Consider the following 144,179-nt stretch of genomic DNA (forward strand, 5'->3'; position numbering starts at 1 on the left):
ATCAGTTAAACAACCCAGGGCGACATTCAATTCAATTCAATTCAAAGTTTATTCTCTATAAAGATTACAATGTTGAATTTACAGAATTTGGTTGTTGTGTGGTTTACATGTAGTTAAATAATGATTACAGAGTGTACCACTAGAACGCCTAGCATGGCTAGGCATTTCGGGCAGACTTAGTTTAATTCTTTATTTTAAAATATTACAAATTATGAGGTAAGTTGGTATTATGGCTAAGTGACTAAATACTAGTTTGTGAGTTTAGCAATGTGAATGCTTTTGTTTTGGCACAGTACATAGTTTCAGTATTGGAGTATCATAGGATTCATTATTTTAAGATTGAGATTAATATTTCTGTTTATGGTCAAATGGGTGAGTGAGTGTAAGTGTGAACCACCAGGTGGTATTCGTGTAGTTAGTTGATGGGGTGTATCAGGGAGATGAGATGTTTTCTAATGGGTTTAAAGCGGGTCGCTCCTGCCTGTCCCAGCTACTGGATCACTATGACAAGGTCCTAGATGCTGTAGAGAATAAACAAAATACAGATGTATACACAAACTTTGCAAAAGCTTTGGACAATTGTGATCACGGTGTAATAGCGCACAAAATGCGTGATAAAGGAATAACAGAAGAAGTTAGTAGGTGGATTTATAACTTCATGACAAATAGAACACGAAGAATAATAGTAAACAGAGTAAAGTCTGAGGCAACTACGATGAAAAGCTCTGTTCCACAAGGCACAGTACTCACTCCCATTCTATTCCTCATCGTTAAAACATTTTTGTTTTTAGTAGTTCGTCCGGTTCTCGAACTCCGGACCCCAGTGGTGAGATTCGCGCCTCTCAACACTGGGCTACAGTCTGTTCTAGCAATTACCTCCCAACCTTCCTTCCCCTCTGTTCTAGCAATTACCACCCAACCTTCCTTCCCCTCTGTCCTAGCAATTACCTCCCAACCTTCCTTCCCCTCTGTCCTAGCAATTACCTCCCAACCTTCCTTCCCCTCTGTCCTAGTAATTACCTCCCAACCTTCCTTCCCCTCTGTCCTAGGAATTACCTCCCAACCTTCCTTCCCCTCTGTCCTAGCAATTACCTCCCAACCTTCCTTCCCCTCTGTCCTAGCAATAACCTCCCAACCTTCCTTCCCCTCTGTCCTAGGAATTACCTCCCAACCTTCCTTCCCCTCTGTCCTAGCAATTACCTCCCCACCTTCCTTCCCCTCTGTCCTAGTAATTACCTCCCAACCTTCCTTCCCCTCTGTCCTAGGAATTACCACCCAACCTTCCTTCCCCTCTGTCCTAGCAATTTCCTCCCCACCTTCCTTCCCCTCTGTCCTAGCAATTACCTCCAAACCTTCCTTCCCCTCTGTCCTAGCAATTACCTCACCTTTTCCCTCTGTCCTAGCAATTATCGAAAAAAAAAATATTTCATTGTGTTTATTTATAATTAAATTATTGTAAACATGTCTAAAAGATAATTAGCTTGATTAGGGTAAATTAAATTGCGCTTGTTATAATAAGGTTAGGTGAGGCTCATCCTCGTATCTGACAGATGTAAGCCATAGCTCCTTGTCTTCCTTTGCGGATGACACCCGGATTGCCGTGACAGTGATCTCCATCGAAGACACCGCAAGACTCCAAGCGGACATAAACCAAATCTTCAAATGGGCCACTCAAAACGCTATGAAGTTTAATGAATAGAAACTTCAACTACTCAGGTATGGAAAGTTTGAAGAAATTAAAACTGTATCAAGGTATACAACAAATTCTAACAATAGAGCAAAAAAGTAATGTGAAGGACCTGGGAATGATCTTGCCTTCCAAGACAATGATGATTCTCTTCAAATCACTTGTTCTCTCTAGGCTGCAGTACTGCTGTACACTAACTGCCCCTTTCAAGACAGGCGAAATTGCTGACCTGGAGAGTGTACAAAGAACTTTTACGGCACACACAAGCACAATAAGACATCTAAATTGCTGGAAGCGGTTGAAGGCCTTTGATCAGTATTCCTTGGAGCTCAGGCTAGAGAGACGTGATATCTGGAGTATATCTGGAGAGGGTTCCGGGGGTCAACGCCCCCGCAGCCCGGTCTGTGACCAGGCCTAATAAACACTTGGAAAATCCTAGAAGGAATAGTACCAAACTTAAACACGAAAATCACTCCCTATGAACGTAAAAGACTCGGCAGGAGATGCAACATTCCCCCAATGAAAAGCAGGGGCGTCATGAGTAGACTGAGACACAACACAATAAATGTCCGGGGCCCAAGACTGTTCAACTGACTTGCAGCATACATAAGAGGGATTACCAATAGAACCCTGGCTGTCTTCAAGAAGGCACTGGACAGGCACCTAAAGTCAGTATCCGATCAACCGGGCTGTGGTTCATACGTCAGTTTGCGTGCGGCCAGCAATAACAGCCTCGTTTATCAGACCCTGATCCACCACGAGGCCTGGTCTAAGACCGAGCCGCGGGGGCGTTGACCCCCGAAGCCCTCTCCAGGTAACTCCAGGTAAATGATGCTTTTCAGCACCTAGTGATTTGGTTTGACTGCACTGTCTTCCGGTAGCACGTCACTTTTTTTCTGTGGACATCTCTCAAACTCGCTGTGTTCCTCACATACTTTGTGTTTAATCTGTCTCAGTCCCTTCCTCACTTAGTCCATAATAGTCCAGCGGTGAGGAGGAATATGGAGATGCACCTTTATACCTCTTTCGTTTATGTGGGCTCTCTGAAACCAGCGGCGAGGGGGAAGTAGACGAGGTTTCCTCCCTCTTTCGTTTTGAGGGTCCTGCCTCATGATCCAGCAGAGAGGATGATGATGACGAGGTTTCCTCCCTCTTTCGTTCTGTGGGTGTCGCCTCATGATCCAGCAGAGAGGATGATGATGACGAGGTTTCCTCCCTCTTTCGTTCTGTGGGTGTCGCCTCATGATCCAGCAGAGAGGATGATGATGACGAGGTTTCCTCCCTCTTTCGTTCTGTGGGTGTCGCCTCATGATCCAGCAGAGAGGAAGATGAAGACGAGGTTTCCTCCCTCTGTCGTTTTGTGGATCTCGCCTCATGATCCAGCAGAGAGGAAGATGAAGACGAGGTTTCCTCCCTCTGTCGTTTTGTGGATCTCGCCTCATGATCCAGCAGAGAGGAAGATGACGAGGTTTCCTCCCTCTTTCGTTTTGAGGGTCCTGCTTCATGATCCAGCAGAGAGGAAGATGAGGACGAGGTTTCCTCTCTCTTTCGTTCTGTGGGTGTCACCTCAGGATCCAGTTGCTATGATGAAGACGAATGTGGACATTTATCCCTCACATTGTTTAGAATGGTTTATTCTATTAACCTCAACATTAGCAACTGTTTTGTATGGAAGTGTGATACTTTACTAATTGTATCGATAAACTGAAGTATGTATGAATCCTGCAGTGAGGAGGAGGATGAAGAGGTACTTTCATTCCTCATTCTTTTTGGTGATGTCCTTTCTGGTTCCTGCAGCCAGGAAAGAAGCGAAGAAATACTTTCAATACACTTTCGTTTCAATGGTGTGTCTGATTCCAGCGGCGAGGAAGATGAAGAAGACGTTTCCTTCCTCTTTCGTGTTGAGGGTCTCGCCTCATGATTCAGAGTAGAGGAAGATGAAGGTGAGGAAGATGAAGACGAGGAAGATGAAGAGGACATTTCCTTCCTCTTTCGTTTTGAGGGTCCTGCCTCATGATCCAGAGTAGAGGAAGATGAAGGCGAGGAAGATGAAGTTTCCCCCCTCTTTCGTTTTGTGGATCTCACCTTATGATCCAGCGGCGCGGATGAAGATGAAGCTGTACTTTCACCACTTTTTCGTATAGGTGATCTTATCTGTGCATCCAGAGGTGAGGAAGAAGGGATTTCATACGACTCTCGCTTCAGAAGTTTCCTTCCAGAATCCTGTGATGAGGAAGGCGAAATTTCCTGAGTCTTCTGCTTCAGGAGTTTCTTCCCTGGATCAAGTGACGATGGTAAACGGGGAGCTGGTAATTGCAATAGTTACTAAGACTATGGTAAGTCGTATGTACCTTACATGTACACTAATTAATTTATTTAGTTTTCAAGAGAAGTGATAATACTTTAGTTGGAAGGCCTATTTATCGCGTCCTCTTCTAGCGATTTTTATATTAAGTTTTTTATTTCGATAGGGAGATGTGCGTGTCCGAAATATTTATTCCACATTGTTCCAAGGCTAAAAATATCACTTGCCTCAGAGCATGGTTTCCCTTTCCGTATCTCCGGAGCAAACCAGTCACGTTTACATGGTTTGAAGCTAACTTTATCGTAACTAATAACTGTCCCATATTTGCTACCAAAACCTAAGTCTATCAGGGTTATATTTCCGTTTAATATACAAATATTACTAGCCCTGATATCATTATGAGCAAAATCCTTCTCCACAATTCTCTGTACGACACAATGCACCTTAAACATCACCTGAAGCTTGCTCAGCAGTGTGTCCGTGTTGTTACTGAGAAACCTCCCAAGAGTTTCGCCTGCATAATAAGATACCATCTAATTCCTCTTTAGGCAAACACCCAAGAGTTCCTGCACTCCTTTTATTCCAGCAAGATAATCCAGCACGTTACACTCTCTTATCAAGAAACGTTTAGCTTAATTTCTGACTGCAAATATAGTCTTTTTAACACGTTTATGAAACGTCTTTACAACTACATCGGGTTTATCATTTTTGATGACTTAGCAACAATAACCAAATGATCCCGATGCTAATGGTACCAATTTGGCATTTTTGCACAGTAAGTTCATTTAATGAACGCTATAGATTTTTACGTTTTTACTAAGCGGCTCCTTAGCGGGGGTCTTCAATTTCATTCTGAACTGGCGATATTTTATTTACAGAAAAATAACCAATCAGAGGAACTAATTAATCTACTGCAGTGACTCTTTGCCATCTTGACGAAGTTATCTTATTTTAGTAATAAAGTGAACCTGGAAGTAAGAAAAACAGGACAAGACCATAACGGAGAATTTTTTTGTAGTTTATTAAGTGTATTTAGGTACAGGTACACAAGAAGTTGTACAAATTTAGGTGATTGCAATTATCATGCATAGTAACATGTATACATTACGTACGATAACCCAAAAGAGTCAGGCTTATTTCCATTGAGATGCTTTATATATATATATATATATATATATATATATATATATATATATATATATATATATATATATATATCGTGCCGAATAGATAAAACTTGAAGCCGGCCAGAAGCAGAATTCACTAATTAGTATATGGGAAACAATTCACTGAATAAAATTTGTGGTAAATTAAAATTTACACAACATAACGTGAGTGATAAACATTGTTTTAATAAACTCCACTAATGGCAAGGGTTTGACGCTGATCAGAAAAAGAATTTTCAGTAATTTATCCTATTTAAAAAAATCCAAGTTTTTTTTTTTTACCGTCTTCAATAAAATATTAAATTCGCACCAATTCCAACTAAACTCATGAGTTGTCATCCTTATTATAGAATATATTGTTAATATTCTGAAACCAATTTGTTAGTTATTTAATAAAAAATCACTATTTATTCAATTTAATTGGCAAATTGGAACATTTACAGTTTAATGGAACAGTGAACCTTGTATTCATGAACCTACTCCAGGGGAGAAAAGTTGAAGTCTATCAGACGAGTCGTTTTCCAGGTGTAAAAACCATTGTTATGTCCTATCTTGTGGTAGAATATGTAACGTGGATTACTAAAAGGGCGCAGATTAGCGTGGAATTACCGTGGAATTACCGTGTAACTGTGATGGATCTTAACTGAAGGTCCCACCGTGCAGGCAGAGTGAAGCAGATACCAAGCCGCGAGGATAGACCTAGGTCCTGCCATCTACCAGTCACTCGCGAGGATAGACCTAGGTCCTGCCATCTACCAGTCACTCGCGAGGATAGAACTAGGGCCTGCCATCTACCAGTCACTCGCGAGGATAGACCTAGGGACTACCATCTACCAGTCACTCGTGAGGGTAGACCTAGGTCCTGCCATCTACCAGTCACTCGCGAGGATAGACCTAGGGTCTGCCATTTACCAGTCACTCGCGAGGATAGAACTAGGGCCTGCCATCTACCAGTCACTTACGAGGATAGACCTAGGGCCTGCCATCTACCAGTCACTCGCGAGGATAGACCTAGGGCCTGCCATCTACCAGTCACTCACGAGGATAGAACTAGGGCCTGCCATCTACCAGTCACTTACGAGGATAGACCTAGGGCCTGCCATCTACCAGTCACTTACGAGGATAGACCTAGGGCCTGCCATCTACCAGTCACTTACGAGGATATACCTAGGGCCTGCCATCTACCAGTCACTTACGAGGATAGACCTAGGGCCTGCCATCTACTAGTCACTTACGAGGATAGACCTAGGGCCTGCCATCTACCAGTCACTTACGAGGATATACCTAGGGCCTGCCATCTACCAGTCACTTACGAGGATAGACCTAGGGCCTGCCATCTACTAGTCACTTACGAGGATAGACCTAGGGCCTGCCATCTACCAGTCACTCGCGAGGATAGACCTAGGGCCTGCCATCTACCGGTCACTTGCAAAACTAGGTCTAGACCAGTAACTCCCTCTAGTGGCAACTGTGACACAGGTGGGTAGGCCTTCTGTCTACACAGGTATGGTGGGGATTTCGACAATAATTCATCCAATCAGCTTGAAGTTTTCAACACTTGTATACACAAACGAGAGCTTAATTCGTGCAATAATTGTGATGTTCACGAGCCCTTATAACCGAAGTTACTGAACCCACTCTCAGCATTCTGGAATGTCTCAAATAACTTCGAAAATCCTCAGTAGCGAAGGTTGTTTCAAAATGTGCCAAAGAATACGATCATGGCGGAGAGTTAAATTCAAATGTGTATAGGTGTAGGTCTGAACATTTTTGTGTAAATTAGTGAAATATTTATTCCTGATAAATCACACTAAATAATCTTGCATTCACCTCTTTTATTTGGTTTTAATGTTTAATAACTGATGTTTCTTTTGCCTCCTGGCAAATTTATTGATGACATAAAATAAAAAAAGAAAAATAGAAAATAGAACAGAAAAACCGAAGAAAATCAGGCAAACATTTAAAAATACTCTTTTGGAATACATTAATAATAATAATAATTATAAGAAAGATGAGGAGATGGAGTAGGAGGAGGAGGACGAGGACGAGGAAAAGGACGAGGAGGAGGACGACGACGAGGAGGACGACGACGAGGAGGACGAGGACGACGACGACGAGGAGGACGAGGAGGAGGAGGAAAAGGACGAGGAGGATGATGAAGACGACGACGAGGATGATGATGAGGACGATGAAAAGGACGATGATGATGAGGACGACGAGGACGACGACGACAAAGAGGAGAAGGTGCAAAGATCTTTCAATGGGATTTTCTGCTAAAATGTCACTTGCTTTAAATTCCACCATTTTACCATGGTTGGAAGTATTGTAAACCTTGGCTATTGGGTTTTACAGTGGAGATAAATTATCTCGTGTCATTGGCTGTTATGTCAACCTCCTCCATTAACCTCATGATTTCTTTTGCTCATACTGACGCTCTCTAGCCCCTAGTGATCTGGTCTGACTACATTTCCTTAGGGAAACTTTTCACTTCAATGAATCTTTTGCTATGTTCTTTATACACTTCCCTCTCATTCTCCATTACTTTCAGTCCCTCCTTTACCCTTTTCACCTGATCCTTCATAATGGTTCATTTCTCGTTAAGGCGGTCACTCTGGATCCAGGGGTGAGGAGGAGGATGGAGATGCGCTTTGGTACCTCTTTCGTCTCAGTGGTCTCTCTGAAACCAACGAAGAGGAAGAGGAAGACGAGGTTTCCTCCCTGTTTCGTTCTGAGGGTCCTGCCTCACGATACAGCGGAGAGGAAGATGAAGACGAGGTTTCCTCCCTCTTTCGTTTTGTGGATCTCGCCTCATGATCCAGCGGCGAGGATGAAGATGCTGTACTTTCATCCCTCTTACTCTTCGGTGATGTTATTTTCGAGTCCCGAGGTGAAGACTGCAAAGACGAGCTTTTATACTTCGTCTGTATATGTGGTGTCCTGTCAGGATCCGTCGATGAGGAAGATAAAGATGAACTTTCATGCTTCTTCCTCTTCAGCAGTTTCTTCCCTGTCTTTATTTTCCATGACTAACGGGATGTCGGAAACTGTGACACTAAGAGACAAGATTGCATTTACATTTGCTGACTTACTTAATTTTCAAGAGAAGAAATGATGGCCTAGTTTGTTGGCCTCTTCATCGGATCTTCTAGAGATTTTTAAATAATGTTTTCTATTTCGACGGGGAGACATGAATCGCTTAAATATTTATTCCACATTGTTCCAAGGCTAAAAATATCACTTGCCTCAGAGCATGGTTTTTCGGTGACCAAATTTTGGAAATATTCCAAATACTTTGGGAGTTATGTGGGAGTAAAGGGCAGATTTTTTTGCAATATTCCAGGAACTAACAAACTTTATTTTTTTGTGAAATAAAGATAAGTTTATTTAGAGAAAAGGAGTCACCGAAAATAAGTATAAGCATTGTTCTATCGGCACCAAGTGTCCAAACAACCTTACGTAGTCCCATATAAGAGAAAATTTGGCCACAAGGGCATTTTCAGTAAATTAGTCATTTCTCAGTTGTTGTTTGAGGTATATTTTTGATAAATATTTTCAAGAAAGAGTGAAACCACTTTGTCTTGTGTACCAAAACTGGAGAAAATCGGACGGTAAACAACAGAGTTACAGATTTTGCCCTACGGCCCCTACACCCCTGCTTTTCATTGGGGGGATGTTGCATCGTCTGCCAAGTCTTTTGCTTTCGTAGTGAGTGATTTTCGTGTGCAAGTTCGGTACTAGTCCCTCTAGGATTTTCCAGGTGTATATAATCATGTATCTCTCCCGCCCGCATTCCAGGGAATACAGGTTCAGGAACCTCAAGTGCTCCCAGTAATTGAGGTGTTTTATCTCCGTTATGCGCGCCGTGAAGGTTCTCTGTACATTTTCTAGGTCAGCAATTTCACCTGCCTTGAAAGGTGCTGTTAGTGTGTAGCAATATTCCAGACTAGATAGAACAAGTGACCTGAAGAGTGTCATCATGGGCTTGGCATCCCTAGTTTTGAAGGTTCTCATTATCCATCCTGTCATTTTTCTAGCAGATGCGATTGATACAATGTTATGGGCGAAACGTTGTCAATAAAGGTTCGGATTATACATTTGTCTAGTTTTCCAATGAGTCGGTGTTTTATACCATTTATCTCTATCTAATTTACACATGTTACTAAATTAATATAATTGTACTTACGTGTACTTGTCCCTAAATAAAATTACTAAACTAAAAAAAAAACTTTCTCCATTATGGTTATTTCCGGCTTTTTCTAACTTCCAAGTTCACTTAATTACTATATTAAGTTACTTCGGTAGGACGTCAGTGATCCTTGCAATACATTACGTTCTCTGGCCTGATTATTTTTTTTCTATTAGTGAATAAAATATCGCCCGTTCAAAATGATGTTGAAGATGCCCCCAAAACAGCCGCTCAGTAAAAGAGTTAAAATCTTGAGCTGTAAGTTTATGGATTTTTTGTACAACGATGCCCAAGTGGTAAAATTATAGTCAGGAGCATTTGGAGATTGTTGTTTACTTATCAACAATAATATGCCTGATGTGGTTGTAAAGACGTTTAATACAAATATTTGTAAAAATATCATCGAATATATCTTTGGGTTCGAAGCTGACATTAAACGACTTTTGATAGGAGAGTGTAACGTGCTGGCTGCTCTTGCTAGAGTGAAAGGAGTGCAGGATTTGTTCGGTGTTTGCTTAGAGAGGAATCAGATGGTGTCTTATTATGCAGGGAAAACCCTTGACAGCTTTTTCTTTAAGAAGCACACATTACTGAGCAAGCTTTAGGTGATGTTATAGGTGCACACTGTCATGCAGAAGATTGTGGAGAAGGGTTTTGCGCATAATGACATCAAGGGGAATAATATTTGTATATTAAACAGGAACGTAACGCTGATTGATTTTGGATTTGGTAGCAAATTTGGGACAATTGTAAGTACTGATGAAAGGAGTTTTCAAGGAGGAAAACGTGACTGGTTTTCTCCCGAGATACGAGAAGGAAAACCATGCTCTGAGGCAAGTGATATTTTTAGCCTTGGAATAATGTGGAAAAACTATTTAAGCAAAACACGTCTCCCCACCGTAATTCAAAACATTATTTAAAAATCGTTAGACGACGACCCGGTAAATAGGCCTACAAACTAGGCTATTATTACTTCCCTTGAAAATTAAATAAATAGGTTGATGTAAATGTAAGGTGATAAAGACGCCTTGCCATAACCATCTTACTAACTGTTGCGATTGCCGACTTCTGGCGCAACATCGTCGCTGGATCCAAGAAAGAAACTGCTTATACAGCAGACACATGAAAGCTCGCCTTAGTCTTCACCTCTGGATCCAAAGATAACATCCCCGATACGAAAGAGGGATGAAAGTGCAGCTTCATCCTCGTTCTCGCCACTCGCTCCTGAGACGAAACCCACAAAACTAGAGAGAGAGGAATCCTCATCTTCCTCGTCCTCACCACTAGATCCAGAGACGAGACCCACAAAACGAAAGAGAGAGGAATCCTCGTCTTCTTCATCCTCACCGCTAGATCCTGAGACGAGACCCACAAAACGAAAGAGGGAAGAAACCTCGTCTTCATCCTTATCCTCTCCGCTGGATCCTGAGACGAGATCCACAAAACGATTGAGAGAGAAATCCTCGTCTTCCTCATCCTCACCTCTAGATCCTGAGACGAAATCCACAAAACTACTGATAGAGAAATCCTCGTCTTCCTCATCCTCACCGCTGGATCCAGAGACGAGACCCACAAAACGACAGAGAGAGGAATCCTCGTCTTCTTCATCCTCACCGTTAGATCCTGAGACGAGACCCACAAAACGAAAGAGGGAAGAAACCTCGTCTTCATCCTTATCATCTCTGCTGGATCCTGAGACGAGATCTACAAAACGATTGAGAGAGAAATCCTCGTCTTCCTCATCCTCATCGCTAGATTCTGAGACGAGATCCACAAAACGACTGATAGAGAAATCCTCGTCTTCCTCATCCTCACCGCTAGATCCTCAGATGAAACCTACAAAAAGACAGAGAGAGGAATCCTCGTCTTCATCGTCTTCCTCCCCACTGGATTCAGAGCGACCACAGAAACGAGAAAAGGGTGAAAGTATATCTCCATCTTCCTCCTCGCCGTTGGATCCAGAGTCAGTCAGTTCGAAAAATGGACGATTATGAAGAACCAAGAGATAAGGCTAGTTGAAGGAGGGAAGATGACAGAGACTTAGAATATACGAGGATTATAAAAGATCCTTACAGATCTCCACGAAAGAAAGTAAAGCAGTTGCTGAGGAAAAGTCAAAAAGTGATGTTAAGTCACAGTCAGTGTCGTCTGCAAGAAGGAAAGATAGGTAAGAGCAGTAGGGTGGCGGCGTCAGTGGAGGTAAATCCTGCGAGCTCGCTGGTAAACCGGACAATCCACAAGAAAGTTAAGAACCGAAATAGGGCCCTGACAAACCTCACAGAGAAGAATAGGGTGTCATTCCATGAGATACCTATGGGTAAGGCGAGTATAGCCGATGGAGAGCCCAGTCTCCCGAGTACAGCAATGGTGGTAAGATGGCCACAAACCTAATCTGTTGCCAACGGCTGCAAAGACATGTAGAGATAAAATAATCCCTGAACAGAATACCTTCATAAGAAACTGCTGACCGCGCAGCAGCATCCGCTGCTGCGCGGAGATAAAACACCTCAATTACTGGGAGTGCTTGAGGTTCCTGAACCTGTATTCCCTGGAACGCAGGCCGGAGAGATACATGATTATATACACCTGGAAAATCCTAGAGGGACTAGTACCGAACTTGCACACGAAAATCACTCACTACGAAAGCAAAAGACTTGGCAGACGATGCAACATCCCCCCAATGAAAAGCAGGGGTGTCACTAGCACGTTAAGAGACCATACAATAAGTGTCAGGGGCCCGAGACTGTTCAACTGCCTCCCAGCATACATAAGGGGGATTACCAACAGACCCCTGGCAGTCTTCAAGCTGGCACTGGACAAGCACCTAAAGTCGATTCCTGACCAGCCGGGCTGTGGCTCGTACGTTGGTTTGCGTGCAGCCAGCAGTAACAGCCTGGTTGATCAGGCTCTGATTCACCAGGAGGCCTGGTCACAGACCGGGCCGCGGGGGCTTTGACCCCTGGAACTCTCTCCAGGCAAACTCCAGGTATAGGCCTATATAGGGAAAATCATTGATTTTGATGATGTGATAGATGATTTCGCAGGATTGAAGGCAAATAAATGTAAGATCAGATTCACTGAGATGTTACCTGGACTCAAGGTGAAATCGGAACTAGTGTTTCTCTGATACTGCAACGCTCTTTCTTTTTTTTTTTTTTTTTTGGGGGGGGGCATTGTTGAAGACGAATAAATGTAGGATCTGTTGCTGTACTCAAAGTGATATTTGAGTTTATGGTTCCTCAATATTACTACGATTATTTATTTTATCATTAATTATGTTGAGAAATATTCTCCTGTTCGGTTTCTGGCCCTTAAACGTTCTCATTACTAAACATTAGTCACTGGTCATGCAGTGACGTAACTGGAGTTTACCCCCATCCCCCTGTCCTTGAATTTCATGGGGGTGACACCAAAGATGCTGCCCCGGGTGACACCAACCCTAGCGACGCCTCTGGAGAGAAGACCGGAGTGAAGACGTAAAGGGAACGGACAAAGTATGCTGGAGCGCCGAAGAGATAACGGGCTTCTACTAATGTGTGAGATCAACCTATACGTAGGTTATGCGAGCAGATAAAGTAACGAAGGCAATGAGCGTCACGACAATCGGCTAAGGAACATTCTCCTCAGCATAGAGGCTTTGAACAGGAGATCAACGAAAGGCACGAAGGCATAAACGTAGACCCTGATGATGAAGGGGATCTAACTTGCAGAAGCCGCAGAATATACTTGGTCGCCATAATCCAGTTTTGACAAGACTAGGGCGGAATGCGAATGGAGTAGAGTCCGGCGATCTGCTCCCCATGAACGATGCACAAGAATTTTAAGGAGGTTCAGCCGACCATGGTAAGCTGCCTTCAAAGAGGAAGTGTGAGGTTTCCATGTCAACTGGCGATCGAATAGAAGATCAAGAAACTTGACTATCACATTCCAGATTACGTGAACCCTGCAAATACAACAGAATATCTGGGACAAGATGGTGAAGGTAATGAAATGGGTTTTCGTACTATAAAATTCAAATCCACGAGAAGTGGCTCAGTGGGAAACACGGTCAATCGCAACCTGAAGGGAGGCCGCTACAAGGTGACAGTCAGCGCCTGCGTAAGCTATACCGAAGTCGTCCACATATAGTGAGACCAAATATGCAATGGGAGAATGGAAGGTAGATCATTTGTAGCCAAGAGAAAGAGGGTAGTGTTAAGGACACAACCTTGTGGGACTCCCTCTGCCTGGACCTTCAGAACCTTCAAAACTAGGGATGCCAAACCCATGATGACACTCTTCAGGTCGCTTGTTCTATCTAGGCTGGAATATTGCTGCACACTAACAGCATCTTTCAAGGCAGGTGAAATTGCTGACCTAGAAAATGTACAGAAAACCTTCACGGCATGCATAACGGAGATAAAACACCTCAATTACTGGGAGCGTTTGAAGTTCCTGAACCTGTACTTCCTGGAATGCAGGCGGGAGAGATGCATGATTATATACACCTGGAAAATCCTAGAGGGACTAGTACAGAACTTGCACACGAAAATCACTCGCAAAGAAAGCAGAAGACTCAGCAGACGATGCAACATCCCACCAAAGAAAAGCAGGAGTGTCACTTCCACGTTAAGAGACAATACAATAAGTGTCAGGGGCCCGAGACTGTTCAACTGCCTCCCAGCATACATAAGGGGGATTACCAATAGACCCCTGGCTGTCTTCAAGCAGGCACTGGACAAGCACCTGAAGTCGGTACCTGACCAGCCGGTCTGTGGCTCGTACGTTGGACTGCGTGCAGCCAGCAGTAACAGCCTGGTTGATCAGGTTCTGATCCACCAGGAGGCCTGGTCACAGACCGGGCCGCAGGGGCGTTGACCCACGGAACTCTCCCTAGGTAAACTCCAGGAACAGTCTGAGGAAAGCGAGGCGCCAACACGAGCACGAAAATGTTTTTCAGATAAGAAAGCAACAAGGAACGTCGGTAGATTATACCAGAGGCCTAAGCAGTAGGCTTGGGCTAAGATGTTATACTTCCAAGTGGTGTCATATGCCTTCTCAAGATCAAAAAAAAGACTGCTAGGATGGAGTATTTATAAGGATTCATAATAGTGTCCGAAATATGACAGCTGGTTTGCGAGGTTTAAATTCAGTCCGTTATTATTATACTTTATGTTAAGTTATAAACTCGAGTGAATGGTTCAGCCCAACGAATGATTACAGGTCGATCCTCCGACCATAAATCCCAAAATTTCAACGAGTCCTCTAGACAGTTTTGGAGAATTCTTTAATACCGAAAACAGGCTAGGATGGAGTATTTATAAGGATTAAAAAATCAGTTTTACACACACACACACACTTGATAAATTTATACCTACACATCTGAATTTCACTCTCCGCTGTCATCGTATTTCTTGTAAACTTCTAAACGTTTGAAGCTCTGCCCCTGAGGATTTTGGAAGTTATCCATCAGTCATTGAACACGTGAACATGCCAGTTGTTCCAAAAATTTGGTCCTCTCTATCGTACATTAGTGTTTAAAATTTGAGGCTGACTGGGTGAAACGTTATGAGTTATTAAAAAATAAAATTGGAAAGTTGGAGAAAGAAATAAAAGAAAAGCGAAGAAAATAAGGCAACCTCTTAAAGATAAAAATTTGGGATTAATAATAATAATAATAATAATAATAATAATAATAATAATAATAATAAAACGAGAAGAAAAAGAGGAGTGGGCGAGCGAGGATGTTAATTTTCATTAAATTCCACCATTTTGAATTATCTGAAAGCTGGAACCTTCGCTACTGGGCTCTACAGTGGAGATAAGTTTCCCAGTCTCACTGCCTTTTATATCAACCTTTTTCTTAACTTCATGATTTCTTTTGCTCATGCTGATGCTCTCTAGCACCTAGTGATCTGGTCTGACTACCTTTCCTTCGGGAAACTTTTCACTTTCTTCGAATCTTTGCGATGTTCTTCACATACTTTCCTCTCATTCTCCATTACTTTCAGTCCCTCCTTTGCCCTTTTCACTTAGTTCTTCATAATGATTCATTTCTCCTTAAGGCAGGAGGAGGATGGAGATGCACTTTTATACCTCTTTCGTTTTCGTGGTCTCTCTCAAACCAGCGGTGAGGAAAAGGAAGACTAGGTTTCTTCCCTCTTTCGTTTTGAGGGTCCTGCCTCATTATCCAGCAGTGAGGAAGATGAAGACGAGGTTTCTTCCCTCTTTCGTTTTGTGGATCTCGCCTCATGATCCAGCAGAGAGAAAGATGAGGACGAGGTTTCCTCCCTCTTTCGTTCTGTGGGTGTCGCCTCAGGATCCAGTTTCTATGATGAAGACGAAGGTGGACATTTATCCCTCACATTGTTTAGAATGATTTATTCTATTAACCTCAACATTAGCAACTGTTTTGTATGAAAGTGTGATACTTTACTAATTGTATCGATAAATTGAAGTATGTATGAATCCTGCAGTGAGGAGGAGGATGAAGAGGTACTTTCATTCCTCATTCTTTTTGATGTCCTTTCTGGTTCCTGCAGCCAGGAAAGAAGCGAAAAAATACATTCAGCACACTTGCGTTTCTGTGATGTGTCCGATTCCAGCGACGAGGAAGATGAAGAGGACGTTTCCTTCCTCTTTCGTTTTGAGGGTCTCGCCTCATGATCCAGAGTAGAGGAAGATGAAGAGGACGTTTCCTTCCTCTTTCGTTTTGAGGGTCCTGCCTCATGATCCAGAGTAGAGGAAGATGAAGATGAGGAAGATGAAGAGGACGTTTCCTTCCTCTTTCGTTTTGAGGGTCTCGCCTCATGATCCAGAGTAGAGGAAGATGAAGACTAGGAAGATGAAGAGGACGTTTCCTTCCTCTTTCGTTTTGAGGGTCTCGCCTCATGATCCAGAGTAGAGGAAGATGAAGAGGACATTTCCTTCCTCTTTCGTTTTGAGGGTCCTGCCTCATGATCCAGAGTAGAGGAAGATGAAGACTAGGAAGATGAAGAGGACGTTTCCTTCCTCTTTCGTTTTGAGGGTCCTGCCTTATGATCCAGAGTAGAGGAAGATGACGACAAGGTTTCCTCTTTCTTTCGTTTTGTGGATCTCACCTTATGATCCAGTGGCGAGGATAAAGATGAAGCTGTACTTTCATCACTCTTTCGTATCTGTGAACTTAACTGTGGATTCAGAGGTGAGGAAGAAGGGATTTCATATGACTCTCGTTTCGTCTCGGAATTCTGTGATGGTGAAGACGAAATTTCATGCGTCTTCCACTCCAGCAGCTTCTTCCCTGGATCCAGCGAAGATGGTAAATGGGGAGTTGGTAATCGGTACAGTTAGCAAGATTACGCTAAGGCTTCTTTACTATCTTCCATTTACAACAGGCGATTTATTTAATTTTCAAGAATTGTAATAAAAGCCTAGTTTGTAGGCCTCTTTATCGGATCTTTTTCTAACGATTTTTATATTATGTTATGTATTTCAGTGGGGAGAGATTTGTGTCTGAAATACTGACTCCATAGTGTTCCAAGGCTAAAAATATCACTTGCCTCAGAGCATGGTTTCCCTTTTCGTATCTCTGGGGCATACCATTTACGTTTTGTTTCTTCACAATTATCTTCATAACTAATAACTTTCCCAAATCTACAACCAAACCCAAAATCTATAAAAGTGACATTGCCGTTTAATATACAAATGTTATTAGCTTTTATGTCATTATGGACAAAACCCTTCTCTACAATCCTCTGCATGATACTATGCACTTGCAACATCACCTGAAGCTTGGTCACTAATGTATGCATTTTGTGTTTGAGAAAGCTTCCAAGGATTTCGCCTGCATAACAAGATACCATCTGATTTCTCTCCAGGCAAACACCCAAGAGTTTTTGCACTCCTTTCACTCCAGCAAGATCAGCCAGCACATTACACTCTGCTATCAAGAAACGATTAGTTTCACGAAAGAAACCAAACTTATTCCCGAAGGCCGGTTAAAATATATTTTGGCTGAAAGTCTTAACAACCAAATCGGGCCTATTTTTTCTGATCACTAGGTCGCATTTTCCAAATGCTCCTGATGATAATTTTACTACTTTGGCATCATTAAGTAAATGATTTATATCATCACACGTAAAGATTTTTACGTTTTCATTGAGCGGTTGCTTAGGGGGGGTAAATATTCTCATGTTTAAGAACTGGCGATACTTTATTTACTATAGAAAAATAATCGACCAAAAGAACTAGTTAATCTATTGTAGTAACTCTTGCCATTTTGACTTACTTATCTTATTTTAGTAATAAAGTGAACCTGGAAGTAAGAAAAACAGGACAAGACCATAACGGATGATTTATCTTTAGTTTAATAAGTTGATTTAGGTACAGGTACACAATTTTAGGTGATGGCAATGTGTTAATTACCCAGGATAACCCAACAAAAGCCAAAGTGAATTATTTTCAGTAAGTAAGTTTATTCAGGTATACACAAATACAGTTACATATAATTATCATACATAGCAGCTTATGTGTAGAAAACCTGGGATAACCCAAAAAAGTCAAACAGAGTGACTTATTTCCATTGGGGTCCTTTTATTTCCATTGGGGTCCTTTGATAGCTTAACAAGTTAAGGTGATAGTTAAACAAGTTGCAATTATTTCTAAAGACGTTACAGTGGGATTAGGCTTTCAGCACTCCTTGCCACGAAGAGTCCGCACGGATTTAGCGCATTTCATGAATAATAGTGTCCGAAATATGACAGCTGGTTTGCGAGGTTTAAATTCAGTCAGTTATTATTATACTTTATGTTAAGTGATAAACTCGAGTGAATCGCCCACAGGATGGGTATGGGGTGCATAATAAACATATTAAACTAACTAAACTAAAATGGTTCAGCCCAACGAATGGTTACAGGTCGATCCTCCGACCATAAATCCCAAAATTTCAACGAGTCCTCTAGACAGTTTTGGAGAATTCTTTAATACCGAAAATAGGGATTATGATTGCCCTTCGACAGCCGTCACTAGAGCTGCCCTCACAGGTTAGGTAAGTCAGGTAACAAGTGTTTCCTAACGTGGATCTTGGTCATATTATGATCCACGGTTGGGGCTTTTGGTCATCTGATCGAGGCCTTTCGCTGGCTTACCGAAATTATAGTTATGATTATAATTAATTAATAACTACCTGTCCTACACACTGACTGCAGTCTGACAACCGCCATTTAGATTGCAATGAGAAAATATACATCTCTGAGAAGTATAAAGCAGGAGGTTAGGTAAAAGGACAAGTGCAACTAATGTGACATTTTATTGTGGCAACGTTTCGCTTTCCAGGAGCTTTATCAAGCTTGACAAAGCTCCTGGAGAGCGAAACGTTGCCACAATAAAATGTCATATTAGTTGCACTTGTGTCCTTTTACCTAACAGTAATTCTACCAACTTTAAGACAAACCAAGAGGTGTATATATTAAGAAATATATACACCTCGTAGTGTACATTCCATGTTATGAGACGCGACTGAGATGAGCAAAGTGCATTATAAAAAACTAACATTTATTCCTATTACTATACACGATACAACTTACACAGGCCAGCTGATATCAATGACATACCACTATATAGAAAGCAACCTGTTATGCAGAGCATTTCGGGCAAATTAGGTCAGTTTTGTCCCAGGATGCGACCCACACCAGTCCACTACCCAGGTACCTATTTCACTGATGGGTGAACAGGTACACCAGTTTTCTCATGGCAATATGTCCTAATGTTTTCCAGCCGTACAGGGACACCATGTCAATGAAATACTGTAGTTTTGATTTTGTTTGACTATTTAGATTATTATTATTGTAATCAAAGGGGAAGCGCTAAACCCGGAGGATTATACAGCGTCTGGGGAGGGGGGATGTGGAAGGCATTCAGGCTTAATTCGGGGAACTGGAGCACAGATCCAATTCCCTAAATCAAGAGCCCCTCACCAACATCAAGGAACCTTCCTTGAGGGGTTGACTATTTAGAGAAAAATATGCTAAATCATGATAATCATACAACCCTGTAATGAAGTGTATCAAGTGTAGTTTTAAGTGAAGTGTGTAGTAAATAGTATTCTAAAGTGAATGTCAAGTAAGATGTTAAGTGTAATCTAGTATACCTGTACATTTTTCTCATTGTCTAGTGTGTTGTTCAGTGTAAGTTTGTTTAGGCTCGGGTACACAAATGTGATTTTCATACATACCTGGAGTATTTTTATAATCAAGGGGGAGCGCTAAATCCGTAGGATTATACAGCGCCTGTGAGGAGGGATGTGGAAGGTATTGAGGCTTAATTTACGGAACTGGAGCACAGATCCAATTCCCTAGATCAAGAGCCCCTCACCAGCGCCAAGGAACCTTCCTTGAGGGGACAATTTGGAGTATACCTGGAGAGAGTGTTTCGGGGGTCAACGCCCCCGCGGCGTTTACTAGAAATAAGGTAAACTGAATTAATAAGGCAACTGACTTACTAGCAAACAAAACTCTCATCGCAGTAACTAGCATGAATGTTGATTTTAATGTAGATAGACTAGCAAGCAACTTAAAGATGAGTCTAAGTTATTTATTTCAGAATTTTGGCCTGGGTGAGGGGCGGCGCACGGGGTGCTGGTGGGATATTGAAACGGACTTAATAATTCTATCTGCCCCAGAATGCCGTGTATGTGTGTGTGTGTGTGTGTGTGTGTGTGTGTGTGTGTGTGTGTAGACAGAGAGAGAGGAGAGAGGGGGAGAGAGAAAGAAGAGAGAAAAGAGAGAGGAGAGAGGAGTGAGATTGAGAGGAGTGAGTGTGAGGAGTGAGTGAGAGAAACCTAACCATGTCAAACCCTGTGTAGAGAGAGAGAGAGAGAGAGAGAGAGAGAGAGAGAGAGAGAGAGAGAGAGAGAGAGAGAGAGAGAGAGAGAGAGAGAGAGAGAGAGAGAGAGGAGGGGGGGGGGAGAAAAAAAGGAGAGTAAAGAAAAACAAATGAGTGTACTAACCTATTTGGTTGCAGGGGTCGAGTCACAGCTCCTGGCCTCCCTTGTCTATGAATATACGTCTCTCACCCTTACCCATTAACCAATTTATTAGTGCCAAACATGACAGCTATGCTGAAGCCACAATAACAACCCAACAAATTATCTTCCAAGACCAGAAATAATTTTTAGGTCATTGTCAATCCAGCAATGACCTCTGCATACCACTCTCTTGCTAGCAATCCTTAAAGGCTATAAAATAACTATTTTGACACTCGGAATTCAATACGTCTCTATAATAATAACTAATCACGTAGTAATAAAGTATTAATGGGATTTTTATTATTATAATTTCCTAAAGGCAGGTGAGTGTCACGTCAGCAGCTGATCAGCACAGCTGACACCATAATATTATTATTGTTATATACCTGTTGAAGGTCTGACTTTATTAATGGTTCTTTTAACGCTTTAAGCATTACATCAGTTTGTTTCTAGAAGAAGCTTAGCTTAGGTTAAGCTTTTTTTTGAGTATTGGTAGTGGCAGCAGCTAACAGCTTCGTGGTTCTAGACATTTTAATGTTACAATTATTTTTAATTTTAATTTATCAAAATTCCACGATAGGAGAAACATTTAGTTATTATGTGGGATAATTACCACTGGTGTTTTTCACAATAATTTAAAATATATGTCATCTTAACCTTGATAATTTATCTAAGCTGATGTGTGATATGAAGGGTAATTATACATTATAGAACTATAATTCAGCAATTTTTAAGGCCTAGAATTAGTCTCCATGAAATATTTTACCAGAATATGAGCCTTTCTATGACTAACATATATTTTAAACTATTTTGTCATGCAAAATAATCTGTTTCAAAATTGCCTATAATTGATTTAAATGTACTATATTATGTAAGCAATGATTATTTATATCTTAATGAGGTAAAAAATATATATATGACTTAATTTGGATGCTGTTTAATAATTACATTCCAAAGGGAAAGTTCCTTTGTGCCAGTGAGGGGGGCTCTTGATCCTTGCAATTGGATCTGACCTTTCCTTGGATTGAACCTGATGCTATATGACCCCTACAGGTTTAGAGCATCCCTCCCCCCTACCAACGAAAGCAACGTAATGATTTATGAAGTGTACAGGTTATCTAGGTTAAGTCATCATAACATTTGCAGGCTAAATCGTGCACAAATTTATAAATTTTATGATGGTTTTTAAGCACACATGGATTTCTGGAGTATACATGTAGTACAGTACACTACATACATTGTATATCTATATGATGGACTTCAGGAATATAGAATAAAATTTCTGGGTCATTCAATTTGGAAACCACAGAGAAAGTTGTTGGTTTCAGAACTGTCCATTAATTTTACAATATCTCCTATCACCAGAGGTGTCGTAAGGGGGGGGCGGGCCGCCCCAGGTGACACCATTAAAGGGGTGACACCATAGAGCCTCTAAAGAAGGTAGCACTAATGACCAAAACCATGCTGCAGCAACCTAATTGTTATTATTATTATAATCAAGGGGGAAGCACTAAACCCGTAGGATTATACAGCGCCTATGGGGGGATGGAAGGCATTCTGGCTTAATTCAGGGAACTGGAGCACAGATCCAACTGGACAACAGATCCAATTCCCTAGATCAAGAGCCCCTCACCAGCGTCAAGGAGCCTTCCTTGAGGGGTGCAGCAACCTAAGAGAAAAATTCTTCATTTCTATGTAGCCTATTATAGGATTACATAGTACAAATAGGTCTATATAGGGAAAATCATTGATTTTGATGATGTAATAGATGATTTTGCAGGATTGAAGGCAAGGAAATGAAATATCAGATTCTTTGAGATGTTACCTGTACTCAAGGTTAAATCAGAACTAGTGTTTTTCTTTATTTTTCAATTTTTTTTTTCATTGTTGAAGATGAATAAATGTAGGATCTGTTGCCTGTACTCAAAGTGGTATTTGAGTTTATATTTCCTCAATATTGCTACGATTATTTATTTTATCATTAAGAGAGTTCGGTTTATGGCCTTTAAACATTCTCAGTGCTAAACATTAGTCACTGGTCATGCAGCAGTGATGTAACTGGAGTTTACTACCCCTATCCCCCTGCCCTTGGATTTCATGGGGGTGACACCAAAGATACCACTCTGGGTGACACCAATGATTCTGCCTCGGGTGACACCAACTCTAGCGACGCCTCTGCCTATCACCCCACAATTGTCATTACTGACCACCTGCTCCTCCACCCCCTATTGTTTTGTGTACATTTCGTAGATTTATCCTATGGTAACCCAACAGTCATACAGTGTTGGTTATTTCCAATGCATCCCTTAGTATACTTCTAAGATTTAGATACGTATAGAAAGACCTCAGTTGATCGGATGTTAGGAATCAAAACAAAATCCACCGGGTTGGTTCAGAATCAACGGACAAAATGTGGTGGTTCAATCAATTGACTATTATGATTACATCAAAATAATAATCCCTATGTACCACAATCACCATTACTGGTCACTTGCTAACCCCCTATTACATAGTTAAACTGACAATTTGCTGTATATATACACTGTCTTATATTCTACTTAGGATGTACATGTATCAATTCTGTATAATAACCATATTCATTATTTTAATATAATTCAATTCTAAATACGTATAAATTATCTAAATATCCTTTAATACTTTCACAGTGGCTTGTCTAAAGTGTACAACAAATTACCAGAATGACTACAATACTACACAGTTATTGGCTTATTTTTATTGGAGTTCTTTAAAATTACTCCTAACTTTATGGTAGTGCCTTTAGCCCACAACTGAAGGGCCAAAGTCCAATCCTGGGTCAGGTGGAACCATTGGGTATGCTGTTCTTGTTCACCTAGCAATAGTTACCTAGGTGTTAACTAACTTTTGCTGGTAGCATCCTTGATTGGGAAGGGATGGGGATGAAATGTATATATTAAATAAGGCTGAGCTTCGAAATTAGCCGAGATATAACATTTATTCTGTAAATTCAAGTGTAAAGAAAAAATATAGATACAGTTAGCCGAGCTGATTTTGATGGCCAGTTATCAGTTAAATCATTCCATTTATCAACCAATTTGATTTTTTTGAGAAATTGTAATAAACATCTTATGATAAGCCATCACACAGTGATACTTTTATACACATATACATTAATGCAATATTTTAATTTTTCAAGTCTAGATAAAATCAAATTTTATTTAGTGTTATATGTAGTAATTACCAGTAGTTTTAAAATGCCAGTATCATGAGGGAGGAACACTGTAAGCACTATGAGTGTTTAATATATGGATAGTTATATGACTATATTTTATATTTTAAGTAAATCTAGGGTCAAATGAGGTACAGTAGAACTCCCCTATCCACTAATTTGGTATCTGCAGTTTCAGTTATCCGCAGTTTATTGTGGCCCTAAAATACCTTTTAATTTTGCACGATAATGGCCCTAAAGTGCAAGAGTAGAGAAGCTGGCAGTTCTTCAGAGCCTAAGAGAAGCCGTGAAGTGCTTCCCATTGAAAAAGTGATAATTCTCCACTTATTGTACATAATTTATCAATTAAACTTTATAATAGGTTTGCTACTATCCACAGTTTGGGTTTTCCTGGCAGGTCCTTGGAACTTAACCCCCGCAGATACGGGAGGTCCTATTGTATATAGTTTTCTCCCTAGGTTTATCATTATCGAGTACAGAGCCACACCAGGATATCTGAATTCCCAAGTGACATTCTGATATTCCACTGGATATCTCCGATTCATCTTGTATGTTAAAATCTGTGCTGCACTGGCTTTACTCATTTACTGGTAGTATAGTTTTGCTAATGAAATTTTCTCTTGCCTTGCAGCTTTGAAAGTAATGATGCAGGAAGATAGTAATGGTGACTTTGAAATTGTTGACAAGAAGATGACAAGCCTCATTGTTTCAGGCAAGTTATTAAAGAATTAAGCCTTCGGGTGAATGTGAAGCTGACCATATGCAGTACCATACTGTAGAGACTGCAATGAGGTGTTCATAAATTAGCTTCATGTATGAGCTCTGGCCTTGAAATTATAAACCGAGTGAGATTGGAATGTTTGCTTTTCCTAGTTGGTTGGGGTTTTGTTTACCATTGTAAAGACACACTGAATGCAGAGCAGATTTTGATCTACAGACAACTTTTTGCTCAAGAAGTTTTTAAATTGGTGAAGCTCCATTTATTAAAGCCAAACATCTGTGAATAAAAAAAAAAAAAAAAAAAAAAAAAAATTGGCCTGGAGCCATGGATAAATGTAGTCTTTTGCTGCCTAGGTTGAGTTCTTACATTTAAAAATAAAAATAAAAATGCAGTAGGTATACATTTGAAATGATTATGTATTGAGTTTGATCATATAATACAGATATAATTTGATACAATATAAAGCTCTTGGAAAAGCCACTAATTGTGCAAATGCATTTAGGGTCAGATCTGTAGCATTTTACATGAATTTTTGTTTACCTGGAACCATAGCCAAATTGAGACAGTATCTGCTGCCATGTCAGGATTATTAGTGTGGAAGTAGAGGTGTGACAAAGTTTGGTATCAGTACCAGCTAATTTGGTGGCATCAGTATAGGCTTAAAATTGATTATTGGTATCAGTTTTGGATTATTTTGATGGTGTTGGTCTAGGCGGGTATTGGCCAGTTTTGATGTTATCAGTATTGGTGTAAAATTTTCTGATGGTATCAATAAAAATTTTGGTATTGCCCCATCACTGTTAGATCCTATAACATTTCACAAAAATTTTTTACACGGAGCAGTAGCCAGATCAAGAGTCTCTGCTTCCTTGTCAGAGTAATACAGTGGACCCCCGGTTAACGATTTTAATCCGTGCAAGAGGGGTAATTGTTATGCGAAATAATCGTTATGTGAATGAATTTTCCCCATAAGAAATAATGGAAATAAAATTAATCCGTGCAAGACACCCAAAAGTATGAAAAAAAATTTTTTTTACCACATGAAATATTAATTTTAATACACACAAACTGAAAAAGGCATGCACACTTACATGACACTTACTTTTATTGAAGATCTGGTGATGATTGATGGGATGGGAGGAGGGGAGAGCATTATCTTCTTACTGTTTAGAAGGGGAATCCCCTTCCATTAGGACTTGAGGTAGCAAGTCCTTTTCTGGGGTTACTTCCCTTCTTCTTTTAATGCCACTAGGGCCAGCTTCAGAGTCACTGGACTTCTTTCGCACAAGATATCTGTCCATAGTGGCCTGTACCTCTCGTTCCTTTATCACTTCCCTAAAGTGTTTCACAACATTGTCAGTGTACAGGTTGCCAACACGGCTTGCAATAGCTGTGTGAGGGTGATTTTCATCCATGAAGGTTTGCACTTCAAGCCACTTTGCACAGATTTCCTTTATCTTTGTAGTAGGCAACTTCTTCAATTTCTCTCTCCCCTCCTCTGAACCAGTTTCCCCAGGTCTGGCCTCTTGCTCTTGAAGTTGATCTATCAGCTCATCAGTGGTTAGTTCTTCATTGTCCTCCTCCACCAACTCTTCCACATCCTCCCCACTAACCTCCAACCCCAAGGACTTTCCCAATGCCACAATGGATTCCTCAACTGGCATAATCCTCTCAGGGTTAGCCTCAAACCCTTCAAAATCCCTTTTGTCTACACATTCTGGCCACAGTTTCTTCCAAGCAGAGTTCAAGGTCCTCTTAGTCACTTCCTCCCAAGCCTTACCTATAAGGTTTACACAATTGAGGATATTAAAGTGATCTCTCCAAAACTCTCTTAGAGTCAGTTGAGTTTCTGAGGTCATTACAAAGCACCTTTCAAACAGAGCTTTTGTGTACAGTTTCTTGAAGTTGGAAATAACCTGCTGGTCCATGGGCTGCAGGAGAGGAGTGGTATTAGGAGGCAAAAACTTGACCTTAATGAAGCTCATGTCCCCATAAAGTCGCTCTGCCACGTCTGTAGGATGACCAGGGGCATTGTCTAACACCAGGAGGCACTTAAGTTCTAATTTCTTTTCAGTTAGGTAATCTTTCACATTGGGGGCAAATGCATGGTGTAACCAGTTATAGAAAAATTCCCTAGTGACCCATGCCTTACTGTTTGCCCTCCACAGCACACACAAATTATCCTTGAGGACATTCTTTTGCCTGAACGCTCTGGGAGTTTCAGAGTGATACACTAATAAAGGCTTCACTTTGCAATCACCAGTAGCATTGGCACACATGAGAAGAGTAAGCCTGTCTTTCATAGGCTTATGTCCTGGGAGTGCCTTTTCCTCCTGAGTAATGTAGGTCCTGCTTGGCATTTTCTTCCAGAACAGGCCTGTTTCATCACAATTAAACACTTGTTCAGGTTTCAGTCCTTCAGTTTCTATGTACTCCTTGAATTCATGCACATATTTTTCAGCCGCTTTGTGGTCCGAACTGGCAGCCTCACCATGCCTTATCACACTATGGATGCCACTACGCTTCTTAAATCTCTCAAACCAACCTTTGCTGGCCTTAAATTCACTCACATCATCACTAGTTGCAGGCATTTTTTTTAATTAAATCCTCATGCAACTTCCTAGCCTTTTCACATATGATCGCTTGAGAGACGCTATCTCCTGCTAGCTGTTTTTCATTTATCCACACCAATAAGAGTCTCTCAACATCTTCCATCACTTGCGATCTTTGTTTCGAAAACACAGTTAAACCTTTGGCAAGAACAGCTTCCTTGATTGTCTTTTTGGTGCCCACAATAGTAGCGATGGTTGATTGGGGTTTCTTGTACAACTTGACTAGGTCGGCGATACGCACTCCACTTTCATACTTATCAATGATCTCTTTCTTCATTTCAATGGGAATTCTTACCCTTATTGGTGTACGGTTGGCACTAGAAGCTTTCTTGGGGCCCATGGTCACTTATTTTCCAGAAACAGCACCGAAAACACTGTAATAATACGAAATATTCCGAGTGTATGCTTGGATGTTACCGCGGAGGCTGGCTGGTAAACAATGGCATGGGCGGCACATGTGAGGCTGGCTGAGGGCGCACATTGGACGCGTCTCGGCCGAAAATCGGTGAGCGGGTTTTTAATCGGTATGCGCGGCAAAAATTTTGCGATTAAAGTAAGCGGTATGCGAAATAATCGCTATGTGATGCCATCGTTATGCGGGGGTCCACTGTACATTCAAATCCAAAGCCTTTCTCACTGGCATACATTTTAAACCTTCCATGTACATAACTGGAAGCATGTGGAAAACAATATACGTACAGTGGTTCCTCGACTTACGAGTGCCCTAACTTACGAGCTTTCTGAGCTATGAGCCGTCGCTCGGTCAATTCTTTGCTTTGAGTTGAGAGCCAAAGTCAGAGTTACTCTGTACCCAGAGGAATGTCAGGTACTTCGTCTCATCCCACATGCTCTTCCAAGACATAATTGGAAGGATAATATTCCCACACCAATCCTAGATTGTACTGAGGCACCTCGTCCCTTGTTTGGTTCTCGTATAAATCCAGGGAAGAGGTAACATCCATTTCAACCCAAGAGTTTTTCCAGAAACATTAAGGAGGGTGGAGTACAAATAGTGGTGGTTGGAGTAGTGATGGTGGTGGGTGGAGTAGCTATGGTGGTGGATGGAGTAGCTATGGTGGTGGATGGAGTAGCTATGGTGGTGGATGGAGTAGCTATGGTGGTGGATGGAGTAGCTATGGTGGTGGATGGAGTAGCTATGGTGGTGGATGGAGTAGCGAGAGTGGTGGATGGAGTAGCGAGAGTGGTGGATGGAGCAGCGAGAGTGGTGGGTGTAGTAGATGGTGGTGGGTGGAGAAGATGGTGGTGGGTGGAGTATACAATATTTCTTATTTATAAATACATTTTTCTTATTTAAAAACCTGTAACAAAAAAATTGGGGTGGTTATTTTTGGGCTGGAACGGATTAATGGCATTTCATTTAATTTCAATGAGGAAATTTGATTTGATGTACGAGCAAATTGAGTTATGAACTCGGTCATGGAATGAATTTAACTCCTAAATCAAGGTACCACTGTACAGTGGACCCCCGCTTAACGATCACCTCCAAATGCGACCAATTATGTAAGTGTATTTATGTAAGTGCGTTTGTACGTGTATGTTTGGGGGTCTGAAATGGACTAATCTACTTCACAATATTCCTTATGGGAAAAAATTCGGTCAGTACTGGCACCTGAACATACTACTGGAATGAAAAAAGTTCGTTAACCGGGGGTCCACTGTATTCTTATTCTCAATCTGTAATCCTCACAACCATTAAATATATTGAATGTCCTCAAAACATGTTACGTATTATATTAGAAACCCCATTACCATTAATCATAAGCCAAACTGTAATCACTGAAACAATTAGCCTCAATAAAAGTATTCACTGCAATTCCTAAATTTAGTGCTAATACACTAGAATCCTCACTACCTGTAATCATAAGCCAATCTGTAATCCTTAATACAAACTTAATGAAAGTGTTTTTTGTTAAAATTACTTGAGACAGGCTTAAGTTTGTCTGAAATGCTCTTCATACTAAGAGCCTTCTGCATGCACACCTAAATGTCACCCATCTTTGTTTAAAGAATTTGTAATTTGTTATACACTCTGGTCTCTTCTGAGAGGTTAGAGCAGTGGTTCCCAACCTTTTCTTACTCCCGTACCCTCTACAATTTAAACTTTGTTCAAGGATAAAGGATGTGGAATCATACTAAATTTTATAAAAAGAAGATATTTAACTTTCTAATATAATATGTGAACAAAAATCAGACTTACAGAAAAGGAACATATCACAGAATGATATTTGAATACACCTTACAAAAATAATAACTCTTGCTTGAAATATATACAAAAAAGTAAAATCAAGAACTAGCTTTCAAACCTTTAGAAAGGAATTTTATGTTTTTAATATGTAAAAAATCAAACATATGGACAAGAAAGGATGTCTCCGATTAACATTTGAATATACCATACAAAAAATAGTTACTTTCTTTAAATATGTACAAGATAATAAAATCAAAAGGCTGACTTCCAAAAAGTTTGTGAATCCATTTTAATTCAATGACTCTTTTGTTCCTATTTCTTGCTTGAGAGTTTTTCAAAACAGGGAACTATGTTGCTGATAGCAACATGCATGTCTGCCTGTGCATTCAAACGATTTCTAGATTTTGTCTTAATTGACAAAAGAGTACTAAATCCTGATTCACATAAGTAAGTTGTCGCAAATGGAATGAGCACAGTTAGTGCAGTTTCACAATTCCAACTCTTCAAGCAGATCACAGTGACGTTCCTTCAGAAATGTTTTGATTTCTTCTCACATTTCGAAGAAGCGGGTTAAAACTCTCCCACGGGAGAGCCATCGAACTTGTGTGGAAAAGTAAAACTATGTTCACTTCCAAGATCTTCACAAAGTGACTTAAAAAGGCAGTGATTTTGAGCACGACCCCTAACCCAGTTGATGGTCTTTCCTGAAGTATCAAGGACTTTCTTCAATTTTGGAGGCAAGGTTTTTGATGCCAAAGCATGATGATGAAGGAAACAGTGAGTACCTTGCAAGTATGGAATCTCCTGTTTCATCAGTGCAAAAAAACCCAGATTTATTTCCCAGCATAGCAGGAGTGCCATCAGTACACACAGATCCAATAATTTGGATATCCAATTCATATTTTGCAATAAAGTCTTTCACAAACTAAAGCACATCTTTTGCTTTGGTGGTGGTTTTCAGTTCTTCACAGAAAAGAAAATTCTCCTTTATGGCACCATCATGAGCATACCTCACCAGTGCAATAAGTTAATTGCAATTAGAAACATCAGTAGTTTCGTCCAACTGAAGGGAGATTTTCAAGGGACTAGCCTTCATATGTGAGATAACTTGTTCCAAAATATCTAAACTCAAATCGTCAATTCAGCTTCGAATAACATTGACAGTGGCACTAATTCAAGCTTCTTTCTTGCTTCATTTCCGAGAATAGTTGTAGCCATTTCTAATGCACATGGTTTGATAAGCTCTTCTGCAATAGTATGAGGTTTCTTAGACTTTGCTACTTTGTACATCACTTGGTATGAAGTCATCAGCAGTGGTTTGTCATCAGATATAAACCCTAATTTTGGAAGGGTTGCTCGAGAATTAAAACGGGCTCTTTTAGCTTGCAACGACTTAAAATCATGGTCCGCAACATTGGCCCCACCATGTTGGTTGTTGAAGTGTTCTTGCAGCTTAGATGGCTTCAAATTAGCGTTGGAGAAAACAATTCCACAGATTATGCACCGAGGCTTTTGCAGATCCTCAGTCTTTCCGTTGCAAGTGAAACCAAAACGAATGTAGTCATCATTCCATTTCCTTTTCTTCGACATGGTGAAGGGTTATGATGATAATCTGAAATAAAGAGATGAAAATAAAGATAATGGTAATTTTACTATGATTATTGAATATTAATAAGTAATAAATGAATCAATTTCCTGTTATTAAGATGGACGCTTCTTGCACCCCCTGGAATGATGTCTCGCACCCCCAGGGGGTTCGAGCACCCCTGGTTGGGAATCCCTGGGTTAGAGGTTTAACCCTTTGACTGTCGCAAGTCCCTTTCTGAAACTCATTCTATGTCGCAAAAGTTTTGGAAAAAAAAAAATTATTTTTTCTTATGAAAAGATAGAAAATATTTCCCCGATGGTAATGGCACCAAAAGTACGAAATTTGGTCGAAAACTCACGGAATTACACTTCCGTGAAGTTAGCGGTCTCGGCGACATATACGCATCGGCAATTTCGCCGACTTTGAGCCCGGTTTTTGGCCAATTCCGTTGTTCCAGTTGACCAAACTCATAGCTATTTCTTTAGAACTCCATTTTTTCTATCAGTTGAGTACAAGAAACCGTCCATTTACCGACGGGAACTACCCAATAAAGTGGTCAGAAATTGGCAATTTGGCCAATTTCATGCAAATTAAAAAAGATGCCAATTTCAAAATAGGGTCCAGAATAAACAATGTAGACATTCTTGGCACTAAAATAACATATCCTCTGTTCATCAGTCATGTCTCTAGGCCCCTCTTATATTACTACTGCTTTCTATTTTTATCTTTTATCCATACAAAAAAATACAAAATTTACTGTTATGCAGACTAATGCATTATTGTAAAAATGGTATAAATAATATCAGTGCACTAGTGAAAGAATATTAGACTCCCCAGTTGATGTGTATTGGACGTGTGGTGTAATTTGCTTACTCCTGAACATTGGTAAAAATCGAACATTTCCGCTACTTTGAGCTCAATTTCAAGGTCGTTTTCATCGTGGAAGTAATGAAAATCATCTCTATTTCTGTAATATGTTTTCCATTTTAACACCTGAGACCATGAAAACGAGAATACAACGATAAATACTGTACAAAAATACACCTCTAAGTCAGCGTTTTAATCCAAAAAAAATGGTCAGTTTTTTTGTTCTCATTACACACTGAGTGCTGCAGGATTTTTTTTATGTGGTGCACACTGACCACTCAGACCCATTCTCTCACATGTGGGCCTACCAGCTTTCTCCTGCTTGATTTGAAGCCGCTAGAATTTACGCGTATAAATACGTCAGAAACAGTGGCGCGTAAGACGTATATATACGACATAAACAGTCAAAGGGTTAAGTACCCTGTGGAGGACTGAACCTTCGCATATCCTTCATCAAAAATATTTTGGAGAGTCCTCCATACTGTGAGGGGGGATGGGGGCCTCTGTCAGGGTTTTCACACTCCCCAGATCACACTTACATTTCTTCTTGTACCTGGAACTGTAGCCAGGTTGAGACAATCTGTGTCCTTATCAGAGTTTATGGAGTCAGACCTATAGCATTTCACTAACATGTTTTTTTCTCTTCCCAAAGCCATAGTTGGGTCGAGACAGTCTCAGTTTGAACTCATCGTTGGAATTCTTAAGCTCAAACCTATAGCATTTCACATGCATTTTTTAATGTGCTGCTCACTCATTAAAAAAAAAACAACATGGGTTTGTTAGAAAAGGTCTAAAGAAGAACTACAAAACAATAATCCCAGTATTTATATTTTTCCGTTGTGGTGCATCATAATTGGTTATTTATGCACAACCTAAATGTGAAATTTGCTGCAAATTGTATATGAAAAATCCACATGGATGCTAATGAGACTTAAGAGCATGGGTCACTATACAGCTTCTACTCACACTTGTGTAAAGTTACACAAATTACATTCCTTGCATTAGTGTGAATTTGCACTTATTTTAGTGTTGTTACCTAAGCAAATTCATTCATTCACATTCTCTCTCTCTCTCTCATTCTCACACACACACACACTCTGCATTAAGAATGGAAACCTGTACCATATTGCCAACATTGTGATAACCTAAACATCACTCTCATTATGCACTATTATTCTTCATAAATACTGTACTATCATCACCTTTGGCACTATATATCCATAAACCAAAAAATTTTTGCTAGAATAGCATTATTAACTCAATGAGAAGTGGAGAAGAATCCTTCCTCTGTAAGCCATGCATGTCTTAAGAGGCGACTCAAATGGTGGGTTAGTAATCCTTTCTGTATAAATTACTAAATTGGGTCACCCTACCTGGGTGGGAAATGGCTGGAGTGTTAAAAAAAAAAAAAAAAAGGTAGAGGATTTAAGTATTTTTGTGACTTAACTAATTTTTTTCATTATTGCATTTGATATTTGTACATTTTATGAAAGCTCAGGCAGGTAAATTAACTTAATGGTAATATTTACATTTCTTTATGTGTATTTTAAAACAAGAGCCAGTCATTTACTAATTTTTAAAGTAAGGTAAGAAAGCTGAGTACAGTAAGGGTAATGATGTTTCACTTTCCCTTACATTTAGGTCAGCTACACTGTAGGGCTTCCTTGCTTCTATCACCACCTCATGCACTCCCCCAGTTTGTTTTAGTGTGTGAAGGTAGTTCACAGTCAAGGTATTAATGAGAGTTGTGCGAGCGATTATCTTGCATGTGCTTGAGTAATAATTGTACTGAAAGTTCTGAAATGATGAGCATTCTTCAAGAATTTCTATATTGATGTAGGGTATCACCTGAAGGCAGTCACCACTTGGTTGTGCTTAAGAAATTGAAATGAGTAATAAGAATGTTAGTGTACTTAGCAAATGTAGTCTTATTTTGTCTAATTGTGTTTGTTATCATGTCTATGATAAATATAGTACCTGATGTTTCCCACCAAACTTTTTTTTGTGGATATATTCACCAAGAATATTTTATGGCTGTTAATTTACACTTGTAAAGCTGTTATTAATCACTCTCATAAATAATTAAGAACAGCACGTGAAAGACAAGTTATACACATAATGGAAAAGATTAATAAAATAGGATAGGGCAGAAATTGGAAGTTAAGCATTTCAAAATAATTTTAATACCAGCATTTAAGGTATTTTATAGTACAAAATCTGAGATTGGATCATGAATATGATAGAAAGTAATGCAGAGTACTGTAATGCAACAGGAAAAATACAATGCTTGGTGGATAAGACTTGTTAATACGAATATTTGAGGGCTAGCATGACTGTTTCTTGACACCCTGCATAATCAGGCACATTATCATGGTATGGAATCATGTACTCCATAGATTCTGATGAATAAGACATGCACAACAGCTGGGTTGGGCATCTTTATTGTTGAAATGTTTTGCCCACACAGTAGGCTTCATCAGTAACGATCCTCAACTGCTGCACTTGTGTCTTATCAGCTTATCGGTATTTTGTATCACTTTCAACATCCATAGATGCTTTAAGATGTACTGGTCTAGGCTCTCCACATCAAGAGGGCTTTGGCTCTAAACAATGACTTATGAGCTATTCCCCTCTGTTTGCTGTTTATTAAAGCCTGTACAGGTGGGCCCCACTGTGTGGCGCTTCACTAATACAGGGATTTTCAGTTATACCCAATCTTCATTTATTCAGACTTCCTACAATAAATATATTAACCATTCACTATAAGCCAAGGACAAAAATATTTTAAGGGTGGTAATGTGTGTACTGTACTGTATATGCATATTTTAGGCTTAGCTCTATTGCTCACTTAATATATGATAGGCTTTTATATGGATTTCAAAATGATAAAAGGCTATGTTTTCTTCTACAGTGATTTTCGCTTGACAGCAGTAGACCAGAACCTAACTTGTTATATGAGGAAGGCCCACTTGTACATTTACAGTTTTCTTTCCTGAAAGTTGACCCTACCTCTTGGAACTACAGTCTCATTGATGGGCAGTGCAAATTTTTGATGGGTTGATTAAAATGAAATGGAAAGTTCAGTGAGAGTCCTGCTGAATCAGTCTGCTGGTCAGTATTGACTAGGTTTAAGCAGGCTTCAGAGGTTCCTGTGGCAGCTACTGTGCACACTAATAATTTGTTCATACCTTTCCTTTATTCGTGGAATTATTAGCGCATACAGTGCCTTTCCTTTCTGGGTTGGCTGGTGACTGGTGAAAGAAAGAGGAGTTTCTAATTATGGTTCATGCATTCTTGATCTCTTTTTTCATAGGCAGGCAGTGAGACCTGTGACAAACCTTTTTCTGGAAAATTTCCAGCAGTTTCTTTCTCATTGTGTTCATGATCTTGCCACCTGTATCCAGCCCAGTACATCTACCACTTGTCACCCCACCTGCACATGTTTACTATGGTCAAAAAATTCCTCACACTGGTTAATCTTTCCTCCGTAAGCCATGCGTGTTGTAAAAGTCAACTAAAATGCCGGGAACAATGGGCTAGTAACCCCTTTTCCTGTAAAGATTACTAAAAAGAATAAGAAGAAGAAAATTGTCAAAGTGGGAAGTCTGAATGTGCGTGGATGTTGTGCAAATGATAAGAAAGAGATGATTGTGGATGTTATGAATGAGAAGAAGCTGGATGTCCTGGCTTTAAGTGAAACAAAGCTGAAGGGGGTGAGAGAGTTTCAATGGAGAGGAATAAATGGGGTTAGGTCAGGGGTTTCAAATAGAGTTAGAGCTAAAGAAGGAGTAGCAATAATGTTGAAGGATAAGCTATGGCAGGAAAAGAGGGACTATAAATCTATTAATTCAAGGATTATGTGGAGTAAAATAAAGATTAGATGTGAAAAGTGGGTTATAATAAGCGTGTATGCACCTGGAGAAGAGAGAAGTGTAGAGGAGAGAGAGAGAGATTTTGGGAAATGTTGAGTGAATGCATGGGGAGTTTTGAATCAAGTGTGAGATTAATGGTGGTTGGGGATTTCAATGCTGAAGTGGGTAAAAATGTTATGGAGTAGTAGGTAAATTTGGGGTGCCAGGGGTAAATGTAAATGGGGAGCCTTTAATTGAGCTATGTGTAGAAAGAGATTTGGTAATAAGTAATACATATTTTATGAAAAAGAGGATAAATAAATATACACGTACAAGGTATGATGTAGCATGTAATGAAAGTAGTTTATTAGATTATGTATTGGTGGATAAAAGGTTGATGGGTAGGCTCCAGGATGTACATGTTTATAGAGGGGCAACTGATATATCAGATCATTATTTAGTTGTAGCTACAGTTAGAGTAAGAGGTAGATGGGAAAAGAGGAAGGTGGCAACAACAAGTAAGAGGGAGGTGAAAGTGTATAAACTAAGGGAGGAGGAAGTTCGGGTGAGATATAAGCGACTATTGGCAGAAAGGTGGGCTAGTGCAAAGATGAGTAGTGGGGGGGTTGAAGAGGGTTGGAATAGTTTTAAAAATGCAGTATTAGAATGTGGGGCAGAAGTTTGTGGTTATAGGAGGGTGGGGGCAGGAGGAAAGAGGAGTGATTGGTGGAATGATGAAGTAAAGGGTGTGATAAAAGAGAAAAAGGTAGCTTATGAGAGGTTTTTACAAAGCAGAAGTGTTATAAGAAGAGCAGAGTATATGGAGAGTAAAAGAAAGGTAAAGAGAGTGGTGAGAGAGTGCAAAAGGAGAGCAGATGATAGAGTGGGAGAGGCACTGTCAAGAAATTTTAATGAAAATAAGAAAAAAATTTGGAGTGAGTTAAACAAGTTAAGAAAGCCTAGGGAAAGTATGGATTTGTCAGTTAAAAACAGAGTAGGGGAGTTAGTAGATGGGGAGATGGAGGTATTAGGTAGATGGCGAGAATATTTTGAGGAACTTTTAAATGTTAAGGAAGAAACAGAGGCAGTAATTTCATGCACTGGTCAGGGAGGTATACCATCTTTTAGGAGTGAAGAAGAGCAGAATGTAAGTGTGGTGGAGATACGCGAGGCATTACGTAGAATGAAAGGGGGTAAAGCAGCTGGAACTGATGGGATCATGACAGAAATGTTAAAAGCAGGGGGGGATATAGTGTTGAAGAGGTTGGTACTTTTGTTTAATAAATGTATGAAAGAGGGGAAGGTACCTAGGGATTGGCGGAGAGCATGTATAGTCCCTTTATATAAAGGGAAAGGGGACAAAAGAGACTGTAAAAATTATAGAGGAATAAGTTTACTGAGTATACCAGGAAAAGTGTACGGTAGGGTTATAATTGAAAGAATTAGAGGCAAGACAGAATGTAGGATTGCGGATGAGCAAGGTGGTTTCAGAGTGGGTAGGGGATGTGTAGATCAAGTGTTTACATTGAAGCATATATGTGAACGGTATTTAGATAAAAGTAGGGAAGTTTTTTATTGCATTTATGGGTTTAGAAAAGGCATATGATAGAGTGGATAGAGGAGCAATGTGGCAGATGTTACAAGTATATGGAATAGGTGGTAAGTTATTAAATGCTGTAAAGAGTTTTTATGAGGATAGTGAGGCTCAGGTTAGGGTGTGTAGAAGAGAGGGAGACTACTTCCCGGTAAAAGTAGGTCTTCGACAGGGATGTGTAATGTCACCATGGTTGTTTAATATATTTATAGATGGGGTTGTAAAGGAAGTAAATGCTAGGGTGTTCGGGAGAGGGGTGGGATTAAATTTTGGGGAATCAAATTCAAAATGGGAATTGACACAGTTACTTTTTGCTGATGATACTGTGCTTATGGGAGATTCTAAAGAAAAATTGCAAAGGTTAGTGGATGAGTTTGGGAATGTGTGTAAAGGTAGAAAGTTGAAAGTGAACATAGAAAAGAGTAAGGTGATGAGGGTGTCAAATGATTTAGATAAAGAAAAATTGGATATCAAATTGGGGAGGAGGAGTATGGAAGAAGTGAATGTTTTCAGATACTTGGGAGTTGACGTGTCGGCGGATGGATTTATGAAGGATGAGGTTAATCATAGAATTGATGAGGGAAAAAAGGTGAGTGGTGCGTTGAGGTATATGTGGAGTCAAAAAACGTTATCTATGGAGGCAAAGAAGGGAATGTATGAAAGTATAGTAGTACCAACACTCTTATATTTAATATGGATTCTGCTGTTTTTTTATGTTACATAAATAAACAGCATTTGAGAAGTATACACCAGTTAAGGAATATCTGGAAATGTACATTATATATACATTACATTCATGAGGGAGGGGAACTAAATCCTTAAGGGTCATACAGTACCTAGGGGAATGGAAGGCATTTAGGGTCTATCCAAGGAGAGGAAGCACCAGTACAATTCCTTAGATCAAGAACCCTTCACTGGCATCAAGGAACTTTCCTTGAGGGTGTAAGATCTACAATGTTGCACAGTAGAAATAAATTTTGAAGATATTATTAATTTGATCTTTAAATACAAGTATACAGCTCTTCTGTTCCTTGCACATGATGTGGCATACGCCAGGGTAATTAAGATTGCTTGAACCAGAGTTATTGGTGGGAGAGTAGTAAACATTATTATTCTTTACTAAATCTGCTATTTTCCACCAAGGTATTGTGACCCAAACTAGGCAACACATATTAAATTAATCCCCAATCAGCAACATCTCCATCCATCCTTTAGAGTGTAGGCACTGTATTTCCCCACTTTTAAAATAATTCAAGTCTGGCTTACCAGTTCCATTGAATTAAAATAAGTGACTTTACACCAGTGATTGAACAAGAGATGTAATTTTTCACTACATTGTTTAGCAGAGAATGTTGAAGGTTCATAATGTTTAATTTTTTTTTTTTTTTTTTTTTTTTTAAAGTTTTACAGCGAATGGATTAAGTTGCAAGGATACTTTACTGTCATATGTGAAAGCTAACGGGTAAATTCATAGTGATAGTTTATTCATTCTGGCTACCGAGTTATAATATAATTTTACAAGAATTAAGAATTTTGGTGTTAATGCAAGATAATCTGACTTGATTTGTAAGAGACATGAATACTCAAGATATAATACATCAAGCTCAGGATGTATTCGACAGAGTCACTCACCGCTCATCTCCACTTCTGCCTACTTCAGAACGTAAATCTGGTAAATTTAAATGACGTAATTTAAATTTTAGTTACAGCATTAATTTAACATTTTAAGAAAAAAAAAAGGTTTACCAAATTCCTTATGATTGGACAGTATGACATAAATCCACACAAAGCCTCTGCAGCAGTGTAATATAGATTGCCAGAAGCTTTATTTTAAGAACTTTGGCTGTTTCCTAACCCCCAAGCAAAGTAACCTCAAGATTATTACCCACTTCCATTACCTTTAATCACTGAATACTAAACTATACAACATATTGTCCCATGGCTCAGTTGGCAATGTTCTTGCCCACACACCGAGTGTTCATGGTTCAAGCTCTGGCGTTGGTGGAAACACTGGGCATGTTTCCTTAAACCTGCTATCACTGTTCACCTAGCAGTATGTAGGTACCTTGGTGTTAGTTGACTGGTGTGGGTCATGTCCAGGGGGTACAGGATTGAAAGATCACATCGGAAATCAGAGAGACAGTCCTCAGTAATGCACTGTCTTTCCTGGGTTATCCTGATTTGTCTAACCCTCTGGGTTAAAAATCCAAACAAACCTTATCTAATAAAATACTGTACCAGTATGATGGAACCAAAGGTGTTAATAAAGGATCACCTTATGCTGCATGTGTATCTTTGTTTCTATATATTTTGAGTGGGAATACAGTGATTTTTGCTACCTTTGCCAGTAAAGCATGCTGCAGTCTAATGTGGATCCAATGATTGCAAACTTACAACCCCATTTGCAGGGTACAGCTACTGTAATTTCCATCCTCCAAAGCTGAAATCCATTGAGCTAATTTTCCTGAATCCATCAATCCTCTCTCAACATCATACATTGAGTGGTTCCCAGCACATGCTATTTCTGAATTAATTACTGAATATGAAACAACATGAGCATTGTTTTGCTCTTGGAGTTGCAAATATTGCAGGGACAGTAGTTATGAATAGGTATTTACATATACTATATCATTTTTCCCCAGAACTCTGTTTTATACACTGTACTCTGAACGTATTAGGCACGAGATTTGTTTGGATTTTTAACCCAGAGGGTTAGTCATCCAAGATAACCCAAGAAAGTCCATCTTCGAGGATTGCCTATCTTATTTCCATTGGGGTCATTCAGTCTTGTCCCCCAGGATGAGACACACCAGCTGACTAACTCTCAGTGCTTCCTTTACAGCATTTTGCCAATGCAGTAGTTTTCTTTTATACTCATTCATTTATTCAGACTTCCTACAATATATTCACTACCTTATATAAGCTAAGGACAAAAATATTTTAAGGTAACTCATATGTGTGTACTGTACATGCATTTTTTTATGACTAGCTGTATAGCTCACTTAATATACAGTGGCCCCCCAGTTATCGGCCAACTCGGTTATTGGCAGGGTTTTCGGCGCTCGGTTATCGGCCGTTTTGGACGCGTCCATCCGCCGGCTGGAGCAGCTTGCACTTCAGTTTGGCTCTGTCTCTCAGTGGCTGAAGAAGCTTCTGCTCATACATCCAAACATTTTGCTTGTTTACCATTGTTTTTAGTGGTTTTTCTTGCAGTGCAACTGAAATAAGTAACCATGGCTCCATGGTAAGGCTTGGAAGGGAGTGACTTCCAGGACTTTGAACTCTGCTTGGAGAAAACTGTGGCCAGATTGTGTCCAAGAGAGGGATTTTGCAAGGTTTGAGACTCACCGTGACCCTGACCCTACCGACCCTGTGGACTCTCTTGTGTCTTTGGGGAAGTCCCTGGGGTTGGAGGCGAGTGTTGAGGATGTGGAAGAGTTGGTGGAGGACCACAGGGAAGAGCTTACCACTGAAGAGCTGAAAGAGCTTCAGCGTGACAGCAACAGACTGCAGCTGAGGAACTTGCTTCAGAGGAGGAGGAAGAGGGAGTGAAGGCGGTGCCTTCTTCAGAGACTAAAGAGGTGTGTGCAATGTGGACCAGGGTGCAAGCTTTTGTAGAGAAACACCACCCTGACAAAGCTGAAACAAGCCATATCTGCATCATATTTAGTGACAAAACCCTGTCCCACTTCAGGGAAATCTTAAAGAGATGCCAGAAACAGAGCACTCTGGACAGTTATTTTGTGAGACAAGTGGTCCAGTGACTCTCAAGCTGGTTCTAGTGGCATTAAAAGACAGAGAAGGGAAGTAACCCCAGAGAAGGCATTGCTACCTAAAGTCTTCATGGAGGGGGATTTCCCTACCGAACACTAACTCCTCCATATCTTCCAGAAGCCAACATTAGCCTTCAATAAAGGTATGTAATACTTATATAATTGTAAAAAAATTATTTTATTGTAAATATTTTTGTTTGGAACAAATTAATTTTATTTCCATTAATTCTTAACCCTTTGAGGGTTTTCGTGGTACTAGTACGTCTTACGCGTAGGGGTTTTTGTCGTACTAGTACGCATAAATTCTAGCGGCCTCAAATCTCGCAGGAAAAGGCTGATAAGCCTAGATGTGAGAGAATGGGTCTGTGTGGTGGGTGTGCGCAGTAGGAAAAAAATCTGGGAATGCCATCATAGTACACAATTTCCACCGTGCCCTGCGGTAAGAAGTTCCTCACTCCTCGGCGAATTGGGACACTTTTGTTCCCCAGTGACAGTTCTAATACAGATGGAAGTGACAGTGATGAGTTTCAAGGTTCTGGTGAGTTTTGGAAACTAATGACCATAATATGGGTAATAGTGAGGAAAACCCAGACAACCCACAGCCTTCCACCTCTGGTGCTGGGCCGTCGTTCAGTTGTACCAGAATCAAAGAGGAAACTCCTATTTTCCAAAATCCCAGACTCAGATTCATTGGTGATGATAATGATAGTGATTATGAACTACAAGCTCTTCAAACTTGTTCCAAGAATGGAGGAGGAGGAGGAGGCAGAGGAGGAGGAGGCAAGAGGAGGAGGAGGCAAGAGGAGGAGGAGGCAAGAGGAGGAGGAGGCAGAGGAGGAGGAGGAGGAGGAGGAGGAGGAGGAGGAAGAAGAAGAGGAGGAGGAGGAGGAGGAAGAAGAAGAATACGTAATGATAACAATAATACATAATAATAATACATAATAATAATAATACATAATAATAATAATAATAATGATAATAATAATAATACATAATAATAATAATAGGTAATAATAATAATATGTAATAATAAATGTTCACCCATGACAGTAACAAGATAAGGGGAGATAACATCTGATAAGTGCTGACGTTTGATGAGGGTAAATGAGGGTAGAGCTGATGCCAAAAGATGAGATGAACATCGCCCTCCCTTTGTTTTTGCTGGTATACTACATTTCTGTCTGTCTATTTGCCTGTCTGTCAAGCTCCCTGTCTATCCATCTAGCTCTCTGTCTCAGAGAGCCACAAGACTGCGTCATCACTTTTACTCACATCTTCAAGCAGAGTATAGCACTTTGTCTGGGTTTCTTGGGTTACTACCATGTATTCTTGTATTTATGTGTACCCTCCATATCTTCCAGAAGCCAACATTAGCCTCCAATAAAGGTATGTAATACTTATATAATTGTAAAAAAATTATTTTATTGTAAATATTTTTGTTTGGAACAAATTAATTTTATTTCCATTAATTCTTAAGGGAAATATTAATTCGGTTATCGGCCGACCTTCAGGAACGGATTACGGCCGATAACCGGGGGTCCACTGTATTTAAGTGTAAACATGTTATCAGGCTTTTATATGCATTTGAAAATAAAAAAAAAAGGCTTTAATTCATTTTATGATTTTCGCTCTACCTTTACCTGCTGCATAAGCGGGGTCCTCCTGTACCATGATAGTCTCACCATTGTACACATTATCCAACTCCCTCTATACATTTTGTAAGACATTCACTTATTCTTCAAATGAACTTTCTGCAAGTGTTAAATTTCAACTCTGTCAGTGAATAGCTTATTCATTGGGCAACAGCTCATTGTAAATGAAAACCCAATTTTCCTCCTCAAAATGTGCAGCTTTTGGTAAAGATCTTGCATAACCTTCTTATCTACAAGGCATTTATTACCTTTATACATTTTGAGCAAGTTTCATCACACTTCTGCTCTGAATATCATGATAATTCATCATGTGTCTGAAAAAAATTTTTCTTCCGTCTTGAATTAATTTTATCTTATGTTTTTGTGCTGTTATTGTTATTACCTCAGTTGCTTTCTCCATCACATTTTTATGAGTACTTTTTAAGTTCGTAGGTAATTGTGGCAGTGTGCTGCAGCTATTAGGGTTAAGTGCCGGTCACATTCTTGTGCTTCCTTGCTTTATAACCATTAAAGCTTATGTAGGCATATTTGTTTAACAATTTTTGTGTCATGTTTTACCTTTAAACTACATTTCTAAGGTTGGTCAAAAGGGAATGTAGACAATAGTTCTAGAACAGTTGATAACTTTTTAATCTGTTTTGCTCCTATGTTGAAAATTCATTATTTTTTTTTTTCAGATTCTGCCTCAAGTACTAGTTCTGTTCTGACAAATGTGGCACCTCCATCTGCTCTTCCTTCCTTCATAGCATCCCCCTTTCCATCAGTTAGAGCTCCTCTTCCTCCACATGTAACAGCTCCAACACCCCCATCAGGTCCCAGTTTTCCATCACCTGGACCATTACCTGTCAGTGGTGTAGCTTCACCAGTTGGTGGATCCTCCAGTGGTACTCCTGGTCCATCCCCTAGAACACTTCCCCTTTCTCCCCTCACTCGTCCATGTGGTCCTTCTCCTCCACCACCAGCACCACCTCACATCTCTACTGTACCATCACAGAGTCACACAGTGGACCAAACCTTGGCTAGCTCTGGTCCTGCCCAAGTACTTGATAAACAGTTAACTCAATTGACCAGCCCAATGCATCCATTGTTGACTGAGCCTCATCCACCAGTTAGGTAAGTCATATTTAGTTTGTCTGTTATGTATACTATGCACGATACTATACTATACATAAAACTAATTTAAAAATATTTGCTAAAAAATATTTGTTAATACGTACAGTTAATCTCCACTTAACAAATAAGATAGGAAATGGAGAATTTGTTTATTCAGTGAATCCCATTTTCAGTCTTTGATTACACTAAGGCCCGTACTTATGAGGCTCAGAATTATGAGGTTTTGTACTTGCAGCAACTGATTAATTACTAATGAACAATGACCCCCCTTCTGACATCGAGGCCCCCATTCTGACATCAGATTTGTTTGGTTGAGATTGGTCAAGAATTAAATATTCACTATGTATGTTAGTAGCACGTTTGTGGTTGGTAGTGGTGGAGGGATGGAGGTGCTGTGTTGTGGATCTTCTTTCTTTTCTTCTTTCAACGTACCAGCCGTATCCCACCGAGATGGGGTGGCCCAAAAGGAAAAACTAAAGTTTCTCCTTTCAAATTTAGTAATATATACAGGAGAAGGGGTTACGAGCCCCTTGCTCCCGGCATGGCTTACGGAGGAAGAATTCTGTTCCACTTCCCCATGGGACGTGTTCAGTAAATGGCTGGGCTGAGATGCAATACATGTACAACATGACAATACACTTCCTCATCCTCATACCCACCCTCACCAATTTCACTCTCTTGCCCACACTACATTCACACCCAAACCCACCTCACACTTCTCTCAAACGCACACTTGTTTCACACCCACACCACCTTCACATGGAAAGTACTTGAGGATCTGGTCCTAAATGTGCACACTGCCATAACATATTGAAGTGAGAGATGCAAGAAGTGTAAAATTAACTTTGTGAAGGGCAGGGGTGCTGTGGGCACAATAAGAGAGCACTGTATCAATATCTGTGGTCCCATTATTATTATAATCAAATAGAAGCATTAACCCTACAAGGGCCATAGTCCATGGTCCCAGATTCTTCAACATATTACCAGAAGATATCAAAAACACTACAGGTTAGCTGTTTCCACCATGCACTGTGTTGGGCAAGAATTTTATTTTTATACTTTGCACTCTACCATACACATCCATTCTCTAATGTCTAGGGCAAAATGTGCCTCTCTCAGCAAATTTGAGGGCACTATGAATTACATTAAAAGTCCGATAAAACTCACTAATAGGGGAAGCGTGTGTCCGATTTACTGAAAATTCCATTATATTGAACATTTCAATTAAGTGGACATAGTACATAGTCTTGGTGGGATTTACTATTAAAACTCCTAGCAATAAATATTTTTAATGGTTAAAATAATTAAAAGATTAGGTTAGTATAATTTATTTTACAGTAGTTCAGCTTCATTTAGCTCAGGACATGGGGAAGTGGAGAGGAATCCTTCCTCCGTAAGCCAGACGTGCCTTAAGAGGCGACTATAATGCCGGGAGCAAGGGTATGGTAACCCCTTCTTCTGTGTAAATTATTAAAAATAAAAACTTTCATCTCCTTTTTCGAATCACCCTGCCTCAGTGGAAGATGGCAAGTGTCTTAAAAGAAAAATTATACAAAGCTCCATGATTTACAGAAGTTGACAATAAAAAACTCACCTTGGCAAGTTTCAATACACAGCACAAGCCTGAGGCCACTCCTCCATAGTGGTTACATAATTAACCAGACTTAAAACCTACAAGCCAAAATGGCCAATTCATATTACCTGATTATACATTTCTGCAGTCTTTCCATGTTCTCTTTTGAAATCTCAGGATTCATCCCAACAGTGTTCTTGATTTAGTACAAATTAGCTGGATTTATATTGAATAGTTTCATTCCTTTCTCAAATTAGGCATTATCTTTGTTCTTCCTGCAGCTTTTTCCTTGGAAGAAGTTGCAGAAGTAACACATTTTGTAAAAGAATTCATCTGTTTCTGTTTTCAGTTTTCTTTGGTTACACACTGTATATATTTCCAGTTTTTCTTTTTAGTAAATTTTCTGTCATTTATAATTTGTGAAATAAAATAGCTCAGATTATTTATTTGCAAGAAATGCATTTAGGCATAAACTATTTTTATACTATTTTATAGTGATTACTATCAATGTCTTTTCAAATATTTAGTGAAATTGTGTTTGTGCACTCTAGGCAGTGTGGCTCCACGTTGTTGCTTCCTAAAGGTCACTATCGTAACTACAGCTACCCACTCTATGTTGCCGGTAACCCGCTGCATAACCCATCACCACCTCCATCACTACCATACTTAGCTGTGCACCAGGAGCAAGCACCTTTTATGACACTTAGCAAATCTCACGGTCAGCTTTGTACTTACCCTAAAGCTGAATCACCTTTGGGGCCAAGTTCCTACACTGGGGAACCTTATGCTAGTGATGCTGCATGTGTAAATATTGTTGGTAATAGTGTTAGTTATGGTTATTCCCCATACAGTGAAGGTAGTGTAGATGCCTCTGCTTCTGTTGACCTTGGCTCACCTAGTGTAGCTGAACCAGCGGGCAAGCCTGGAGGAAGTGGTTGGTTAGGATGGATTCGTGGCACAGTGTCAAGTGTGAGCCATCGTGTAGCTGAAAAAGCCAAGACTTCAATGGATACTATGATTACCACTCTGGATCCTCAGATGAAGGAATTTATACGTAAGCATCAACCATTTTTATGTTTTAATGTCTAATTGGTTTTACAATGAGTATACCCAGATAACCAAATAATTAAGATAACAGTTAGGTATTAAATTTAATGAAAAAGAATAGGGTAATACTCATTTATTACCCTTTTTTATTTTGGGCACCAGCTTTCAGGAGTTCATGCTATATTTGCTATTATAAAACACTAAAAACATGCCAGGGAAATGTAACAATTTTCACAGTTTTTAATATTCTTTATATGTCTGTATTTTAACCCTTTCAGGGTCAACAGGCCCTGTCAGAGACTTGTTCTCAGGGTCAGCCAAATTTCAAAAAAAAAAAAAATTTCTTATGAAAAAATAGTTTATTTTATTGAACATTATAGGCTAAACAAAATTTTTTTACCATCAATACTTACCGAGATATGGAGGCGTGAAGTTGATGAAAAAGGGGCACCATGTGGCAACATCGCCGACTGCCGTCACCCGGTATTCTTTTACGTATTTACTTTCTTATGTACTAATTTCTATTATTTTTTAATTTTTCTTTTTCCAAGTAACTATTATGGCCTGTGAGACCAGTATGATCAGTATTTTGTAAGTTATTTCTTTTTCAATACTACACAATAAGGGCATTAACACTGTTGTCATTGTTTTGTTTACAAAAAATATTTGCACAAACGATATGAAATGTTGTTTATTACTATTTTTCTATATTTTATATACACATATACAGTCACGGGGAATGTTTCTAGAAGTTCTGCAGCCTGTGGAAGTCTTTGAAACATGGTGTCATGCACAGTAGTGTTTTACATAAGAACATAAGAACGAAGGAACACTGCAGAAGGCCTACTGGCCCATGCGAGGCAGGTCCAAGTCTCCTACCGGCTTAAGCCAATGCACCCAACCTAGTCAGGTCAGGTCACATTGACTTAAGGGAGGAACACGGCAACCGACCTGGTAGCACAAGCTATCAGGTCTAACTCACACCCACCCACATCCACTCATGTATTTATCCAACCTATTTTTAAAGCTACACAACGTTCTGGCCTCTATAACGGTACTTGGGAGTTTGTTCCACTCATCCACAACTCTATTACCAAACCAGTACTTTCCTATATCCTTCCTGAATCTGAATTTTTCCAACTTAAAACCATTGCTGCGAGTCCTGTCTAGGCTAGATATTTTCAGCACACTATTTACATCCCCTTTATTTATTCCTGTCTTCCATTTATACACCTCAATCATATCCCCCCTAATTCTACGTCTTTCTAGAGAGTGCAGATTCAGGGCCCTTAGTCTATCCTCATAGGGAAGGTTTCTGATACATGGGATCAACTTTGTCATCCTCCTTTGTACATTTTCCAGAGAATTTATATCCATTCTGTAATAAGGTGACCAAAACTGTGCAGCATAATCTAAATGAGGCCTAACCAAGGATGTATAGAGTTGAAGAACAACCTGAGGACTCCTATTATTTATGCTTCTTGATATGAAGCCAAGGATTCTATTAGCTTTATTGCGAACACTTATGCACTGTTGTCTTGGTTTCAGATTACTGCTAACCAGAACTCCTAAATCTTTTTCGCAATCCGTAATATTAAGATCTACATTATTTAGTTTATATGTGGCATGGTTATTGTCCTGTCCAACATTTAGAACTTTGCATTTGTCTATATTAAACTGCATCTGCCACTTCTCCGACCACTGCATCAGTCTATTCAAATCTTCCTGGAGTGCTCGAATGTCCTCGTCAGAATGAATTCGACGGCCTATTTTGGTGTCATCGGCAAACTTGCCGATGTCACTCTTTATGCCCTCATCTATGTCGTTTATGTAGATTGTGAACAGCAGGGGGCCCAACACTGACCCCTGTGGAACACCGCTCGTGACACTTCCCCACTCTGATTTCTCCCCATTTATGCAAACTCTCTGCTGCCTATTTGTCAACCATGCCTCTATCCAGGAAAAAATTTCTCCTCCTATTCCATGTGCTTTAATTTTCCTCAATAGTCTCTGATGTGGGACCCTGTCAAAAGCCTTACTGAAGTCCATATACACAATATCATATTCATTACCATGATCTACCTCCTCAAATACCTTAGTGAAAAAAGTTAATAAATTCGTAAGGCAGGAACGCCCCTTTGTAAAACCATGCTGAGATTCGTTGATTAATTTATGCTTTTCAAGGTGGCTACGAACTGCCTCGGCAATTATTGATTCCATAAATTTTCCCACTATGGAGGTTAGGCTTATTGGTCTATAGTTCGAAGCTAAGGACCTGTCACCTGTTTTGAAAATAGGTATCACATTTGCCATTTTCCACTTATCTGGCACCATGCCAGTTTGTAGTGATATGTTGAAAAGATTAGCCAAAGGTGTGCTAAGCTCCTCTTTACATTCCTTTAGAACCCTTGCATACAGTTCATCAGGGCCTGGGGATTTGTTAGGTTTTAATTTATCTATTTGCCTAAGGACCATGTCACTTGTGACCCTAATAGTGCACAGTTTATTATCGTCCTGTTCTACATAATTTATCATTACTGGAATATCGCTGGTATCCTCCTGTGTAAAAACTGAGAGGAAGTATGTGTTAAAAATTCTACACATTTCCTTATCACTGTCAGTGAGCTGACCCGAGGAACTTTTGAGTGGGCCTATCTTGTCCCTGATCTTACTTCTGTATACCTGAAAGAATCCTTTTGGGTTAGTCTTCGATTCTCTTGCAACTTTAACCTCATAATCTCTTTTTGCTTTTCTAATTCCCTTTTTTATTTCTCTCTTTAACTGAATATATCGATTTCTCAATTGCCCCTCTCCTCTTTTGATTTGCCTATATATGCCTCTCTTTTGACCAATCAGATATTTTAATCTATTGTTCATCCATTTAGGATCATTTTTGTTTGATCTGATTTCCCTATTTGGAACATAATTTGACTGAGCAGCTAGAACTATGCCCTGGAAAGCATCATATCGGCAACCATCACCACCTACCTGACCCTTAGTCAGGTCATTCCAGTTCAGCCCACCTAAGTAATTTTTCAGTCCTATGAAATCAGCCAAGCGAAAGTCAGGGACGGAGACTTGATTGCCATTATTAGGGGAATTCCATGATATATTAAAACTGAGTGATTTGTGATCACTTTCCCCAAGCTCATCATTAACCTCAAGATTATTAATTAGTGTTTCCCTACTGGCAAGAACCAAGTCAAGGAGGTTATTTCCCCTAGTTGGCTCTGTCACAAACTGTTTTAAAAAACAATCCTGGATCGTATCAAGAAAGTCACCTGACTCTAAATTTCCTGTCAAATTGCTCCAGTCAGTCTGTCTATAGTTGAAATCTCCCATTAGCACAACATTTTCGTATGTAGATGCCTTACGAATTTCGTCCCATAGAAGTTTACTGCACTCCCTATCAAGATTTGGGGCCCTGTAAATCACACCCAAAATTAGTTTTTCTCGGCCCTCGAGAAGCTGTAACCAAACAGATTCAGTGGCTGACGCTTCTAATTTAATATCTTGTCTAACACAACAATTTAAATTGTCTCTGACATACATCGCTACTCCACCACCTTTCCTGTTGACCCTGTCAGTGTGGAATAATTTATAGCCTTGTATGTGACATTCAGAGGGCATCTCTCTATCTTTCAGATTGAGCCAGGTCTCTGTTATAGCAATAATATCTATGTTTCCTGCACTTGCAATTAATCTTAGCTCATCTATCTTATTTCTTACACTCCTGCTATTAGTATAGTAAACCTTAAGGGAGCTAGTCCCTTGCTGCCCTCTGCTGTCCCCCTTTGTTTGCTGACCTGATCTATTGTCTTTATTTATAACTTCATGCTGAATGCCTTTTATACATTTACTGTTTCCAACCCAAGTGTTGCAACCTGCTTGTTTCCCACACACACCCATACCTCTATCTTCCATCAGTTTAAAATCATAGGCATTTCACCAATGGCCTTCTCAATCGAGTCTGCAAGTGCTACCACCCCAGCCCCAGAGAGATGTACCCCATCCCTTGCATACATATCATGTTTGCCATAAAAGTTGTTCCAGTTGTCAATGAATGGGATTGCAAGTTCCTTGCAGTATCTGTCTAGCCAGCAATTTACACCAATTGCCCTAGACAACCATTCATTTCCTACTCCCCTTCTAGGCAAGATGCTACATATGATTGGGATCCCTCCCTTAGACTTAATGAAATCTATAGCTGACCTGTACTTATCTAGCAGCTCTTCTCTCCTACCCTTCCCAGTATCATTTCCACCAGCACTGAGACAGATAATGGGCTTGCTCCCATTACCTGACATGATATTATCCAGCCTGTTGACAATGTCCCCAACACCAGCTCCAGGGAAGCACACTCTATCTCTCATCTTCTTATTCCTATTACAAAAAGCACGGTCAATGTATCTTACCTGAGAGTCACCAACCACAAGAATGCGCTTACCTCCATTAGCAGGGGCAGTAGTACCCTTACCTTCACTGGCCACTGAAGTACATTCATCCTGAAGAACAGAGAAGCGATTTCCTACCTTCAGATCTTCACTCTTAACTTTCCTTACTCTGATGCGCCTTCCATTACTGTGAACTACTCACCACTTGTAGCAGGTGCTGGGCTGCACCTCACTGCTGGTAGCCGTTGCTGCCTCCCCAACTACAGCCTCCTCACAGCGAGAGACAGACTGCACCTCGCTGCTAGAAGCCTCATTCCCCACAACTCCAGCCACCTCACACTCTCTCCCAGACCCATTGAGGTGGACCTTCAGCCTCCTAATCTCCTCCTGGAGAAGCAAGACCTCCTCCTTCAACTCTCCAACCTCAATTATTCACTCATAAAACGAGTGTCTCTGCATTGTTGTGGGCGTTTTCTTGTATGTGCACAGATGTAACACCTCTTTTGAGCCTTCTTGAAAGCAGTAGCAGGCAGTTTTACCAGGAAGTTATCACCATGCTTCAAACAAGAAGGAAGTTGTTGAAAATTTGGTGGGCGGTCTATTGCAGGTGCTGTTCCTTGGTACTTGAATACTATTTGTCTGATGACAGAAACAGAATTTGCCGTATGGTGGTTTGTTTCTGGTCCTCATCTTATACATATTATAAGGATTCAGCATGGAAATGTCCAGAAGATGGAAAAAGAATTTTATGTACCACTTACAACTCTTCCAAACACAATCAGCAAACCCAATCTGCATGTCACATTTGTCCACTGAATGCATATTGAGGGTGTAGTCCATCACAGCTGCAGGTTTTAGAATGGGTTCATTGCTTTCTCTATGCTGCCTGCCAGTGTCTGCCATTTCATTAGGGTGAACTGATGACTACAGTGTGACATCTCGTTTGTCATGCCACCGAAATGCCATGATGTCATTGGCAGCAAACGCCTGCACCTCACCTCTACGAGTGCCAGCGTCAAACCTGGGCATATGTTTCCGATTTGCACGCACTGTGCCACACACATCTGTCATGTTCAATCGCAAAAAATCACTGAGTGTGGGGCTTGTGTACCAGTTATCTGTATATAATATATGCCCCTTACCAAGATATGGTTCCATCATTGTTCTAACCACATCACCAGAGATACCCAATAACTTCCTGGTATTTTGCAATGTATAACTTCCAGTGTACACAATAATATCCAATACCAGACCACTGTAACAATCACAAAGCACAAACAACTTTATACCAAAGCATTTCCTCTTGCTTGGTATGTACTGCTTGAAAGAGAGTCTTCCTTTGAACAGAATCAAAGACTCGTCAATTACAAGCTTCCTGAAGGGATAAAAATACATATTGAATTTCTCTTTCAGATACACAAACACATGCCTAATCTTATATAACCTGTCGTTTCTGTCAGGCCTGGTTTTGTCTGAGAAGTGAAGCATACGTAACATTAGCACAAATCGATTCACTGGCATTATATCACTGAAACCTGGGGTTGCAATCAGGCGGTCTGTTGACCAGTATGATTTCACACTGTGCTTATACACATGTGGCATAAGCATTATTGTGGCAAAGAAAAGATACATCTCAGCCACAGTTGTCTCCTTCCACTGGTGTAGATGTGATTTTGGTGAAAGTATTGTGTTTGCCATGGTGTACTCGTAGTATGTGTTGCTTTCCATGACAATACTTTCCATCAGGGGTTCGTCAAAGAATAACTCGAAACATTCCAGTTCACTGGCATTGTTCTCAAGTGTACAGGATGGCCGTATTCCACTTTGGCTGTCATCAAACTGGTGGGGATTTGGAACAAAATTGACAGCTTCCTGCCAATCCCAGGTGCGGTCTGCTGGTGGGTACTGGACAATGACAGGTGGTTGTGGAGGTTGTGGTTGTGGAGGCTGGTGTGGTGGGTGGGTGGGGGATGGTGGCCTTTGTTGTAGATCAGCTGAGGCAGCGGCGTGGGTGGCAGCGTGGGTGGCAGCATGGCCCACTGCTGGTGCCTTACGGCCGGTACCACCACCACCATGCACATTTTCCATCCCAATTGCAACACTATCACCGTCATTTTCACTGTGTTTCTGTTGTACAGCCACGGGATGTACTCCGAGATGTACTCCTTCCCCTTGGAATAGCATATGGCACACTACCAGAGCGCATATATCGTCGTATATACTGACGCTTCACTGGGGAATATTGCACTTCACTATCACTACTGGAACTAGTTTGAAGAGCTTGTAGTTCATCTTCACTATCACTATTATCACAAATGCTCACATCTGAGTCTGGGATTTGGGAAAATAGGCATTTCCTCTTTGATTCTGGTACAACTGAGCGTGAACAAGATGGCCCAGCACCAGAGGTGGAAGGCCGAGGGTCGTCTGGGTTTTCCTCACTATTACCGATATTATGGTCATTAGTTCTGGTCAAAACCTCACCAAAACCTTGAAACTCATCTTCACTGGCACTTCCATCTGTATTAGAACTGTCACTGAGGAACAAAAGTGTCCCAGTTCGCCGAGGAGTGAGGAACTTCTTACCACGAGGCATGGTGGACATTGTTTACAAAGATGGTGTTCCCACAATGCACCACTGGGTCCCAGATTTTTTTCCTATTGTGCACACCCACCACACAGACCCATTCTCTCACATCTAGGCCTAACAGCCTTTTCCTGCGAGATTTGATGGCTAGAATTTATGCGTACTAGTACGTCAAAAAACCCTGCGCGTAAGTCGTACTAGTAGGGCCGAAACCCTGAAAGGGTTAAAGGCAACAGGTAAGCCAGATGAATTGAGTAGCATATTATAAAATAAATTATTTTTTTAACATTTTAAAATAAGAAAGATACATCTCATCAGAGAATTTGTTAATGCTGCTGTTGCTTATGGATCATTTCAATATGTAGAGATGTTAAGTAGCCAAAATATTTGATAATTCTGCATATGTAGTACCATACTTATGTCAGTTTTGCTATGGTATGTGCAGATACTGTGCTGTGCAAGAAAGGATTACTTCAATTGAGAGGGACCTTGGGTAACAGTGAAGAGAATCTTTTTGACATCAACAGTTTAATTTTTAATCTCTGCTGATTATTTTATCATGGTATGATAGTATTTCCATGGGAAAGTGGAAAAGAATTCTTCCTCCGTAAGCTATGCATGCATGTTATGAGGTGATTAAAATGCCAGGTGCAAGGGGCTAGTAACCCCTTCTCCAAGATAAATTACTAAATTTAAAGAGAGAAACATTCATTTTTCTTTTTGGGCCACCCTGCCTCGGTGGGATATGGCCGATTTGTTCAAAGAAGAATACATTTTTTATGGCCATGAGTGCAGAGCAACCTGTGCAGTCGAAGTTCTTTGAAAATGTCACAGCTACTACTGCTGAAATTGAGGACTGAACAATTGGGAAATTAAATTAAATCTCTTACATTTGCAGATTCTGGTGGAGACATGGATATTATTGTTACTTCAGACAAAGAAATCAAAGTTGGGGCAGTTAGGGAAGCTTTCCAGTTTATTTTTGGAAAGGCAACAGTGAGGTTAGTGATTCTTAGTTTTTTTTTTTACTAGAATTGCTCTCCCAGTGTTTAAATTTACATGCAATAAAGTTTATGAAGAGTATTTTTTCAAGATAAAAATTTTGATACTATACATCTAAAGTGAAAATGCACTTACCTAAAATACATTAGAATGTGACTATCATTATGTGAGCAACATCCTCTTAGTTTAGTGGGAGACAACCCTGTTTAGTGGGAGACAACACTGTTTAACAAGAGAACATTTTTAATATGCCTCGTTTCTTCATTAAGGAGCATGTCTGCTGATACTTGTTGTACAAAAATGTGAAAACTCTAGAAAAGGACATTATGATACTTCATTCATAATTCTTTCTTCACCTATACAAAAAAACAAACCACTAAACATGAATGATAATTTTGGAAACCTGTTACTTGACTGATATTTTGGCACTCCCCCAACGTAATTTTTATTTTTTTATGCAGTATAAATACGGCCTCTCCTCACTTGGCGACGTACTAATTTACCGACCACTCGGTCTTATGACCAACATGCAAACCTAAATAATGTATACAAGAGCTGATTTCCTCTATTATGTTTATTAAAGTATACTACAGTAAACTACTGTATGAACAGTAGAATCAGAGGTCACTGTCAGGACCTCTGATTCTAAACTCTCGTTCTGTTTAAAAAAAAAAAAAAATTCTCACCAAAATCTTCAGAATATTTTTGTAAGCGTTGTAAAACCAAAAAAAAAAAAATTTTGCAATCATTACTTACCGAGTTAGAGAGGTGAGAGGTTCACAGAGTGAACTGCTTATGGCAACATCTGTGACTGCTGGTCACTAATATTATTTTTATTGTACTTTTTTTTTTATTTTTTCAAGTAACTTTTGTGGCCTGTGAGACCAATATAATGTATGTATGTATGTATGTATGTGTATATGTGTATATGTGTATATATATATATATATATATGTATATATATTATATTTATATATATATTATATTTATATATATATTATATTTATATATATATTATATTTATATATATATTATATTTATATATATATAGTAGGTTGGTAGACAGCAACCACCCAGGGAGGTACTACCGTCCTGCCAAGTGAGTGTAAAACGAAGCCTGTGATTGTTTTACATGATGGTAGGATTGCTGATGTCTTTTGTCTGTCTCATAAATATGCAAGATTACAGGCATGTCTTGCTACTTCTACTTACACTTAGGTCACACTACACATACATGTACACATTTATTTATACACACTCATCTGAGTTTTCTTTGATTTTATCTTAATAGTTCTTGGTCTTATTAATTTTCCTTTTATATCCATGGGGAAGTGGAATAAGAATCTTTCCTCCGTAAGCCATGCGTGTTGTAAAAGTCAACTAAAATGCCGGGAACAATGGGCTAGTAACCCCTTTTCCTGTAAAGATTACTAAAAAGAATAAGAAGAAGAAAATTGTCAAAGTGGGAAGTCTGAATGTGCGTGGATGTTGTGCAGATAAGAAAGAGATGATTGTGGATGTTATGAATGAGAAGAAGCTGGATGTCCTGGCTTTAAGTGAAACAAAGCTGAAGGGGGTGGGAGAGTTTCAGTGGAGAGGAATAAATGGGATTAGGTCAGGGGTTTCAAATAGAGTTAGAGCTAAAGAAGGAGTAGCAATAATGTTGAAGGATAAGCTATGGCAGGAAAAGAGGGACTATAAATCTATTAATTCAAGGATTATGTGGAGTAAAATAAAGATTGGATGTGAAAAGTGGGTTATAATAAGCGTGTATGCACCTGGAGAAGAGAGAAGTGTAGAGGAGAGAGAGAGATTTTGGGAAATGTTGAGTGAATGCGTGGGGAGTTTTGAATCAAGTGTGAGAGTAATGGTGGTTGGGGATTTCAATGCTAAAGTGGGTAAAAATGTTATGGAAGTAGTAGTAGGTAAATTTGGGGTGCCAAGGGTAAATGTAAATGGGGAGCCTTTAATTGAGCTATGTGTAGAAAGAAATTTGGTAATAAGTAATACATATTTTATGAAAAAGAGGATAAATAAATATACAAGGTATGATGTAGCACATAATGAAAGTAGTTTATTAGATTATGTATTGGTGGATAAAAGGTTGATGGGTAGGCTCCAGGATGTACATGTTTATAGAGGGGCAACTGATATATCGGATCATTATTTAGTTGTAGCTACAGTTAGAGTAAGAGGTAGATGGGAAAAGAGGAAGGTGGCAACAACAAGTAAGAGGGAGGTGAAAGTGTATAAACTAAGGGAGGAGGAAGTTCGGGTGAGATATAAGCGACTATTGGCAGAAAGGTGGGCTAGTGCAAAGATGAGTAGTGGGGGGGTTGAAGAGGGTTGGAATAGTTTTAAAAATGCAGTATTAGAATGTGGGGCAGAAGTTTGTGGTTATAGGAGGGTGGGGGCAGGAGGAAAGAGGAGTGATTGGTGGAATGATGAAGTAAAGGGTGTGATAAAAGAGAAAAAGGTAGCTTATGAGAGGTTTTTACAAAGCAGAAGTGTTATAAGAAGAGCAGAGTATATGGAGAGTAAAAGAAAGGTAAAGAGAGTGGTGAGAGAGTGCAAAAGGAGAGCAGATGATAGAGTGGGAGAGGCATTGTCAAGAAATTTTAATGAAAATAAGAAAAAATTTTGGAGTGAGTTAAACAAGTTAAGAAAGCCTAGGGAAAATATGGATTTGTCAATTAAAAACAGAGTAGGGGAGTTAGTAGATGGGGAGATGGAGGTATTGGGTAGATGGCGAGAATATTTTGAGGAACTTTTAAATGTTAAGGAAGAAACAGAGGCAGTAATTTCATGCACTGGTCAGGGAGGTATACCATCTTTTAGGAGTGAAGAAGAGCAGAATGTAAGTGTGGGGGAGGTACGTGAGGCATTACGTAAAATGAAAGGGGGTAAAGCAGCTGGAACTGATGGGATCATGACAGAAATGTTAAAAGCAGGGGGGGATATAGTGTTGGAGTGGTTGGTACTTTTGTTTAATAAATGTATGAAAGAGGGGAAGGTACCTAGGGATTGGCAGAGAGCATGTATAGTCCCTTTATATAAAGGGAAAGGGGACAAAAGAGACTGTAAAAATTATAGAGGAATAAGCTTACTGAGTATACCAGGAAAAGTGTACAGTAGGGTTATAATTGAAAGAATTAGAGGTAAGACAGAATGTAGGATTGCGGATGAGCAAGGAGGTTTTAGAGTGGGTAGGGGATGTGTAGATCAGGTGTTTACATTGAAGCATATATGTGAACAGTATTTAGATAAAGATAGGGAAGTTTTTATTGCATTTATGGATTTAGAAAAGGCATATGATAGAGTGGATAGAGGAGCAATGTGGCAGATGTTGAAAGTATATGGAATAGGTGGTAAGTTATTAAATGCTGTAAAGAGTTTTTATGAGGATAGTGAGGCTCAGGTTAGGGTGTGTAGAAGAGAGGGAGACTACTTCCCGGTAAAAGTAGGTCTTAGACAGGGATGTGTAATGTCACCATGGTTGTTTAATATATTTATAGATGGGGTTGTAAAGGAAGTAAATGCTAGGGTGTTTGGGAGAGGGGTGGGATTAAATTATGGGGAATCAAATTCAAAATGGGAATTGACACAGTTACTTTTTGCTGATGATACTGTGCTTATGGGAGATTCTAAAGAAAAATTGCAAAGGTTAGTGGATGAGTTTGGGAATGTGTGTAAAGGTAGAAAGTTGAAAGTGAACATAGAAAAGAGTAAGGTGATGAGGGTGTCAAATGATTTAGATAAAGAAAAATTGGATATCAAATTGGGGAGGAGGAGTATGGAAGAAGTGAATGTTTTCAGATACTTGGGAGTTGACGTGTCGGCGGATGGATTCATGAAGGATGAGGTTAATCATAGAATTGATGAGGGAAAAAAGGTGAGTGGTGCGTTGAGGTATATGTGGAGTCAAAAAACGTTATCTATGGAGGCAAAGAAGGGAATGTATGAAAGTATAGTAGTACCAACACTCTTATATGGGTGTGAAGCTTGGGTGGTAAATGCAGCAGCGAGGAGATGGTTGGAGGCAGTGGAGATGTCCTGTTTAAGGGCAATGTGTGGTGTAAATATTATGCAGAAAATTCGGAGTGTGGAAATTAGGAGGAGGTGTGGAGTTAATAAAAGTATTAGTCAGAGGGCAGAAGAGGGGTTGTTGAGGTGGTTTGGTCATTTAGAGAGAATGGATCAAAGTAGAATGACATGGAAAGCATATAAATCTATAGGGGAAGGAAGGCGGGGTAGGGGTCGTCCTCGAAAGGGTTGGAGAGAGGGGGTAAAGGAGGTTTTGTGGGTAAGGGGCTTGGACTTCCAGCAAGCGTGCGTGAGCGTGTTAGATAGGAGTGAATGGAGACGAATGGTACTTGGGACCTGACGATCTGTTGGAGTGTGAGCAGGGTAATATTTAGTGAAGGGATTCAGGGAAACCGGTTATTTTCATATAGTCGGACTTGAGTCCTGGAAATAGGAAGTACAATGCCTGCACTTTAAAGGAGGGGTTTGGGATATTGGCAGTTTGGAGGGATATGTTGTGTATCTTTATATGTGTATGCTTCTAGACTGTTGTATTCTGAGCACCTCTGCAAAATCAGTGATAATGTGCGAGTGTGGTGAAAGTGTTGAATGATGATGAAAGTAGTTTCTTTTTGGGGATTTTCTTTCTTTTTTGGGTCACCCTGCCTCGGTGGGAGACGGCCGACTTGTTGAAAAAAAAAAAAAAAAAAAAAAAAAAAAATTATATATATACATACATACATACATACATGCATACAGTGGAACCTCAAAAATCGAACTTAATCCGTTCCAGGAGCTAGTTCTAAATTTGAAAAGTCTGAAATTCGAAGCAATATTTCCCATAAGAAATAATGGAAATACAATTAATCCGTTCCAGAAACCCAAAAATATTCACACAAAAAATACATTTTATAGAGATTAATTACAGTTTTACATACAACAAATACTATAGTTTTTAATTATGTATAGTAATACATATAAAATAACATTTTTACTTACCTTTATTGAAGATTGGTGATGGCATCTGGAAGATAGGGAGTTGGGGCTAGTGTTTGGAAGGAGAATCCTCCTCCATGAGGACTTCAGGTAAAGCCCTCTCTGGGGTTACTTCCCTTCTCTGTCTTTTAATGCCACTAGGACCAGCTTGAGAGTCACTGGACCCCGTCTCGCAAAATAACTGTCCACAGTCCTCTGTTTCTGGCGCCTCTTTAACATTTCCCTAAAATGGGACATGGTTCTGTCACTGAACTTGTTGCAAAGATGGCTTGTTTCAGCTTGCTCAGGGTGTTACTTCTGCATAAACATTTGGACATCATTCCACTTGGCACAAATCTCCTTAATCTTTGAAGAAGGCACCTCATCCACTCCACTCCACCTTTAGCAACATCAGCTTCCTTGATTTGTTCTTTCTTTGACAGGATAGAACCTATGGTCGACTTGTTTTTCCCATACATCCTGGCAAGCTCAACAAGTCTCACACCACTCTCATACTTCTGTATTATTTCTTTCTTCACATCTTTGGTGTTTCTCACTTTCTTTACCACAGGGGTACCACTAGCAAGTTTCTTTGGGCCCATGGCAGCTTATATCACAGTCCCACAAGCACTAAACAACGAAATAATCGTAAAATGCGTGAATGAGTGCGCAGGTTAGTGTTCACTCAAGCATAAACAAAGCTAGACTGCTGACGGTGCCTGCGCGGGGACGTGGACAGAGTGGGCGGCAGACAGGTCCCGTACCCGGCAGTCTGAAAATAGGGACACGTTTGATAATAGGGATACAGTTTGTCCGAAAAAATGGTCCTATTTTCAAAATGTTCAATATGTGATACGTTCGATTTTTGAGGTTCCACTGTACATGTATTTATATATATACTCGTTGTATGCAAGACAATAACTGCACACACATTATCATGATATTGCTGACATAACATGTTTACACAAACCCACACTGCATTCCTCACCACCCATGCTGTCTTTCCCACCACCCATGTGGAAATAAGTCACTTTGTCTGATTTTTCTGGTGGAAGGTGGAAGGTTGATGGTTGTCTGGGTTTTCAGTACTATTTCTGGTATCCTGGGCATTGCTTTCTGTCACAAACTCCTCAAAAACCATAAGATTCATCTTGACTGACACTTCAGTCTGTGTTAGAACTTGAGAAGAAAAAAGTCCCAGTTCGCCAGAGAGCGAGGTATTCCTTACCGCAAGGCTGGGTGACCAAGGTGTACTGAATTAGCACTCCCACAGTGCAATGAAGCTTCCCCAATTTTTTTTATACTGTGCAAACTAACGATGTAGACCCATTCTCTCACATGTAGGCCTACCAGCTTTCTCCCGCTAGATTTGACCTGCTAGAATTTTGGAATGTTAATACGTCACCAACACTGACTTTTAAGACGTATCTATATGGCACCAACAGTGAAAGGGTTAAAAATATACCAGAAATGTTATAAATAGTTTAAAAGTGACATAAAAAAATATCTAAAGATAGTTGACACAAACCAACTATCAGTATAATATGCTCTTTGCTAATGACCAATTCGCTTACCCACCTACTCTTAGGAACGGAACCCAGTCAAGTGAGGAGAGGTTGTAATGTAGTTTACATATAATAAATCATTGATAGGCACAAAAGAAAGCACTAATTATGCAATGCATTTCGAGCAAACAGATCCTAATACTTAAATGTTACATAAGATTTAGACTATTAATCATAACATTTGTATTCACATACAGTTTGCCCAAACTTTCGAAGAGAATAAGTCAGCATGCTTTCATTGTTTACATTATAGGAAATGAAAGTAATGTACGGTAATTTTGAAGTATTTTTTTTATAAATTTACAGTGGCATGGCAGCTCAAGCAGAGGGAGTAGCTGCTCAGCCAGTTGGATTTGAGGCTGCACTTGAGTCTGCTGAACAACGTATTAACTTTCTCAGGTCTTCAGGACGTGTACATCCACAGCAGCCTCTTGTATCAGTAGAGAACTTTATTGTTGAATGTACACCTGATTGGTAAGATATGTAAAATATTACAAGTTATCATATGAATTTTTTTAGCATTTCACAATCTTGGTAGATTATCCTTTAGATTAATACCATATATTTTTATATATGTAGTTTGTTTTAAGACACTATGTTTATCTATGAATGAATCAATGTATTTTTTATGTATAAAAGCAGTTAAAGTTATTTAAGTTTGTAAATAAAATTTAGAGAGGGTGTAGGCGTTACCAAAAATATAGTTCAGAGGACTGTGGAGGGGTCATTGTAGTGATTTGAGTATTTAAAGAGAATGGAGAAAAATAGGATGACTACTAGAGTATAAATCTGAGGTGGAGGAAGGGAGGGGTAGGGGTCATAACAGAAAAGGTTACAGGAAGAGGGTAAATCGAACACTGATGGGCTTGTGTGAGCACATTAAATCAAAGTGTGTAGACAAGTGGTTTGATGTGATGTTGAATGTATGCAAAGTAATTGTTATGAGGAGAATCAGGTACACCAATTCAGACCCCGAGTCCTGGAGGTGGGAAACAGTTCTGCACTATGGAGGGGTATAGATGATGTAGTTTGCAGGGCCATGTGTTGTCACTATGCTTCTGGCAAGAGAGCATTTGAACAAATGATGGTGAATGTTTCTTCTTTCATGGGGGGGGGGGTCACTATACTTTGGTGGGAGATAGCCAATGCATTAACCCTTTCAGGGTTTCGGCCGTACTAGTACGGCTTACGCACCAGAGTATTTGACGTACTAGTACGCCTAAATTCTAGCGCCCTCAAATCTAATGAGAGAAAGCTGGTAGGCCTACATATGAAAGAATGGGTCTATGTGATCAGTGTGTGCAGTATAAAAAAAAATCCTGCAGCACACAGTGCGTAATGAGAAAAGAAAACTGACCGTGTTTTTGGATTAAAACAGCGACTTTGCACTGTATTTTCGTATGGTATTTATTGTTGTATTCTAGTTTTCCTGGTCTCATTTTATAGAATGGAAGACATATTACAGAAATTGAGATGATTTTGACTGGGTTTACAATGAAAAGTACAGTCCTTGAAATTGAGCTCAAAGTAGCAGAAATGTTCGATTTTTACCAAAGTTCAAAAGTAAACAAATCTTGCTATGTGTCCAATACACGTCAACTGGCGAGTCTAATATTCTTTCACAAGTGCGCTGATATTATTTATACCATTTCTACACTAATGCAGTAGTCTGCATAACAGTATATCTTCTATTTTTTTGTGAGAATAAAAATTCAAAGTGGAAAGCAAAAGAATGTAAGAGGGGCATGGGGACGTGACTAATGAAAAGAGGAAATGTTATTTTAGTGCCAGGAATGTCTTTCTTGTTTATTCTGGACCCTATTCGGTAATTGGCATATTTTGAAATTTGTGTGAAATTGGCAAAATTGCTAAATTCTGACCACTGTATTGGATAGTTTAAATCGGTAAATGCGTGGTTTCTTGTACTCATTTGATAGAAAAAATGGAGTTCTAGCAAAATAGTTATGATTTTTGTTGACTAGTACATTGGAATTGGCCGAAAATAGGGCTCAAAGTGGGCAAAATTGCCGATGCGTAAACATTGTCGAGACCGCTAACTTTGCGAGAGCATAATTCTTTAAGTTTTCCATCAAATTTTGTACTTTTGGTGTCATTATGATCGAGAAAAGATTCTCTATCTTTTCATAAGAAATTTTTTTTTTTTTTTTTTTGAAATTTGGGCGACCCTGAGAACAAGTCTCTGAGAGGGCCTGTTGAACCTGAAAGGGTTAAACAAAGCAAAATTGCTGGATTTTTATGATATTTCTTGAACATGTGGATCAGTTGTAGTAAACTTTGACATGGCGCTTGTTAGGTGATACAATGAGTCATTTTGACCTTTGAGAAATTTTTCATTGAGAAATAATAATGCATCGTAACCACATCACCCATCAACAAACTGCCTCATCACCCAATAAAGGTCAGAATTTTATTAATGTTGCCAAGTTCTTCATTCATGCCCTTTGGAAACAAGGCTGATTCCCCAGGAATTGGATTCTTCATCATTATTACAGTATATTTTTCAAAAGCTGGAAATCATTAAAGGCTGTCTTTAGTAATACCTTTATTGTCATAAAAGGGATAATGCTAAGGTTTTGATAGCATGGGCAGCTTCATTATATATAAGGTAGGAATTTGTATTTTTTTTTTTCATATTCCCTTTATTTAAGCTTTTCTTTGGCTAAAGAACTTTTAAAGTCTCAAAGAGAATCTGAATTTTTAACAAACATTATTAAGTGGTACGGATCCCTCAATAAAATCACACTGCTACTATTGTTAATTTCGTACTGTACTAGTAGCTATCAAACAGCTTTTCTCAAGCATAGTCTCTGTTTAGAAACAGACATCTGTCTTATGTCATTTTCAAATTTTGTCCTTTTTATGAGACCTTCTGTTTTTCAAAAACAATGGCTAGTCAGGCCTACAGTATTACTGTAGGTTTAAGCCATCATTTGATTTTTAAAAACTCCCACTACACTCTTAGCTTATGCTTATTAATCATTTTGTATTCTTACACTGTTGTCACACCAGATTGGTGGTGTCTTAGAATGTTTTTCTGCAAGAATGTTGGTTTGATGTACAATTAAGAAATGTGAGCATTCATAATGTCATCATACATCAGCTGGTAAGGTGAGTGTGATGACAATGATGATTCTCAGGTAAAGTATTATTTTTTTTTTTTTTTTTTTTTTAACATTGGCTGTCTCCTACTAAGGCAGGGTGACCCAAAAGAAGAAGAAATGTTTTCAGAAAGTTTTTCTTCTGTTTACATTTAGTAATTTATACAGAAGGGGTTACTAGCCCCTTGCTCCTTTGTTTTTTTTTTTTTTTTAACATGACCAGGCCACTTGGGTGTTGAGCTTTGAAACCCTCTCCAGGTATGTACTGGCCATCTCCCACCAAGGCAGGGTGACAAAAAAAAAAAAAAAACTTTCACCATCATTCACACTATCACTGTCTTGCCAGAGGCATGCAGATATGATGGTTTATATGTCACTCAACAGCAAATATCCCAACCCCCTCCTTTAGAGTGCAGGCACTGTACTTCCCAGCTCCAGGACTCAAGTATGGCTAGCCAGTTCCCCTGAATCCCTTGACATAAAATTACCCTGCTCACACTCCAACAGTTCGTCATGACCCAAAAACCACTCGTCTCCACTCACTTCTAACATGCTCACACATGCCTGTGAATCAAAGTGCCAAATAATGTTGTTAAAGGTTTAAGTTTTGTCATAGCATGAGGTTCTTGCATAAAAAAACAGAATGCATCATGAGCCTCAAAACTTCATTATCCAGTTTGTCGGATACCATTAAAGCTTTTGGCACTGTGTAACTGTTTTACACAGTCTAAAGGGTTGCTCAATTACAAGAAGGACCTGTACCCTTTGTAGTCTTCTTCAAACATAAATAGCTGATATGATCTCCAAAGAAACATCTCTTGAGATTTACTATGCTCATCTCTAGTTGTCTTTTCAGCATGTTGGAATGCAAATATATCTTATGCTTGATCATTTTGTTTCTTGCCAAGGTGGGGTTTCTTGAGGTTGAAAACTTCTCTCCATTGGTTGATTTGATGTAGATGAATAATGCAGTCAGATTTAACATTTAATTGCTGAGTAACAAATGCATGTAGCTTGCTGCTGCCAGACTGTTTTGCAAATCTTGCACAATTCTAAATTTGTTCACATCTCTGACATGCTCCTATGGAAACTCTCGAGTAAGAAACATTTTGTCAGCTTACCAGGTTTCATCAGACACACACACAAGTGACTGCAATCCCTCAGCCTTCATGGAAGACACAGTCTTGTAGAGACTGACCATCTTCCATATAGGGTGAGGGACTGATCACCACAAACTACCTTTCCATTTCTTCAGAATCCAGGATTGTAATCACATCTGTAAATGAATGTTGAAGCTTGCTGAGCAGGTAAAAGGGTTCTTCAGTGAAGATGCACAAGTATTTCACATGTGTCTTATTCAGTAGTTTGTCAGCATTGTTTTTTTTTTTAATGCACCAGCCATATCCCACTGAGGCGGGGTGGCCCAAAAAGAAGTAAAGTTTCTCTTTTTAAATTTAGTAATGTATACAGGAAAAGGGGTTACTAGCCCCTTGCTCCTGGCATTGTAGTCGCCTCTTATGACACGCATGGCTCACGGAGGAAGAATTCTGTTCCACTTCCCCATGGAGTTAGCATTGTATACCAATCAAATGATTCTTAAGTACTTTTCATCCTTTCTGGGACTACCTCTCCATCCACCAAAAAAAAGAAATGGGATGAAGAGGGTAATTATTTAATCAGCCTCTCCTCACTTACCGATGTACTCGTTTACCGATGACTTGGACTTACGACGGGCTCTCTGACCAGTATGCATACCTAAATACTGTATAGAGCTGATTTCTTCTATTCTGTTTATTACAGTATACAGTACACTACTGTATAAACATTTAAAAATATACCATAAATGTTATAAATGATGCAAAGGTGACATTAAAATAATATCAAAGATGGTTGACATACCCACTATCATTATAGTATGCTCAGTATGCTCCTCACTTAGTGACAAATTGGTTTACCAACGTGGTCTTAGGAACAGAACTCTGTTGTTAAGTGAGAAGAGGCTGTACAGTAAAGTTAAAAATAAAAAGTCACAATACCATGGATGGAACAATTCACATCTTTAGCCACACTTGTGAGTGGAAACTTATGTCATTTCAGTCCATCCTGAATCACTGTCAAGTCACAGTCAAGTCACCACTGTGACTTGACTTGACAAGGTTTAGGATGGACCGAACATCTTAATAAGTTTCCTCTTATTATGGGATATCTGTGAACAGTATGGAAGAAGTGAATGTTTTCAGATATTTGGGAGTTGACGTGTCGGTGGATGGATTTATGAAGGATGAGGTTAATCATAGAATTGATGAGGGAAAAAAGGTGAGTGGTGCATTGAGGTATATGTGGAGTCAAAAAACGTTATCTATGGAGGCAAAGAAGGGAATGTATGAAAGTATAGTAGTACCAACACTCTTATATGGGTGTAAAGCTTGGGTTGTGAATGCAGCAGCGAGGAGGTGGTTGGAGGCAGTGGAGATGTCCTGTCTAAGGGCAATGTGCGGTGTAAATATTATGCAGAAAATTCAGAGTGTGGAAATTAGGAGAAGGTGTGGAGTTAATAAAAGTATTAGTCAGAGGGCTGAAGAGGGGTTGTTGAGGTGGTTTGGTCATTTAGAGAGAATGGATCAAAGTAGAATGACATAGAAAGCATATAAATCTATAGGGGAAGGAAAGAGGGGTAGGGGTCGTCCTCGAAAGGGTTGGAAAGAGGGGGTAAAAGAGGTTTTGTGGGCGAGGGGCTTGGACTTCCAGCAGGAGAATGAATCAAAATAGAATGACATGGAGAGCATTTAAATCTGCAGGAGAAGGAAGGCAGGGTAGGGGTCGTCCTCAAAAAGGTTGGAAGGAAGGGGTAAGGGAGGTTTTGTGGGTGAGGAGCTTGGACTTCCAGCAGGCGTGCATGAGCGTGTTCGATAGGAGTGAATGGAGACGAATAGTATTTGGGACCTGACGATCTGTTTGAGTGTGAGCAGGGTAATATTTAGTGAAGGGATTCAGGGAAACCGGTTATTTTTATATAGCCGGACTTGAGTCCTGGAAATTGGGAAGTACAATGCCTGCACTATAAAGGAGGGGTTTGGGATATTAGCAGTTTGGAGGGATATGTTGTGTATCTTTATACGTATATGCTTCTAAACTGTTGTGTTCTGAGCACCTCTGCAAAAACAGTGATAATGTGTGAGTGAGGTGAAAGTGTTGAATGATGATGAAAGTATTTTCTTTTTGGGGATTTTCTTTCTTTTTTGGGTCACCCTGCCTCGGTGGGAGACGGCCGACTTGTTGAAAAAAAAAAAAATCTGTGAACAGTGTATTAATTCAGATGATGTCTCCAACAGCTGGTTTGATCTTGGTTTTCTACTCTTGGATGACCCAGGAGAGGACATTGTCCTACAGACTTACACACAGGTGAGAAAGTGTTAAATTCATTTTTTTGTATATTTACTTAATAAAAATTTGATCTATTAGTAAAGATGAAGAGTCTCTCAATAAAATTGAAAATTAATGTTTACTGTGTTGGAAGAATTGTTAAGCTATTTGTGTAATATCCTGAAACCTTGTACAATCGATTTTCTGGAATTTGCATACTTTGTATTCCGTATGATTTGATCATACAAAGTTTTTACCAAATGCCATTTTGAAAATAGCTTCAATTTTTCAATTCTTTTCTTAGTGCCCATTGTCTTTTTTTTTTTTTTTTTTTTTTTTTTTATGCTCAACCTTAAATTAAAATATAACCCTCAGTTTGCTTTAACCCTTTGAGGGTTTTCGTCGTACTAGTACGTCTTACGCGTAGGGGTTTTTGACGTACTAGTACTCATAAATTCTAGCGGCCTCAAATCTAGTGGGAGAAAGCTGGTAGGCCTTCATATGAAAGAATGGGTCTATGTGGTCAGTGTGCACAGTCTAAAAAAAATCCTGCAGCACACAGTGCATAATGAGAAAAAAAAAACTTTGACCATTTTTTTTGAATAAATCAGCGACTTTGCAGTGTATTTTTGTATGGTATTTATTGTTGTATTCTAGTTTTCTTGGTCTCATTTTATAGAATGGAAGACATGTTACAGAAATTGAGATGATTTTGACTGGTTTTACAAAGAAAGGTGCCTTGAAATTGAGCTCAAAGTAGCAGAAATGTTCGATTTTTACCAAACTTCAAAAGTAAACAAATCGTGCCAAGCGTGCAATACACGTCAACTGGTGAGTCTAATATTCTTTCACAAGTGCACCAATAATATTTATACCATTTTTTACACTAATGCAGTAGTCTGCATAACAGTAAATCTTATATTTTTTGTGAAAATAAAAATTCAAAGTGGAAAGCAAAAGAATATAAGAGGGGCCTTGAGACATGACTAATGACTAAAGGAAATGTCATTTTAGTGCCAGGAATGTCTTTCTTGTTTATTCTGGACCCTATTCGGAAATTGGCATCTTTTGAAATTTGTGTGAAATTGGCAAAATTGCTAAATTCTGACCACTGTACTGGATAGTTGGATTTCATAAATGAGTGGTTTCTTGCACCCATTCGATAGAAAAAATGGAGTTCTAGCGAAATATTCATGTTTTTTGTCGACTAGTACAGTGAAATTGGCCGAAAATGGGGCTCAAAGTGGGCAAAATCGCCGATGCGTAAACATCGCCGAGACCGCTAACTTTGCGAGAGCATAATTCCGTAAGTTTTCTATCAAATTTCAAACTTTTGGTGTCTTTATGATCGGGAAAAGATTCTCTATCTTTTCATAAGAGAAAATAATTTTTTTTTTTTTAAATTTGGCCGACCCTGAGAACGAGTTTCGGAGAGGGCCTCTCGACCCTCAAAGGGTTAAAAATGTGCTCAATCTTATGATTGTCAGCTTTTCAACAGTTTAAAGCAACATTTAAAGAGACATGGAATTTTTTTTTTTAATAATTTTGACACGTAAAATTTCCTATTAGCCACAGTTTAACCCTTTCATTATCGGTCCTATAATATTATGGCTTGCAAGCCAGTGTCAATCCAATAATATTACGCCAAAATTCTAGTGGCTTCCATCTTGTGGGAGAAAGCTGGTAGGCCTACATATGAGAGTGGGGATCTGAGTGATCAGTGTGCACAGCATAAAAAAAAAATTCTGCAGTATGCGGTTCGTAATGAGAAAAAAAAAACTCCGACTGTGTTTTTGGGTTAAAACAGCAACTTTGTGGTGTATTTTTGTATGGTATTTATGGTTGTATTCTAGTTTTCTTGATCTCTTTTGTTAAATGGAAGATATATTACAGAAATAGAAATGATTTTGAATGCTTTATGGACTAAAAGTACCTTGAAGTTTAGCTCAAGTTAGCAGAAATGTTCAATTTTTGCCAATGTTCAAGAGTAAACAAATCACACAATGTGTCCAATACATGTCAATTGGTGGGTCTAATATGCTTTCACAAATGCGCTATTATTTATACCATTTTTACAATAATGCAGTAGTCTGCATAACAGTAAATTATTTTTTTGTGAATAAAAATTTAAAATGGAAAGCAAGCATAATATAAGAGGGGTCTGGAGAGGTGACTAATGAACAGAATTTTTTTTTATTTTAGCGCTAAGAATGTTTGCATTGTTAATTCTGGATCCTATTTTGAATAACTGCTTTCCTTGAGTTCTGTGTGAAATTAGCCAAACTACTAATTTCTGATCACTTTATTGGGTAGTTGAAATTGGTAAATGGGTGGTTTCTTGTACTCATTCGATAGAACAAAAGAGTTTGGTTGACTGGAACAATGGAATTGGCAGAAAATAGGGCTCAAAGTGGGCAAAAATCACTGATGCATAAATATCACAGACCACTAACTTCGGGAGAGCGTAATTCCATAAGTTTTCCATCAAATTTCTTACTTTTGGCATCACTGCCATTGGGAAAAGATCCTCTATCATTTAATTTTTTTTTGTTTAAATTCTTTGACACTGAGAGGAAGTTTGTGAGCAGGGGTCTCGACAGTGAAAAAGTTAAGGAAATGGGGTTGAACTGTGCATAAATTTTTGTGGATATATTTACATACAGTATAACTATAAATAAGTATAGTATCATATATTGTAGAGTATATACGCAGCCTCTCCTCACTTAGCTACGTATTCGTTTAACGATGACTCGGACTTATGACAGGTTCTCTGACCAGTATGCATACCTAAATAATGTATAATAGAGCTGATTTCCTGTATTCTACTCATTACAATATACGGTACACTACCGTATAAATTTAAAAATATACTACAAATGTTATAAATGGTGCAAAGGTGACATTAAAACAATATCGAAGTTGGTTGACACAAATCCACTACCATTATGGTATACTCCTTGCTTAGCTACGAATTCGTTTACTGACGTGGTCTTAGGAACGGAACTCCATCGTTAAGTGAGGAGAGGCTGTATATAAATATATACAGTATATTCATCATGCCGAATAGGTAAAACTGGCCAGTTAGCAAGAACTCATTTAAAATTATATTCTTGCAGGTAACGCCTGTCCCACTTGACTTTGTAAATCAGGCCCGAAATTCTACCCCGAAAGACTATGTGTTTAAAAATTCTGGCTTTACAACTACCATTGGTCAGATTGCCAGCCAGAATCTTCAGGTACTGATTCAACTATATTCTGTTCTTGTTATCTCATTTATTCAATGTGTGCTATTTCATATTTGGTGAAGTTTTGTGTATACAGTATTCTCTACTGCACTGTTTGGATTATGGATTTTTCCTGATATTCAAGTTTTCATTACCTTGTATATAACTGTTCATTTATAACATTTTGTCTTCGTTATTTTGTATAGGCGAATATATTCAAATTAGGGATAAAAGCAATGCAGTACAGTAGTTCAGTAGAAGACCATAGGTGCAGACATATTCCTTGGATATTTGGAGGCTTCATATTGGCCCTCAAAAATGATAAACTCTTAGGGGTAATATCTGTGGATGACCCTTTTGTTGGGTCTCCCTACCTCGATGGGAGGTGGCTGGTGTGTTGAAAAATATTACTAAGTTCGTTGAACTGTAATCAAACAGCTGTCAACATATGTGCCTCAGTATATACAATGTATATATACTAGGTTAGATGAGCAAGACATGTGCAGAACATGTCCCTCTAGACTGAGGGACTGATCACTTCATACCTATATCTCCACGTCTTCTGTTGACTCCTCTGTATTGCAACTGAGGAAGCCTGTTGATCAGGTGAAACGTCTCATGAATAAAGATACTGAACTGTTGCACATGTGTCTTACTCATCCACTTGTCTGTATTGAATACCATTAACTTTTTTTCTTTTTGAAGAAAAAAAAAAAAAAGGCCATTTCCCACCAAGGTAGGGTGACCTGAAAAAGAAACTTTCAGCAACATTCTCTATCATTGTCTTGCCAGGGGCATGCAGATACCACAATTCCGATGTCCCTCCAAACTGCAAAATATCCCCACCCCCCCTGCAGAGTGCAGGCACTGTTCTTCCCACCTCCAGGGCTCAAGTTTGGCTAACCAGTTTCCCTGAATACCTTCACAAAATGTTATGCTCCCAAACTCTATTTGTCTTCACTTCTAACACACTCACATGTGCCTGTTGGATGTCAAAGCCACTTGCATACAGAACTTCCTTTACCCCTTCCTTCCAACCTTTCCTAGGGTATCCCCTACCCCTCCCCTCCACTACAGATTTATACACCCTTCAAGTATCAGACAAAATAGAAAAAGCCTGTAATTACAGATTTTGTTAATGGTGATAATATCCGGATGTCTTCTGAAGCAGCAGACCAAGTCCTATGACTCTGACACATCCTGAATGGGCCATTGAGGCCACATCCAGAACTTGTCTGTTGTAATTGTTCCCTGAGCCATAGACCACTCACACCAGTTTATTGTTTGTGCCCACTCATGCACACACTGGTCATTTAGTTTCCAATATTTCATGGATTTACTGCTTTATGTAACTTTATTAACTTATTAAGTGGAATTTACAATGGTTTCTAAAGGAAGTGGTGATGCTAAGAAGAAATGTGTGGTTCTCAGTACTAAGCAGAAATGAACTACATGATAAAGGATGAGTCTGGCATCTCAAGTGTCCATGTCTTCTCAGCCATCTACATTATTTTCACTAGTAGAATAAAAGTTATTCCGAATCACCACTATTGATCACAGCAGTTTACACCTCATATCTCCAATAGGAAATGGCAATAAAATTATTGTAAATTAATTACAGTACTATAAAAATTAGTATTCAGTACAGTACTGTACTGTAGTACTATAGGTTACAATATATGTATTCTTAGTGTTCTGTTGTCTACTAAACCAATGGACCAAATCTGTTAGTTCAGAAGACAACTGGACCATCATGAAAATTTTTTTTTTTTTAATTAACACACTGGCCAATTCCCACCAAGGCAGGGTGGCCCGAAAAAGAAAAACTTTCACCATCATTCACTCCATCACTGTCTTGCCAGAAGGGTGCTTTACACTACAGTTTTTAAACTGCAACATTAACACCCCTCCTTCAGAGTGCAGGCACTGTACTTCCCATCTCCAGGACTCAAGTCTGGCCTGCCGGTTTCCCTGAATCCCTTCATAAATGTTATTTTGTTCACACTCCAACAGCACGTCAAGTATTAAAAACCATTTGTCTCCATTCACTCCTATCAAACATGGTCACGCATGCACGCTGGAAGTCCAAGCCCCTCGCACACAAAACCTCCTTTACCCCCTCCCTCCCTCCAACCTTCCCTAGGCCAACCCCTACCCCGCCTTCCTTCCACTACAGACTGATACACTCTTGAAGTCATTCTGTTTCGCTCCATTCTCTCTACATGTCCGAACCACCTCAACAACCCTTCCTCAGCCCTCTGGACAACAGTTTTGGTAATCCTGCACCTCCTCCTACCTTCCAAACTACGAATTCTCTGCATTATATTCACACCACACATTGCCCTCAGACATGACATCTCCACTGCCTCCAGCCTTCTCCTCGCTGCAACATTCATCACCCATGCTTCACACCCATACTTCACACCCATACTTCACACCCATACTTCACACCCATACAGGAGCGTTGGTAAAACTATACTCATGAAAAATTGATTTCATAATTTGAAGTTTTGGACAGTTGGCAGTATTGTACATACACCCCTCCCTCTCATCTTTTGTCCAATAATTAGTAGATTCACTGTCTATGGAAACAGACACAGGAATGAAATATGATGTTCTTTACTGACAACATTTTAATCTGCACTGGGCAAAGACTGGTCCTGGATCTCAGAGTATTAATTTTAATTATAGTAAGCTTTTATAAAGCTTCTCTATATAGTGTGATAATTTTTTTTTTGTAAATGCAGCTGAAGAGGTGCATCCAAAATTGAACAGCATGTAAAAAAGCCTTCATAGCATGATCTATTTACCATTTTTTCAGTTGCATTATACAGAACAACATTATAAGAGTGCTCACTGTAGTTACAAGACTCCTAAATATTCATGCTAATATAATGTTTCTTAAAGGAGGGGATGTGCATCACTGGGTCTTCAGAATTAAATTTTGGTTCACTTCTGTAAAGACAGCTACTCAATAATATGTTTCCCACTTTTGGCTACCCTGCCATGGATCTGCATGACACACTACCAACAGGAGTTAAGAAATGACTCGTTGCAGTACAAGTTTTTATTGGATCCCTAAGCTTGTTTGGAGGAGAAAGTAAAAGGAGACCTTTTTTAATACAACATTTCACCTATACGTATTAGGCTTTATCAAGGTGCTTAGTAGGTGAAATGTTGTACTAATAAAGGTCTCCATTTGCTGTATGTGTCTTTTTTACCATGTGTCGGCTATACCTTTGAAGAGTTTTGAGAGTTTAATTACTCTCGGAGCTCAGCCGTGGGCCAGGCTCATCTGGTGTTTGCCTGGTCAACCAGGCTGTTGCTGCTGGAGGCCTGCTGCCCCACATATCCATCACAGCCTGGTTGATCTGGCACCTGGTGAAGATACTTGTCCAGTTTCCTCTTGAAGGCTTCTACACTTGTTCCAGCAGTGTTTCCGATATCTTCTGCTACAGAATCTTACCTTTGATGAGTTTCGAGAATCTTACTACTCTCAGAGCCCGGCCATGAGCTAGGCTCGCTTGTTCAGCAACAAGTCATTTCATTACCTAACCAAAGTGAGGAATGGTTGTGTTTAAAATCTAATGTATTTCTCGTTTTCTATTTGGCCAGAGATGTATTAAACAGATTTGATAGGTGTGTGTGACAAATTTGGTTAAATATTAATGCAATGACTCACTACAGGTGCATCATACAATGTGGCAAGAGAGGTTAACAGGTGTGTCAAGAAGAGAGACAATAGTTCTTGCTGCTCGTACTCTGGCTGGCCTCTACAAATCAAGACTGTCTACTCTTTAGTACTGACTGAGGAGTTATATGGTGCCAATGAACTAAATAAATTAAGAGAACTCTTTAATAGTAGCAGAAAATTGCCTTAAATATTATATCATTAATCTGAATATCAAGTTTAATTTCAGTGGTGTGTATTAGAGCAGTCAATAATAACCTTTTTTACGTTTGAATTGAATTTGCTTTGGTATCGTATTCATATCTGAACCAGTTAACTAACTTTTTGTACTGTTTGGGCAATCTTGAATACAGTACTACTTACTTTAATACAGAGTTCTCGTTACGGATAGAATTATAAATTCTTATATTTTTCATATTAGCTTTCAATAAATTATTAGTACAGCAATTGTTTTTAAACAGTGTAACAATGAAAGTACCCACTTTTTTTCTCTCTTGTATTAAAGGGTTGTATATGGGGGTTACGTTGTCTTTTATGTTGCCTTTGGAGAGCATGAAAAAGTCTTGTCCGTGTTGACAAATTAATATTCGCAGAAACCAAAATTTAATTGTATTCATTGTTAAATGTTTTTGCACTTCATCTAATAACTAATATGTTACATTTTATCTTTATTGCTTTTATTTAATGTGCAAAGATAAATAAATTTGACACTTGAGGACATGGGACAGGTTTAAAACTAAGCCATGTTCAAAAAACCCAACAGTAGTGTCCTGAATTTATGATTATTATGCAGGTGACTGCTATATTATTTATTTAAGCATACTTTATTATGTTGTGCTTTTGTTTTAAGAGAAAGTAGTGTACTTTACCTCTCGTCTGTAATCTCATTCATATTAATTTTTCACACATTATGATATAGCATGGATTCTAATTATCAAATGTGTTTATTTTTTTAATTTTAGTTGTGCTAGGATTTGCATACAACTGTTCAGTGAAGCCTCCTTGTTTATGGGTTGCATTATTTTAGACCCAACGATTGTGAAAAACTCTCAGATATGCTAAGTGGCTGTCTACTTGCCTTGTATGCCCCGTACATGCTAGCACGCAGTTCTGGTATTTCCTTACATACTCAGATATAGACTATCTCAAAATATTGCTGTAATTATGTTCATGTTGACACCCTTAAGAAAAAGTATCCAAAAAGAAATAAGACTTGGGTGTAGAAAATGCAGTGAGCACATTGTGTTCAATTCCACATTTTAAGTCTTTTGCTGTGAGTGAAAAAATATGCAGCACTGACATTGATACTCTGGCACTCCACTAAACTCCCAATTTTTAGAAATTGATCCCTTCTGTTAAAGTCCAGTTAGTGAATAAAGATGCTTTAAAAGAAGAAACTTCACTTTATTACAGTAAGACCCCTGTACAGTGGACCCCCGGTTAACGAACTTTTTTCATTCCAGTAGTATGTTCAGGTGCCAGTACTGACCGAATTTTTTCCCATAAGGAATATTGTGAAGTAGATTAGTCCATTTCAGACCCCCAAACATACACGTACAAACGCACTTACATAAATACACTTACATAATTGGTCGCATTTGGAGGTGATCGTTAAGCGGGGGTCCACTGTATTTGCAGTTCCAGTTATTCGCTGTTTGCCATGGCTCAAAAATAACCCTTAATTTTGCTCAATAATGGCCTCAGAGTGGAAGTTCTTCAAAACCTAAGAGAAGCCATGAAGTGCTTCCCATCAGTGAAAAAGTGGTAAATTACACACAATAAATTGAGAATTATCAATTAAACTTTATAATGGGTATGTATAGGACATATGTATAGGGTTCACTACTATCCATGGTTTCAGTATCCACGGTGGGTCCTTGGAACATACCCCCCACAGATACAGGGGTCCTACTATATAAGAATTCAGACACACTAAAAGTGAGGCATGATACAAAAACTAATGACGTTTGAAACTATCAGTATTTATATCATGTTAATGAAACCTTGCTCTCATGTTGTGCCCAGAGGCCTCCTGTGTGGAAAGGAGGAGCATCTCTAGTCAGAAGAGCACTGTCAACATCTCAAAATGTTTTGCATATTAAGGGAATTTCTGCCTGCACACCTAAATGTCCTCTACCTCTTTACAAATATTGTATCATGCTGAAATAAAGAATCTAATCTAATCCATGGCCCAAGACTATTCAACCTGCTACCAGCAGGTATGAGAAATATTGCATGAACAAATGTAGAGGTTTTCAAGAGGAAAGTGGATCAACCAGGCTGTGACTGCTATGTGGGCAAGTGGGCCACTAACACCAATAGCCTGGTCAAACAGGCAATGATCAGAAATGCTCAGCTTCAGGCTGAGTTTTGATGGTAGAAATTTTTTTGAAACCAGTCACGTGTATATCACAGAAACATCCTTAGAACAATTATTTTGCTGGGGAAGGGGGGTGTTACAACAATGGTTCCTGGAGGCCTAGTGTCATTGCTTCCCTGGAACTGTACCAGCAGTCAGCAACACCAGAGGCAGCTGTAGAGCTGAGGCAAGACTAATAAAGCAACCAGCAGATCAGAAGTTGGTCAGGGAAAGAAGAGTTTCACTTACATTAAAAATAACTTATTGGCCCATGTATGATTGCAGAGGATCTGTCTTGTGAACCTTGGGCAAGCCTGGCACCTAGCCAAAGTCACCCTCACTTGATCAAAAAAAGTAAGTTTCCTTGCATAGTCCTAAACACATGAATACCATCAATGACAAGGTCGAGAGATCAGTCTGATTTGGGAGAACACTATGCTAGGTAACCCCTGTAGGGTACTGCTGGATGTTTATATGGAGTGGAATACCTTGTCACAACAACTGTAGACCTAAGCACTATTATTTTTGTTTATGCTCTAAAGTTTTTGAGAACCTCACCAGAGCCTGGTGTAATATCCCTGGGTGGACCACGGATCAGGGATCACCGCCTGATTTCTTAGGTACAGCTACTGTAGTTTCTATACCTGTCACTTGGTATAACAGAAGACATTAGGCAAGACTGCTAAAGATACCTTGCCTTCAATGGCTGCAGATATCAAAGGTACACTGAATCCATGATCAGAATGTCAAGAAAGATGATGGTGAGCAATCCTTAAAACCAGATGCAATTAAAGACATGGCTGTTAGACTTTGCTATGAAAGTTAAGACACAGGTGCAACATCTGGATATCTTTATTGTAGACGTTTCGCCATCCAGTGGCTTTATAAATACAGATTCTAGGACATAATTGGAAGACAGGACATAACTGTCTTCCAATTATGTCCTAGAATCTGTATTGATAAAGCCACTGGATGGCAAAACATCTACAATAAAGATATCCAGATGTTGCACCTGTGTCTTAACTTTCATATTGTCGGTATTTTATACCTTTCTTGCACAGACTTTGCTATAAATTGGAAGTTCACCTCCATTCAGGTGAATCAAGAAGTGAGGAAAGGCCTTGCATAGATTTATCATGGATGTTCAACAGAACTGAATGAGGAAAGTGCCATCTCTGGCATTGGAGACCCTTGTAGGTTTAGCACTTCTTTTTTATTATAATAATAATTATCTGGTGGTGGATTTGAACTTGAATGTGTGTACAGTTGCACTTTGCACCAAACTTTTCAGAATCAGATATGAAACAATGGAAGTGAAGTGTGTAAACAAAGTCATCTAACCAACATGAGAGGAATGCCAGCTTTATGAGGGAGGGGACAAGCAGTAGAAAATAAACTCTCAGCAAATGGAAAAGCAAGGATACTTGCAGGACCTACCACTTCTGATGACTGATGAGCTGCCCACCCACAGTGGGTGGCAGGTGAGAGGCTCAGGGTTGTGATGTGACTGCTTCAAGAAAGGAGGATGAAGTTCTGCAGGGTGAGATGAAACTGGTCCCTAACTCAAGTGGGAGTTTGAGTGCTTGTCAACAAGTGTAATGCATTTAAACCTTTATAACACAGGGCAAGGATGTAGGCAGGATAGGAGGTCTGCCTGTTGCTGGTTTGGTCACTGGGTGATTAAGGTGCATGCTGACTGTATATTATATGACAACTCAGATGAGAGCCTTAGACCTAGCCTTGGGACCTGGCCCTGGTTAAACCAGCCCTGCCAGACCCCTGGGGTACATTGAAAGTTCCTGGGGAGTTGCTCTGAAGTTGAACAAAGAAAACTAGAAGAGGTGTAGTTTGTTAAACATTTAAAGCTAGATAAGATTTGTCTTTGGTCAGCTCACCATGAACCACAGGTTTCCCTTCCACAAATATATATCAGTCATTGGAAACCTCTGAGCTGAGCTTTCTTGTATCAACAGGAAGCATTTGGAATAAGTTATCTGGCTACCATGAAGTGGGTGAAAAAAAAACAATGTCTGGTGCTCTTAGAAATTTCAGAGTAGAGGTATGAAACCACACAAATTCTAAGAAATTAGTCCTCTTAGGGCACTGGGAAACTAGATGCAGGCTGTACAGTAGTTCCTGGTAGAGAGTAGAGGAGTGGGTGTTTATGCGACAACATCCTGGTTTTAAAAAGCAAGTCAGCATTGGAGGCCAACTGTAAAAAAGGCCTCCTAGTATATGTGAGCAATCGCATATCGAGGGGAGGCACGGACATCTAATGTGGATTGAAATAGTGCTTCTGTTGACATACTAGGTGAAGAGAGGCAAATAATGGCTGTGTTTTGGTTGCATGCCAGGTGGCTAGCAGGACCCCACTGCAGAAGTTACTGCATAAAAGATACACTTGTGTAATCACACTACATAAGTACAATGGACTTTCTAATAATTTGAATACAGTGTATATTATTAAGGTTAAATTATATATTTCTTCTGTTATTCAGAACACTTATTTGCATAACACGTGCATATTTGGAATACACTTTTGAAGATAGAGCAAAAGATTTAAAAATGTCTAGGAATAGTTCTACTTGAGGCTACCCTCAATTACCAATTGTTTTTTCAGTGATAATTGTGAAATGCTACTGTTGATATCCCAGTTTACTTAGCTGGTGTGTCTGCACTGATGAAACAATCAACTATTATTTTACACCAGTATTCAGGAGTTATGTACCAGTGCTCACTGAACGGTTCCTCGTTGTTAAGTCAATATTATGTTAACATTTGTTACCAGTACTAATCCATTTGATGGAAATCTAAAGTTATTGCTTGTTCCACTGCTTGGTCTGTTATTAATCTTATTTTTTTCTCTTCCCTGAATACTATTCTTTTATTTTAATATACAGTATTTGTTCCTGTTTTCTTATGCACGTAAAATAAATATTTTCTAATTTTTTTTATTTTATTAACACATCGGCAGTTTCCCACCAAGGCAGGGTGACCTAAAAAAGAAGAAACACTTTCATCATCACTCATTCCATCACTGTCTTGCCAGAGACATACCTACACTATAGTTCAAAAACTACAACATATCATCACCTGTCCTTCAGAGTGCAGGCTCGGTGCTTCCTACCTCCAGGACAAGTCCCACTAACCAGTTTCCCCCTGAATCCCTTCATAAATGTTACTGTTGTCTTATTTTGTTTAAACTATTGGAAAATGTATTTTCCCTTTTAATTTGTATAAAGCCCGTGAACCATCAGTGAATTCTTAAGAAAGTTTTTCACGGCTTGTCTTCTCTCCCATGAGTATTTACATTTGGAAAGTTAATGTTCCATTATATTACAGCAGATGTTCGCAAGGCCAAGACAGACTTTACAACTACACTGAAAGTGACATGAAGTTAGGATAATCTGGAAACTAAAAAGAAATACTGAATGTAGTAGAAGTTCTATTTAAATAGTTACCGTATTTTCCAGCATATAAGGCGCATGGCATAAGTATCATAAAGGTAAATCAGTAATCATTCAAGAGTTAATTACCCTCTTACTTTATGCTAAAGCATAATCTAAACCCTACCCTTGACTGACCTTGAGCATGTAAGGCACAGGCTGATTTTCCAAGATTTTCTTTATGGGAAAAAGGCATGCCTTACATGCTGGAAAATACAGTATCTCCACCTTTTCTATACTCCAACAGTGCTGTATGATCCTAGTGGGTTTAGCACTTGGTTTTGAGAATAATTCTGTACTCCAATAATTAATTTCATATCCATTTTTAGCACAAGGTGAAATCTTTTCTCATAGATGGTATGCATTACTGACAAGTTGATGAATCAGACATGAGCAACACTTGGGTAACTTTACTGTTGAAAAGTTTCTCCTTCACAGCAGCCTTCTTCAGTCATATATATCACTAGTAGGTTTAATTTACCTCCCACTTAAAGTTCAACATCTTACTTTTCCCTTTCTCTCCTTGGGAAGCTCTGGTGATTCATGTTTGCTCTTACCCATTTTCATGTGAAAAAGCTTACTTGTCTCATACAACTTTATATTCACTCTTTCTTGATCACTTCCACTCTTGCTATTGCAGTGTACACTGGTTGTTCTAAATCCCCTGAGGCAGCAGTTTTTTCTGACTGAATTATCAGAGGTCATTTATTACAATTGGCTGGTAGTTTTACAGTGGAGTTATATTCAATTCTCTGTTATCATCCATTCTCATTGCAACCATGTCTGCCTTGTTATTCATTCATAGCTATTTCAAACTCCTGAGATGTGTTACAGCAGCGTCACTGTTGTATCGTGACATGTGAATGCTTCTGATAGGGTTAGTAACGAGATGCAGACGATGGTTGACACAATGACCGTAAGATACAGGATGACTGAGATGTTCCTGGAGAGAGAGCTTGCATACCTCCTTGACAGCCACTCACAATGTCATTGAGACAATTCTGCTTGAGGAAATTCCAGGTCGAGATAGCACCTACAGTATTAGGTCCATAAGTGGCTTTGCATCTGATTGATCTCCAGGGGGATTAAAAGGTTTCCAAGGAGATCGATGCCCCCCCTTTCAAGGAGGGCCCTTGGTGTGATGAGGTCTCTTGGTTTGAGCAATTAGGCATTGTGCTCCATTGGGCCAAGTCTATAATTACTTGCTGTTTGCTTTCCCCCCCCTCTTACCACCCTCTATTTTGCCTCATTGGGAAAATTTCTCTGTGGAAAAATGGGAACTGGCTCATCTTAGGACATGCTAAGTGACTCCTGTGACACAGAAGGAGCACCTCGCTTGTCTTTTAATGACAGAAGTACCGTACTATCAGACGTTGCCTCGTGATTTACGAGTGGCAACCACAGGTACGACTCCTGGAATTTTCCATCTCCTACTGTTGTTATTAGCTGAAGAATAATTGCACATTTAGAGCTGTAGCCTAATTAGGCAGTTTATCTAAGCTAACGTTGGAGGTGCCACCCTTGTATACCAAGAAGATACATAACAGGGACTTTAATAACTGTATGACACACACTAAGGACTCAAAGGCCTGTGTGACATGCACTAAGGATTTCAAGACCTGTATGACACACAGGAGCTTCAAAGACTGACAACAGGGGCTTCAAAGGACTGTATGACAACAGGGGGCTTCAAAGGACTGTATGACAACAGGGGGCTTCAAAGGACTGTATGACAACAGGGGGCTTCAAAGGACTGTATGACAACAGGGGCTTCAAAGGACTACATGTATATGACAACAGGGGCTTCAAAGGACTGTATGACAACAGGGGCTTCAAAGGGCTATATGACAACAGGGGATTCAAAAGACTGTATAACACAATAGGTGCTTTAAAAGGACTGTATGACACACAGGTCTGTATGATGCTAAAGGTGCTTCACAGCAATGATTTCTAATACCAGAAATTTAAATTAAAAAAATTACATAAACTTTTTCGTTCAAAACTTTTTCATTGAAGCGATACTCAGGTCCCATAATTAATCAACAAAATTAGTGTAGGACTGTTAGTGCGTAGCACCAGGACCACTGACTTCAGGCACCAGGACCACTGACCTAAGGTGCCAGGACCACTGACCTCAGGCACCAGGACCACTGACTTCAGGCACCAGGACCACTGACCTCAGGCACCAGGACCACTGACCTAAGGTGCCAGGACCACTGACCTAAGGTGCCAGGACCACTGACCTAAGGTGCCAGGACCATTGACCTAAGGTGCCAGGACCACTGACCTAAGGTGCCAGGACCACTGACCTAAGGTGCCAGGACCACTGACCTAAGGTGCCAGGACCATTGACCTAAGGTGCCAGGACCACTGACCTCAGGCACCAGGACCACTGACCTCAGGCACCAGGACCACTGACCTCAGGCACCAGGACCACTGACCTCAGGCACCAGGACCACTGACCTCCCATTCTCTCCCCCCTCCCAAGATACAGTAAGACCCCTTACAGATTTAGCGCTCCTTCCATGAATGTAGTTAACATTACTTTAGGTGTTGTGCAGTGAAGGGATCCTGATCCAAGGAATTGGAGACACCCATTCGTTGGACCGATCAGCATTTCGGTTTCTCAACCCCTATGGGTTTAGCGCTTCCCTTTAATGAAAATGAAAATATTTATTTCCTTGCAAAGCTTACCATGTGTGGTTTACATAATAAAATATTAATTACAAAGAAGGCCACTAGCATGCCTAGGCATTTATATGATTTACTAAAATCTGCTAGTCTCTTGTTTCGCTCGAGGCCAGTCTGTGGTGTCCGCCTGTCTGTACTCACCTACATGTGGCTGCAGGGGTCAGTTCACAGCTCCTGGCCCCAAACTCTGCTGGGTCTAGGCCCTTTATTGGGCATGTCATCCCCCTGGATGATCTGAACACACGTTTTTTCAATGGATTATTTGGAGCCCTTGCCCCATAGAGGGTTTTTAAGTTCATTCTCTCAGCTCCAAGACCTAATCCTACCTGTCTGCAAGCCTTTTCCTGTATGTCCGATGTCAGCTTCCTGCATGTAAATCCAGAGAGAGAAAGAGAGAACGAGAGAGAAAGGGCAAGAGAGAGAAAGGGAGAGAGAGAGAGAGAGAGGGGGAGAGAGAGAGGGGGAGAGGGAGAGGGAGAGGGAGAGAGAGAGAGAGAGAGAGAGAGAGAGAGAGAGAGAGAGAGAGAGAGAGAGAGAGAGAGGGAGAGGGAGAGGGAGAGGGAGAGGGAGAGGGAGGGAGGGAGAGAGAGAGGGAGAGGGAGAGGGAGAGGGAGAGAGAGAGAGAGAGGGAGAGGGAGAGAGAGAGAGAGAGAGAGAGAGAGAGAGAGAGAGAGAGAGAGAGAGAGAGAGAGAGAGAGAGAGAGAGAGAGAGAGAGAGAGAGCAGTATCTTGAGAGTGGAGAAATAGAAGAGGAAGAGAAGGAAGTTATGGGAAGCGAGTGGGAGGACAAGTGGGTGTGGCAGCGGGTGGAACACAGCTGGAAGGATGGCCGGAGGTAACAAGTTCTTGGCGCAAGTTAGTGAGGAGAGTGAACTCTAACTTGACTCCAGGGTAGTCGAAGTGAGTCTCACTTCTCTTGACAGCTGTGGGTCGTGATGGTTATATCTGCTGGTTGTGGTTATAGCTGTTGTGATGGTTATAAAAGGCTCGATGATTCAGGTTGCACCACCTTACATGACGCAGGCAACAACACTTTACATGACGCAGGCAACAACACTTTACATGACGCAGGCAACAACACTTTACATGACGCAGGCAACAACACTTTACATGATGCAGGCAGAAACACTTTACAGAGTGCAGGCAACACTTTAGAGGACTCACGAAATCGTAATGATAGGATTGCAAACAAACCATACCACTTGTTGAAAATACTGTATATATTTTCCGGAAATACGGTAATTTATAGGTAAATAGATGCCCTATATTGTATTTTTAAAAGAAGTATGTTATCGAAAATGGGAAACCTGCAGCTAGGGAAGACAGTCGCCATTTTGGTTTTTGAATTGGATACAACGTTAGTGTAATGGGAAGGAATTTTTGTGCTCTAGAGGTTAAAATTGGGCTGACACCTCTCAAATAGGAGGCGAAATTGTTGGATGTGCATTCCTGCATAACTTGAGGTATCAGGCGACAGGACAGGACAACTCCAGGAACCTCAGATAAGCTGTCTAATTTATGTTTAATTTCTGCCCAGTAAAATTTCCATAAATGTAGGCAAAAAGGGGGGGGGGGTCCTGTACATGACACATTAATCTCCAGCCAAATTGGTGAGTGTTATGATTAAGATATTCTCTTTCTGTTATATAAATGTGTGTATATACTATAATCCTTTTTTAATTTTAATATACAGTCCACAAATTTATATATTTACCAGCATTCCTGGTGATGTATATTTCATTAATAATTAATAGGTCCAGAGCAACTTGTGGATATGACAGTGGTAGGTATCGAAGGGGGACATTTTTTGCGACCTAGGTGTCCCAAATTCCTACTTGTCTAACTGATAAATAATAATTATCTATGTTCATTTACTGTTATGTATATAATGATACATCCAAGTAAATGCAATTTTCCACACCACTAGTACAAGAATATAAACAATAATAGTAAGAACAAAAACAGGAGCTGCAGCACCGCTAGCAACAACAGAATCGTAAACAAAAGCAGCAGCAACAGTAGCACAAGTAACAATAGCAGCACAACATAACCAACAATAGTAGAAACCAGAGCAGCAGCAACAGCTGCAGCACCGCTGCCACTAGCAGCTGTATCAACAGGAGCAAAAATAAGAACAAAAACAGCAGCAACATTAGCATCAAGAGCAATAAGAGCAAAAACAGCAACAGCCACACCAGCAATAACAGCAACATCAACTGCAAGAGCAGCAACAGGAACTACAGCAGCATCAACAGCAACAACATCAACAGATAATCAAGCAAATATTTCACTTTTCACCAAGGAAAAAAAATTAGGCCGTCAATTATAAAGAGTTTTTGCGTAGCTGCGATGAGTTTAAAATTAATTTTACTGTATTTGATAGATTTTTTTGCCTAGTAACGTTTTATTTACGTCTTACTGCTCCAAAGTCAAAACCAAAACATTTTAGCTTATGCTGATCTATAATATATATATATATATATATATATATATATATATATATATATATATATATATATATATATATATATATATATATATACATTTTTTTTTTATTCACCGGTATTCTCCCGGCCCGGGTCTTTTCCAAGTAGTGGTGACCCGGCCTTGGCTCCCTATCTGGGGAGTGTCTCGAGACTTAAGTCTCCCATGGGAGGAGATACAAGTACCTCCTCATCTTTGGGACCAAGTGTCCCCAGGCCTAGCCACATTCCCCGCCCTCACGGGGCTCGTAGGGAGAAGCTAGGCCTCTGGTCTGCCATCTACCCCGCCTCAAAGGGGCTCGTGGGGATGGCAGTCTTATGAGCTGCAGATGGTAGCAAGCTCAGGCCTATATATATATATATATATATATATATATATATATATATATATATATATATATATATATATATATATATTACACATTTAACACTGGACGCGGGAATTTTCTTTATTATACTCTATTTTGGGAGGGAAGATCAACTATCAACCCTCGCTCAGTAATAGAGGCAAAATTAACTATCAACCTACGGGCAGTAACAGAAAGCTAACTATCCGTCTATGATCCTTGTGGTTTTAGCGCTTATAGTTATAGTAATAACTATCCATCAGAGGGGTGGTAGTATACCTTAGTGCTGGGCTTCGAAATGCGCCGAGGTAAGATAACACCACCGAGTCTGTAAAACTGTGAAAAAAATAAAAATATCCTCTTAGCACTAAGAACAAAATTCCTCCAAGAATGTCGGGATATTTTGCCTTCCTTGAATGTTGGAAATACAGTGGACCCCCGCATAACGATTACCTCCGAATACGACCAATTATGTAAGTGTATTTATGTAAGTGCGTTTGTACGTGTATGTTTGGGGGTCTGAAATGGACTAATCTACTTCACAATATTCCTTATGGGAACAAATTCGGTCAGTACTGGCACCTGAACATACTTCTGGAGTGAAAAAATATCGTTAACCGGGGGTCCACTGTATTTATATAGGGGTCCTGACCTATGTCACAGGTCTTCAACCATATTAAAGACTACCAAAGTGGTGACATCTGTAAGACCTTCCAAGTTATCGCTATATTCGCTGCATTTAACCTTTATAATTTATTTTTGAGATGTGAAAAAAAAGAAAAAGGACACCCTTTGAAGTGTCAGAAATATCTCGGATATTATCATAATGGGAGGCTTTAATCCACGGCTGGCGGATTTAGGAGACGCCACAACTAACAAATGGGAGGGTGTTTGCTTGATACCTTGAAGAAAGTAACTTCTTGATGTACAGCCTCGCCCAGATAACGTCACCCATCTCAAGGAAGGTAGTCCAGATTATATCGTCAGTCATGGACTCTGACGCTGCTGTTCATGGATCTATTTTGTGTGTGTGTGTGTGTGTGTGTGTGTGTGTGTGTGTGTGTGTGTGTGTGTGTGTGTGTGTGTGTGTCGTGCCGAATATGTAAAACTGGTCAATTAGCAAGAACTCGTTTAAAATTAAGTCCTTTCTAAAATTTTCTCTTATACGTTTAAAGATATATTTTTTCATTAATATTAATGTAAAAATTTTTAATTTTACACCAAAAGAATCTTAGAAAACTTACCTAACCTTATTACAACAAGAGCAATTTATTTTAGCCTAACCCAACTAAATATATTTTAAATACGTTTACAATAATTTAGTACTAAACAAACACAATCAAATATATTTTTTTTTCGTAAGGTTCAGAATGATTTTGGCGAAATTATTGCATACACAAATTTTCACTTGCCCTATATGGCAATATGAGCGTTGCTATTTAAGCCAAGATCGCAAGTTCTGCCTATTCGGCACGACATTATATATATATATATATATATATATATATATATATATATAGATATATATATATATATATATATATATATATATATATATATATATATAATGCTCAAGCACACCTCTGCTTGAGCATCACTCACCCACGACGCACAGACATGCTACTTGACTAATGGTCTAGAGTCTGCAAGGCTTGCTCCTAGAGCATTCAACTTCTCATGTGAATAACCAACAATAATATTAGCAGGAAGCTTAGAATACTGCTCGTGAGAAGATAGACATAACACATTCTGAGCATTAAACTACAATAAAACAAAAGATAGTCGCTTCACCTGGCGAGAGGGTTGTTGCCCAACAATCAAGGAGAGGGTTGTTGGGCAACAACCCTCTCCTTGATCTGTGTAGGTCCAGTAAACTGGATAGTGTCCTACCTGACTGCTGGACACAGTCTCTCATCGTGCCCACACCAAAATTCCAAACCCTCACAAGTTTAGACCAGTCTCGTTAGCATCCTGCGTATGCAAAATTCAACTAAATTAAGTCTCTCCTAATCTCTCTATATTTACCTGAGAGAAGGACCTAAACTGCCTTTGATAAGTACTTCACCAGGCAGAGACCTGGTACAAAGTTGGCCTTTGTTGACCCCTCGGAGCTGCTTTTGACACAACCAACAGAAACCTATCTTGGAACATACAGACAATTTTGGAGGGAAAACTACTAACTTGGATCTAAGGGTACCTGACGAACAGACCAGCCTCAGTCATATATACATAGGTGTCAAGAATACCACCAGTGCTTTATGTGAGCTTAGCACACCTCAGCGTGGAGTGCTCATCATTCTCTTGGATATTCTGATGCACAGGCTTGTATCAATATATCAGTAGTATACATTACCTACGAGTTGATGAACTAGACAAGGCTAAAACTAATGTATTGAACACCTGCTCCTAGCCTGTGAGACTAGTTACCTCATCTGCAAAGCTGAGGGACTGATAATTTTTTCTAGTCTTCCGTTCATGTCCCTGTATTCCATCGATAAACCCACTGGTTGGCGAAGCTTCTGCAAACAAAGATACGCAGATGTTTCACATGGGTCTAATAAACAGACTTGGGTCCGACTTTCCTACACAGTGGGCAGTCAACATTTTATGCAGTTATATCTGCATTTTTGCCAGCTCATCCAACAGTCTACAAACTCTCCTCGATGCTATGATGTCTAGCAACACTGACAGTGGTGTTGACATATCCACACAAAATCAACATTTTATGACCCAATGTCTGCACTAATCAATGACACCGACATCGAGATCTGTGTGAATACAAACATTTTGGAGATGAAATCATCTACGAAATTGAAAGCGACTTGTACCGCAGATTTGGAGAGAAATTTATGCTACTTAGGATACTTGTAGGAAAGAATATTGGCATCAACGTCAAATATGCAAGGTTGTTGTACATAATGTACATCAGATCTATCATTTCCACACACTTTTCTTTACTTGAAGTAATCCAGAATAAAAGCCATGCGGATAATTCTTTGCGCTCCAATGTGCACTAGAATCATAAACATGAGCTAAGAATCGTAACTTCTTACTGCATGTGAAAGAATAGTGCAGTTAAATAAGTTTCTGTGATAAGATTATGAAAGATCCAACGTCACTGGCACGGTTCAGGGATGTGTTGTGTCAAGCTTACAAGATGACGGTAACAAACCAGCTCATATTGACTTAAGAGACGGGCTGGAGTTTTGAGACTCTATGACCGCGGGTTCAATCCCGGCCGGGGGTATGGTTCAGCTCATATTCTATATAATGTAGTCAAACTGAACATCCATATTAAACGCAGTACGCTTGTCAATGACATTTCTTTCTACTCGCTACTTACCCCAGCATTCTCGTCCTATAAATACTCACGTATCTTTCACCCAGGTAGATCTGTTTGTGACTTGATAAAGTCCACTGTGTGGGCGAAACGTAGTCATTAAAGGATCACATTGTACTGCTTAATATTTCCACTCACTACCCACTGATGTACACGCCTGTCACTGAGAGCAAATGAGAATCCGCGTCGTCTCAAGAAGCAGTGCAAGAAACTGTTGCCACGCATGCAGATACCTTACTGCCTAGTGAACACCATGCTTGCACTGCCTAGTGAACACCACGCTTGCACTGCCTAGTGAACACCATGCTTGCACTGCCTAGTGAACACCACGCTTGCACTGCCTAGTGAACACCACGCTTGCACTGCCTAGTGAACACCACGCTTGCACTGCCTAGTGAACACCACGCTTGCACTGCCTAGTGAACACCACGCTTGCACTGCCTAGTGAACACCACGCTTGCACTGCCTAGTGAACACCACGCTTGCACTGCCTAGTGAACACCATGCTTGCACTACCTAGTGAACACCACGCTTGCACTGCCTAGTGAACACCACGCTTGCACTGCCTAGTGAACACCACGCTTGCACTGCCTAGTGAACACCACGCTTGCACTGCCTAGTGAACACCACGCTTGCACTGCCTAGTGAACACCACGCTTGCACTGCCTAGTGAACACCACGCTTGCACTGGCTAGTGAACACCACGCTTGCACTGCCTAGTGAACACCACGCTTGCACTGCCTAGTGAACACCACGCTTGCACTGCCTAGTGAACACCACGCTTGCACTGCCTAGTGAACACCACGCTTGCACTGACTGTAGGCCGCACTGTAGCTGCCTGAAAAATACACAAATGTATGAAGCTTATAAAAGCCAGTAGCATCAGACTAAATAACTAGCCCGGTTCATCACTGAGAATTAACAGCACTAGGATTTCCCACCAACATACAGAATACAAAAGGTGTACATACAGAAAAATACAGGTGTAATCTTTTGTAACTTTTGTGCTCTTCAAGCACTTGAGAACTGTACTTACGAAACAGCAACACGAAGACAATAACAAGACACGAAAAATAACCAGAGTAGTGCTTAGGACAAAGTTTTTCGTGTCTCATTTGTCAGGTTACCTTTCCATCACATCACTACACAAATAAACCATTCCCCCGGCCGGGATTGAACCCGCGGTTATAGAGTCTCAAAACTCCAGCCCGTCGCGTTAGCCACTAGACCAACTAGCCACAATAAGGACGTGGGAGAAACAAACTTGAGATGAGGTTTCGGTCCGACTTTGACCATTTAACTAGTTGCCATAAATATCATTCTATGTGCTGGTTATTTGTGTATTGTTCCAGTCACGGTATTGTGCCTTTTAAATCTTTACATCGCACTGTTGATGATTGAGACACTTATGCAATACATGGGAATCTTTGTTGAGGAAACGTTTTGCGCCACAGTGGCTTCATCAGTCAAATACAAATCATAAGGGTGTAAGGAGAGGAGTAGTTTGAGGTAATCAGTCCCTCAGTCCATCGACTCCAGGCTGAGGGACTGATTACCTCAAGCTACTCCTCTATTTACACCCTTCTGATTTGTACTGGACTGGTGAAGCCACTGTGTGGCGAAACGTTTCCTCATTTATCACATCACATTGTTCTTCAGATATTACTCCGTTATTCAGTGTAACTTTCGCTAGGTAGTTGAGTGTCATCACACAGTGGCCCTGTTAGGTAAGACACGTGCAACAGCAGTTAGGTATCTTTATTTCGAAACGTTTCGCCTACACAGTAGGCTTCTTCAGTCGAGTACAGAATAGTTGGTAGAAACAGAAGAGACGTCAAGATGTAATCAGTCCGCCTCGTCTTCAAGTCTCTTCTGTTTCTACCAACTTTTCTGTACTCGACTGAAGAAGTCTGCTGTGTAGGCGCAACGTTTCGGAATAAAGAAGCCTAACTGATGCATGTGTGTCTTACCTAACAACCTATCAGTATTTTATACCATTTTAATTTTCACACAGTGGCCCTTTTTCCTGGATGGTACTTCACATTCTTACTAAGTTTATTCAGGTATACACAAACACAGTTACATAGATTATCACAAATTATGTGTAGAATTACCCAAAAACGTCAAAGTGACTTATTTCCATTGGGGTGGTCCATGTCCACTTTCCAGAAAGTAAACAGGCAGGTCCAGCCTCGCTGGTTCATCATTGCTTCTTACTCCCATTGTTTCTTTAATGTGTTAATTTTGAAAATTTTACATTACAAGAAGCAGCTAGCTCATTCAGGTCTGTTAAACCCCAGAGATAACACAATTATACCGACATATAAATCCGTTTGAATAAATGTTTTACAATGCCGATATACTGATATATGCGATGTGTTCAGTCCGTTAGTCATGACTGATGGACTGAACACCGATTCCAGGCTGAGGGATTGATTACCTCAGACTCCTCATCTTCTACCTTTCTCTGCACTGGACTGCAGAAGCCACTGGTTGGCGAATCGTTTTCATAATAAAGATACCCAAGTGTTGCCCAAGTCCCTCATTTATCACATAAATCAGTGCTTGAAATCTTTTGTTGTCTTCGGTGTAGCTCTGGTTCTGTCTGCTTCCTCTGTCATCTTATCAATGACCTACATCGTTGTATCAATATTCTCAGCAAAGTCCTGGTATTTGGCGTCGAAATACTGGCTCCCTCACTCTTTCATATTAGTGTGAGTGTAAATGGTCCAAGTCGGACCGAGAAGTCGTCATAAGCTTATACGTGCAGGTTATTTGTGTATTGTTCACGTACTTTTCCAGGCACGGTTTTGTGCCGTTTCGTTCTTTTAAGACTTCAGGACTTGCGATAACTGAACCAGCTATATAATTCGAGAACTCATCGCAGGCTATAATCGTATCTTCAGGTCTCAGCCCACTATTGATCTGAAGTGATAATCTTCCCTTCTCTTGTCCCTTTCTCGATGTTTTTGTAAATTATTCCCAGCGGTAATGAAAGTGGTGAATGTTGACAGAGGTGGTGTCAGAATGAATACGTGGTGGTGATTGTGGGTTCTATTGATTTTGTGAAGTTGGAAGTGCATGATGGTGGTGGGAATGAGGGGTGTGTATAATATACATTATAATATATATATATATATATATATATATATATATATATATATATATATATATATATATATATATACGTATATATATATTATATATATGTCATGCCGAATAGGCAGAACTTGCTATCTTGGCTTAAATAGCAACGTTCATTTTGCCATATAGGACAAGTGAAAATTTGTGTATGCAATAATTTCGCCAAAATCATTCTGAACCTAACGAAAAAAATATATTTCACTGTGTTTGTTTAGTATTAAATTACTGGAGTTTACCTGGAGAGAGTTTCGGGGGTCAACGCCCCCGCGGCCCGGTCTGTGACCAGGCCTCCTGGTGGATCAGCGCCTGATCAACCAGGCTGTTGCTGCTGGCTGCACGCAAACCAACGTACGAGCCACAGCCCGGCTGATCAGGAACTGACTTTAGGTGCTTGTCCAGTGCCAGCTTGAAGACTGCCAGGGGTCTGTTGGTAATCCCCCTTATGTGTGCTGGGAGGCAGTTGAACAGTCTCGGGCCCCTGACACTTATTGTATGGTCTCTTAACGTGCTAGTGACACCCCTGCTTTTCATTGGGGGGATGGTGCATCGTCTGCCAAGTCTTTTGCTTTCGTAGTGAGTGATTTTCGTGTGCAAGTTCGGTACTAGTCCCTCTAGGATTTTCCAGGTGTATATAATCATGTATCTCTCCCTCCTGCGTTCCAGGGAATACAGGTTTAGAAACCTCAAGCGCTCCCAGTAATTGAGGTGTTTTATCTCCGTTAGGCTAAAATAAATTGTTCTTGTTATAATAAGGTTAGGCAAGTTTTCTAAGTTCCTTTTGATGGAAAATTATAAATTTTTACATTAACATTAATGAAAAAAAATATATCTTTAAACGTTATTTTTATTATCACACTGGCCGATTCCCACCAAGGCAGGGTGGCCCGAAAAAGAAAAACTTTCACCATCATTCACTCCATCACTGTCGTGCCAGAAGGGTGCTTTACACTACAGTTTTTAAACTGCAACATTAACACTCCTCCTCCAGAGTGCAGGCACTGTACTTCCCATCTCCAGGACTCAAGTCCGGCCTGCCGGTTTCCCTGAACCCCTTCATAAATGTTACTTTGCTCACACTCCAACAGCACGTCAAGTATTAAAAACTTTATGTCTCCATTCACTCCTATCAAACACGCTCACGCATGCCTGCTGGAAGTCCAAGCCCCTCGCACACAAAACCTCCTTTACCCCCTCCCTCCAACCTTTCCTAGGCCGACCCCTACCCCGCCTTCCTTCCACTACAGACTGATACACTCTTGAAGTCACTCTGTTTCGCTCCATTCTCTCTACATGTCCGAACCACCTCAACAACCCTTCCTCAGCCCTCTGGACAACAGTTTTGGTAATCCCGCACCTCCTCCTAACTTCCAAACTACGAATTCTCTGCATTATATTCACACCACACATTGCCCTCAGACATGACATCTCCACTTCATCCAGCCTTCTCCTCGCTGCAACATTCATCACCCATGCTTCATGCCCATACAAGAGCGTTGTTAAAACTATACTCTCATACATTCCCCTCTTTGCCTCCAAGGACAAAGTTCTTTGTCTCCACAGACTCCTATCTCCACTTCATCCAGCCTTCTCCTCGCTGCAACATTCATCACCCATGCTTCATGCCCATACAAGAGCGTTGGTAAAAATATACTCTCATACATTCCCCTCTTTGCCTCCAAGGACAAAGTTCTTTGTCTCCACAAACTCCTAAGTGCATCACTCACCCTTTTCCCCTCATCAATTCTATGATTCACCTCATCTTTCATAGACCCATCCGCTGACACGTCTACTCCCAAATATCTGAATACATTCACCTCCTCCATACTCTCTCCTTCCAATCTGATATCCAATCTTTCATCACCTAATCCTTTTATCCTCATAACCTTACTCTTTCCTGTATTCACTTTTAATTTTCTTCTTTTGCACACCCTACCAAATTCATCCATCAATCTCTGCAACTTCTCTTCAGAATCTCCCAAGAGCACAGTGTCATCAGCAAAGAGCAACTGTGACAACTCCCACTTTATGTGTGATTCTTTATCTTTTAACTCCACGCCTCTTGCCAAGACCCTCGCATTTACTTCTCTTACAACCCCATCTATAAATATATTAAACAACCACGGTGACATCACACATCCTTGTCTAAGGCCTACTTTTACTGGGAAATAATTTCCCTCTTTCCTACATACTCTAACTTGAGCCTCACTATCCTCGTAAAAACTCTTCACTGCTTTCAGTAACCTTCCTCCTACACCATACACCTGCAACATCTGCCACATTGCCCCCCTATCCACCCTGTCATACGCCTTTTCCAAATCCATAAATGCCACAAAGACCTCTTTAGCCTTATCTAAATACTGTTCACTTATATATTTCACTGTAAACACCTGATCCACATACCCCCTACCTTTCCTAAAGCCTCCTTGTTCATCTGCTATCCTATTCTCCGTCTTACTCTTAATTCTTTCAATAATAACTCTACCATACCCTTCACCAGGTATACTCAACAGACTTATCCCCCTATAATTTTTGCACTCTCTTTTGTCCCCTTTGCCTTTATACTAAGGAACTATGCATGCTCTCTGCCAATCCCTAGGTACCTTACCCTCTTCCATACATTTATTAAATAATTGCACCAACCACTCCAAAACTATATCCCCACCTGCTTTTAACATTTCTATCTTTATCCCATCAATCCCGGCTGCCTTACCCCCCTTTCATTTTACCTACTGCCTCACGAACTTCCCCCACACTCACAACTGGCTCTTCCTCACTCCTACAAGATGTTATTCCTCCTTGCCCTATACACGAAATCACAGCTTCCCTATCTTAATCAACATTTAACAATTCCTCAAAATATTCCCTCCATCTTCCCAATACCTCTAACTCTCCATTTAATAACTCTCCTCTCCTATTTTTAACTGACAAATCCATTTGTTCTCTAGGCTTCCTTAACTTGTTAATCTCACTCCAAAACTTTTTCTTATTTTCAACAAAATTTGTTGATAACATCTCACCCACTCTCTCATTTGCTCTCTTTTTACATTGCTTCACCACTCTCTTAACCTCTCTCTTTTTCTCCATATACTCTTCCCTCCTTGCATCACTTCTACTTTGTAAAAACTTCTCATATGCTACCTGGAGTTTACCTGGAGAGAGTTCCGGGGGTCAACGCCCCCGCGGCCCGGTCTGTGACCAGGCCTCCTGGTGGATCAGAGCTGATCAACCAGGCTGTTGCTGCTGGCTGCACGCAAACCAACGTACGAGCCACAGCCCGGCTGGTCAGGAACCGACTTTAGGTGCTTGTCCAGTGCCAGCTTGAAGACTGCCAGGGGTCTGTTGGTAATCCCCCTTATGTATGCTGGGAGGCAGTTGAACAGTCTCGGGCCCCTGACACTTATTGTGTTGTCTCTTAACGTGCTAGTGACACCCCTGCTTTTCATTGGGGGGATGTTACATCGTCTGCCAAGTCTTTTGCTTTCGTAGTGAGTGATTTTCGTGTGCAAGTTCGGTACTAGTCCCTCTAGGATTTTCCAGGCGTATATAATCATGTATCTCTCCCGCCTGCGTTCCAGGGAATACAGGTTTAAGAACCTCAAGCGATCCCAGTAATTGAGGTGTTTTATCTCCGTTATGCGCGCCGTGAAGGTTCTCTGTACATTTTCTAGGTCAGCAATTTCACCTGACTTGAAAGGTGCTGTTAGTATGCAGCAATATTCCAGCCTAGATAGAACAAGTGACCTGAAGAGTGTCATCATGGGCTTGGCATCCCTAGTTTTGAAGGTTCTCATTATCCATCCCGTCATTTTTCTAGCAGATGCGATTGATACAATGTTATGGTCCTTGAAGGTGAGATCCTCCGACATGATCACTCCCAGGTCTTTGACGTTGGTGTTTCGCTCTATTTTGTGGCCAGAATTTGTTTTGTACTCTGATGAAGATTTAATTTCCTCGTGTGTACCATATCTGAGTAATTGAAATTTCTCATCGTTGAACGTCATATTGTTTTCTGCAGCCCACTGAAAGATTTGGTTGATGTCCGCCTGGAGCCTTGCAGTGTCTGCAATGGAAGACACTGTCATGCAGATTCGGGTGTCATCTGCAAAGACACGGTGCTGTGGCTGACATCCTTTTTCTCCCTTACTACTCTCTTTACATCATCATTCCACCAATCTTTAAACGTATAACAGAAAATTTCAGAAAGGACTTAATTTTAAATGAGTTCTTGCTAATTGACCAGTTTTACATATTCGGTATATATATATATATATATATATATATATATATATATATATATATATATATATATATATATATATATATATATATATATATATATATATATACATACATGCAGTAAAAACACAGTAGACATGTGGTATCACAATATGCAGAATAACCACTGTGAAAAAAATAGTGAAACTCCAAACGCATTCGTGACTTTTACAATTCCTTGATAATGTTAGAATTCACGAAAGCGCTTGGAATTTCACTATTTTTTCACAGTGGGTGTTGTGCTTGTACACACACACATTATATATATATATATATATATATATATATATATATATATATATATATATATATATTTTGTGATTGTGTGTGTGTGTGTGTGTGTGTGTGTGTGTGTGTGTGTGTGTGTGTGTGTGTGTGTGTGTGTGTGTGTGTGAATGATAATAAAAGAGAAACATGCGTGAGGAAAGTTTGGGAGACTCCCAGCAATACCCATCGTGAGAGGCCACCCTGACTAAGGCTAAACATTTCCCTGCGTATTGGAGAGTGTTCGGGAAAGAAGAAACATTTCACAGAATTCAAAAGAAAGCTGGGAGAAAAATCAGCTTGATCTCTGCCCCCGAGCAACACACGAGAGTCTGTCCCCGGGAAGGAGACGTGGCGGCTGCCAGAATGATTTAAACTTTTAAGATTTTGCCTCCGAAGTGGCTATTTTATTGTGCACCACGAGTCCATCCTGTGGATGGTGGTGGCTAGTTTACTGTGCATCACAAATCCATCCTGTGGATGGTGGTGGCTAGTTTGTGCATCCCATATCCATCCTGTGGATGGTTGCGCAAGAGCGTATGGATACACGAAAGGCCTAGGAACTAAGGCCCGAAAAGGGTTGACAGGAGTAAATTTGGATTTATATCTACAGTTCACTTACTTTTTACAAGCAAATTTAGGAAACTGCTTAATATTATATCTTGTATCCTATTTTCACTGATATCTTGACATGTCACGTAAGTTATTATACTATCTCTATATTCTTCAATACGTGAACAATTAAACACATAAGTGGACAATTAAACACACAAGTGGACAATTTATCTGAATGGGCTTTCGGGAGAGTCTCAAAAACGAAAATATATACGGCAAAAGTTGGTGTGCTTGAGAAACAACCCAGAGAGAGAGAGAGAGAGAGAGAGAGAGACCGCACCTGTCCCGTTAAAGACGGAATGTCAGAAGACTCCAGTAGATGAGCAGCTGCCAAGTTTGGGTCAACTATGGTAGGGTACACTGGCTGGGATAGCAGAGATATATCCTCGTGGTCACCTATACAGTCACTCGTCAGAGATAACGGTGCTTAACATGACTGACCATGCATCATCCCTCAACGACCCTGGACAGGTAAACAGGTTAATAAGCGCTGAAAATATCGTCAGTAATATCATCGACGGCCGAGTTTCTATAGAGGAGTGAATAAGACTTAACTCCCAAGAATATTAAGTTTATTTAGGTACAGGTACACCTAAGTACAATTATCATACACAGTATATGTGTAAATGAACTAGGATAACCCAAAAAGGTTAAAGTAACTTATTTCCGTTGGGGTCCTGGCAGATTAAGTATTTACGTTGCTTTGTTCACGAGTCGAGCTGCTGGCCACATTAAAACTACAGCAAGACTTGCAGTAATAGAGAAACGTTATACAAACCTCCAGTACAGTAGTTCAGAAGGTTCACAAGCAACCACTGAATGTTGTTGGTAGTGGAAGAGTGAGGTAGGGGTACTGTGAGGAGTAAGGTGAGGGGAGGGTGTGTTGGAAGAAATTACCATGGAGTAGTAGTGTTAGAGGAGAGGGAGTGGGGTGGGGCTGGGTTGTCGTCAGAGAGTGGGGGTGTTGTTAGAAAGGGAGTGGAGTGGGGTGAGGGGTTGTTAGAGAGGGAGTGGAGTGGGGTGAGGGGTTGTTAGAGAGGGAGTGGAGTGGGGGGGTGTTGTTAGAGCAGAGTGGAGTGGAGTGTGGGGTGGTGTTAGAGTGGAAAGAGAGAGAGAGAGAGAGAGAGAGAGAGAGAGAGAGAGAGAGAGAGAGAGAGGGGATTTAGTAATTAGAGAGAGGAATCAAAGCTTGGAAAAAAAATAAATAAAAACTGCGAGGTGACAGAAGATACAGAGGAATAGGAAAAACTAAAGTAAAAATAGAGAAGAGGAAAAAATAGTGTGGGAGGAACAGGGGAGGACCAGAGAGACGCCAGCTAGCCAGGACAATGCTGGGTGACAAGGATTACATTCTTTCCCAATCTTGTAAAATTAAATAATAACAATAACAGCAATAATAACACTAACACTAATAAAAATAATTTTCTCTGAGTCATACACGTAATACAGAGGATATACATGAATTAGTACAAAAGTATACACAAACGAAAGCTGCTAAATATGCAATGCATTTCGGGTAACCAATCATAAAACTTACAACGTAAGAACTTGACGTAGCCTATTACGTAATACTTCCCGAGCAGTTAACTACAATCACAAGAGCAATAAGGCTGCAAACAACCAATGGTCAATTACAAAAGAGTTACGGATTTTTGGGAGGGGAGATTACATAGCTTAGTGAAGGATTACAAGGAGACAGAGAGAGAGATCATCACTTGGGATTTTCCGTCTGGAAGAGCAGTCTAAGTTTATTTAGGCACAGGTATACCTAAGTACAATTATTATAGTGTAAATTACCTAGAATAACCAAAAAAAAGGTCAAAGTGACTTATTTCCATTGGGGTCCTTGTAATATCTTATGTAAACCTTAAAACAGTCAACTGTGTTAAAGTCAGTTACAATAAAAGGAGGTATACTAGGAATAAGGTAAATTGAGTTATATACATTAACATTAGGGACAGTAATAGTACATGAATGTTAGGTATACAAGTGACAGACGAGAAACACGGGAGAACCAGAGACGAAGTTAGTAAGTTAGGGAAACTGAAGAACCGATTCTTGCAGTCACTGGGCAGCACTTCCAAAAAGAAGATTGGCGATTTTTTTTACTGCAAACAACGTGTCCTGAAGAAAAATAAATGATCAAAAGCATAATAAAGGGAGAACTGCAGCAAGGAAGGAAAACCTTGATAAAGTAAACAGATTTAAAGTTTTTACTCAGAACAATAAGAGATGAGAGAAAAAATAAGCAAATTCGGAGTGTGTGTGTGTGTACCCACACACGGGAGAGAAAGTTTAAAGAACGATTGTGGGTCGAAGTGAACGTTCGTGCAAGAGAGTGAACATTTCTGCAGCATCTTGAATGCTTGTGCTTTTGTGAAAGTTTGAGAGGGAGAATCCATGTTTGGGAATAAACGTGAATAAGGTCAATGTTTTTATGGGTAGACTGAACCTCTATAGGGGAGGAATACAGAGAGGGGGGGAAGATACAGAGGGGGGGAAGATACAGAGAGGAGGAAGATACAGAGAGGGGGAAGATACAGAGAGGGGGGAGATACAGAGAGGGGGGGGGAATATAGAGAGAGGGAAGACTAAAGCAATGAGACCAATCCACTCAAAAACTGACCCACCCTGAAATTGGAAACGAAATGATCTTAGGAACACATAAAGTGAATTATTATTATTATAATCAAGGGGGAAGCGCTAAACCCGGAGGATTATACAGCGCCTGGGGGGGGGATGTGGAAGGCATTCAGGCTTAATTCGGGGAACTGGAGCACAGATCCAATTCTCTAAATCAAGAGCCCCTCACCAACATCAAGGAACCTTCCTTGAGGGGTATAAAGTGAAAGGATCCTGAGGCGACGCTTGTTGACTACCACACCACAATTAGCGATAACAGCCTTAACCTCCGTGGACAACACATTAACTCGCCCAGCCAATACATTTTCCACTCAGGAACGCGTAAAACATTTTTATGGGCGGCTGGCAGGAGGCACCTAACTTGCGGTCCAGGAATCGTAAAGAGACTAGCAGTTTTGAGGGCAATTTCCTTGCCCACGACGGATCCTACACGAGGGCTGAGCACAACTGATATCCAAGTGGCGTAAAAAAATCATTGTTTTCCCGTGAAACTGGTTTCTGGTGTCTAGGAAATTCAGGTGCTGGTGTTTGCTTGTAGTTACCTGGCTGTGGTTGCCTGCTGGGGATCTTTGCTTGCCGTCGTCCGGCTTCTCTTTATCTGCAGTTCACATTTTGAAAAAAAAGTTTATAAAGCAGATGTTTCCCCTTTTAGGGCCGCTTATAGCTGTATGAATAATTGCTTAAAATTCTGTCTTCTCTGTTTTATCGTATTTTCTTCAAAAAATTTTATGCTTTCCCTTACTGCTGGCACTAAAAAATAACTATAATCTGTCCAAGGGTCACTTTAATTTTTCTTATCTTATATCAGAATTAAAAATTTGTGTCGTGGTATATTTTTTTCTTTTTACACCACAACATGTTTCGTTAAAGTATGATATCGCACAACAGATGTATATTCCATTAGTGATTTTTTTTCCTATATTCGGGATAAAATAGGCTGGGTGAGTGGTAATAGCTTTGGGAAGAATCTGACCTGTATGGGCCAGTAGGCCTACTGCAGTGTTCCTACATTATGTTATGTAATTAAGCTTAGAGGAAACATTGTTTATGTATACGACCTGTATTCCTCTTCTAAAGATGATGGATCGGATATTCTGGGTTGTGATGACGATGTTTGCCTGAGTGCCTGGGTTGTGATGACGATGTTTGCCTGAGTGCCTGGGTTGTGATGACGATGTTTGCCTGAGTGCCTGGGTTGTGATGACGATGTTTGCCTGAGTGCCTGGGTTGTGATGACGATGTTTGCCTGAGTGCCTGGGTTGTGATGACGATGTTTGCATGAGTGCCTGGGTTGTGATGACGATGTTTGCCTGAGTGCCTGGGTTGTGATGACGATGTTTGCCTGAGTGCCTGGGTTGTGATGACGATGTTTGCCTGAGTGCCTGGGTTGTGATGACGATGTTTGCCTGAGTGCCTGGGTTGTGATGACGATGTTTGCATGAGTGCCTGGGTTGTGATGACGATGTTTGCATGAGTGCCTGGGTTGTGATGACGATGTTTGCCTGAGTGCCTGGGTTGTGATGACGATGTTTGCCTGAGTGCCTGGGTTGTGGTGTGAACCGAGATACAGACTGACATCTTTGTTGCATTCCTCAAATTGTAATTCTTCAAATTAGAATTAGGGGGGATATGATCGAGGTGTATAAATGGAAAACAGGAATAAATAAAGGGGATGTAAATAGTGTGCCGAAAATTTTCAGCCAAGACAGGACTCGCAACAATGGTTTCAAGTTGGAAAAATTCAGATTCAGGAAGGATATAGGAAAGCACTGGTTTGGTAATAGAGTTGTGGATGAGTGGAACAAACTCCCGAGTACAGTTATTCAGGCTAAAACGTTGTGTAGTTTTAAAAATAGGTTAGATAAATACATGAGTGGGTGTGAGTTGGACCTGACTAGCTTGTGCGTGCTGCTGGGTTTGGTGCCGTGTTCCATTCTTAAGTGGAGGTGACCAGACTGGGTGGGTCATTGGGCTAATCCGGGGGGGGGAGAGTCATTGCTCTAATCCGGGGGGGGACATGGACCTGCTCCGCATGGGTCAGTAGGCCTGTTGCAGTGTTTCTTCTTATGTTCTTATAAGATCTAAACCCATGTGGGTCACAGCGCAAGGTGTGGTGGAGGCTTGATCCTTAGTCTCCTGAGCGCCAGACAGACACGTTTCTCACTTGTACTGGCCGAGATCTGTTTGTACTCCTCGAGTCTTAAAACTTCAATGCATTAACGATTGTACAGGATCTCTGGTCCATCATACTTAAGAATGCAGGTACACACAAAACGTTCTCCCCAAGCTTCCTTACTCAGCTCATCCGGTCAGTGATTGTAGTCGTAAAGAAGACTGCCTCACCAACACAGGCAACAATAAACAGCTAACAGATATATTATTAAACCTGCCGACCAAACTTTTGACAACATACACAACTGTAATGCTAAAAGCAGAGCCAAAACAACAAAATTTTCTTCCAGCACCATTAAGAATCTAGTTCAACTTCTTCACTAGTGGCTGGGTCTGCCTTTCTCTCTCTCTCTCTCTCTCTCTCTCTCTCTCTCTCTCTCTCTCTCTCTCTCTCTTCACGCACTAAATCTTTGATCTTAGTTTCTATATTAATCCACGATGGACGCCAAGTTTGTGACTGCCAGAAATTCACTGCATGCTAATAGCTTTCTCTTGTGCCTATCAATATTTTATGTATACTGCATACTACAGAAAAATTATCATTTTTATTTGTATCTGGTAGCAGGACGTATCTCGCAGGTTTCTTCGATCGTATAGTTGACGACGTTTCTGCCGAAGATGTTTGTTGCCAGTTTCCTGTAATCGTAACGAGACTCACGAAATCGTAATGACACGATTGCAAACAAACCATACCCCGGCCGGGATTGAACCCGCGGTCAGAGAGTCTCAAAACTCCAGACCGTCGCGCTAGCTGGTCTAGTGGCTAACGCGACGGTCTGGAGTTTTGAGACTCTAACCGCGGGTTCAATCCCGGCCGGGGTATTATGGTCTGTAATCGTAGATAGAGACGAAATATATTAGGTTTAAAACCTGTGTGAGTTATGGTATCTTCTAGGCACTGATCCTCAAGGAAGTAGCCTATAACTACGCCTCTCTCTTACCTACCACGCCTCTCTCTTACCTACCACGCCTCTCTCTTACCTACCACGCCTCTCTTACCTACCACGCCTCTCTCTTACCTACCACGCCTCTCTTACCTACCACGCCTCTCTCTTACCTACCACGCCTCTCTCTTACCTACCACGCCTCTCTCTTACCTACCACGCCTCTCTCTTACCTACCACGCCTCTCTCTTACCTACCACGCCTCTCTCTATTCCATTGTCCTGGTGAGAATAAATGTAACAAGTCACTAGAACAACTGTACCTTTAAGACGGACATGGAACCTAAATACCAAAGCCGTGGTAATAATAAATATATTTCCTTTCTGGAGTATACATGTAGTCTACATGTAATAATATTGTTAGGCTCAAAAGAAAGCCATAGAAACGTTTCGGAGCATCAAACTCCATCATCAGTACAAAAACAATAACCAAGCAGAATAGATGGTCTTTTTAAAATATTATTTTGTTTAAAGTCCTCAAATTTAATTTATATCTAAGGCAATTTAGATATATTTAAAATCTGATGACTGTTTAAATATATTTTTTTTTATTTTGATACTGGCCAGTTATTCGGATTGGTAATTGTTCTTTAATGTTTAAGCAAAGATGATTGATACTTCAAAACGTTTCTATGAGAAATGAGCAAGTTTTGTGTACACTATCCCCCCCCCCCCAGTGTGGAACAATACAGTGAGAAGGTAAGAGGTTGTCGTTTTTGCTAGTCAATAGCAAGAATGATTGAGTTTTTACTAGGCTGCTGTTGATGGAAGATTGCTCCATAATTCAAGTATAACCCACCTAATATTTGTGTTTATAACTCATTACAACTGTGACCGGGTGTGGACGTGTCAGTGGCTCGTTACTTTGTAATTTGTTCATGATTGTGACTATGTATAGGAGTATAGATGGTTCATTACCTTTGTAACCTGCCATGATAGTGACCAGATCTACCTGGAGTTCATTACCTTTGTAACTGGTTCAGCTATCATAACTTTGGGGCCCAGTCCCTGGACCCATTATGTACCTTTGTAATCTTCTGACTACCGCCCACAGGATGGGTATGGGGTGCATAATATATTAAAGACACTAGACACATGGGCAACAACTGGGTATCTTCATTATGTAGATATTTCGCCAACCATTGGCTTTTATGATCAAGTGTTCAGTACCGCAGGTTGGAGAGAATTAAGTACTGTTTAGTTTTACGTAAAATAAAAATGGGGTATTGTATTTGGGGTGTGGCTGGGTGTCTTCCAGCAACATACACATACGAGGCATAATGTGTGTATGAAGAATTGAGACACTTGCGCAACACATGGGAATCTTCAATAAAGATTCCCATGTGTTGCATAAGTGTCTCAATTCTTCAACTTGTCGGTTTTCAAAACCATTCATCACATAATGTGTGTATGTTGAGGGAATAACATTGGCTCAGTGCATGTTCTGTTCTAAATTGTTTTAGGGAGTCTTAGTGTAACACTCAACACGCGGGATATATACACCGAAAAGTATTTCTCTCAGCGTATATATACAGCGTATATGATGCCAAGTGTTGTCGATAGGCTTCGAACCCTTTTAACCAACACACTTGTCAACAATGATGTTTACCAATTACGTTCAAAGGTTCACACATTCTGTAGTAACAACAGCCGGGTTTCCCTGAGGACTACTATATGCAGATCAATAGGAAATTAAGCAAGAAAACAGCATAGTCTTGTAGCACTACGGCAAATGTAATACGCCCGTTTTGGGATGACGGAGATTTCATGAAAATTCCATCTCTCCTGTGAATGGAATAGGCTATACTGAGTGATGGTAATAACCGAGAAAGAAAGGAGAGAGAGAGAGAGAGAGAGAGAGAGAGAGAGAGAGAGAGAGAGAGAGAGAGAGAGAGAGAGAGAGAGAGAGAGAGAGAGAGAGAGAGAGTGTGTAAGTGTAAGCGTGAGTGTGAGTGTGAGTGTGAGTGTGAGTGTGAGTGTGTGTGTGTGTGTGTGTGTGTGTGTGTGTGCGTGCGTGCGCGCTTGCTTGCTTGCTTGCTTGCTTGCTTGCTTGCTTTCTCTTACATTTTAAGAGACATAAAACAACGAATGTTCAACTGTTAATCACCACATCTTCAATTTCCAACTGCATATTTTTCAATGGATACATACGTAATGCGGAGAAATTATTTTATGGTAAAACAACCATAATAAGAATTTCTCTTCTAGCTTCCCAGAGGAAAGTTTTGTTTCACTGGAAATGTAAATGCCTTTACTAGTCCTTGGGGTTTCATGGCACGTTTGTGGCATAACTCTCCTGGGAAGACGGGGGCACATTAGAGATGAAGCTGTATAATTTTGCGAGGCCCCTGAACTTGTGGGTTTTCTGGATCTTCCTGAAGTTGGTGTCACGACTTCCTTCTGCTTGGAGTTAACCTGACGGCTTTTAGAGAAGTAAAGGCGAGGCTCAACAGGTCGTAGGTCACTACCAGCAGCAGTGGTAAGTTCAGAGGTTGGACGACGTGATTCTCCAGTATATAAAATCTGACAGCTTGGGTCACTATCTGGAAAGACCCGGGCCGGGACAACACCGGCGAACCTACTACTACTGGCTAGATAAGATAAGATTTCGTTCGGATTTTTAACCCCGGAGGGTTAGCCACCCAGGATAACCCAAGAAAGTCAGTGCGTCATCGAGGACTGTCTAACTTATTTCCATTGGGGTCCTTAATCTTGTCCCCCAGGATGCGACCCACACCAGTCGACTAACACCCAAGTACCTGTTTGCTGCTAGGTGAACAGGACAATAGGTGTAAGGAAACGTGTCGGAATTTCCACCCGCCGGGAATCGAACCCGGGCCCTCCGTGTGTGAAACGGGAGCTTTAGCCACCAGACCACCGGGCCACCAACGCTTTAGTCATGAGTGACCACCACCTACTAAGCCTGTTCTTGCAGCATGTTGCCTGCTAGTTGCTATTGTGAGGTGGGAGTCTGAGCAACAATGTTCGCAGTCGGCTGAGCAAGGGCTGATATGGTCGATGTTTCCACTGCTTTCTTCGTCGCTGTGGCAGGGACGGAGTTCTTTGATGCTGAACAACCGGGGTTTTCCTATACTGCTTTAACCCAGCAGCTGGCTAGACAAGTACTGCAAAGAATTTACAATCACATTCATTAACAACTGGGACAATTTCTATGGCAAACATATGTATGCAAGGGATGGGGTACATCTCTCTGGGAAAGGGGTGGCCACACTCGTCGTCAGAGCTAACCAGACGTTGAAGAATAAAAAGGCACAAAACTGTGACTGGAATACATAAATAACCCGTACATGGAAAGAAACTTACGAGGTTTCGGTCCGGCTTCGACCATTGACTGGTTGAAGAATGAGGTTCCCATACATTGCATGTATGTCTCATTCTTCAACTAGTCAATGGTCAGAGTTGGACCGTAACGTCGTCCTAAGTTTCTTCCTATGTGTGGGTTATTTACATATTGTTCCAGTCATGGTATTGTCTTTTTATTCTTTTTTTGGCTTAATATGTATTAAGAAATACTCTCTTCTCTTTCTCCTCCCTGCTCCTCCACTGTCTCTATTACTATTCTTATCACCTAGTGCCACTGGCTTTCCAATATTCACCAATAACTGCTTCATTCTGCCTATAACTGGAATCCCCAAAACTCACAGTATCGCTTCCCTGATAATTCACACTGTCCACTTCCTTTGTGCCATATTTTATTGATTTCCCATAAAACACATACCTCTAACTGTTCCTATTTTAAAGCCCTAACAGCTCTTAAGCGTGCTAAAAATATCTAGCCAAGACAGGATTTGCAATGATGTTTTCAATTTGGAAAAATTCAGGTTCAGGAAGGATATAGGAAAGCACTGGTTTGGTAAAAGATTTGTGGATGAATAGAACAAACTCCCGAGTACCGTCATAGAACCTAAAACGTTTTGTAGTTTAAAAAAAAGGTAAAAATAGGTTAGATAAATACACGAGCGGGTGTGGGTGGACCTAACTAGCTTGTGCTAATAGGTCCGATGTCGTGCTCCTTCCTTAAGTGGATATGACCTGGACCTGACTTAAACCAGGTGACTTGTACCTGCCTCGCAAGGGCCAGTAGGCTTGCTGCAGTGTTTCTTCTTATTTTCTTATGAGTGGGTGTGAGATGGACCTGACTAGCTTGTGCTAATAGGTCTGATTCCGTGCTCCTTCCTTAAGTGGATGTGACCTGAACGTGACTAGGTTGGATCAGTGGCTTAAGCCGGTAGGTGGCTTGGACCTGCCTCGCATGGGTCAGTAGGCCTGTTGCAGTGTTCCCTCTTATGAACTAGCTAATGTCCTTACTCCAGCCCTATAAATGAACCCTATCCCTGGCATACAGGTCATTTCTGCTGTACAAGTGGTTCCAGTTGTCAGTTACTGGTCCTGCAGTATTCTTAGTGTTTGCCCAGCATCAATTAACACATTACCCTGGACAACCATGCACTTCCAACTTTCACCTCGCTAAAATGCCAGTTGTTCGATAGATGGCATCGTTGGTTCATAAATTAGACACATGTGCAACTCTTGGGTATCTTTATTGAGGAATAAAGGATCTAACCAGGACAAAATCCAAGCACCACGAACCAGTCAATGCAGGAGTTTACACTATACCCTGTGGAGGCTGTGACAAGATTTACGTAGGTGAAACAGCAAGAAACCTCGACACCCGCCTCAATGAACACATTTACGCATGTAGGAACGATAACTTGAACAACGCCTGTGTACAACACCGAAATTCCGCCAATCATCTCATGAAATTCAGAGACGCCCAATTAGTGATCAAATAAACTAATTTCCGCAGACGCAAGTGCCTCGAATCAGCACTGGAGTAGGTGCGAAGAGCACCATAGTCGTGGAGATTCATAAGATAATTGGTGGAATTTCGGTGTTGTACACAGGCGTTGTTCAAGTTATCGTTCCTACATGCGTAAATGTGTTCATTGAGGCGGGTGTCGAGGTTTCTTGCTGTTTCACCTACGTAAATCTTGTCACAGCCTCCACAGGGTATAGTGTAAACTCCTGCATTGACTGGTTCGTGGTGCTTGGATTTTGTCCTGGTTAGATCCTTTATTCCTCAATAAAGATACCCAAGAGTTGCACATGTGTCTAATTTATCAACATGTCGGTTCTCTGAACCATTCATCTACAAATCGTTGGTTCAGTTTAAGCGAGACCTCACAAAGTACGTCCTCACGGTACACATCACCTCACCACTGATACACATCACCAATGATGCAGCATCCCCCTTCCCCTCATTTCACGATAGATTCTTTATAAAGTTGATTAATTTTGTCATTCTTCTCTGTATGTTCTCCAACACATTTATATCCATTCTGTAATATGCTGACCAAAACTGAGCAGCATAATTTTCATTTTATGCTGCAGAAAAAAATGGAAACCATTTCAAGAAAAGATTTCCTTGAAACATAATTACGTACTGCAGAATAACCACTGTGAAAAAAATAGTGAAATTCCACTTTGAAAATATAGCTTGGAATTTCACTATTTTTTCACAGTGGTTATTCTGCATATTGTGATATCACCTGTTTACTGTGATGTAATTGCATAATTATGTATTATCAATACCTTGCACAATGTGGAGGAGGACGACGAGGAAAAGGAGGAGCAGCAGGATCAGCAGCAGCAGCAGCTTTTGATCTTTCATCTTAGACTACGTTGATCCTCCAGAGTTCGAGATCAAAATTTTCACTAGCTTGTAGCCCATCCGAGAACACTGTAACTGAGCAGTATTACTGTTATCCGTTATAATGTTATTACAATGGTGATCCAAGTGATGGAAACTGACTAGTGCAACAGCGACGGCATGATACATCTTCAAACTATCTTCACGAGTACTGCTTTCTAAGAAGTCATGGAAACTGACTAGTGCAACAGCGACGGCATGATACATCTTCAAACTATCTTCACGAGTACTGCTTTCTAAGAGCTTGTGTATATCTGGAGAGAGTTTTGGGGGTCAACGCCCCCGCGGCCCGGTCTGTGACGAGGCCTCGTACTACCCAAAGTACGAAGCACAGCCCGGTTGGTCTGGTAGTGACTTTAGTTACCTGTCTAGGGCCTTCTTGAAGACAGCCAGGGGTCTGTAAAAAAGTTGGTAGAATTACCGACAATATGTAAAGTAAAAGGACACAAGTGCAACTAATGTGACATTTATTGTGGCAACGTTTCGCTCTCCAGGAGCTTTATCAAGCCATTACGTAATGGCTTGATAAAGCTCCTGGAGAGCGAAACGTTGCCACAATAAATGTCACATTAGTTGCACTTGTGTCCTTTTACTTTACAGCCAGGGGTCTATTGGTAATCCCCCTTATGTATGCTAGGAGGCAGTGTAGAGTTAAATCTAGTATATACTCCATAACAAGAGCTTGAGGACAGCGTTAACTATCAGAAGCTAGAAATAAGGAGCACTGTAACAAGTCTACTGACCCATGCCAGGCAGGTCTCTTTGGAACCCAACCCTCACTCTTACCTAGTAAATAAACACTGAACTAGATGATGTCCTCTATACCAAGATACTGTTGTGGAAGACGTCCTCTATACCAAGATACTGTTGTGGAAGATGTCCTCCATATCAAGATACTGTTGTACTGCTGTGCCTAACAGTTAAGTTGAAAATGGTATAACCAACTGCTGCACATGCGTCTTTATCACCACCTTGTACCAGAGAAGTTAATATTACACTGAACTTTTATTCTCTAGAGAGTCCTGATGTTGCTATGGAGTTTTTTTTATGGTGCTATGAACGTCTTTGTCAAGTAACGGCTTGATAAATTAGACACATGTGCAACTCTTGGGTATCTTTATGTGGTCAGTCCATCAAGATTGATGGACTGACTACATCGACTCAAGGTTGAGGGACTGATTACCTCATTCTACTCCTGTTCAAGATTCTCCTTTGTATGGACTGATGAAGCCACTGTGTGGCGAAACGTTTCCTCAATAAAGATACCCAAGAGTTGCACATGTGTCTAATTTATCAACATGTCGGTTCTATGAACCATTCATCTAAGTAACGGCTTGACAAAGCTCCCCGAGAGCGAAACGTTGCCACAATAAAAACGTCACATTAGTTGCACTTGTGTCCTTTTATTTTACATATTGCCGGTAATTCTACCAACATTATTACAACATGTTGTTAGGTAAGACACATATGCAACAGTTAGGTATCTTTATTTCGATACCTAAAGATACCTAACTGTTGCATATGTGTCTTACCTAACAACCTGTCGGTATTTTATACCATTTTAATGTTCATTATTACAACATAGTCCTTCGTAACGTTTTAAAGGTAGGTGGGAAGTTTTGACTAAACTGACAGCCATCATTCTTGTTTAAAAGGTTACTGTTAGGTAAGACACATATGCAACAGGAGGAGAAATTTTTTCCTGGATAGAGGCATGGTTGACAAATAGGCAGCAGAGAGTTTGCATAAATGGGGAGAAATCAGAGTGGGGAAGTGTCACGAGCGGTGTTCCACAGGGGTCAGTGTTGGGCCCCCTGCTGTTCACAATCTACATAAACGACATAGATGAGGGCATAAAGAGCGACATCGGCAAGTTTGCCGATGACACCAAAATAGGCCGTCGAATTCATTCTGACGAGGACATTCGAGCACTCCAGGAAGATTTGAATAGACTGATGCAGTGGTCGGAGAAGTGGCAGATGCAGTTTAATATAGACAAATGCAAAGTTCTAAATGTTGGACAGGACAATAACCATGCCACATATAAACTAAATAATGTAGATCTTAATATTACGGATTGCGAAAAAGATTTAGGAGTTCTGGTTAGCAGTAATCTGAAACCAAGACAACAGTGCATAAGTGTTCGCAATAAAGCTAATAGAATCCTTGGCTTCATATCAAGAAGCATAAATAATAGGAGTCCTCAGGTTGTTCTTCAACTCTATACATCCTTGGTTAGGCCTCATTTAGATTATGCTGCACAGTTTTGGTCACCGTATTACAGAATGGATATAAATTCTCTGGAAAATGTACAAAGGAGGATGACAAAGTTGATCCCATGTATCAGAAACCTTCCCTATGAGGATAGACTAAGGGCCCTGAAACTGCACTCTCTAGAAAGACGTAGAATTAGGGGGGATATGATTGAGGTGTATAAATGGAAGACAGGAATAAATAAAGGGGATGTAAATAGTGTGCTGAAAATATCTAGCCTAGACAGGACTCGCAGCAATGGTTTTAAGTTGGAAAAATTCAGATTCAGGAAGGATATAGGAAAGTACTGGTTTGGTAATAGAGTTGTGGATGAGTGGAACAAACTCCCAAGTACCGTTATAGAGGCTAGAACGTTGTGTAGCTTTAAAAATAGGTTGGATAAATACATGAGTAGATGTGGGTGGGTGTGAGTTAGACCTGATAGCTTGTGCTACCAGGTCGGTTGCCGTGTTCCTCCCTTAAGTCAATGTGACCTGACCTGACTAGGTTGGGTGCATTGGCTTAAGCCGGTAGGAGACTTGGACCTGCCTCGCATGGGCCAGTAGGCCTTCTGCAGTGTTCCTTCGTTCTTATGTTCTTATGTTCTTATGTATCTTTATTTCGAAACGTTTCGCCTACACAGTAGGCTTCTTCAGTCGAGTACAGAAAAGTTGATAGAAGCAGAAGATACTTGAAGACGATGTAATCAGTCCATCACCCTTAAAGTAGTCAGTCCCTCAGTCTGGAGAAGAGCATTGTTCCGTTGTCTGAAACAATATGAAGTTGAAGTGACAGGATGGAGCCTTTATATAGTGCCAGGAGGTGAGACGTAGGTTGCTTTGGGAGGGCAGGTCCTTCCCAAACCCAGCCGTTCTCACTAGTAGAGGTCGAAGTTGATGGTCTGTACCAAGATACCCTTGTGTTGCAGTGTCTGACAGAATGAACATTAAAATGGTATAAAATACCGACAGATTGTTAGGTAAGACACATATGCAACAGTTAGGTATCTTTATTTCGAAACGTTTCGCCTACACAGTAGGCTTCTTCAGTCGAGTACAGAAAAGTTGATAGAAGCAGAAGATACTCCAGACTGAGGGACTGACCACCTCAAAACTTTAAGGGTGATGGACTGATTACATCGTCTTCAAGTATCTTCTGCTTCTATCAACTTTTCTGTACTCGACTGAAGAAGCCTACTGTGTAGGCGAAACGTTTCGAAATAAAGATACCTAACTGTTGCATATGTGTCTTACCTAACAATCTGTCGGTATTTTATACCATTTTAAAAGGTTACTGAAGTTTCGAATGAAAGACAAGTATGTTTATTAAAGTCTTGGCAACTACACTTCTGTTTACCAAACTGATTCAGCAATCATGTAACTGAGATATTAATAGACATAAGACAATGTATAACTTTATTTGTAAATACTAGCCACATCGTGAATTTCAAATTACATTTACAAAGGCATAACTCTCCTTAGAAGCAGAGTGGATGTTGTCATTATATATTTGAGGGTTTTGTGAACCTTCCTGACGCTGATGTCACACTTTCTCTGACTGAAAGGACTTGAGAGACTAATTAACGAGGCTCGACAAGCTGAAGGTCACCACCAGCGGTTGTGGTGAATACTAACACTACATTTTCCGCACTACTATAAGTGGCTAGGTGTAAGGGCTTTACGGGGAGACCCTGAACGATGAAATTTAGGACCGCGAGATCCGAGACTAGAGTCACTGCGAAGATCTTGCATGGAAGACTTCTTACTTTACGAGATTTTAGATGGAGTATTGCTCATATGGGAGATACAGGATGCAACAGGGGATATTCATGAAGATTCTGACCAGCGAGGCTCCGGACAGGAAGATCCCAGAATAGGCTTAAGGAGAAGATCTTGAATGGACGACTGTCTGAGTTGCGGAATATTTCTTGAGTGCGAGATCCTGGACGTATTGTTAGCTGAAGATGTACTGGAGTTTTCAGACAGAGATTCGCCACAGAGAGAAAGCAGTCGCCTTTCCATCTCCAACCCCAGCTCCTGTTTCACTCGTTGAAAAACATTACGGACACACACGTACTGCTGGAGGCGTAGCTTGCGCCTGTTGTTCTTCATAACAGTCAGCTTATTGATGGAGATATTGAGAACCTGGGTCCGCTCCTCAGTCATTCTCCTTCCCTTGGTGCGGTACAAGGCTACCATGATAACTACGAGTGTTGAACGTTGAACTGGAGGAAGGTCAGCAGTGATGTGACCCAAGTGAGACGAGTATCGTCTTTTATACAGAACTGACCTGACAGGCGACGTCACTGATTAGCTCAAGTCAGGTGTCAGCGTCATCTCGCATTACATCAGTTTTAACAAAAAAAAAAAAAAAGGCACAATACCGTGACTGGAACGATACACAAATAACCCGCACATAAACGAGAGAAGCTTACGACGACGTTTCGGTCCGAGTTGGACCGAAACGTCGTAAGCTTCTCTCATTTATGTGCGGGTTATGTGTGTATACAACAGTTTTATTTCTCTTGACATTGATTAATTTTTTATATTTTGTTACACATTATTAGGTCATTAATATTAATTTATCATTTCCTTTTAATAATTCAAGTATTTTTTTTTACACATTAAATTTTTACGTCACTAATAAAATAATCACTGATTACAAAAACAAAAATAAATGAATATTTCAGGCCTACCGGCCCATACTAAGCAGGTACTTCTTAAACTCAACATAAGAACATAAGAAAGGAGGAACACTGCAGGAGGCCTGTTGGCCCATACTAGGCAGGTCCTTTACAATTCATCCCACTAACAAAACATTTGACCAACCCAACTTTCAATGCCACCCAAGAAATAAGCTCTGATGTGCAAGTCCCACTCAAATCCAACCCATCCCACTCATGTACTTATCCAACCTAAATTTGAAACTACCCAAAGTTCTAGCCTCAATAACCCAACTAGGTAGACTGTTCCACTCATCAACTACCCTATTTCCAAACCAATACTTTCCTATGTCCTTTCTAAATCTAAACTTGTCTAATTTAAATCCATTACTGCGGGTTCTCTCTTGGAGAGAGATCAAGACCTTGTTAATATCCCCTTTATTAATACCTATCTTCCACCACCACTCGTGGTGACGTGTACTTAGCTCGTGGTGACGTGTACTTAGCTCAGTGGTGACGTGTACTTAGCTCAGTGGTGACGTGTACTTAGCTCAGTGGTGACGTGTACTTAGCTCTGTGAAGACCTGTTTGTGTGCTCTTGAGTGGTGACCTGTACTTTGAGTGCTGACCTGTACTTAACTCTGTGAAGAAGTGTCTTGTTTGCTCCCGTGGACTGAACCAAGATGCCCTCCATCGAGCAACTTTACCAGCAACTTAAGGAAGAATTGAAGGCAGCGAAGATGGAGATACGGCGATTGACCGAGGAAAACAAGAGGATTCGTAGTAGTCCTCCTGTTTCGAGTCCTCAGGTCAAGAAGGGATCGTGGTCAGTGGCTGGACAGCAGGGGACGACGAAGTTGACGATCAAGAAGACGAATGGAAAGCCAGAAACGATGAAGAAGAAAGAGACTGCTGTGGAAACTCCCGTGGAAACCTCCAACGCATTCTCGGTGCTACCCGACGAATGTGAGTCTACTACTGGGATCGTCACGACGAACGACAACAAGGAAGGTAAGAATATTGTTGTTGTTGGGGATAGCCAGGTTAGATACATGGATAGGGCATTCTGCTTGAAGGACAGGAGTAGGAGACAAAGGGTATGCTTTCCTGGGGCTGGGATGGAGGACATTGTTAGCCGGCTTGACAACATCATGAACGGTAATGGGATCAATCCTATTATTTGCCTCAGTGCTGGAGGCAATGATGTTGGCAAGCGTAGAAGTGAGGATTTAGTTAGAAAGTTCAGGACAGCTATAGACATGATTAGGAAGAAGGGGGGGCACCCTGTTATATGTGGCATTTTGCCAAGAAGAGGTGTTGGTAATGAATGGTTGTCCAGAGCAATTGGTATTAATTGTTGGCTGGATAAACACTGTAAGGATAATGCAGTACCATTCATTGACAACTGGGACAACTTCTATGGCCGAAATGACATGTATGCCAGGGATGGGGTTCACTTATCCAGGGCAGGTGTGGGTTTTCTTGCTAACTCAGTTGAGGGGGTTGTTAGGACTTTAAACTAGGATTAGTTAGAGGTATGGGTTTTTGCAGGAAAACTGTGAAGTCGCAGGGTAGTAATATGAGTACGAGGAAAACTAGTAATAGGCAAAATGAGGTGGATATTGGAAAGCCAGTGGCACTAATTGACAAGGACAGTAATAGGTTTAGTGGAATAATAGAAAAAAGCAGGAAGGGTAAAGAGAGAGGAGGGTCATTAAAAGTTTATTACACAAATAGTCGCAGTGCTAGGAATAAGATGGGCGAGTTGAGACTAGTTGCTAGTGCAGGTAACATAGATGTATTTGCCATTACTGAGACGTGGTTTAATTCAAAAAGTCGGGACATGCCTGCAGAATGTCACATTCAGGGTTTTAAATTGTTCCAAGTAGATAGAAGTAACGGGAAGGGGGGTGGGGTGGCATTGTATGTCCGAGATCGCTTGAACTGTTGCATAAAAACGGGTATTAAGTCTGAAGTAACACATACAGAGTCTGTTTGGATAGAATTTTCAGAGGGGCATAAAAAATTAATTTTAGGTGTGATATACCGTCCCCCTAATTTAGATAGGGACCAAGGGAGACTACTATGGGAGGAAATTGTTAGGGCCACAAGGCACGATAATGTAGTAATTCTAGGAGACTTTAACTTTAGTCATATTGATTGGAATTTCTTGACTGGGAATTTAGAATCATACGATTTCTTAGAAGTAGTTCAGGATTGTTTTTTGAAGCAGTTTGTGACAGAACCTACAAGGGGAAATAACCTGCTTGACTTAGTTCTGGCAAACAATGAATCCCTTGTTAATAATTTAGAAGTTTCAGAGGAACTGGGTGCTAGCGACCACAAATCAATTACATTTAGGAAATGGTATGGTGATACCGACAAGATGTGGAAAAAGACACTTATGTACAGTTCAGGACATTTATTAAAGGAAACGTTTCGCCACGAGTGGCTTCTTCAGTCCTAATACAGAGAAAACTAAGAAAACACACATATATATAGTGGTGGGAGTCAGGTGAGGTGAAGCGTGGGTAGAGGTGGTGGTAGTAGTAGTAGTAGTAATGGAACTAAGGAGGTGAGGTTAGAGAGGGACCTGTTGGCATCAAGTAACACCAGTTCCCAGGATGGGTAATATCCTCTTGCTTAGTAATTTTGAAATACTGTAACTACCGGATTTTTGCTTTATAGTGTTACTGACAGAAATTAGTGCAGCTTCAATGCATTTTCTCCGTCTTAAGTCGTCTTCTTTAATAACTAGTTTAGCTTCATTGAATTTCATGAGGTGTCCAACATCGTCTCTATGTTGAACACATGCGTTTTTGCGGTCATCATTTCTGCAAGCATTTTTGTGTTCTGCTATTCTAATGTCCAGAGTTCTGGCTGTTTCCCCTACATATACTTTGTCACACCCCCCACATGGTATAGTGTAGATTCCTGCACTTGTGCCAGAATCATGCTTGGGTTTTTGTATCAGGTTCCTAATAGTAGTTGAAGAGCTGGTAGATATTTTAGCCAGTTTTCTGTCAAACATTTTTGAAACATTAGTGGCAACGTTGCTGACCGGTAAAACGATGTAACTTGGAGGCTTTTCTTCAATTTGATAGGTGTTGGTCTTGCTGAGGATACGTGTTGCACGTTTCCTGCAGTCACGTATGAAGTGTAGGGGAAAGTGTAGTGAACTAAAAGAGTTGGTGATGTATGTACATTCTTCTTCGAGGAACTGCGGACTGGAAATCCTGTAGGCTCTCAGAAAGAAGCCAATAACTACCCCTCTTTTAGTTCTTGTGTCATGGTGAGAGAAGAAATGTAGAAGATCATTCTTGTAGGTAGGCTTCCGGTAGACTTTAAAAGAAAGTTTGCTTTCCCCTGTGCGTAAGAGAACGTCGAGAAAAGGTAACTGGTTGTCCTTCTCCTCCTCTAGAGTAAATTTAATAGTAGGTTCCAGATTGTTGATGGTGTTGAGGATGCCCTGTACGTCAAGATTTTTGGGTACAATGACCAAAATATCATCTACGTACCGCATCCAAGTAACTGAACGAGGGATGTTATTGAGGATCCTTCTTGATTCCAGGTCCTCCATATATAAATTGGCAAGAACTGCACTAAGGGGGGATCCCATGGCTAGTCCGAAGAGTTGTTTGTACTTCTTGTCCTCGAACCTAAAACAGTTATAACGAACACAAAGTTCGACAAGGCTCACAAAATCTTGGCGGGGTACAGGTAACTCTGTATCATCTTTAATCACCCTGCGAAGAAGATCAATGGCTTGATCAACTGGGACATTGGTGAATAAGGCAGTCACGTCAAAACTTGCAAGCTTCTTATCACTCATGTCGAGATCCCTGATACGGTTAAGGAGGTCACCCGAATGCTTTAGATGAGCCTGACTGATTGTACCCAGGAGCTTTGACAAATATTTCGCCAAAACTCCTGCTAGACTGTGAGGGGCGCTGCCGATACCAGATGTAATGGGTCTCATAGCTAAACTAGTTATTAAAGAAGACGACTTAAGACGGAGAAAATGCATTGAAGCTGCACTAATTTCTGTCAGTAACACTATAAAGCAAAAATCCGGTAGTTACAGTATTTCAAAATTACTAAGCAAGAGGATATTACCCATCCTGGGAACTGGTGTTACTTGATGCCAACAGGTCCCTCTCTAACCTCACCTCCTTAGTTCCATTACTACTACTACTACTACCACCACCTCTACCCACGCTTCACCTCACCTGACTCCCACCACTATATATATGTGTGTTTTCTTAGTTTTCTCTGTATTAGGACTGAAGAAGCCACTCGTGGCGAAACGTTTCCTTTAATAAATGTCCTGAACTGTACATAAGTGTCTTTTTCCACACATTTAGAATTGAATGGAAGTATGATAGTAGGGATAACTCATCAAAATGGTATACAATACCGACAGGTTGTTAGGTAAGACACATATGCAACAGTTAGACAACTTTATTCCAAAACGATTCGCCTACACAGTAGGCTTCTTCAGTCGAATACAGAAATTAGGCAGGAACAGTAGAGATGTGAAGACGATGTAATCAGTCCATCACCCTTGAAGTCGTAGAATTTGAGGTTGTCAGTCCCTCAGCCTGGAGCAGTTCAGTTCCTGACTATGGAACTGAACTGCTCCAGGCTGAGGGACTGACAACCTCAAATTCTACGACTTCAAGGGTGATGGACTGATTACATCGTCTTCACATCTCTACTGTTCCTGCCTAATTTCTGTATTCGACTGAAGAAGCCTACTGTGTTGGCGAATCGTTTTGGAATAAAGTTGTCTAACTGTTGCATATGTGTCTTACCTAACAACAGGGATAACTCAGTAACAGTTCCAGATTTTCGCTTAGCAGATTACGATGGGCTTAGAGAACACTTATCATCTGTTGACTGGGGTAACGAAGAGAGCTATCAATATGACAGTTTTCTGAACACAATACATGCTGCTCAAAGAACGTTTATCCCTTATAAGGAAATTAGATCAAATAGAAATGACCCTAAATGGATGAATAATAGGCTGAAATATCTACTAGGGCATAAGAAAGGAATTTATAGGCGTATCAAAAGAGGCGAGGGTCATCTTATGAATCAGTATATTGACATTAAGAGGGACATTAAAAAGGGGATAAGAAAAGCTAAAAGGGACTATGAAATTAAAGTTGCTAGGGATTCTAAAACTAATCCAAAAAGTTTTTTCCAGGTATATAGAACAAAAGTCAGAGATAAGATAGGTCCCCTTAAAAATAACTATGGGCATCTTACTGACAAAGAGAATGAAATGTGCTCGATTTTAAATAATTATTTTCTCTCGGTTTTTACACAGGAAGACACTAATAATATTCCGGTAATTAATTTTTATAGTGGATCAGAAGAAGATAAATTATGTAACATCACAGTCACTAGTGAAATGGTTGTGAAGCAGATAGACCGACTGAAGCAAAATAAGTCACCGGGTCCTGATGAGGTTTTTTCAAGGGTTCTTAAGGAATGCAAAATGGAAGTCTGTGAACCATTAACTAATATTTTTAATTTATCTCTTCAAACAGGTGTAGTGTCTGATATGTGGAAGATGGCTAATGTAATTCCTATTTTTAAAACAGGGGACAAGTCGTTACCGTCAAATTACCGCCCAATAAGCCTGACCTCAATTGTAGGCAAGTTGCTAGAGTCAATTATAGCTGAGATTATAAGAAGCCATCTCGATAAGCATAGCTTGATTAATGATACTCAGCATGGATTCACAAGAGGCCGGTCTTGTCTAACTAATTTATTAACTTTCTTCAGTAAAGCTTTTGAGGCTGTTGACCACGATAAAGAATTTGATATTGTTTACTTAGATTTTAGTAAGGCATTTGATAGAGTTCCGCACCAAAGACTGTTGAAGAAAGTAGCAGCTCATGGCATTGGGGGGAGGGTGCTCTCGTGGATCGAGTCATGGCTCACAGACAGGAAGCAGAGAGTGTCCATAAATGGGGTTAAATCCGAGTGGGGATCAGTAACAAGTGGCGTTCCACAGGGATCAGTCTTGGGCCCGTTGTTGTTTATAATATATATCAATGATCTTGATGAAGGAATTGCTAGTGATATGAGCAAATTCGCCGATGACACGAAGATAGGTAGGATAATTGATTCAAACGTAGATGTTAGGGAACTTCAGGAGGATTTAGACAAACTCTACTCTTGGTCAGAAAAGTGGCAGATGCAGTTCAATGTGGATAAATGCAAGGTTCTGAAGCTCGGGAGTGTCTATAACCCTAGCACTTATAAGTTAAATAATGTAGAACTTAGCCATACAGATTGCGAAAAGGACTTGGGGGTTATGGTAAGCAGCAACCTTAAACCAAGACAGCAATGCCTAAGCGTACGTAATAAGGCAAATAGATTACTGGGATTTATATCAAGAAGTGTAAGCAACAGAAGTCCAGAGGTCATACTGCAGCTTTATACATCATTAGTAAGGCCTCACCTAGATTATGCAGCTCAATTCTGGTCTCCATATTACAGAATGGACATAAATTCGTTAGAAAACATTCAGCGTAGGATGACTAAATTAATACATAGCATTAGAAATCTTCCTTATGAAGAAAGATTGAAGACTCTTAAGTTACATTCACTTGTTAGACGAAGAATGAGGGGAGACCTGATCGAAGTGTATAAGTGGAAGATAGGTATTAATAAAGGGGATATTAACAAGGTCTTGAGGATATCTCTCCAAGAGAGAACCCGCAGTAATGGATTTAAATTAGATAAGTTTAGATTTAGAAAGGACATAGGAAAGTATTGGTTTGGAAATAGGGTAGTTGATGAGTGGAACAGTCTACCTAGTTGGGTTATTGAGGCTAGGACTTTGGGTAGTTTCAAATTTAGGTTGGATAAGTACATGAGTGGGAGGGGTTGGATTTGAGTGGGACTTGCACATCGGAGTTTGTTTCTTGGGTGGCATTGAAAATTGGGTTGGGCAAATGTTTTGTTAGTGGGATGAATTGTAAAGGACCTGCCTAGTATGGGCCAACAGGCCTTCTGCAGTGTTCCTCCTTTCTTATGTTCTTATGTTCTTATGTTCTTATACACTTCGATCAGGTCTCCCCTCATTCTTCGTCTAACAAGTGAATGTAACTTAAGAGTCTTCAATCTTTCTTCATAAGGAAGATTTCTAATGCTATGTATTAATTTAGTCATCCTACGCTGAATGTTTTCTAACGAATTTATGTCCATTCTGTAATATGGAGACCAGAATTGAACTGCATAATCTAGGTGAGGCCTTACTAATGATGTATAAAGCTGCAGTATGACCTCTGGACTTCTGTTGCTTACACTTAAGAACATAAGAAAGGAGGAACACTGCAGCAGGCCTGTTGGCCCATACTAGGCAGGTCCTTTACAATTCATCCCACTAACAAACATTTGACCAACCCAACTTTCAATGCCACCCAAGAAACAAGTTCCGATGTGCAAGTCCCACTCAAATCCAACCCCTCCCACTCATGTACTTATCCATCCTAAATTTGAAACTACCCAGAGGGAGAGGTTTTTTAGTGCCAGGAAGGAAAAAAAAACTGGCAGGAAATGGCAGAAATCGTACACCAAATCCAGTCATTCCTGGAGTGGAACCACAGTCGATGGCCTCCACTCCAAACCAACAGATACAGATACTAATGCCGGAAAAAAAATCCCCCCCCAGTACCAACAATACCACCAGTCCGATAACATTCTTCTTTGCAAATATACAGGGTCTAAAGCCAGCAACAAACAAAATACCTTTCATCCGTGGACTGCTTGCAGAGGCAAAGGCAATGTTCGCGGCTTTCACTGAGACCCACATAAAGGATCACTTGGACAACGAAATATGGATCCCAGGTTACAACCTATACAGATGTGACAGAGTGAACAGGCAAAAGGAAGGGGGGTTGGCCTGTACATTGCAGAGTCACTTGTTTGCACAGAACTGCTTAATGCCTCAAATGATGTAGTGGAAGTTTTAGCAGTAAAGGTCGAGAACCAAAACCTAGTCATTGTGGTAGTCTACAAGCCTCCGGATGCAACATCCCAGCAATTCCAGGAACAGCTGTTAAAAATTGACCACTGTCTGGAAAATTTTCCAGCTCCTGCACCCAACATCTTGCTCCTGGGGGATTTCAACTTAAGGCACCTAAAATGGAGGAATATAGCAAATAATATTGTTGCAGTAATAACACCAGGAGGCAGCTCTGATGAAAACTCACAGTCACACGAGCTTTTAAATCTCTGCACAAAATTCAATTTAAACCAGCAAATAATAGAGCCTACTAGACTGGAGAATACACTAGACCTGTAAAGTAAAAGGACACAAGTGCAACTAATGTGACATTTATTGTGGCAACGTTTCGCTCTCCAGGAGCTTTATCAAGCCTTGATAAAGCTCCTGGAGAGCGAAACGTTGCCACAATAAATGTCACATTAGTTGCACTTGTGTCCTTTTACTTGACATTGTCGGTAATTAAGAACATAAGAACATAAGAATGTAGGAACACTGCAGAAGGCCTACTGGCCCATACGAGGCAGGTCCTTATCAAAACGACATCTACCTAAAGCTACTCAACTTTATTACACTAGACCTCATCTTCACTAACAATGATGATCTGATAAGAAATGTCACCATATCATAAGAACATAAGAAAGGAGGAACACTGCAGCAGGCCTGTTGGCCCATACTAGGCAGGTCCTTTACAATTCATCCCACTAACAAACATTTGACCTACCCAATTTTCAATGCTACCCAAGAAATAAGCTCTGATGTGCAAGTCCCACTCAAATCCAACCCATCCCACTCATGTATTTATCCAACCTAAATTTGAAACTACCCAAAGTCCTAGCCTCAATAACCCAACTAGGTAGACTGTTCCACTCATCTACTACCCTATTTCCAAACCAATACTTTCCTATGTCCTTTCTAAATCTAAACTTATCTAATTTAAATCCATTACTGCGGGAGGGGCTGGGTTTGATTGGTGTTGGGGGGTGCGGGAGTTGTTTCTTGAGTAGCTTTAGGTAGATGTCGTTTTGATAAGGACCTGCCTCGTATGGGCCAGTAGGCCTTCTGCAGTGTTCCTACATTCTTATGTTCTTATGTTCTCTGTTGGAGAGATATTCTCAAGACCTTGTTAATATCCCCTTTATTAATACCTATCTTCCACTTATACACTTCGATCAGGTCTCCCCTCATTCTTCGTCTAACAAGTGAATGTAACTTAGGAGTCTTCAATCTTTCTTAAGGAAGATTTCTAATGCTATGTATTAATTTAGTCATCCTACGCTGAATGTTTTCTAACGAATTTATGTCCATTCTGTAATATGGAGACCAGAATTGAACTCCATAATCTAGGTGAGGCCTTACTAATGATGTATAAAGCTGCAGTATGACTTCTGGACTTCTGTGGTGACGTGTACTTAGCTCTGTGAAGACCTGTTTGTGTGCTCTCTGTGAATCTGAACCAGGATGCCCTCTCTTGAGCAGCTTTACCAGCAGCTGAGAGAAGAACTCAGAGTTGCTAAACTGGAGATACGGCGATTAACGGAGGAGAACAAGAGGATTCGTAGTAATCCTCCTGTTGTGAGTCCCCAGGTTAAGAGGGGAGCTTGGTCAGTGGTCGGGCAACATGGAACCAAGCTGAAGATTAAGAAAACGGTTGGAGAGGCAGAAACAACGAGAAACCAGAAGACTGCCGTGGAAACTTCCAACTCATTCTCGGTGCTACCTGACGAATGTGAGTGTTCTACTGGGAATGCCACAACGAGCACCAAGGAAGCATTGGCAGACGTGAGTGAGACATCCCTAGAAACCCCAACGAAGACCATCGAGAACGTCATGACGAATTCTACAAGTGGTGTAATGCTACCTGGCGAATTTGAGTCGACTACTCGGAGCATCACTACGGACGACGCCAAGGAAGGTAAAAACATTGTTGTTGTTGGGGATAGTCAGATTAGGTACATGGATAGGGCATTCTGTTTGAAGGATAGGAGTAGGAGGCAGAGAGTGTGTTTTCCTGGGGCTGGGATGAAGGATATTGTTAGCCGTCTGGATGACATCATGAGAGGTAATGGGAGCAATCCTATTATCTGTCTCAGTGCTGGAGGCAACGATGTTGGCAGACGTAGGAGTGAGGACCTGATTAGCAGGTATAGGTCAGCAATAGAGATAATTAGGAAGAAGGGTGGGAAACCTGTCATATGTGGCATTTTGCCAAGGAGAGGAGTTGGAAATGAATGGTTGTCCAGAGCAATTGGTGTCAATTGCTGGCTGGACAAATACTGTAAGGAAAATGCGGTAACATTCATTGACAACTGGGACCTCTTCTATGGCAGAAATGACATGTATGCCAGGGATGGGGTTCACTTGTCTAGGTGTGGGGTGGGAGCACTGGCCAACGCAGTGGAGGGAGCTGTTAGGTCTTTAAACTAGGAATAGTTAGTGGTATGGGTTTCTGCGGGAAAACTGTGAAGTCTCAGGGTAGTAATATGAGTACTAGGAGAACTAGTAATAGGCAAAATGAGGTGGATATCGGAAGGCCAGTGGCACTAATTGACAAGGACAGTAATAGGTTTAGTGGAATAACAGAAAGGAGCAGGAATGATAAAGAGAAAGGAGGGTCCTTAAGTATATATTACACAAATAGTCGCAGTGCTAGGAATAAGATGGACGAGTTGAGACTAGTTGCTAGTGCAGGTAACATAGATGTATTTGCCATTACTGAGACGTGGTTTAATTCAAAAAGTCGGGACATGCCTGCAGAATGTCACATTCAGGGTTTCAAATTGTTCCAAGTAGATAGAAGTATCGGGAAGGGGGGTGGGGTGGCATTGTATGTCCGAGATCGCTTGAACTGTTGCATTAAAACGGGTATTAAGTCTGAAGTAACACATACAGAGTCTGTTTGGATAGAATTTTCAGAGGGGCATGAAAAATTAACTTTAGGTGTGATATACCGTCCCCCAAATTTAGATAGGGACCAGGGAAGACTACTATGGGAGGAAATTGTTAGGGCCACAAGGCACGATAATGTAGTAATTCTAGGAGACTTTAACTTTAGTCATATTGATTGGAATTTCTTGACTGGGAATTTAGAATCATACGACTTCTTAGAAGTAGTTCAGGATTGTTTTCTGAAGCAGTTTGTGACAGAACCTACAAGGGGTAATAACCTGCTTGACTTAGTTCTGGCAAACAATGAATCCCTTGTTAATAATTTAGAAGTTTCAGAAGAACTGGGTGCTAGCGACCACAAATCAATTACATTTAGAATTGAATGGAAGTATGATAGTAGGGATAACTCAGTAACAGTCCCAGATTTTCGCTTAGCAGATTACGATGGGCTTAGAGAACACTTATCATCTGTTGACTGGGGTAACGAAGAGAGCTATCAATATGACAGTTTTCTGAACACAATACATGCTGCTCAAAGAACATTTATCCCTTATAAAGAAATTAGATCAAATAGAAATGACCCAAAATGGATGAATAATAGGCTGAAATATCTACTAGGGCATAAGAAAGGAATTTATAGGCGTATCAAAAGAGGCGAGGGTCATCTTATGAATCAGTATATTGACACTAAGAGGGACATTAAAAAGGGGATAAGAAAAGCTAAAAGGGACTATGAAATTAAAGTTGCTAGGGATTCTAAAACTAACCCAAAAAGTTTTTTCCAGGTATATAGAACAAAAGTCAGAGATAAGATAGGTCCCCTTAAAAATAACTATGGGCATCTTACTGACAAAGAGAATGAAATGTGCTCGATTTTAAATAATTATTTTCTCTCGGTTTTTACACAGGAAGACACTAGTAGTGTTCCGGTAATTAATTTTTATAGTGGGCCAGAAGAAGATAAATTATGTAACATCATAGTCACTAGTGAAATGGTTGTGAAGCAGATAGACCGACTGAAGCAAAATAAGTCACCGGGTCCTGATGAGGTTTTTTCAAGGGTTCTAAAGGAATGCAAAATGGAAGTCTGTGAACCATTAACTAATATTTTTAATTTATCTCTTCAAACAGGTGTAGTGTCTGATATGTGGAAGATGGCTAATGTAATTCCTATTTTTAAAACAGGGGACAAGTCGTTACCGTCAAATTACCGCCCAATAAGCCTGACCTCAATTGTAGGCAAATTACTAGAGTCAATTATAGCTCAAATTATAAGAAGCCATCTCGATAAGCATAGCTTGATTAATGATACTCAGCATGGATTCACAAGAGGCCGGTCTTGTCTAACTAATTTATTAACTTTTTTCAGTAAAGCTTTTGAGGCTGTTGACCACGATAAAGAATTTGATATTATTTACTTAGATTTTAGTAAGGCATTTGATAGAGTTCCGCACCAAAGACTGTTGAAGAAAGTAGCAGCTCATGGCATTGGGGGAAGAGTGCTCTCGTGGATCGAATCATGGCTCACAGACAGGAAGCAGAGAGTGTCCATAAATGGGGTTAAATCCGAGTGGGGATCAGTAACAAGTGGCGTTCCACAGGGATCAGTCTTGGGCCCGTTGTTGTTTATAATATATATCAATGATCTTGATGAAGGAATTACTAGTGATATGAGCAAATTCGCCGATGACACGAAGATAGGTAGGATAATTGATTCAAACGTAGATGTTAGGGAACTTCAGGAGGATTTAGACAAACTCTACTCTTGGTCAGAAAAGTGGCAGATGCAGTTCAATGTAGATAAATGCAAGGTTCTGAAGCTCGGAAGTGTCCATAACCCTAGCACTTATAAGTTAAATAATGTAGAACTTAGCCATACAGATTGCGAAAAGGACTTGGGGGTTATGGTAAGCAGCAACCTTAAACCAAGACAGCAATGCCTAAGCGTACGTAATAAGGCAAATAGATTACTGGGATTTATATCAAGAAGTGTAAGCAACAGAAGTCCAGAGGTCATACTGCAGCTTTATACATCATTAGTAAGGCCTCACCTAGATTATGCAGCTCAATTCTGGTCTCCATATTACAGAATGGACATAAATTCGTTAGAAAACATTCAGCGTAGGATGACTAAATTAATACATAGCATTAGAAATCTTCCTTATGAAGAAAGATTGAAGACTCTTAAGTTACATTCACTTGTTAGACGAAGAATGAGGGGAGACCTGATCGAAGTGTATAAGTGGAAGATAGGTATTAATAAAGGGGATATTAACAAGGTCTTGAGGATATCTCTCCAAGAGAGAACCCGCAGTAATGGATTTAAATTAGATAAGTTTAGATTTAGAAAGGACATAGGAAAGTATTGGTTTGGAAATAGGGTAGTTGATGAGTGGAACAGTCTACCTAGTTGGGTTATTGAGGCTAGGACTTTGGGTAGTTTCAAATTTAGGTTGGATAAATACATGAGTGGGAACTCCCGAGCTTCAGAACCTTGCATTTATCTACATTGAACTGCATCTGCCACTTTTCTGACCAAGAGTAGAGTTTGTCTAAATCCTCCTGAAGTTCACTAACATCTACGTTTGAATCAATTATCCTACCTATCTTCGTGTCATCGGCGAATTTGCTCATATCACTAGTAATTCCTTCATCAAGATCATTGATATATATTATAAACAACAACGGGCCCAAGACTGATCCCTGTGGAACGCCACTTGTTACTGATCCCCACTCGGATTTAACCCCATTTATGGACACTCAAAAGCAATATACTCAGATCACAACATAATTGAGGTTCAGACATGTATGCGTGGAGCCCCAGACCGACAAAATGAGACTAGTCACGAGGGAGCATTCACCAAATTCAACTTCAATAACAAAAACAAAGTGGGACCAAGTAAACCAAGTCCTAACCGATATAAGCTGGGAAGATATACTAAGCAACACAGACCCCAACTTATGCCTAGTACAGATTAACTCGGTGGCACTCGATGTATGCACAAGGCTTATTCATCTAAGAAAAAGGAGGAGTAGATGTAAAATAGAAAGAGACAGGCGCTCCCTTTACAGGCGACGGAAAAGAATAACAGAGCGGCTAAAAGAGGTCAATATATCTGAAATGCGTAGGGAGACACTGGTCAGAGAAATAGCAAGCATCGAACTTAAGCTAAAAGAATCCTTTAGGAGTCAGGAATCGCGGGAAGAACTAAAAGCCATAAATGAAATCGAAAGAAACCCAAAGTATTTCTTCTCCTATGCCAAATCAAAATCGAGAACAACGTCCAGTATTGGGCCCCTACTTAAACAAGATGGGTCCTACACAGATGACAGCAAGGAAATGAGTGAGCTACTCAAGTCCCAATATGACTCAGTTTTTAGCAACCCGCTAACCAGACTGAGAGTCGAAGATCAAAATGAATTTTTTATGAGAGAGCCACAAAATTTGATTAACACAAGCCTATCCGATGTTATCCTGACGCCAAATGACTTCGAACAGGCGATAAATGACATGCCCATGCACTCTGCCCCAGGGCCAGACTCATGGAACTCTGTGTTCATCAAGAACTGCAAGAAGCCCCTATCACGAGCCTTTTCCATCCTATGGAGAGGGAGCATGGACACGGGGGTCGTCCCTCAGTTACTAAAAACAACAGATATAGCCCCACTCCACAAAGGGGGCAGTAAAGCAACAGCAAAGAACTACAGACCAATAGCACTAACATCCCATATCATAAAAATCTTTGAAAGGGTCCTAAGAAGCAAGATCACCACCCATCTAGAAACCCATCAGTTACACAACCCAGGGCAACATGGGTTTAGAACAGGTCGCTCCTGTCTGTCTCAACTATTGGATCACTACGACAAGGTCCTAAATGCACTAGAAGACAAAAAGAATGCAGATGTAATATATACCGACTTTGCAAAAGCCTTCGACAAGTGTGACCATGGCGTAATAGCGCACAAAATGCGTGCTAAAGGAATAACAGGAAAAGTCGGTCGATGGATCTATAATTTCCTCACTAACAGAACACAGAGAGTAGTCGTCAACAGAGTAAAGTCCGAGGCAGCTACGGTGAAAAGCTCTGTTCCACAAGGCACAGTACTAGCTCCCATCTTGTTCCTCATCCTCATATCCGACATAGACAAGGATGTCAGCCACAGCACCGTGTCTTCCTTTGCAGATGACACCCGAATCTGCATGACAGTGTCTTCCATTGCAGACACTGCAAGGCTCCAGGCGGACATCAACCAAATCTTTCAGTGGGCTGCAGAAAACAATATGAAGTTCAACGATGAGAAATTTCAATTACTCAGATATGGTAAACATGAGAAAATTAAATCTTCATCAGAGTACAAAAATTCTGGCCACAAAATAGAGCGAAACACCAACGTCAAAGACCTGGGAGTGATTATGTCGGAGGATCTCACCTTCAAGGACCACAACATTGTATCAATCGCATCTGCTAGAAAAATGACAGGATGGATAATGAGAACCTTCAAAACTAGGGAGGCCAAGCCCATGATGACACTCTTCAGGTCACTTGTTCTATCTAGGCTGGAATATTGCTGCACACTAACAGCACCTTTCAAGGCAGGTGAAATTGCCGACCTAGAAAATGTACAGAGAACTTTCACGGCGCGCATAACGGAGATAAAACACCTCAATTACTGGGAGCGCTTGAGGTTTCTAAACCTGTATTCCCTGGAACGCAGGAGGGAGAGATATATGATTATATACACCTGGAAAATCCTAGAGGGACTAGTACCGAACTTGCACACGAAAATCACTCACTACGAAAGCAGAAGACTTGGCAGACGATGCACCATCCCCCCAATGAAAAGCAGGGGTGTCACTAGCACGTTAAGAGACCATACAATAAGTGTCAGGGGCCCGAGACTGTTCAACTGCCTCCCAGCATACATAAGGGGGATTACCAACAGACCCCTGGCAGTCTTCAAGCTGGCACTGGACAAGCACCTAAAGTCAGTTACTGATCAGCCGGGCTGCGGCTCGTACGTTGGTTTGCGTGCAGCCAGCAGCAACAGCCTGGTTGATCAGGCGCTGATCCACCAGGAGGCCTGGTCACAGACCGGGCCGCGGGGGCGTTGACCCCCGAAACTCTCTCCAGGTAAACTCCAGGTAAACCCAAAGTCCTAGCCTCAATAACCCAACTAGGTAGACTGTTCCACTCATCAACTACCCTATTTCCAAACCAATGCTTTCCTATGTCCTTTCTAAATCTAAACTTATCTAATTTAAATCCATTACTGCGGGTTCTCTCTTGGAGAGATATCCTCAAGACCTTGTTAATATCCCCTTTATTAATACCTATCTTCCACTTATACACTTCGATCAGGTCTCCCCTCATTCTTCGTCTAACAAGTGAATGTAACTTAAGAGTCTTCAATCTTTCTTCATAAGGAAGATTTCTAATGCTATGTATTAATTTAGTCATCCTACGCTGAATGTTTTCTAACGAATTTATGTCCATTCTGTAATATGGAGACCAGAATTGAGCTGCATAATCTAGGTGAGGCCTTACTAATGATGTATAAAGCTGCAGTATGACCTCTGGACTTCTGTTGCTTACACTTCTTGATATAAATCCCAGTAATCTATTTGCCTTATTATGTACGCTTAGGCATTGCTGTCTTGGTTTAAGGTTGCTGCTTACCATAACCCCCAAGTCCTTTTCGCAATCTGTATGGCTAAGTTCTATATTATTTAACTTATAAGTGCTAGGGTTATGGACACTCCCGAGCTTCAGAACCTTGCATTTATCTACATTGAACTGCATCTGCCACTTTTCTGACCAAGAGTAGAGTTTGTCTAAATCCTCCTGAAGTTCCCTAACATCTACGTTTGAATCAATTATCCTACCTATCTTCGTGTCATCGGCGAATTTGCTCATATCACTAGTAATTCCTTCATCAAGATCATTGATATATATTATAAACAACAACGGGCCCAAGACTGATCCCTGTGGAACGCCACTTGTTACTGATCCCCACTCGGATTTAACCCCATTTATGGACACACACTGCTTCCTGTCTGTGAGCCATGACTCGATCCACGAGAGCACTTTTCCCCCAATGCCATGAGCTGCCACTTTCTTTAACGGTCTAGGGTGCGGAACTCTATCAAAAGCCTTATTAAAATCTAAGTAAATAATATCAAATTGAAGCTACCCAAGGTCCTAGCCTCTATCACCTCACTGGGAAGACTGTTCCACACATCTACAACTCTGGTTTAGATAGACACGTAAGCAAACACTGACATATTAGAAAACGTTTCGGTCCTGAGACCTTGATCACTTCTAACATACAGGACCGAAATGTTTTCTAATAAATATGTCATAGTGTTTGCTTATGTGTCTTTCTAAACCAACTTGTCGGTTTTTATTACCAAGGTTTATACCATCTACAACTCTGTTAGAAAACCAGTACTTACCTATGTCCTTTCTAAATCTAAATTTATCCAACTTAAATCCATTATTCCTGGTTCTTACCTGGTTCGACACCCTCAGTACTTTATTATCTCCCTTGTTTATGCCCGTCATCCACTTATACACTTCAATGATATCTCCCCTCATTCTACGCCTCTCCAGAGAGTGGAGATTTAAGGCTTTAAGTATTTTCATACGGGAGGTTCCTTACACAGTAAATCATTTTAGTCATTCTTCTCTGTATTTTCTCTGTGAAGGCTTACTCAGCCCTGTAACAACTTCAGACAGTATTACCAAGGCTGGCTCCTCCTCAGGAAAATTAATGTATAGAAAAAGAATAAAAACTGACAAACATAAACACTTTATTATTTAGAAAATATAAAATATAAAACACTTAAATATGAAGTATTAATCCTACATTAAAGAAAATGAAAAATGAAAAATATAAATAACTGAATTCAACACTAATATAAATGTATATAAAACGTGGGTGTCTGGTGTTGGTGACACTGCGTGTTGTTGAAATCGTAGCCATTGCTGACGATGGGGGGGGGGGAGAGGTCGCAGGTGTTGATGACAACCCACTGGCTCGTTCTTCACAGATTTTCTAGCTTTCAATAATCCTTCCAGATGACAGGAAAGCAGGTTTTCTCCACTGCAATGATGAGGGGTTACATCCTGCTACTTGCACACACAAACAGGTAAATAGATCAAAATTTGGGACATCTCAGAACGTTAGTCCGTCTCCTTCAATTCTACTCATTGATTGGCAGGTGACCCTCTCTGTCATCCAAGCTGGAAAGATAGACAGGTTACCCACTGCTTAAGAAATCACTCTCCATGATAAGTACAATACCTAAAAGACGTGGTGATTATTACAACAGTCAACTTAGAGCAAGACTGAAAGGACTAAGTTTATTATTGGTCAAAAGTGAAGCTTTCAACCAATAAATCCACTAGAATACAAGGCAGGCATGTACTTACAGTAGTGCTGGGAGCTATGAGTCTAGTGATTACTGTTTGGACCGGAGCCCCACACGTCACCTTTCGGGGGGGTGGGGGGAAGGAGAGGAAGGGATAGCGGGAGCTAGACTGACCCTACCTTAACAAGCAGCCGGCAATCAAACTATCACTTTCGGGGAGGGGGAAAAGGGGGGGGGGGATAGCGGGAGCTGGACTTACCCTACCTTAACAAGTAGCCGGCAATGAAACTAAAGTTACTATATCGCTACTCCTATTGAACTTTTCCCTCACATTCTCTAATGAGTCTATATCCAGCCTGTAATAAGGGGACCAAAACTGAGCAGCATAATCTAAACGAGGCCTCACTAGTGATGTATAGAGCTGTAAAATATTTTTTGGACTTCTGTTACTTATATTTCTTGAGATAAATCCAAGTAATCTGTTGGCCTTGTTGTGCACACTAAGGCACTGCTGTCTTGGCTTTAGATTTCTGCTTACCATGACTCCCAAGTCTTTTTCACATTCTGTATGATCAAGCTCTACTTCACCTAGATTATAGCTTCGAGAGTTATTTTCATTACCAAGGGCAAGTACCTTACACTTATCCACACTGAACTTCATCTGCCATTTTGTAGACCAAGACATTAATTTGTCTAAATCCTCCTGGAGTTCATTGCTATCCTCCTCAGAATGAATTATACGGCCTATCTTTGTATCATCAGCAAATTTACTCATGTCACTCGTAATCCCTTCATCAAGGTCATTAATGTAAATTATGAACAAGAGAGGGCCTAAAACTGATCTTTGTGGAACGCCACTAGTGACTAATCCCCATTCAGATTTCACTCCATCAATGGTAACACTCTGCTTTCTATTGGTAAGCCATGTCCCTATCCATGCTAGAACTTTACCTCCTATACCATGAGCTGCCACTTTTCTTAGGAGTCTCTTGCGAGGTACTCTATCGAAGGCTTTACTAAAATCCAAATAAACAATATCATATTCTTTATCACTGCCAACTGCCTCAAATGTTCTATTGAAGAAGGTCAGTAAATTTGTCAGGCAGGAACGACCTCTCGTGAATCCATGCTGAGATTCATTTATCAAGTTATTCTCTTCAAGGTGACTTCTAATAATGTCGGCTATAATTGATTCTCATAACTTGCCCACTATAGATATCAGGCTTATTGGACGGTAATTTGAAGGAGTGGACTTATCCCCTGATTTGAATATAGGAACCACATTAGCCATCTTCCACAACTCTAGCACAACACCGGTAAGGATGGATGCATTACACACATTCGTTAATGGCTGACTAAGCTCCATCTTGCATTCCTTAAGTACCCTGGAAAACAACTCATCGGGTCCCGGGGACTTATTTTGCTTCAGTTTGTCTATCTGTTTAATAACCATGTCCCTCGTGACAGTAATATTAGTTAACTTAAATTCATCATGAACTAAATAATTGTTAATTACTGGAATCTCATTTACATCTTCCTGTGTAAAAACTGACAAAAAATAGTCATTAAATAAGGAACACATTTCCAGTTCATTATCCGTCAGCTGTCCATTCCCAATTTTCAGAGGTCCTACTTTTTCCTTCACCTTTGTCCTACACACTTTAAAGAACCCCTTTGGATTAGTCTTGGATTCATTAGCAACTCTAATTTCATAGTCACGTTTAGCCTTTCTAATCCCCTTTTTTACTTCTCTTTTAAGCTGGACATATTATATTGGTCAGTAAGGTTAACCTCTCCTCTTCTGATGCGCCTATAAATTCCCCTTTTCTCCCCTAATAGATAGATGCTTAAGCCTCCTGTTAATCCATTTGAGATCATTATTATTAGACCTAATTTCTCTCTGGGGAATGTATATACTCTGAGCACGGTGTACATCATTAAGAAAACAATCATAAATGCAGATCCCTTCATAATCATCAGTATAATCATCGCCAATAAAATCATTAGCTAGATCTAAACCCCAATCGAGATTTGACAGGTGTTCCTTAAGTCCATTGTAATCGGCAGAACGAAAATCTGGGATTTTTATCGTAATCATTATTCTTGTATTCCCAGTTACTGCTAAAAGTGATGGATTTGTGATCACTTGCGCCAAGCTCTTCAGTGATCTCCAGATTATTTACGAGTGTTTCCTGATTTGACAAGACTAAGTCTAGCAAATTATTACCCCTGGTAGGCTGTGTTTCACACTGCTTCAGGAAACAGTCCTGAACTGTTTCCATAGTCGCTGGATTCTAGATTACCGGTCAAAGAATTCCAGTAAATTTGGCTATTGTTATTGTGAGGAAATGGTATGGTGATACCGACAAGATGTGGAAAAAGACACTTATGTACAGTTCAGGACATTTATTAAACATAAGTGTCTTTTTCCACATACTGTTATTGTGTCTAGAAGCCCTAACAATTTCGTCCCAAAGAAGTCTCCCTCTATCGTGATCCAAGCCTGGAGGTCGGTATATTACACCTAGAATTAGTTTTTCTTGACCCTCTACAAACTCTACCCAAACAGATTCTGTTACTGTTCCATCTATTTTTATACCTGTTTTTATGCAACAGTTAATATTTTCTCGAACATATAATGCAACTCTTCCCCCCTTCCCATTACATCTATCCACATGGAAGAGCTGTGAGGCCTCATTTAGATTATGCTGCTCAGTTTTGGTTCCCTTACTACAGGATGGATATAGACTCATTAGAGAACATACAGAGAAGAATGACTAAAATGATTTACTTTGTAAGGAATCTCCGGTATGTAATAAAGTTGGTAGAATTACCGACAATATGTAAAGTAAAAGGACACAAGTGCAACTAATGTGACATTTATTGTGGCAACGTTTCGCTCTCCAGGAGCTTTATCAAGCCATTACGGTAATGGCTTGATAAAGCTCCTGGAGAGCGAAACGTTGCCACAATAAATGTCACATTAGTTGCACTTGTGTCCTTTTACTTTACAATCTCCGGTATGAAGATAGACTTAAAGCCTTAAATCTCCACTCTCTGGAGAGACGTAGAATGAGGGAAGATATCATTGAAGTGTATAAGTGGATGACGGGCATAAACAAAGGAGATATTAATAAAGTCCTGAGGGTGTCGAACCAGGTAAGATCCAGAAATAATGGATTTAAGTTGGATAAATATAGATTTAGAAAGGACATAGCTTTAGGTAGCTTTAGGTAGATGTCGTTTTGATAAGGACCTGCCTCGTATGGGCCAGTAGGCCTTCTGCAGTGTTCCTACATTCTTATGTTATGTTCTTATAGGTAAGTACTGGTTTTCTAACAGTTGTAGATGTGTGGAACAGTCTTCCCAGTTGAGTGATAGATGCTAGGACCTTGGGCAGCTTTAAGAAGAGATTGGCTGGGTTTGATTTGTGTCATTGGGCAAGGGAGTCATTTCTTGGGTAGCTCTAAGTAGAGGTCGTTTTGATAAGGACCTGCCTTGCCTGGGCCAGTAGGCCTTCTGCAGTGTTCCTCCATTCTTATGTTCTTACGATTTGCACACGAGTTAAGTACGGTTATCATACCTGGAGTTTACCTGGAGAGAGTTCCGGGGGTCAACGCCCCCGCGGCCCGGTCTGTGACCAGGCCTCCTGTAGCATTGAAATGGGTTGGGCAAATGTTTGTTAGTGGCTTTGGGTTTGAGAAGGATTTGCCTAGTATGGCCCATTAGGCCTGCTGCAGTGTTCCTTCATGTATCTGAGGTGCTGAAACTAATTCTTGGGAAGCTTTGGGAGAAGGTTGAACAAGTGGGTGGGTTGGAGCGGTTGGTTTGGAGAAGGATCTGCCTAGTTTGGGCCAGTAGGCCTACTGCAGTGTTCCTCCACTAAAATGATCTTATCTTGTTCAGTGTTAGGAAAAGATGCAAAGTAAAAGGAAAAGAGAAATAAAACTGATGTAATGCGAGATGACGCTGACACCTGACTTGAGCTAATCAGTGACGTCGCCTGTCAGGTCAGTTCTGTATAAAAGACGATACTCGTCTCACTTGGGTCACATCACTGCTGACCTTCCTCCAGTTCAACGTTCAACACTCGTAGTTATCATGGTAGCCTTGTACCGCACCAAGGGAAGGAGAATGACTGAGGAGCGGACCCAGGTTCTCAATATCTCCATCAATAAGCTGACTGTTATGAAGAACAACAGGCGCAAGCTACGCCTCCAGCAGTACGTGTGTGTCCGTAATGTTCTTCGACGAGTGAAACAGGAGCTGGAGACGGAAAGGCGGCTGGTCTCTCTCAGTGACGAATCTCTGTCTGAGAACTTCAATAAATCTTCGGCTAACAATACCTTCAAGCTCCCACACTCAAGAAATACTCCTATGAGAATGTCACAACTCAGCCAATCGTCCATTCAACATCTTCTCCATCAGCCTATTCTTCTAGGCTCTCGCGGTCCAGAGCCTAATTTTTCAAGATCTTTACGAATATCCCCTGAAGCATCTTATATCTCGCACTCAAACAACACTCCATCTATATTCTTGAAAAGCAGGGAGTCATCCATACAAGACCTGCAGTATAAGCCTATTCTTCTAGGATCTGGCAGTCAAAAACCTCCCAGTCCACGGTCTCCCCGCAAAGCCCCTAGAGTTACCCACTCATGGTAACGTTAAAATGCACACCATTGAGAGACGTCACTACCTCCGGTGGTGACCTACGAACATTTAAGCCTCACCTTTAAAGGCCGTCACTTGGGATAACCTGAAGCAAGAGGAAGCATTGACACAAACTTCGGGAAGACCCAGAAAACCCTCTGCATACAATTTCCCAGAGATTTGTGCCTTTATCCATTGTAATATGTAAATGAAAAAATGACGATATGGTACAACCACCATTTACAAATAAAGTTATACATTATCTTGTGTGTGTTAATATTCCAGCTACATCATTGGCAAATTTATTTGGTAAACACGATTTCATACTCAGTAGTGCAGTTCTTAGAAAATTTCCCGCCAGCGGGAAATTCGTCTGTAAAAACTTGCATTTGTGGTCACAGTGGTGGCCTATGCTAATCTTCCTATAGTGTGTAAATATATCTAGTTGGATGAATTTTATTTTGGCTAGCTGGCCCAGTGGCTAACGCGACGGTCTGGAGTTTTACGTCTCCCTGACCGCGGGTTTTATCCCCGCCCGTGATATGGTTTGTCGTGCCTTAATGACTAAGGTATATAAGCCACTTGATGAACATTGATGGACTGAATACATCGACTCCAGGCTGAGGGACTGATTACCTCAAACTCCTCATGTTCCACTGTTCTTCTCAGTATTGGACTGAAGAAACAGGGGTGTCACTAGCACGTTAAGAGACCATACAATAAGTGTCAGGGGCCCGAGACTGTTCAACTGCCTCCCAGCATACATAAGGGGGATTACCAAGAGAGTATGTGGACCACCAGTCATGATTATCTTTATGACTGGTGGTCCACATACTCTCTATCTGAAGACTGTGATACGGCTGAACAGGAGCTAATCACTGTTCTCATCCAGGCAGCAGAGTGCGCAATTCCAAAGAAGTCCGCAGGACGCACTCACAAAAGAGACTGGTGGTTCTACAACGACGAGGTGCGGGAGCAGAACCACCGCATCAACTCTTTTAGGAAGCTATACAGGCGTAACCCTACGGCAGAGAACAGGAATACTCTGAGAGCCATTGTGCAGCATGCCCGCAGAATCTCTCTCAGAGTAAAAACTGAGAAATGGCTGGAGTGGTGCTCAACATTCGGGCATCACACCACCTTATCTGAGATATGGGGCAAGCTCAACATAGCAACTGGCAAGAGCAAGCCGAGGCCACCAGCACACCCGAACCCATCCCAGGAAGCAGAGCAACTAGTGGAGCTTTTCACTTCCAGGGGAGCCTCCACTCAGCTCCCACAGGACATCCGGAATATACAGACGGATCTTCTGCCACAGCGCCAGCTAACGATACAAGCTGCATGTGAATCGAAAGATGTGACTGATGTAGACCTCACGGACTTGGAACTCCGACGTGCCATTAAGAACACAGGTGACACTGCCCCGGGCATCGATGGTGTGACGTACTCCATGATTGCACGGGCTGGGCAGAGTGGATGGGAGGCCATACTAGACGTCATTAACAAGTCGTGGAGGGCCAGGACACTCCCAGCAGCTTGGAAGAAAGCTACAATCGTACCAATTCCAAAGCCCAAGGACCCAGGCAGTATGAGACCCATATCGCTGACCAGCTGCTTAGCCAAGACTGCTGAGAGGATGGTGTTAAACCGCCTCCTATGGAAACTTGGACCCTCTCATCACATATTTGGCTTCACCAAAGGAGTGGGAACAGCAGAGTGCATAACCACTCTACTAAGCCAGATTGCTGATAGCAACAAAAAACCTAGTATCGTCGTTTACCTCGACCTTGAGAAGGCATTTGAGCTAGCCAGCCCCACAGCAATTCTGGCAATACTAGCTCGGAAGGGAATCAAAGGACGCCTCCTGGCCTGGATAGAGTCCTACCTTAGGGGCAGGCAGGCCTGTGTCAGCTTTCAGGGACACTACTCTTCCTTTAAAACCCTGGAAAACGGTACGCCACAAGGAGGTGTGCTCAGTCCTACCCTGTTTAACATCCTCATGCAGGAACTTGTGAGCCTTCCCTTTCATAGTGGTACACAGCTCCTCAGCTATGCTGATGATCTTGCACTAGTAGTGAATGGGAAAGGCAATTTAGAACGACAGGCTCAGAGAGCTTTGGACCTAATTACGCAGTCTTGCAAGGAACTAGGCCTCAAGATCTCGGCCGAGAAATCTCTTGCAATGATGTTCAATGGACCAGATCCTATGAATAGATTACGTATTCAGGATATAGAACTTGAGTGGACAGGCTCCTACCTGTACTTGGGAATCTACATTGATAAAAAGCTGACCTTTCAGAAACAGGCCGAGTATGTCAGGTCACGTGCTCTACTCAGACTCAACGCCATGAGAGCCATGACGAGGCACCGTGCAGTGGCAAGCTCGCTCATTGACTACGGTGCACCGGCTTTAGCTCATCTCTTCCCGCAGAGCAGGCAAAGGGTGGAGGTCGTACAAAACCAGGCGATAAGAACTATGCTTGGTGCCCCCATCTGGACCAACACAGTATGTCTCAGATCTGAGGCCCGGCTTCCTTCCTTGGCTGACAGAGTAAGATACATAAACGCCTGCAAAGTGGCCACGATTCTGCACCGGCAGCAAGGTACCCCACTAAGGAGACGGATATTAACAACCATGTCACAAGATCCCACACTCTTCACGGACTACTCCTGGATTTGTTCATTTTGTGCTGCTGGGCGGAAGCTGCTGCCTGTACAGCTGCTCTGTGAGAAGAGTTGTGACCTCCCTGTTGCTGGGTACCATCCACCACCTCCCTGGCGCCCAGATCCAGCCGATGTTTTCATTATGCAGCTACCCATCTCTAAGTGTCTCTGCAGTCAAGACACCCTCAGCAGTCATGCTGAGACAAGCATGGCACTGGCAGAGGGAGGCACGTGTGCAGTGTATTTCACAGATGGTTCTGTCGACCCTGACATGAAGAGAGCAGCAGCTGGACTGTACCACAATGGTCACACACAAGGCTGGCGACTCCCTGACCACTGCACGATCCTTCAAGCTGAGCTGGTGGCGATTCAGCAGGCATTGTCACATGCCCTACGACATCGACTCCGACCTGTCATACATGTTGATTCCACCTCTGCAATCAATGCCCTCTCCCATCCTCAACCACAGGATAATGTTCACCTCATCACATCGATCCTGAGCATAATGACAGCCTTAGAAGTTCAGGGTAATAGATCGACATTGAACTGGATCCCCAGCCATGCTGGCATCCAGGGAAATGAGGCGGCAGATGATGCAGCCAAGGCAGCAACAGACTATCCACATGTTGGGATTACTGTCCCAATCAGCCTACGACAGACCAAACTGGTGGCTGCCAGAGCCACGAAACTTATGGGGGAGGTCTTAGGTGATACCCCATCTCAACAGTGGTACCGAGCAGCGATTCGGGGAGAACCCCCTCCATGTGATAGAAGCTGGTCCAGAGCGCAATGTACCGCCATCCATCGGCTTTGTTTGGGCTTTCCCACAGCCAAGAGGATGGTAGACAAGGCAGAGGAGGAGATGTGCCAGTACTGTCAGCACGTTGTCCAGCGGCCCCTAACACACTATCTTCTAGAGTGCGAAGCTACTGAGACACTCCGCAGGCAACTAGGAGTGATATTCCCTCCCGAAGAGGACCCAGAGATGACTGCGGCCACACTAGTGTACCATGGGGTCAACGAACCAGACAAGCTGTTACCTGTAATAATGACATATCCTCCTCCTCGCTAGTGTCCATAGTTACATATGGTGTCGCTTATGAGATGCACCAGTTGAACTGACCAGAGGGGCGCTTGAGCGGCATGCGTCGCATCATTGTGGAAACCTTTCTCCATCGGGAGCCAGAGACGGGTCATCGCAAGATTGGGACCCGTGCCAGGACTATGGTCTTGGCGAACATTATACATACAGACCCCTGGCAGTCTTCAAGCTGGCACTGGACAAGCACCTAAAGTCGGTTCCTTACCAGCCGGGCTGTGGCTCGTACGTTGGTTTGCGTGCAGCCAGCAGCAACAGCCTGGTTGATCAGGCTCTGATCCACCAGGAGGCCTGGTCACAGACCGGGCCGCGGGGGCGTTGACCCCCGGAACTCTCTCCAGGTAAACTCCAGGTAATGAAGATACTTAAGTGCTGCACAAGTGTCATTCTTCAACTATATAATTTTCATGATATTGGTCTCAGAAATAACAAGAAAATGCTTCTCCGGTTTGGCTTCAAACCCGGAGTTTCTTAATGGAAATTTTGAATTAGATGAGGGCTGCGTTTGTCCTAATTTTCCACTTTTACTGAAAAATTGGGATATTAATTTCTATACGATTTGTTAATACCTCTTCCGAATTCACTTTAATCCTCCAGTGGTGATATTTAACCACATTACAAACTAATGCCGCACTCTACACTATTCCATCCGCATGTATTCAGGTACAGGAGACTGTGGTTATGCAGTACTTTCTGGGATCGTGCAGCGACCGAAATACATCTAATTACCACTGTATACATGGAGAGCACCAGACAGTGCAGTGTCTGTATGAATCATACATTTATACAGACATGGCTGCCATGTGTTAGCCAACCCTCGTACGGCCTCACCACTCACATTCATCTCGTGTTGGCATTCATATGGAATATTTGAACAGCCACGAGGGAAATTTACCTTAATCCAGCAGTGTGCTGTGTCAGAGGCAGCAATTTAGAATTTGCAGCAACAGACGATTTCAGTGCCTCACCGGCGAAAAGATTTAGCAGTTATACGAGTGGGCAGTTTAGCCCATTTTTACGAGCAGACGATTTTGGCAGTTACAGAAATGAATTGGGGTTAGATTTTCACTTAGGCCGGTAAACCCGGTCTGAAACCGGCGGTAATTTGGGAATCCGGGCCAATACTGCTCCAATATTCCCAGGAATCTCGAGTCTTATTTTCCGTAATATTCGTATTAAATTTCGTCTATATCAATAGATATATTTAAAAGGTATTTTGCTTTCAAAGTATAGGTAGCCGAAATGAATTTTGTAGCCAACGGCTGTTACGTCTTTAATTTGTCAAAATTTTATGTATATAATAGCACAATACAGTCAGGCTTCCTTAATGTTGGTTACAGTGCACGAGAGCTTCATGCACGAGTGCTTCAGGCACGAGTGCCCGAGAGCTTCGGGCACGTGTGCACGAAAGCTTCAAGCACGAGTGTCCGAGAGCTTCATGCACGAGTGTCCGAGAGCTTCATGCACGAGTGTCCGAGAGTTTCGGGCACGTGTGCACGAGAGCTTCAAGCACGAGTGCTTCAGGCATGAGTGTCCGAGAGCTTCAGGCACGAGTGTCCGAGAGCTTCAGGCACGAGTGTCCGAGAGCTTCAGGCACGAGTGTCCGAGAGCTTCATGCACGAGTGTCCGAGAGCTTCAGGCACGAGTGTCCGAGAGCTTCATGCACGAGTGTCCGAGAGCTTCATGCACGAGTGTCCGAGAGCTTCATGCACGAGTGTCCGAGAGCTTCATGCACGAGTGTCCGAGAGCTTCATGCACGAGTGTCCGAGAGCTTCAGGCACGAGTGTCCGAGAGCTTCATGCACGAGTGTCCGAGAGCTTCATGCACGAGTGTCCGAGAGCTTCAGGCACGAGTGTCCGAGAGCTTCATGCACGAGTGTCCGAGAGCTTCAGGCACGAGTGTCCGAGAGCTTCATGCACGAGTGTCCGAGAGATACAGGCACGAGTGTCCGAGAGCTTCAGGCACGAGTGTCCGAGAGCTTCATGCACGAGTGTCCGAGAGATACAGGCACGAGTGTCCGAGAGCTTCAGGCACGAGTGTCCGAGAGCTTCATGCACGAGTGTCCGAGAGATACAGGCACGAGTGTCCGAGAGCTTCATGCACGAGTGTCCGAGAGCTTCATGCACGAGTGTCCGAGAGATACAGGCACGAGTGTCCGAGAGCTTCATGCACGAGTGTCCGAGAGCTTCATGCACGAGTGTCCGAGAGCTTCATGCACGAGTGTCCGAGAGCTTCATGCACGAGTGTCCGAGAGATTCATGCACGAGTGTCCGAGAGCTTCATGCACGAGTGTCCGAGAGATACAGGCACGAGTGTCCGAGAGCTTCATGCACGAGTGTCCGAGAGCTTCATGCACGAGTGTCCGAGAGATACAGGCACGAGTGTCCGAGAGCTTCATGCACGAGTGTCCGAGAGCTTCATGCACGAGTGTCCGAGAGATACAGGCACGAGTGTCCGAGAGATACAGGCACGAGTGTTCGAGAGCTTCATGCACGAGTGTCCGAGAGCTTCATGCACGAGTGTCCGAGAGCTTCATGCACGAGTGTCCGAGAGATACAGGCACGAGTGTCCGAGAGCTTCATGCACGAGTGTCCGAGAGCTTCATGCACGAGTGTCCGAGAGATACAGGCACGAGTGTCCGAGAGCTTCATGCACGAGTGTCCGAGAGCTTCATGCACGAGTGTCCGAGAGATACAGGCACGAGTGTCCGAGAGCTTCATGCACGAGTGTCCGAGAGCTTCATGCACGAGTGTCCGAGAGCTTCATGCACGAGTGTCCGAGAGCTACAGGCACGAGTGTACGAGAGCTTCATGCACGAGTGTCCGAGAGCTTCATGCACGAGTGTCCGAGAGCTTCATGCACGAGTGTCCGAGAGCTTCATGCACGAGTGTCCGAGAGCTTCATGCACGAGTGTCCGAGAGCTTCATGCACGAGTGTCCGAGAGCTTCAGGCACGAGTGTCCGAGAGCTTCATGCACGAGTGTCCGAGAGATACAGGCACGAGTGTCCGAGAGCTTCATGCACGAGTGTCCGAGAGCTTCATGCACGAGTGTCCGAGAGCTTCATGCACGAGTGTCCGAGAGATACAGGCACGAGTGTCCGAGAGCTTCAGGCACGAGTGTCCGAGAGCTTCATGCACGAGTGTCCGAGAGCTTCATGCACGAGTGTCCGAGAGCTTCATGCACGAGTGTCCGAGAGCTTCATGCACGAGTGTCCGAGAGCTTCAGGCACGAGTGTCCGAGAGCTTCAGGCACGAGTGTCCGAGAGCTTCAGGCACGAGTGTCCGAGAGCTTCAGGCACGAGTGCTTCATGCACGAGTGTCCGAGAGCTTCATGCACGAGTGTCCGAGAGCTTCAGGCACGAGTGCACGAGAGCTTCAGGCACGAGTGTCCGAGAGCTTCAGGCACGAGTGTCCGAGAGCTTCAGGCACGAGTGTCCGAGAGCTTCAGGCACGAGTGTCCGAGAGCTTCAGGCACGAGTGTCCGAGAGCTTCGGGCACGTGTGCACGAGAGCTTCAAGCACGAGTGCACGAGAGTTTCGGGCACGTGTGCACGAGAGCTTCAAGCACGAGTGCTTCAGGCACTAGTGTCCGAGAGCTTCAGGCACGAGTGCACGAGAGCTTCAGGCACGAGTGCACGAGAGCTTCAGGCACGAGTGCACGAGAGCTTCAGGCACGAGTGCACGAGAGCTTCAGGCACGAGTGCACGAGAGCTTCAGGCACGAGTGCACGAGAGCTTCAGGCACGAGTGCACGAGAGCTTCAGGCACGAGTGCACGAGAGCTTCAGGCACGAGTGGCCGAGAGCTTCATGCACGAGTGTCGAGAGCTTCAGGCACGAGTGCACGAGAGCTTCAAGCACGAGTGCTTCAGGCACGAGTGCACGAGAGCTTCAAGCACGAGTGCTTCAGGCACGAGTGCACGAAAGCTTCAGGCACGAGTGCACAAAAGCTTCGGGCACGAGTGCACGAGAGCTTCGGGCACGTGTGCACGAGAGCTTCAAGCACGAGTGGCCGAGAGCTTCAGGCACGAGTGTCCGAGAG

The 144,179-nt window shown here is 41.0% G+C and overlaps 1 protein-coding gene across 2 annotated transcripts; it reads left to right on the plus strand.

Annotated features, from left to right (window-relative positions):
- The first annotated feature begins 20,645 nt into the window (after window positions 1–20,645).
- On the plus strand, window positions 20,646–79,382 carry LOC128704150 (protein PRRC1). Of its 2 annotated transcripts, XM_053799215.2 has the most exons (9): window positions 20,646–20,723; window positions 24,168–24,248; window positions 43,078–43,513; window positions 45,938–46,140; window positions 54,013–54,115; window positions 60,986–61,153; window positions 67,131–67,200; window positions 70,278–70,397; window positions 74,073–79,382. In XM_053799215.2, the coding sequence occupies exons 2-9, from the start codon at window positions 24,179–24,181 to the stop codon at window positions 74,184–74,186; spliced, it is 1,284 nt and encodes a 427-aa protein (XP_053655190.1). In that variant the 5' UTR covers window positions 20,646–20,723; window positions 24,168–24,178; the 3' UTR covers window positions 74,187–79,382. The 2 variants fall into 2 exon arrangements, with proteins under 2 accessions (XP_053655190.1, XP_053655188.1); XM_053799213.2 differs by lacking the exons at window positions 20,646–20,723; window positions 24,168–24,248 and adding an exon at window positions 38,387–38,647.
- The last annotated feature ends 64,797 nt before the right edge of the window (window positions 79,383–144,179 follow it).

Source organism: Cherax quadricarinatus, chromosome 66 (genome assembly GCF_038502225.1).
Source record: "Cherax quadricarinatus isolate ZL_2023a chromosome 66, ASM3850222v1, whole genome shotgun sequence".
Taxonomy (NCBI): Eukaryota; Metazoa; Arthropoda; class Malacostraca; order Decapoda; family Parastacidae; genus Cherax; species Cherax quadricarinatus.

What these genes read in the sequence shown, in the direction of transcription:
- LOC128704150 (XM_053799213.2), top strand. Translation starts at nt 38,551, where the DNA reads ATGAATACTCAAGATATAATACATCAAGCTCAGGATGTATTCGACAGA. An exon ending in TACTTCAGAACGTAAATCTG is followed by an intron (nt 38,648 to 43,077) that starts GTAAATTTAAAT and finishes TTTTTTTTTCAG; the next exon opens with ATTCTGCCTCAAGTACTAGT. An exon ending in GTTGAATGTACACCTGATTG is followed by an intron (nt 61,154 to 67,130) that starts GTAAGATATGTA and finishes TGTCTCCAACAG; the next exon opens with CTGGTTTGATCTTGGTTTTC.